Raw genomic sequence first — 142,774 nt, 5'->3', positions numbered from 1 at the left:
GTTGGAAGTGAATTTTTTGTGTTCTCATGTGATTTCGTTGAAAGGGAATTTTTTGTGTTCTGGGCTCATTTCTTTGGAAGCCTTTTTTCTGTGCTCTGGAGTCATTTCGTTGGAAGCGAATTTTTTGTGTTCTGGGGTGATTTCGTTGGTAGCGAATTTTTTGTGTTCTGTGGAAATTTTGTTGGAAGCGAATTTTTTGTGTTCTCCGTTTTTTTCGATGGAAGCAAATTTTTGAAGTAGGGGGTCATTTTGTTGGAAGCATGTTTTCTGTGCTCTGGAGTCACTTGGTTGGAAGAGAATTTTTGGTGCTCTGGAGTGATTTCGTTGGAAGCAAATTTTTTGTGTTCTCGGATGATTTCATTTAAAGGGAATTTTTTGTGTTCTAGGGTGATTTCGTTGGAAGCGCATTTTTTGTTTTCTGGGGTAATTACTTTGGAAGCGAATTTTTTGTGTTCTCGGGTGATTTCATTGAAAGGAAATTTTTAGTGTTCTGGCATCATTTCATTGGAAGCGTGTTTTCTGTGCTCTGGAATCATTTCGTTGGAAGCCAATTTTTTGTGCTCTTGGGTGATTTCGTCGGAAGCAAATTTTTTCTATTCTGGGGTAATTTCGTTGGACGTGAATTCTTTTGTTCTCAGGTGATTTCATTGAAAGTGAATTTTTTTGTGTTCTCGGGTCATTTCATTGCTACATTGTTTTCTGTGCTCTGTAGTCATTTCGTTGGAAGCGAATTTTTTGTGTTCTCGGGTGATTTCTTTGGCCGCGAATTTTTAGTGTTCTGGGGTCATTTAGTTGGAAGCGTGTTTTCTGTGTTCTGGAGTCATTTCGATGGAAGTGAATTATTTGTGCTCTGGGGTGATTTCGTTGGAAGCTAATTTTTTGTGTTCTGGGTGATTTCGTTGGAAGCGAATTTTTTGTGTTCTGGGGTAATTTCGTTGGAAGCGAATTTTTTGTGTTCTAGGGTATTTTCGATGGAAGCAAATTTTTTGTGTTCTGGAGTGATTTCGTTGGAAGCCTGTTTTTTGTGCTCTGGAGTCACTTGGTTGGAAGAGAATTTTTGGTGCTCTGGAGTGATTTCGTTGGAAGCGAATTTTTTGTGTTCTCGGGTGATTTCATTTAAAGGGAATATTTTGTGTTCTAGGGTGATTTCGTTGGAAGCGCATTTTTTGTTTTCTTGGGTAATTACGTTGGAATCGAATTTTTTGTGTTCTGGGGTAATTTCGTTGGAAGCAAATTTTTTGTGTTCTCCGGTTTTTCGATGGAAGCAAATTTTTTAAGTAGAGGGTCATTTCGTTGGAAGCGTGTTCTCTGCGCTCTGGAGTTATTTCTTTGGCAGTGAATTTTTTGTGCTCTGGGGTGATTTCGTTGGAAGCGAATTTTTTCTATTCTCGGGTGATTTCTTTGGAAGCGAATTTTTTCTATTCTCGGGTGATTTCGTTGAAAGCGAATTTTTTATGTTCTAGGGTTGTTACGTTGGAAGTGAATTTTTTGTGCTCTGGTGTAATTTGGTTAGAAGGGAATTTTTTGTCTTCTGTGGTTATTTCGATGGAAGCCAATTTTTTATGTTCTAGGGTGATTTCGTTGGAAGCGAATTTTTTGTGCTCTGGGATGATATCTTTGGAAGCGAATATTTGTGTTCTCAGGAGTTTTCATTGGAAAAGAATTTTTTGTCTTCTGGAGTAATATCGTTGGAAGAGAATTTTTTTGTGTTCTTCGGTCTTTTCGATGGAAGCAAGTTTTGAAATAGTGTGTCATTTCGTTGGAAGCATGTTTTCTGTGCTATGGAGTCATTTCGTTGGAAGCGAATTGTTTGTACTCTGTGGTGATTTCGTTGGAAGTGAATTTTTTGTGTTCTCGGGTGATTTCGTTGAAAGGGAATTTTTTGCGTTCTGGGGTCATTTCTTTGGAATCCTGTTTTCTGTGCTCTGGAGTCATTTCGTTGGAAGCGAATTTTTTGTGTTCTGGGGTGATTTCGTTTGAAGCGAATATTTGTGTTCTCAGAAAATTTCGTTGCAAGCGAATTTTTTGTGTTCTGGGGTAATTTCTTTGGAAGCGAATTTTTTATGTTCTCCGGTTTTTCGATGGAAGCAAATTTTTTAAGTAGGGGGTCATTTTGTTGGAAGCTTATTTTCTGTGCTCTGGAGTCCTTTCGTTGGAAGGGAACTTTTTGTGTTCTGGGGTGATTTCGTAGGAAGCGAATTTTTTGTGTTCTCGGGTGATTTCATTGAAAGGGAATTTTTGCGTTCTAGGGTGATTTCGTTGGAAGCGAATCTTTTGTGCTCTGGGACGATTTCGTTGGAAGCGAATATTTGTGTTCTCAGGGGATTTCATTGCAAGCGAATATTTTGTGTTCTGGGGTGATTTCATTGGAAGCGAATTTTTTGTGTTCTCGGGTGATTTCTTTGAAAGGAAATTTTGTGTTTTCGGGTGATTTCGTTGAAAAAGCTAATTTTTTGTGTTGTAGCGTGATTTCGTTGGAAGCAAATTTTTTTTTATTCTGGGGTGATTTCGATGGAAGCAAATTTTTTTCTGTTCTGTGATAATTTCTTTGGACGTGAATTTTTTGTGTTAACGGGGGCTTTTGTTGGAAGCGAATTTTTTTGTGCTCTGGGATGGTTTCTTTGGAAGCGAATATTTGTGTTCTCAGGAGATTTCGTTGGAAAAGAATTTATTATCTTCTGGGTTAATATCGTTGAAAGAGATTTTTTTGTGTTCTCCGGTCTTTTCGATGGAAGCAAATTTTTGAAGTAGAGGGTCATTTCGTTGGAAGCGTGTTTTCTGTGCTCTGGAGTCATTTCGTTGGAAGTGAATTTTTTGTGTTCTCGGGTGATTTCGTTGTAAGCGAATATTTGTGTTCTCAGGAGATTTCTTTGCAATCGAATTTTTTGTGTTCTGGGCTGATTTCGTTGGAAGCGAATTTTTGTGTTCTGGGGTGATTTCGATGGTAGCAAATTTTTGAAGTATGGGGTCATTTTCGTTGGAAGCGTGTTTTCTATGCTCTGGAGTCATTTCTTTGTAAGCCAATTTTTTGTGCTCTGGGGTGATTTCGTTGGAAGCGAATTTTTGTGTTCTCAGGAGATTTCGTTGCAAGCGAATTTTTTGTGATCTGGGTTGATTTCATTGGAAGCGAATTTTTTGTGTTCTCGGGTGATTTCATTGAAAGGGAATTTTTGTATTCTAGGGTGATTTCGTTGGAAGAAAATTTTTTGCTCTGGGATGATAATTTTGAGACGAATATTTGTTTTCTCAGGAGAATTCGTAGGAAAACGATTTTTTGTCTCCTGGGGCAATATCGTTGGAAGAGAATTTTTTGTGTTCTCCGGTCTTTTCAATGGTAGCAAATTTTTGTAGTAGGGGGTCATTTCTTTGGAAGCGTTTTTTTCTATGCTCTGGAGTCATTTCTTTGGAAGCCAATTTTTTATGCTCTGGGTTGATTTCGTTGGAAGCCAATATTTGTGTTCTCAGGAGATTTCGTTGCAAACGAATATTTTGTGTTCAGGGGTAATTTCGTTGAGAGAGAATTTTTTGTGTTCTCAGGTGATCTCGATGGAAACAAATTTTTGAAGTAGGGGGTCGTTTCGTTGGAAGCGTGTTTTCTGTGCTCTTGGATGATATCTTTGGAATCAAATGTTTGTGTTCTTATAAGATTACGTTGGAAAAGAATTTTTTTGTCTTCTGGCGTAATATCGTTGGAAGAGAATTTTTTGTGCTTTCCGGTCTTTTCAATGGAAGCAAATTTTTGAAGTAGAGGGTCATTTCGTTGGAAGCGTGTTTTCTGTGCTCTGGAGTCATTTATTTGGAAGCGAATTTTTTGTGTTCTGGGGTGATTTGGTTGGAAGCGAATATATGTCTTCTCAGAAGATTTCTTTGCAAGCAAATTTTTTGTGTTCTGGGGTAATTTCGTGGGAAGTGAATTTTTTGTGTTCTCGGGTGATTTCTTGGAAAGCGAATTTTTTATGTTCTAGGGTGATTTCTTTGGAAGCGAATTTTTTGTGTTCTGGGGTCCTTTCATTGGAAGCGTGTTTTCTGTGCTATGGAGTCATTTCATTGGAAGCGAATATCTTGAGCTCTGTGGTGATTCCGTTGGAAGCGAATTTTTTGTGTTTTCAGGTGATTTCGTTTAAAATTAATTTTTTGTGTTCTAGCGTGATTGCGTTGGAAGCGAATTTTTTGTGTTTTGGGGTGATTTCGATGGAAGCAATTTTTTTCTCTTCTGTGGTAATTTCGTTGGACGTGAATTTTTTCTGTTCTTGAGTGATTTCGTTGAACGGGATTTTTTTGTGTTCTAGGGTGATTTTGTTGGAAGAGAATTTTTTTGTTCTCTGGGATGATTTCTTTGGAAGCGAATATTTGTATTATCAGGAGATTTCATTGGAAGCAAATTTTTTGTGTTCTGATATCATTTCATTGGATGCGTGCTTTCTGTGCTCTGGAATCATTTCGTTGGAAGCGAATTTTTTATGCTCTGGAGTGATTTTTTTGAAAGCGAATTTTTTGTGTTCTTGGGTGATTTCGTTGAAAGGGAATTTTTGTGTTCTAGGGTAATTTTGTTGGAAGCGAATTTTTGTGTCTGGGATGATATCTTTGAAAGCGAATATTTGTGTTCTCAGCAGATTTCGTTGCAAGGGAATTTTTTGTGTTCTCCGGTGATTTCTTTGGAAGTGAATTTTTTGTGTTTTCGGGTGATTTCGTTGAAAGGGTATTTTTCTGTTTTAGGGTGATTTCGTTGGAAGCGGATTTTTTGTGCTCTGTGATGATATCTTTGGAAGCGAATATTTGTGTTCTCAGGAGATTTCGTTGGAAAAGAATTTTTTGTATTCTGGGCTAATATCGTTAGAAGAGAATTTTTTGTGTTTTCCGGTATTTCCATGGAAGCAAATTTTTGAAGTAGGGGGTCATTGCGTTGGAAGCGTGTTTTCTGTGCTCTGGAGTCATTTCGTTGGAAGCGAATTTTTTGTGTTCTGGGGTCCTTTCATTGGAAGCATGTTTTCTGGGCTTTGGAGTAATTTCATTGGAAGCGAATATTTTGTGCTCTGTGGTGATTTTTTTGGAAGCGAATTTTTTGTGTTCTCAGGTGATTTCGATTATAGCTCATTTTTTCTGTTCTAGCGTGATTGCGTTGGAAGCGAATTTTTTGTGTTCTGGGGTGGTTTCAATGGAAGCAAATTTTTTCTGTTCTGTGGTAATTTTGTTGGAAGTGAACTTTCTTATTCTCGGGTGATTTCGTTGAAAGCGAATTTTTTGTGTTCTAGGGTGATTTTGTTGGAAGCGAATTTTTTTGTTCTCTGGGATGATTTCTTTGGAAGCAAATATTTGTGTTATCAGGAGATTTCGTTGGAAGCGAATTTTTTGTGTTCCGGGGTAATTTCTTTGGACCCGATTTTTTTGTGTTCTTGGGTGATTTCAATGCAAGCAAATTTTTGAAATATGGGGTCATTTCGTTGGAAGCGTGTTTTCTGTGCTCTGGAGTCATTTCGTTGGAAGCGAATTTTTTGTGCTCTGGGGTGATTTCGTTTGAAGCGAATTTTTTGTGCTCTGGGGTGATTTGTTTGGAAGCGAATTTTTTGTCTTCTGTGGTGATTTCGATGGAAGCGCATTTTTTATGTTTTAGGGTGATTTCATTGGAGGCGAATTTTTTGTGTTCAGGGGTCATTTCATTGGAAGCATGCTTTCTGTGCTCTGGAGTCATATCTTCGGAAGCAAATTTTTTGTGTTCTCGGGGGATTTCGTTGAAAGGGAATTTTTGTGTTCTAGGGTGATTTCCTTGGAAGCGATTTTTTTCTACTCTGAGATGATATCTTTGGAAGCGAATATTTGTGTTCTCAGGAGATTTCGTTGGAAAAGAATTTTTTTGTCCTCTGGGGTAATATCTTTGGAAGAGATTTTTTTGTGTTTTCCGGTGTTTTCGATGGAAGCAAATTTTTGAAGTAGGTGGTCATTTCGTTGGAAGCGTGTTTTCTGTGCTCTGGAGTCATTTCGTTGGAAGCGAATATTTTGTGTTCTGGGGTGATTTCGTTGGAAGCGAATATTTGTGTTCTCAGGAGATTTCGTTGCAAGCGAATTTTTTGTGTTCTAGGGTGATTTCGTTGGAAGCGAATTTTTTGTGCTCTTGGGTGATTTGGTTGGAAGCGCATTGTTTGTGTTCTGTGGTGATTTCGAAGGAAGCGAGTGTATTATGTTCTAGGGTGGTTTTCTTGGAAGGGAATTTTTTGTGTTCTGGGGTCATTTCATTGGAAGCGTGCTTTCTGTGCTCTGGAGTCAATTCATTGAAAGCGAATTTTTTATGTAATAGGGTGATTACATTGGAAGCGAATTTTTTGTGTTCTGGGGTCCTTTCATTGGAAGCGTGTTTTCTGTGCTTTGGAGTCATTTCATGGGAAGCGAATATTTTGTGCTCTGTGGTGATTGCGTTGGAAGCGAATTTTTTGTATTGTGGGGTGATTTCAATAGAAGCAAATTTTTTCTGTTCTGTAGTAATTTCGTTGGACGTGAATTTTTTGTGTTTTCGGCTGATTTCGTTGAAAGGGAATTTTTTGTGTTCTAGGGTGATTTTGTTGGAAGCGAATTTTTTTGTGCCCTGGGATGATTTCTTTGGAAGCGAATATTTGTGTTCTCAGGAGATTTCGTTGCAAAAGAATTTTTTGTGTTCTGGGGTAATTTCGTTGGAAGCAAATTTTTTGTGTTCTTGGGTGATTTCGATGGAAGCAAATTTTTGAAATATCGGGTCATTTCGTTGGAAGCGTGTTTTCTGTGCTCTGGAGTCATTTCATTGGAAGCGAATTTTTTGTGTTCTCGGGTGATTTCGATGGAAGCAAATTTTTGAAATATCGGGTGATTTCTTTGGAAGCGTGTTTTCTGTGCTCTGGAGTCACTTCGTTGGAAGCGAATTTTTTGTGTTCTGAGTTGATTTCGTTGGAAGCGAATATATGTGTTTTTCGGAAGATTTCATTGCAAGCGAATTTTTTGTATTCTGGGGTAATTTCATTGGAAGCAAATTTTTTGTGTTCTCGGTGATTTCGTGGAAATCGATTTTTTTATGTTCTAGGGTGATTTCGTTGGAAGGGAATTTTTTTTGCTCTTGGGTGATTTGGTTTGAAGCGAATTTTGTGTCTTCTGTGGTGATTTCGAAGGCAGCGAGTGTTTTATATTCTAGGGTGATTTTGTTGGAAGGGAATTTTTTGTGTTCTGGCGTCATTTCATTGGAAGCGTGTTTTGTGTGCTCTGGAGTCATTTCATTGGAAGCAAATTTTTTTGTGCTCTGGGGTGATTTCGTTGGAAGCGAATATTTGTGTTCTCAGGAGATTTCGGTGCGAGGGAATTTTTTGTGTTCTGCGGTGATTTCGTTGGAAGCGAATTTTTTGTGTTTTTGGGTGATTTCATTGAAAGGGTATTTTTCTGTTTTATTGTGATTTCGTTGGAAGCGAATATTTGTGTTCTCAGGAGATTTCGTTGGAAAAGAATTTTTTGTCTTCTGGGGTAATATCGTTAGAAGAAAATTTTTTGTGTTTTCCGGTATTTCCATGGAAGCAATTTTTTGAAGTAGGGGTTCATTGCATTGGAAGCGTGTTTTCTGTGCTCTGGAGTCATTTCGTTGGAAGCGAATTTTTTGTGTTCTGGGGTGATTTCGTTGGAAGCGAATTTTTGTGTTATGGGGTAACTTCATTCGAAGCGAATTTTTTGTGTTCTGGGTTCCTTTCATTGGAAGCATGTTTTCTTTGCTTTGGAGTCGTTTCATTGGAAGCGAATATTTTGTGCTCTGTGGTGATTTTGTTGGAAGCGAATTTTTTGTGTTCTCAGGTGATTTCGTTTATAGCTCATTTTTTTTATTCTAGCGTGATTGCTTTGGAAGCGAATTTTTTGTGTTCTGGGGTGATTTCAATGGAAGCAAATTTTTTCTGTTCTGTGGTAATTTTGTTGGAAGTGAACTTTTAGTTTTCTCAGGAGATTTCGTTGAAAGCGAATTTTTTGTTTTCTAGGGTGATTTCGTTGGAAGCGAATTTTTTGTCTTCTGTGGTGATTTCGATGGAAGCAAATATTTTATGTTTTAGGGTGATTTCGTTGGAGGCGAATTTTTTGTGTTCTCGGGGGATTTCGTTGAAAGGGAATTTTTGTGTTCTAGGGTGATTTCTTTGGAAGCGATTTTTTTCTACTCTGTGATGATATCTTTGGAAGCGAATATTTGTGTTCTCAGGAGATTTCGTTGGAAAAGAATTTTTTGTCTTCTGGGGTAATATTGTTGGAAGATTTTTTTTGTGTTCTCCGGTTTTTTTGATGGAAGCAAATTTTTGAAATAGGGGGTCATTTCGTTGGAAGCGTGTTTTCTGTGCTGTAGAGTCATTTTGTTGGAAGCGAATTTTTTGTGCTCGGGGTGATTTCGTTGGAAGCGAATATATGTGTTCTCAGGAGATTTCCTTGAAAGCGAATTTTTTGTGTTCTAGGGTGATTTCGTTGGAAGCGAATTTTTTGTGCTCTGGGATGATATCTTTGGAAGCGAATATTTGTGTTCTCAGGAGATTTCGTTGGAAAAGAATTTTTTGTCTTCTGGGGTAATATCGTTGGAAGAGAATTTTTTGTGTTCTCCGGTGTTTTCGATGGAAGCAAATTTTTGAAGTAGGGGGTCATTTCGTTGGAAGCGTGTTTTCTGTGCTCTGGAGTCATTTCTTTGGAAGCGAATTTGTTGTGTTCTGTGGTGATTTGGTTGGAAGTGAATATAAGTGTTCTCAGAAGATTTTGTTGCAAGCGAATTTTTTGTGTTCTGGGTTAATTTCGTTGGACGTGAATTTTTTGTGTTCTCGGGAGATTTCTTTGAAAGGGAATTTTTTGTGTTCTAGGGTAATTTTGTTGGAAGCGAATTTTTTGTGCTCTGGAATGATATCTTTGGAAGCGAATATTTGTGTTCTCAGGAGATTTCGTTGGAAAATAATTTTTTGTCTTCAGGGGTAATATCTTTGGAAGAATATTTTTTGTGTTCTCCAGTTTTTTCAATGGAAGCAAATTTTTGAAGTAGGGGGTCTTTTCATTGGAAGCGTGTTTTCTGTGCTCTGGAGTCATTTTGTTGGAAGCAAATTTTTTGTGCTCTGGGGTGATTTCGTTGGAAGCGAATATTTGTGTTCTCAGGAGATTTCGTTGCAAGCGAATTTTTTGTGTTTTAGGGTGATTTCGTTGGAAGCGAATTTTTTGTGCTCTTGGGTGATTTGGTTGGAAGCGCATTTTTTGTCTTCTGTGGTGATTTCGAAGGAAGGGAAGGTTTTATGTTCTAGGGTGATTTTCTTGGAAGGGAATTTTTTGTGTTCTGGGGTCATTTCATTGGAAGCGTGTTTTCTGTGCTCTGGAGTCATTTCGTTGGAAGCGAATTTTTTTTGTGTTCTCGGGTGATTTCGTTGAAAGCGAATTTTTTATGTTCTAGGGTGATTTCATTGGAAGCGAATTTTTTGTGTTCTTGGGTCCTTTCTTTGGAAGCGTGTTTTCTGTGCTTTGGAGTCATTTCATTGGAAGCGAATATTTTGTGCTCTGTGGTGATTCCGTTTGAAGCGAATTTTTTGTGTTCTCAGGTGATTTCGTTTAAAGCTAATTTTTTGTGTTCTGGGGTGATTTCGATGGAAGCAAATTTTTTCTGTTCTGTGGTAATTTCGTTGGACGTGAATTTTTTGTGTTCTCGGGTGATTTCACTGAAAGGGAATTTTTTGTGTTCTAGGGTGATTTTGTTGGAAGCGAATTTTTTGTGCTCTGGAATGATTTCTTTGGAAGCGAATATTTGTGTTATCAGGAGATTTCGTTGGAAGTGAATTGTTTGTGTTCTTCGGTAATTTCGTTGGAAGCGAATTTTTTGTGTTCTTGGGTGATTTCGATGGAAGCAAATTTTTGAAATATGGGGTCATTTCGTTGGAAGCGTGTTTTCTGTGCTCTGGAGTCGTTTCGTTCGAAGCGAATTTTTTGTGTTCTCGGGTGATTTCGATGGAAGCACATTTTTGAAATATCGGGTCATTTCTTTGGAAGCGTGTTTTCTGTGCTCTGGAGTCACTTCGTTGGAAACGAATTTTTTGTGTTCTGGGTTGATTTCGTTGGAAGGGAATATATGTTTTTTCGGAAGATTTCGTTGCAAGCGAATTTTTTGTATTCTGGGGTAATTTCGTTGGAAGCAAATTTTCTGTGCAATTGGGTGATTTGGTTGGAAGCGAATTTTTTGTCTTCTGTGGTGATTTCGAAGGAAGCGAGTGTTTTATATTCTAGGGTGATTTCGTTGGAAGGGAATTTTTTGTGTTCTGTGCTCATTTCATTGGAAGCGTGTTTTGTGTGCTCTGGAGTCATTTCATTGGAAGCGAATTTTTTGGTGCTCCGGGGTGATTTCGTTGGAAGCGAATATTTGTGTTCTCAGGAGATTTCTTGCAAGGGAATTTTTTGTGTTCTGCGGTGATTTCGTTGGAAGCGAATTTTTTGTGTTCTGGGGTAATTTCGTTGGAAGCGAATATTTGTGTTCTCAGGAGATTTCGTTGCAAGTGAATTATTTGTGTTCTGGGGTGATTTCGTTGGAAGCGAATTTTTTTTGTTCTCGGGTGATTTCGTTGAAAGGGAATTTTTGTGTTCAAGGGTGCTTTCGTTGGAAGCGAATTTTTTGTGCTCTGGGATGATATCTTTGGAAGCGAATATTTTTGTTCTCAGGATATTTCGTTGGAAAAGAATTTTTTGTCTTCTGGGGTAATCTCGTTGGAAGAGAATTTTTTGTGTTCTCCGGTATTTCGATAGAAGCAAATTTTTGAAATAGGGGGTCATTGCCTTGGAAGCGTGTTTTTGTGCTCTGGAGTCATTTCGTTGGAAGCAAATTTTTTGTGTTCTGGGGTAACTTTGTTAGAAGGGAATTTTTTGTGTTCTGGGCTGATTTCGATTGTAGGAAATTTTTGAAGTATGGGATCATTTCATTGGAAGTGTGTTTTCTGTGCTCTGGAGTCATTTCTTTTGAAGCGAATTTTTTGTGTTCTGGGGTGAGTTCGATGGAAGCAAATATTTGTGTTCTCAGAAGATTTCGTTGCAAGCGACTTTTTTGTGGTCTGGGGTAATTGGTTTGGAAGCGAATTGTTTGTGTCCTCATGTGATTTCAATGGAAGCAAATTTTTGAAGTATACGGTCATTTTTTTGGAAGCAAATTTTTTCTGCTTTGGGGTGATTTTGTTGAAAGCGAATTTATTGTGCTCTGGGGTGATTTGGTTGGAAGCGAATTTTTTGTCTCTGTGGTGATTTCGATGGAAGCGATTTTTTTATGTTCTAGGGTGTTTTCTATGCTCTGGAGTCATTTCTTTGGAAGCGAATTTTTAGTGTTCTGGGGTCATTTCATTGGATGCGTATTTTCTGTGCTCTGGAGTCATTTTGTCGGAATCGAATATTTTGTGCTCTGGGTTGATTATGTTGTATGCGAATTTATTGTATTCTCGGGTGATTTCGTTGAAAGGGAATTTTTTGTGTTCGAGGGTGATTTTGTTGGAATCGAATTTTTTGTGTTCTGGTGTAATTTCGTTGGAATAGAAATTTTTGTGCTCTCAGGATTTTTCGATGGAAGCAAATTTTTGAAGTAGGGAGTTATTTCGTTGGAAGCGTGTTTTCTGTGCTCTGTAGTCATTTCGATGGAAGCGAATTTTTTTGTGCTCTGGGGTGATTTCGTTGGAAGCGCATTTTTTGTGTTCTTGGGTGATTTCGATGGAAGCCAATTTTTGAAGTATGGGATCATTTCCTTGGAAGCGTGTTTTCTGTGCTCTGGAGTCATTTCGTTGGAAGACAATTTTTTGTGCTATGGGGTGATTTTGTTGGAAGCGAAATTTTTGTCTTCTGTGGTGATTTCGATGGAAGCGAATTTTTTATGTTTTAGGGTGATTTCGTTGGAAGCGAATTTTTTGTGCTGTGGGATGATATCTTTGGAAGCGAATATTTGTGTTCTCAGGAGATTTCGTTGGAAAAGAATTTTTTCTTCTGGGGTAATATCGTTGGAAGAGAATTTTTTGTGTTCTCCTTTTTCTTCGATGGAAGCAAATTTTTGAAGTAGGGGGTCATTTCGTTGGAAGCGTGTTTTCTGTGCTCTGGAGTCACTTCGTTGGAAGGGAATTTTGGGTGCTCAGGCGTGATTTCGTTAGAAGCACATTTTTTGTGTTCTCGGATGATTTCTTTTAAAGAGAATTTTTTGTGTTCTAGGGTGATTTCGTTGGAAGCGAATTTTTTGTGTTCTCGGGTGATTTCGTGGGAAAACAATTTTTTGTCTTCTTGTGTAATATCTTTGGAAGAGAATTTTCTGTGTTCTTATATTATTTCAATGGAAGCAAATTTTTGAAATATGGGGTCATTTCGTTGGAAGAGTGTATTCTGTGCTCTAGAGGCATTTCTTTGGAAGCGAATTTTTTTTTTTCTGGGGTAATATCGTTGGAATAGAAATTTTTGTGTTCTCAGGATTTTTCGATGGAAGCAAATTTTTGAAGTAGGGAATCATTTCGTTGGAAGCGTGTTTTCTCTACTCTGGAGTCACTTCGTTGGAAGCAAATTTTTTGTGCTCTGGGGTGATTTCGTTGGAGGCGCATTTTTTGTTTTCAGGGATAATTTCGTTGGAAGTGAATTTTTTGTGTTCTCGGGTGATTTCGATGGAAGCCAATTTTTGAAGTATTGGATCATTTCCTTGAAAGCGTGTTTTCTGTGCTCTGGAGTCATTTCGTTGGAATCGAATTTTTTGTGCTCTGCGGTGATTTTGTTGGAAGCGAAATTTTTGTGTTCTCGGGTAATTTTGTTGGAAGCGATTTTCTTGTGTTCTCGGGTAATTTCGTTGGACGTGAATTTTTTGTGTTCTAGGGTGATTTTTTTGGAAGCGAATTTTTTGTGCTCTGGGATGATTTCTTTGGAAGCGAATATTTGTTTTCTCAGAAGATTTCCTTGCAAGCGAATTTTTTGTGTTCTGGGGTGATTTCGTTGGAAGCGAATATTTTGTGTTCTCGGGTGATTTCAATGGAAACAAATTTTTGAAATATGGTATCATTTCGTTCGAAGCGTGTTTTCTGTGCTCTGGAGTCATTTTGTTGGAAGCGAATTTTTTGTGTTCTTGGGTGACTTCCTGGAAGCGAATATTCGTGTTCTGAGAAGATTTCGTTGCAAGCGAATTTTTTTGTGTTCTGGGGTAATGTTGTTGAAAGTGAATTTTTTGTTCTCAGGTTTTTTCGATGGAAGCAAATTTTTGATGTAGGGAGTCATTTCGTTAGAAGCTTGTTTTCTGTGCTCTGGAGTCACTTCGTTGGAAGGGAATTTTTGTTGCTCTGGGGTGATTTCGTTGGAAGCGAATTTTTTGTGTTCTCGGGAGATTTCATTAAAAGGGAATTTTTTGTGTTCTAGGGTCATTTCGTTGGAAACGTGTTTTCTGTGCTCTGGAGTCATTTCGTTGGAAGCGAATTTTTTGTGTTCTCGGGTGATTTCGATGGAACAAATTTTTGAAGTATGGTATCATTTCATTGGAAGGGTGTTTTCTGTGCTCTGGAGTCACTTCGTTGGAAGCAAATTTTTTGTGCTCTGGGGTGATTTCGTTGGAGGCGCATTTTTTGTTTTCAGGGATAATTTCGTTGGAAGTGAATTTTTTGTGTTCTCGGGTGATTTCGATGGAAGCCAATTTTTGAAGTATTGGATCATTTCCTTGAAAGCGTGTTTTCTGTGCTCAGGAGTCATTTCGTTGGAATCGAATTTTTTGTGCTCTGCGGTGATTTTGTTGGAAGCGAAATTTTTGTGTTCTCGGGTAATTTTGTTGGAAGCGATTTTCTTGTGTTCTCGGGTAATTTCGTTGGACGTGAATTTTTTGTGTTCTAGGGTGATTTTTTTTGAAGCGAATTTTTTGTGCTCTGGGATGATTTCTTTGGAAGCGAATATTTGTTTTCTCAGAAGATTTCCTTGCAAGCGAATTTTTTGTGTTCTGGGGTGATTTTGTTGGAAGCGAATATTTTGTGTTCTCGGGTGATTTCAATGGAAACAAATTTTTGAAATATGGTATCATTTCGTTCGAAGCGTGTTTTCTGTGCTCTGGAGTCATTTTGTTGGAAGCGAATTTTTTGTGTTCTTGGGTGACTTCCTGGAAGCAAATATTCGTGTTCTGAGAAGATTTCGTTGCAAGCGACTTTTTTTGTGTTCTGGGGTAATGTTGTTGAAAGCGAATTTTTCGTGTTCTCAGGTTTTTTCGATGGAAGCAAATTTTTGATGTAGGGGGTCATTTTGTTAGAAGCTTGTTTTCTGTGCTCTGAAGTCACTTCGTTGGAAGGGAATTTTTGTTGCTCTGGGGTGATTTCGTTGGAAGCGAATTTTTTGTGTTCTCGGGAGATTTCATTAAAAGGGAATTTTTTGTGTTCTAGGGTCATTTCGTTGGAAACGTGTTTTCTGTGCTCTGGAGTCATTTCGTTGGAAGCGAATTTTTTGTGTTCTCGGGTGATTTCGATGGAACAAATTTTTGAAGTATGGTATCATTTCATTGGAAGGGTGTTTTCTGTGCTCTGGAGTCACTTTGTTGGAAGCAAATTTTTTGTGCTCTGGGGTGATTTCGTTGGAGGCGCATTTTTTGTGTTCAGGGATAATTTCGTTGGAAGTGAATTTTTTGTGTTCTCGGGTGATTTCGATGGAAGCCAATTTTTGAAGTATTGGATCATTTCCTTGAAAGCGTGTTTTCTGTGCTCAGGAGTCATTTCGTTGGAATCGAATTTTTTGTGCTCTGCGGTGATTTTGTTGGAAGCGCAATTTTTGTGTTCTCGGGTAATTTCGTTGGAAGCGATTTTCTTGTGTTCTGGGGTAATTTCGTTGGACGTGAATTTTTTGTGTTCTAGGGTGATTTTTTTGGAAGCGAATTTTTTTGTGCTCTGGGATGATTTCTTTGGAAGCAAATATTTGTGTTCTCAGAAGATTTCCTTGCAAGCGAATTTTTTGTGTTCTGGGGTAATTTCATTGGAAGCGAATTTTTTGTGTTCTGGGGTGATTTTGTTGGAAGTGAATATTTTGTGTTCTCGGGTGATTTCAATGGAAACAAATTTTTGAAGTATGGTATCATTTGTTCGAAGCGTGTTTTCTGTGCTCTGGAGTCATTTCGTTGGAAGCGAATTTTTTTGTGTTCCTGGGAGATTTCGTTGGAAGCGAGAATTTGTGTTCTCAGAAGATTTCGTTGCAATCGAATTTTTTCTGTTCTCCGGTTTTTTCGATGGAAGTAAATTTTTGAAGTAGGAGGTCATTTCGTTGGAAGCTTGTTTTCGGTGCTCTGGAGTCATTTCGTTGGAAGCGAATTTTATGTGCTCTGGGTTGATTTCGTTGGAAGCGAATTTTTTGTGTTCTCGGGTGATTTCTTTGAAAGGGAATTATTTGTGTTCTAGGGTGATTTCGTTGGAAGCGAAATTTTTTGTGCTCTGGGATGATTTCTTTCGAAGCGAATATTTGTGTTCTCAGGAGATTTCGTTGGAAGCGAATATTTTGTGTTCTGGGGTAATTTCGTTGAAAGCGAATTTTTTGTGTTCTCGGGTGATTTCAATGGAAGCAAATTTTTGAAATATGGGGTCATTTCGTTGGAAGCCTGTTTTCTGTGCTCTGGAGTCATTTCGTTGGAAGCAATTTTTTTTGTGTTCTGGGGTGATTTCTTTGGAAGCGAATTTTTTGTGTTCTAAGGTAATTTCATTGGAAGCGAATTTTTTGTGTTCTCCGGTTTTTTCGATGGTAGCAAATTTTTGAAGTAGGGGGACACTTCTTTGGAAGCGTGTTTTCTGTGCTCTGGAGTCATTTCATTGGAAGCGAATTTTTTGTTCTCTGTGGTGATTTCGTTGGACGTGAATTTTTTGTGTTCTCGGGTGATTTTGTTGAAAGGAAATGTTTTGTGTTCTAGGGTGATTTCGTTGGAAGTGAATTTTTTGTGTTCAGGGGTGATTTCGATGGAAGCAAATTTTTTCTGTTCTGTGGTAATTTCGTTGGACGTGAATTTTTTGTGTTCTCGGGTGTTTTCGATGAAAGGGATTTTTTTGTGTTCCAGGGTGATTTCGGTGGAAGCGAATTTTTTTGTGCTCTGGGATGATTTCTTTGGAAGCAAATATTTGTGTTGTCAGAGATTTCGTTGGAAGCAAATTTTTTGTGTTCTTGGGTAAATTCGTTGGAAGCGAATTTTTTGTGTTTTCGGGTGATTTCGATGGAACCAAATTTTTGAAATATGGGGTCATTTCGTTGGAAGCGTGGTTTCTCTTCTCTCGAGTCATTATGTTGGAAGCGAATTTTTTGTCTTCTTGGGTGATTTCGTTGGAAGCGAATGTATGTGTTCTCAGAAGATTTCGTTGCAAGCGAATATTTTGTGTTCTGGCGTAATTTCGTTGGAAGCGAATTTTGTGTGTTTTCGGGTGATTTCGATGGAAGCAAATTTTTGAAGATTGGGATCATTTCGTTTGGAGCTTGTTTTTTGTGCTCTGGAGTCATTGCGTTGAAAGCGAATTTTTTTGTGTTCTGGGGTAATTTCCTTTGAAGGGAATTTTTTGTTTTCTCCGTTTTTTTCCAATGAAGCAAATTTTTGAAGCAGGGGGTCATTTCATTGCAAGCGTGTTTTCTGTGCTCTGGAGTCATTTCCTTGGAAGTGAAATATTTGTGTTCTGGGGTGATTTCGTTGGAAGCAAATTTTTTGTGTTCTGGGGCAATTTCGTTGGAAGCGAATTTTTTGTCTTCTGGGGTGATTTCGTTGGAAGCGAATTTTTGGTGGTCTGGGGTGATTTCGTTGGAAGCGTGTTTTCTGTGGTCTGGAGTGATTACTTTGGAAGCGAATATTTGTGTTCTCAGGAGATTTCGTTGGAAGCGAATTTTTTGTGTTCTGGGGTGATATTGTTGGAAGCGGATTTTTTGTGTTCTGGGGTGATTTCGTTGGAAGCAAATTTTTTGTGTTCTGGGGTAATATCCTTGGAAGCAGGTTTTATATCCTTTGGAGTCATTTTGTTAGAAGCGAATTTTTCTCTGTTTTGGTTTGATTTCTTTGGAAAAGAAGTTTTTGAGATCTGGGTTGATTTGGTTGGAAGCGAATTTTTTGTGTTCTGGTGTGATTTCTTTGGAAAGAATTTCTTGTCCTCTGGGATGATTTCATTGGAAGAAAATTTTATCTGTTTTGGGGTAATTTTGTTGGAAGCGATTTTTTTCTGCTCTGGGGTGGTTTCGTTGGAAGCGAATTTTTTGTGTTCTCTGGTTATTTCGATGGACGCAAATTTTTTGTGTTCTGGGTTGATTTCGTTGGAAGCGAATTTTTTGTGTTCTGGGATGATTTCAGTGGACTCAAATTTTTGATGTTCTGGCGTAATTTCTTAGGAAGCAGGTTTTTTGTCCTTTGGAGTAATTTCATTAGAAGCAAATTTTTCTCTGTTCTGGTGTGATTTCGTTGGAAATGAAATTTTTGTGATCTGCGGTGATTTCGTTGGAAACGAATTTTTTTGTGCTCTGGGGTGATTTCCTTTGAAGCGAATTTTTTGCGTTCTTGGGTAATTTCATTGGAAGCTAATTTTTTGTGTTCTCGGGTGATTTCTTTGTAAGCTAATTTTTTGTGATCTCGGGTGATTTCGATGGAAGCAAATTTTTTGTGATCTTTGTTGATTTTGTTGGAAATGATGTTTTTGTGATCGGGGTAATTTTGTTGGAAGCGAACTTTTTATGTTCTGGGTTGATTTCGATCGAAGCGATTTTTTTTGTGTTGTGGGGTGATTTCGTTGGAAGTGAATTCTTTGTGTTCTGGGGTAATATCTCTGGAAGCAGGTGTTATGTTCTTTGGAGTCATTTCGTTAGAAGCGAATTTTTCTCTGTTCTGGTGTGATTTCTTTGGAAACAAAGTTTTTGTCCTCTGTGGTGATTTCGTTGGAAGCAAATTTTTGTGTTCTGGGGTAATTTGTTTGGAAGCAAATTTTTTGCATTCTCGGGTGATTTCGTTGGAAGCAAATTTTTTGAGTTCTAGGGTGTTTTTGTTGAAAACGAATTTTTTGTGCTCTGGGGTGATTTTGTTGGAAGCGAATATTTTGTGTTCCTCGGGTGATTTCGATGGAAGTGAATTTTTTGTTTTCTGGGGTAATTTGTTGGAAGCGAATTTTTTGTGGTCTGGGTTTATTTCGTTGTTAGCGAATTTTTTGAAGTATGGGGTGATTACTTTGGAAGCGTGTTTTCTGTGCTCTGGGGTGATTTCGTTGGAAACGAATTTTTTGTGATCTCGGGTGATTTCGAAGGAAGCGAATTTTTTGTGGTCTGGGATGATATCGTTGTTAGCGAATTTTTTGAAGTATGGGGTGATTTATTTGGAAGCGTGTTTCCTGTGCTCTGGAGTCATTTTGATGGAAGCGAATTTTTTGTGTTCTGGGTTGATTTCTATCGAAGCGATTTTTTTGTGTTCTGGGGAGATTTCCGTGGGAGCGAATTTTTGGCGTTCTGGGGTAATTTTGTTGGAAGAGGGTTTTATGTCCTTTGTAGTCATTTCATTGGAAACGAATTTTTCTCTGTTCTGGTGTGATTTTGTTGGAAACGCATTTTTTTGCTCTGGAATGTTTTTGTTATAAGAGAATGTTTTGCGTTCTGGGGTAATTTCATTGGAAGCGAATTTTTTTGTGTGTGTGTTCTGGGGTGATTTCATTGGAAGGGAATCTTTTGTGATATGGGGTAATTTTGTTGGAAGCGTGTTTTATGTCCTTTGGAGTCATTTCGCTAAAAGCGAATTTTTCTCTGTTCTGGTGTGATTTCGTTGGAAATGAAGATTTTGTGATCTGGGGTGATTTCGTTGGTAGCGAATTTTTTGTGGTCTGGTATGATTTCTTTGGAAACAAACTTTTTGTGTTCTAGGGTGATTTTGATGGAAGCGCATTTTTTGTGTTCTGGGGTCATTTCGTTGGTAGCGTGTTTTCTATGCTCAGGAGTCATTTCGTTGGAAGCGAATTTTTTGTGTTCTCGGTTGATTTCGATGGAAGCAAATTTTTGAAGTATGGTATCATTTTGTTCGAAGCTTGTTTTCTGTGCTCTGGAGTCATTTTGTTGGAAGCGAATTTTTTGTGTTCCAGGGTGATTTCGAGGAAGTGAATTTTTTTGTGCTCTGGGATGATTTCTTTGGAAGCGAATATTTGTGTTCTCAGGATATTTCGTTGGAAACTAATTTTTTGTGTTCTTGGGTAATTTCATTGGAAGCAAATTTTTTGTGTTCTAGGGTGATTTTGATGGAAGCAAATTTTTGAAGTAGGGGGCCATTTTGTTGGAAGCGTGTTTCCTGTGCTCTGAAGTCATTTCATTGGAAGTTAATTTTTTGTGCTCTGGGGCAATTTCGTTGGAAGCGAATATTTTGTGTTCTCGGGTGATATCGTTGGAAGCCAATTTTTTGTGTGCTTGGTTGATTTCCATGAAAGCAAATTTTTTATGTTCTGGGGTAATTTCGTTGGAAGCAAATTTTTTGTGTTCTCGGGTGTTTTCGATGGAAGCAAATTTTTGAAGTATGGGATCATTTCGTTGGAAGCGTGTTTTCTGTGCTCTAGAGTCATTTCGTTGGAAGCGAATTTTTTGTGTTCTTGGGTGATTTCGTTGGAAGCGAATTTTTTGTGTTCTCCGTTTTTTTCGATGAAAGCAAATTTTTGAAGTAGGGGGTCATTTCGTTGGAAGCGTGTTTTCTGTGCTCTGGAGTCACTTCATTGGAAGGGAATTTTTGGTGCTTTGGTGTGATTTCTTTGGAAGCGAATTTTTTGTTTTCTGGGGTAATTACGTTGGAAGCGAATTTTTTGTGTTCTAGGGTGATTTCGTTGAAAGGGAATTTTTAGTGTTTTGGTGTCATTTCGTTGGAAGCGTGTTTTCTGTGCTCTGGATTCATTTCTTTGGAAGCGAATTTTTTGTGTTCTGGGGTGATTTCGTTAGAAGCGAATTTTTGGTGTTCTGTGGTGATTTCGTTGGAAGCGTGTTTTCTGTGGTCTGGGGTGATTACTTTGGAAGCGAATATTTGTGTTCTCAGGAGATTTCGTTGGAAGCAAATTTTTTGTGTTCCTGGGGTGATATTGTTGGAAGCGAATTTTTTGTGTTCTGGGGTGATATAGTTGAAAGTGAATTTTTTGTTTTCTGGGGTAATATTCGTGGAAGCAGGTTTTATGTCTTTTGGAGTCATTTTGTTAGAAGCGAATTTTTCTCTGTTCTGGTGTGATTTCTTTGGAAATGAAGTTTTTGAGATCTGGGGTGATTTCATTGGAAGCGAATATTTTGTGTTCTGGGGTAATTTCTTTGGAAGCAAATTTTTTGTGTTCTGTGGTGATTTCGTTGGAAGCGAATTTTTTGTGCTCTTGGGTGATTTCGTTGGAAGCAAATTTTTTGGGTTCTCAGGTGATTTCGTTGAAAGGGAATTTTTTGTGTTCTGGGGTCATTTCTTTGGAAGCGTGTTTTCTGTGCTCTGGAGTCATTTCTTTGGAAGCAAATTTTTTGTGTTCTGGGTTGATTTCATTGGAAGTAAATTTTTTGTGTTCTGGGGTGATTTCGTTGGAAGCGTGTTTTCTGTGCTCTGGAGTCTTTTCATTGGAAGCGAATTTTTTGTGTTCTGCGGTGATTTCGATGGAAGGAAATTTTTTCCGTTCTGGGGTAATTTTGTGGGAAGTCAATATTTTTGTTCTCAGGTGATTTATTGGAAGGGAATTTTTTTGTGCTCTGGGGTGATTTCTTTGGAAGCAAATTTTTTCTATTCTGGGGTAATTTCGTTGGACGTGAATTTTTTTGTTCTCAGGTGATTTATTGGAAGGTGATTTTTTTGTCTTCTGTGGTTATTTTAATGGAAGCCAATTTTTTATGTTCTAGGGTGATTTCTTTGGAAGCGAATTTTTTGTGTTCTCGGGTCATTTCATTGGTAAATTGTTTTCTGTGCTCTGGAGTCATTTCGTTGGAAGTGAATTTTTTGTGCTCTCGGGTGATTTCATTGGAAGCGATATTTTTGTGTTCTCGGGTGATTTCGTTGAAACGGAATTTTTTGTGCTCTGGGATGATATCTTTGGAAGCGAATATTTGTGTTCTCAGGAGTTTTCGTTGGAAAAGAATTTTTTGTCTTCTGGGGTAATATCGTTGGAAGAGAATTTTTTCTGTTCTCCGGTCTTTTCGATGGAAGCAAATTTTGAAATAGTGTGTCATTTCGTTCGAAGCATGTTTTCTGTATTCTGGAGTCATTTTGTTGGAAGCAAATTTTTGGTACTCTGTGGTGATTTCGTTGGAAGTGAATTTTTTGTGTTCTCGGGTGATTTCGTTGAAAGGGAATGTTTTGTGTTCTGTGGTCATTTCTTTGGCTGCGAATTTTTAGTGTTCTGGGGTCCTTTAGTTGGAATCGTGTTTTCTGTGCTCTGGAGTCATTTCGATGGAAGCGAATTTTTTGTGTTCTCGGGTGATTTTTTGGCCGCAAATTTTTAGTGTTCTGGGGTCATTTAGTTGGAAGCATGTTTTCTGTGCTCTGGAGTCATTTCGATGGAAGCGAATTTTTTGTGCTCTGGGGTGATTTCGTTGGAAGCAAATTTTTTGTGTTCTGGATGATTTCGTTGGAAGCGAATTTTTTGTGTTCTGGGGTAATTTCGTTGGAAGCGAATTTTTTTGTTCTCGGGTGATTTCGATGGAAGCAAATTTTTGAAGTATGGTATCAATTCGTTCGAAGCGTGTTTTCTGTGCTCTGCAGTCATTTCGTTGGAGCGAATTTTTTGTGTTCTAGGGTGATTTCATTTAAAGGAAGTTTTTCTGTTCTAGGGTGATTTCGTTGGAAGCGAATTTATTGTGTTCTAGAGTGATTTCGTTGGAAGCTAATTTTTTTGTGCTCTGTGATGATTTCTTTTGAAGCGAATATTTGTGTTCTCAGGAGATTTCGTTGGAAGCAAATATTTTCTCTTCTGGGGTAATATCGTTGGAAGAGAATTTTTTGTTTTCTCCAGTTTTTTCGATTGAAGCCAATTTTTGAAGTATGGTATCATTTCGTTCGAAGCGTGTTTTCTGTGTTCTGGAGTCATTTTGTTGGAAGCGAATATTTGTGTTCTCAGACGATTTCGTTGCAAGCGAATTTTTTGTGTTCTCCGGTTTTATCGATGGAAGCAAATTTTTGAAGTAGGTGGTCATTTCGTTGGAAGCTTGTTTTCTGTGCTCTGGAGTAATTTCGTTGGAAGGGAATTTTTTGTGCTTTGGGCTGATTTCGTTGGAAGCGAATTTTTTGTGTTCTAGTGTGATTTCGTTGAAAGGGAATTTTTTGTGTTCTAGGGTGATTTTGTTGGAAGCGAATTTTTTGTGTTCTGTGGTGATTTCGATGGAAGCGAATTTTTGTGTTCGGGGGTAATTTCGTTGGAAGCGAATTTTTTGTGTTTTCAGGTGATTTCGATGGAAGCAAATTTTTGAAGTATGGTATCATTTCGTTCGAAGCGGGTTACCTGTGCTCTGGTGTCATTTCGTTGGAGTGAATTTTTTGTGTTCCTGGGTGATTTCGTTGGAAGCGAAGTTTTGCTGTTCTGCCGTGATTTAGATGGAAGCAAACTTTTTCTGTTCTCTGCTAATTTCGTTGGAGGTGAATTTTTTGTGTTCTCGTGTGATTTCTTTGAAAGGGAATTATTAGTGTTCTAGGGTGATTTCCTTGGAAGCGAATTTTTTTGTGCTCTGGGATGATTTCTTTTGAAGCGAATATTTGTGTTCTCAGGAGATTTCGTTGGAAGCGAATATTTTGTGTTCTGGGGTAATTTCGTTGAAAGCGAATTTTTTGTGTTCTCCGGTGATTTCAATGGAAGCAAATTTTTGAAATATGAGGTCATTTCGTTGGAAGCTCGTTTTCTGTGCTCTGGAGTCATTTCGTTGGAAGCAAATTTTTGGTGCTCGGGGGTGATTTCTTTGGAAGCGATTTTTTTGTGTTCTGGGGCGATTTCGTTGGAAGCGAATTTTTTGTGTTCTAAGGTAATTTCATTGGAAGCGAATTTTTTGTGTTCTCTGGTTTTTTCAATGGAAGCAAATATTTGAAGTAGGGGGTCATTTCGTTGGCAGCGTGTTTTCTGTGCTCTGGAGTCATTTCGTTGGAAGCGAATTTTTTGTTTTCTCGGATGATTTTGTTAAAAGGGAATTTTTTGTGTTCTGTGGTCATTTTGTTGGAAGCCTGTTTTCTGTGCTCTGGAGTCATTTGGTTGGAAGCGAATTTTTTGTGTTCTGGGGTGATTTCGTTGCAGGCAAAGTTTTTGTGTTCTGGGGAAATTTCGTTGGAAGCGAATTTTTTGTGTTCTCGGGTGATTTCGATGGAAGCAAATTTTTGAAGTATGGTATCATTTCGTTCGAAGTGTGTTTTCTGTGCTCTGGAGTCATTTCGTTGGAAGCGAATTTTTTGTGTTCTTGGGTGATTTCGTTGAAAGGGAATGTTTTGTGTTCTATGGTGATTTCGTTGGACGTGAATTTTTTGTGTTCTCGGGTGATTTTGTTGAAAGGAAATGTTTTGTGTTCTAGGGTGATTTCGTTGGAAGCGAATTTTTTGTGTTCAGGGGTGATTTCGATGGAAGCAAATTTTTTCTGTTCTGTGGTAATTTCGTTGGACGTGAATTTTTTGTGTTCTCGGGTGTTTTCGATGAAAGGGATTTTTTTGTGTTCCAGGGTGATTTCGGTGGAAGCGAATTTTTTTGTGCTCTGGGATGATTTCTTTGGAAGCAAATATTTGTGTTGTCAGAGATTTCGTTGGAAGCAAATTTTTTGTGTTCTTGGGTAAATTCGTTGGAAGCGAATTTTTTGTGTTTTCGGGTGATTTCGATGGAACCAAATTTTTGAAATATGGGGTCATTTCGTTGGAAGCGTGGTTTCTCTTCTCTCGAGTCATTATGTTGGAAGCGAATTTTTTGTCTTCTTGGGTGATTTCGTTGGAAGCGAATGTATGTGTTCTCAGAAGATTTCGTTGCAAGCGAATATTTTGTGTTCTGGCGTAATTTCGTTGGAAGCGAATTTTGTGTGTTTTCGGGTGATTTCGATGGAAGCAAATTTTTGAAGATTGGGATCATTTCGTTTGGAGCTTGTTTTTTGTGCTCTGGAGTCATTGCGTTGAAAGCGAATTTTTTTGTGTTCTGGGGTAATTTCCTTTGAAGGGAATTTTTTGTTTTCTCCGTTTTTTTCCAATGAAGCAAATTTTTGAAGCAGGGGGTCATTTCATTGCAAGCGTGTTTTCTGTGCTCTGGAGTCATTTCCTTGGAAGTGAAATATTTGTGTTCTGGGGTGATTTCGTTGGAAGCAAATTTTTTGTGTTCTGGGGCAATTTCGTTGGAAGCGAATTTTTTGTCTTCTGGGGTGATTTCGTTGGAAGCGAATTTTTGGTGGTCTGGGGTGATTTCGTTGGAAGCGTGTTTTCTGTGGTCTGGAGTGATTACTTTGGAAGCGAATATTTGTGTTCTCAGGAGATTTCGTTGGAAGCGAATTTTTTGTGTTCTGGGGTGATATTGTTGGAAGCGGATTTTTTGTGTTCTGGGGTGATTTCGTTGGAAGCAAATTTTTTGTGTTCTGGGGTAATATCCTTGGAAGCAGGTTTTATATCCTTTGGAGTCATTTTGTTAGAAGCGAATTTTTCTCTGTTTTGGTTTGATTTCTTTGGAAAAGAAGTTTTTGAGATCTGGGTTGATTTGGTTGGAAGCGAATTTTTTGTGTTCTGGTGTGATTTCTTTGGAAAGAATTTCTTGTCCTCTGGGATGATTTCATTGGAAGAAAATTTTATCTGTTTTGGGGTAATTTTGTTGGAAGCGATTTTTTTCTGCTCTGGGGTGGTTTCGTTGGAAGCGAATTTTTTGTGTTCTCTGGTTATTTCGATGGACGCAAATTTTTTGTGTTCTGGGTTGATTTCGTTGGAAGCGAATTTTTTGTGTTCTGGGATGATTTCAGTGGACTCAAATTTTTGATGTTCTGGCGTAATTTCTTAGGAAGCAGGTTTTTTGTCCTTTGGAGTAATTTCATTAGAAGCAAATTTTTCTCTGTTCTGGTGTGATTTCGTTGGAAATGAAATTTTTGTGATCTGCGGTGATTTCGTTGGAAACGAATTTTTTTGTGCTCTGGGGTGATTTCCTTTGAAGCGAATTTTTTGCGTTCTTGGGTAATTTCATTGGAAGCTAATTTTTTGTGTTCTCGGGTGATTTCTTTGTAAGCTAATTTTTTGTGATCTCGGGTGATTTCGATGGAAGCAAATTTTTTGTGATCTTTGTTGATTTTGTTGGAAATGATGTTTTTGTGATCGGGGTAATTTTGTTGGAAGCGAACTTTTTATGTTCTGGGTTGATTTCGATCGAAGCGATTTTTTTTGTGTTGTGGGGTGATTTCGTTGGAAGTGAATTCTTTGTGTTCTGGGGTAATATCTCTGGAAGCAGGTGTTATGTTCTTTGGAGTCATTTCGTTAGAAGCGAATTTTTCTCTGTTCTGGTGTGATTTCTTTGGAAACAAAGTTTTTGTCCTCTGTGGTGATTTCGTTGGAAGCAAATTTTTGTGTTCTGGGGTAATTTGTTTGGAAGCAAATTTTTTGCATTCTCGGGTGATTTCGTTGGAAGCAAATTTTTTGAGTTCTAGGGTGTTTTTGTTGAAAACGAATTTTTTGTGCTCTGGGGTGATTTTGTTGGAAGCGAATATTTTGTGTTCCTCGGGTGATTTCGATGGAAGTGAATTTTTTGTTTTCTGGGGTAATTTGTTGGAAGCGAATTTTTTGTGGTCTGGGTTTATTTCGTTGTTAGCGAATTTTTTGAAGTATGGGGTGATTACTTTGGAAGCGTGTTTTCTGTGCTCTGGGGTGATTTCGTTGGAAACGAATTTTTTGTGATCTCGGGTGATTTCGAAGGAAGCGAATTTTTTGTGGTCTGGGATGATATCGTTGTTAGCGAATTTTTTGAAGTATGGGGTGATTTATTTGGAAGCGTGTTTCCTGTGCTCTGGAGTCATTTTGATGGAAGCGAATTTTTTGTGTTCTGGGTTGATTTCTATCGAAGCGATTTTTTTGTGTTCTGGGGAGATTTCCGTGGGAGCGAATTTTTGGCGTTCTGGGGTAATTTTGTTGGAAGAGGGTTTTATGTCCTTTGTAGTCATTTCATTGGAAACGAATTTTTCTCTGTTCTGGTGTGATTTTGTTGGAAACGCATTTTTTTGCTCTGGAATGTTTTTGTTATAAGAGAATGTTTTGCGTTCTGGGGTAATTTCATTGGAAGCGAATTTTTTTGTGTGTGTGTTCTGGGGTGATTTCATTGGAAGGGAATCTTTTGTGATATGGGGTAATTTTGTTGGAAGCGTGTTTTATGTCCTTTGGAGTCATTTCGCTAAAAGCGAATTTTTCTCTGTTCTGGTGTGATTTCGTTGGAAATGAAGATTTTGTGATCTGGGGTGATTTCGTTGGTAGCGAATTTTTTGTGGTCTGGTATGATTTCTTTGGAAACAAACTTTTTGTGTTCTAGGGTGATTTTGATGGAAGCGCATTTTTTGTGTTCTGGGGTCATTTCGTTGGTAGCGTGTTTTCTATGCTCAGGAGTCATTTCGTTGGAAGCGAATTTTTTGTGTTCTCGGTTGATTTCGATGGAAGCAAATTTTTGAAGTATGGTATCATTTTGTTCGAAGCTTGTTTTCTGTGCTCTGGAGTCATTTTGTTGGAAGCGAATTTTTTGTGTTCCAGGGTGATTTCGAGGAAGTGAATTTTTTTGTGCTCTGGGATGATTTCTTTGGAAGCGAATATTTGTGTTCTCAGGATATTTCGTTGGAAACTAATTTTTTGTGTTCTTGGGTAATTTCATTGGAAGCAAATTTTTTGTGTTCTAGGGTGATTTTGATGGAAGCAAATTTTTGAAGTAGGGGGCCATTTTGTTGGAAGCGTGTTTCCTGTGCTCTGAAGTCATTTCATTGGAAGTTAATTTTTTGTGCTCTGGGGCAATTTCGTTGGAAGCGAATATTTTGTGTTCTCGGGTGATATCGTTGGAAGCCAATTTTTTGTGTGCTTGGTTGATTTCCATGAAAGCAAATTTTTTATGTTCTGGGGTAATTTCGTTGGAAGCAAATTTTTTGTGTTCTCGGGTGTTTTCGATGGAAGCAAATTTTTGAAGTATGGGATCATTTCGTTGGAAGCGTGTTTTCTGTGCTCTAGAGTCATTTCGTTGGAAGCGAATTTTTTGTGTTCTTGGGTGATTTCGTTGGAAGCGAATTTTTTGTGTTCTCCGTTTTTTTCGATGAAAGCAAATTTTTGAAGTAGGGGGTCATTTCGTTGGAAGCGTGTTTTCTGTGCTCTGGAGTCACTTCATTGGAAGGGAATTTTTGGTGCTTTGGTGTGATTTCTTTGGAAGCGAATTTTTTGTTTTCTGGGGTAATTACGTTGGAAGCGAATTTTTTGTGTTCTAGGGTGATTTCGTTGAAAGGGAATTTTTAGTGTTTTGGTGTCATTTCGTTGGAAGCGTGTTTTCTGTGCTCTGGATTCATTTCTTTGGAAGCGAATTTTTTGTGTTCTGGGGTGATTTCGTTAGAAGCGAATTTTTGGTGTTCTGTGGTGATTTCGTTGGAAGCGTGTTTTCTGTGGTCTGGGGTGATTACTTTGGAAGCGAATATTTGTGTTCTCAGGAGATTTCGTTGGAAGCAAATTTTTTGTGTTCCTGGGGTGATATTGTTGGAAGCGAATTTTTTGTGTTCTGGGGTGATATAGTTGAAAGTGAATTTTTTGTTTTCTGGGGTAATATTCGTGGAAGCAGGTTTTATGTCTTTTGGAGTCATTTTGTTAGAAGCGAATTTTTCTCTGTTCTGGTGTGATTTCTTTGGAAATGAAGTTTTTGAGATCTGGGGTGATTTCATTGGAAGCGAATATTTTGTGTTCTGGGGTAATTTCTTTGGAAGCAAATTTTTTGTGTTCTGTGGTGATTTCGTTGGAAGCGAATTTTTTGTGCTCTTGGGTGATTTCGTTGGAAGCAAATTTTTTGGGTTCTCAGGTGATTTCGTTGAAAGGGAATTTTTTGTGTTCTGGGGTCATTTCTTTGGAAGCGTGTTTTCTGTGCTCTGGAGTCATTTCTTTGGAAGCAAATTTTTTGTGTTCTGGGTTGATTTCATTGGAAGTAAATTTTTTGTGTTCTGGGGTGATTTCGTTGGAAGCGTGTTTTCTGTGCTCTGGAGTCTTTTCATTGGAAGCGAATTTTTTGTGTTCTGCGGTGATTTCGATGGAAGGAAATTTTTTCCGTTCTGGGGTAATTTTGTGGGAAGTCAATATTTTTGTTCTCAGGTGATTTATTGGAAGGGAATTTTTTTGTGCTCTGGGGTGATTTCTTTGGAAGCAAATTTTTTCTATTCTGGGGTAATTTCGTTGGACGTGAATTTTTTTGTTCTCAGGTGATTTATTGGAAGGTGATTTTTTTGTCTTCTGTGGTTATTTTAATGGAAGCCAATTTTTTATGTTCTAGGGTGATTTCTTTGGAAGCGAATTTTTTGTGTTCTCGGGTCATTTCATTGGTAAATTGTTTTCTGTGCTCTGGAGTCATTTCGTTGGAAGCGAATTTTTTGTGCTCTCGGGTGATTTCATTGGAAGCGATATTTTTGTGTTCTCGGGTGATTTCGTTGAAACGGAATTTTTTGTGCTCTGGGATGATATCTTTGGAAGCGAATATTTGTGTTCTCAGGAGTTTTCGTTGGAAAAGAATTTTTTGTCTTCTGGGGTAATATCGTTGGAAGAGAATTTTTTCTGTTCTCCGGTCTTTTCGATGGAAGCAAATTTTGAAATAGTGTGTCATTTCGTTCGAAGCATGTTTTCTGTATTCTGGAGTCATTTTGTTGGAAGCAAATTTTTGGTACTCTGTGGTGATTTCGTTGGAAGTGAATTTTTTGTGTTCTCGGGTGATTTCGTTGAAAGGGAATGTTTTGTGTTCTGTGGTCATTTCTTTGGCTGCGAATTTTTAGTGTTCTGGGGTCCTTTAGTTGGAATCGTGTTTTCTGTGCTCTGGAGTCATTTCGATGGAAGCGAATTTTTTGTGTTCTCGGGTGATTTTTTGGCCGCAAATTTTTAGTGTTCTGGGGTCATTTAGTTGGAAGCATGTTTTCTGTGCTCTGGAGTCATTTCGATGGAAGCGAATTTTTTGTGCTCTGGGGTGATTTCGTTGGAAGCAAATTTTTTGTGTTCTGGATGATTTCGTTGGAAGCGAATTTTTTGTGTTCTGGGGTAATTTCGTTGGAAGCGAATTTTTTTGTTCTCGGGTGATTTCGATGGAAGCAAATTTTTGAAGTATGGTATCAATTCGTTCGAAGCGTGTTTTCTGTGCTCTGCAGTCATTTCGTTGGAGCGAATTTTTTGTGTTCTAGGGTGATTTCATTTAAAGGAAGTTTTTCTGTTCTAGGGTGATTTCGTTGGAAGCGAATTTATTGTGTTCTAGAGTGATTTCGTTGGAAGCTAATTTTTTTGTGCTCTGTGATGATTTCTTTTGAAGCGAATATTTGTGTTCTCAGGAGATTTCGTTGGAAGCAAATATTTTCTCTTCTGGGGTAATATCGTTGGAAGAGAATTTTTTGTTTTCTCCAGTTTTTTCGATTGAAGCCAATTTTTGAAGTATGGTATCATTTCGTTCGAAGCGTGTTTTCTGTGTTCTGGAGTCATTTTGTTGGAAGCGAATATTTGTGTTCTCAGACGATTTCGTTGCAAGCGAATTTTTTGTGTTCTCCGGTTTTATCGATGGAAGCAAATTTTTGAAGTAGGTGGTCATTTCGTTGGAAGCTTGTTTTCTGTGCTCTGGAGTAATTTCGTTGAAAGGGAATTTTTTGTGCTTTGGGCTGATTTCGTTGGAAGCGAATTTTTTGTGTTCTAGTGTGATTTCGTTGAAAGGGAATTTTTTGTGTTCTAGGGTGATTTTGTTGGAAGCGAATTTTTTGTGTTCTGTGGTGATTTCGATGGAAGCGAATTTTTGTGTTCGGGGGTAATTTCGTTGGAAGCGAATTTTTTGTGTTTTCAGGTGATTTCGATGGAAGCAAATTTTTGAAGTATGGTATCATTTCGTTCGAAGCGGGTTACCTGTGCTCTGGTGTCATTTCGTTGGAGTGAATTTTTTGTGTTCCTGGGTGATTTCGTTGGAAGCGAAGTTTTGCTGTTCTGCCGTGATTTAGATGGAAGCAAACTTTTTCTGTTCTCTGCTAATTTCGTTGGAGGTGAATTTTTTGTGTTCTCGTGTGATTTCTTTGAAAGGGAATTATTAGTGTTCTAGGGTGATTTCCTTGGAAGCGAATTTTTTTGTGCTCTGGGATGATTTCTTTTGAAGCGAATATTTGTGTTCTCAGGAGATTTCGTTGGAAGCGAATATTTTGTGTTCTGGGGTAATTTCGTTGAAAGCGAATTTTTTGTGTTCTCCGGTGATTTCAATGGAAGCAAATTTTTGAAATATGAGGTCATTTCGTTGGAAGCTCGTTTTCTGTGCTCTGGAGTCATTTCGTTGGAAGCAAATTTTTGGTGCTCGGGGGTGATTTCTTTGGAAGCGATTTTTTTGTGTTCTGGGGCGATTTCGTTGGAAGCGAATTTTTTGTGTTCTAAGGTAATTTCATTGGAAGCGAATTTTTTGTGTTCTCTGGTTTTTTCAATGGAAGCAAATATTTGAAGTAGGGGGTCATTTCGTTGGCAGCGTGTTTTCTGTGCTCTGGAGTCATTTCGTTGGAAGCGAATTTTTTGTTTTCTCGGATGATTTTGTTAAAAGGGAATTTTTTGTGTTCTGTGGTCATTTTGTTGGAAGCCTGTTTTCTGTGCTCTGGAGTCATTTGGTTGGAAGCGAATTTTTTGTGTTCTGGGGTGATTTCGTTGCAGGCAAAGTTTTTGTGTTCTGGGGAAATTTCGTTGGAAGCGAATTTTTTGTGTTCTCGGGTGATTTCGATGGAAGCAAATTTTTGAAGTATGGTATCATTTCGTTCGAAGTGTGTTTTCTGTGCTCTGGAGTCATTTCGTTGGAAGCGAATTTTTTGTGTTCTTGGGTGATTTCGTTGAAAGGGAATGTTTTGTGTTCTATGGTGATTTCGTTGGAAGCGAATTTTTTGTGTTCTGGGTTGATTTCGTTGGAAGCAAATTTTTTGTGTTCTGGGGTGATTTCGTTGGAAGCGTGTTTTCTGTGCTCTGGAGTCATTTCGTTGGAAGCGAATTTTTTGTGTTCTGCGGTGATTTCGATGGAAGGAAATTTTTTCCTTTCTGGGGTAATTTTGTGGGAAGCCAATATTTTTGTTCTCAGGTGATTTATTGGAAGGGAATTTTTTGTGCTCTGGGGTGATTTCGTTGGAAGCAATTTTTTTCCGTTCTGGGGTAATTTCTTTAGAAGCCAATATTTTTGTTCTCGGGTGATTTTGTTGGAAGGGAATTTTTTGTGCTCTGGGTTGATTTGGTTGGAAGTAAATTTTTTCTATTCTGGGGTAATTTCGTTGGACGTGAATTTTTTGGTCTCAGGTGATTTCGTTGGAAGTGAATTTTTTTTTGCTTTAGGGTGATTTCATTGGATGCGGATTTTTTGTGCTCTGGGGTGATTTCTTTGGAAGCGAATATTTGTGTCCTCAGGAGATTTTGTTGGAAGCGAATTTTTTGTGTTCTGGGGTAATTTCGTTGGAAGCAAATTTTTTTTGTGTTCTCTGGTTTTTTTGATGGAAGCAAATTTTTGAAGTAGGGGGTCATACCGTTGGAAGCGAAATTTTTTGTTTTCAGGGGTGATTTCGTTGGAAGCGAATGTTTTGTGATCTGGGGTAATTTAGTTGGAAGTGAATTATTTTGTGTTCTCAGGTGATTTCGATGGAAGCAAATTTTTGAAGTATGGGGACATTTCGTTGGAAGCTATTTTATGTGCTTTGGGGTGATTTCGTTGGAAGCGAATTTCTTGTGTTCAGGGGTCATTTCGTTTGAAGCAAATTTTTTGTGTTCTCGGGTGATTTCGTTGAAAGGGAAGTTTTTGTTTTCGAGGGTGATTTCGTTGGAAGAGAATTTTCTGTGTTCTGGGGTGACTTCGATGGAAGTGAATTTTTTGTGTTCTCCAGTTTTTTCCATGTAAGCAAATTTTTGAAGTAGGGGGTCATTTCGTTATAATCGTGGTTTCTGTGCTTTGGAGTCATTTCATTGGAAGGGAATTTTTTGCGCTCTGGGGTGATTTCATTGTAAGCGAACTTGTTTGGTCTCTGGGATGATTTCTTTGGAAGCGACTATTTGTGTTCTCAGGAGATTTCATTGGAAGAGAATATTTTGTGTTCTGTGGTGATTTCTATGGAAGCAATTTTTTTCTGTTCTGTGGTAATTTCGTTGGACGTGAATTTTTTGTTTTCTCTGGTTTTATTGATGGAAGCAAATTTTTGAAGGAGGGTGTCATTTCGTTGGAAGCGTGTTTTCTGTGATCTGGAGTCATTTCGTTGGAAGGGAATTTTTGTGCTCTGGGGTGATTTCGTTGCAAGCGAATTTTTTGTGTTCTGGGGTAATTACGTTGGAAGCGAATTTTTTGTGTTCTCGGGTGATTTCGTTGGCCGCGAATTTTTAGTGTTCTGGGGTCATTTCGTTGGAAGCCTGTTTTCTGTGCTATGGAGTCATTTTGTTGGAAGCCAATTTTTTGTACTCTCTGTTGATTTCGTTGGAAGTGAACTTTTTGTGTTCTCGGGTGATTTCGTTGAAAGGAAATTTTTTGTGTTCTGGGGTCATTTTTTTTGGACGCCTGTTTTCTGTTCTCTGGAGTCATTTCGTTGGAAGCGAATTTTTTGTGTTTCGGGGTGATTTCGTTGGAAGCGAATTTTTTGTGTTCTGTGGAAATTTTGTTGGAAGCGAATTTTTTGTGTTGTCCAGTTTTTTCGATGGAAGTAAATTTTTGAAGTAGGGTGTCATTTTGTTGGAAGCGTGTTTTCTGAGCTCTGGAGTCACTTGGTTGGAAGAGAAGTTTTGGTGCTCTGGGTTGATTTCGTTGGATGCGAATTTTTTGTGTTCTCGGGTGTTTTCATTTAAAGGGAATTTTTTGTGTTCTAGGGTGATTTCGTTGGAAGCGCATTTTTTGTTTTCTGGGGTATTTACGTTGGAAGCGAATTTTTTGTGTTCTCGGGTGATTTCGTTTAAAGGAAATTTTTAGTGTTCTGGCATCATTTCATTGGAAGCGTGTTTTCTGTGCTCTGGAGTCATTTCGTTGGAAGGGAATTTTTTGGGTTCTCGGGAGATTTCGTTGAAAGGGAATTTTTTGTGTTCTGGGCTCATTTCGTTGGAAGCCTGTTTTCTGTGCTCTGGATTCATTTCGTTGGAAGGGAATTTTTTGTGCTCTGGGGTGATTTCGTTGGAAGCGAATATTTTGTGTTCTCGGGTGATTTCATTGAAAAGGAATTTTTTGTGTTCTAGGGTGATTTCGTTGAAAGTGAATTTTCTGTGTCCTGGGGTGATTTCGATGGAAGTGAATTTTTTGTGTTCTCCGGTTTTTTCGATTGAAGCAAATTTTTGAAGTAGCAGGTCATTTCGTTGGAATCGTGTTTTCTGTGCTCTGGAGTCATTTAGTTGGAAGGGAATTTTTTGTTCTCTTGGGTGATTTCGTTGGAAGCGAATTTTTTTGTTCTCGGGTGATTTCGTTGAAAGGGAATTTTTTGTGTTCAAGGTTGATTTCGTTGGAAGCGAATTTTTTGTGTTCTGGGGTAATTACATTGGAAGCGAATTTTTTGTGTTCTTGGGTGATTTCTTTGGCCGCGAATTTTTAGTGTTCTGGGGTCATTTAGTTGGAAGCGTGTTTTCTGTGCTCTGGAGTCATTTCGTAGGAAGCGAATATTTTGTGATCTGGGGTGATTTCGTTGGTAGCAAATTTTTTGTGTTCTGGGAGATTTCGTTGGCAGCGAATTTATTGTGTTCAGGGGTGATTTCGATGGAAGCAAAATTTTTCTGTTCTGTGGTAATTTCGTTGGACGTGAATTTTTCTGTTCTCGGGTGATTTGGTTGAAATGGAATTTTTTGTGTTCCAGGGTAATTTCGTTGGAAGTGAATTTTTTTGTGCTCTGGGATGATTTCTTTGGAAGCAAATATTTGTGTTCTCAGGAGGTATCATTGGAAGCGAATTTATTGTGTTCCGGGGTAATTTCGTTGGAAGCGAATATTTTGTTTTCTCCGGTTTGTTCGATGGAAGCAAATTTTTGAAGCAGGGGGTCATTTCGTTGGAAGTATGTTTTCTGTGCTCTGGAGTCATTTCGGTGGAAGCGAATTTTTTGTGCTCTGGGGTGATTTGATTGGAAGCTAATATTTGTGTTCTCAGGATATTTCGTTGCAAGCGAATTTTTATGTTCTGGGGTAATTTCGTTGGAAGCAATTTTTTTGTGTTCTCCGGTTTTTCGATGGAAGCAAATTTTTTAAGTAGAGTGTCATTTCGTTGGAAGCGTGTTTTCTGTGCTCTGGAGTCATTTCTTTGGCAGTGAATTTTTTGTGCTCTGGGATGATTTCGTTGGAAGCGAATTTTTTCTATTCTCGGGTGATTTCGTTGAAAGCGAATTTTTTATGTTCTAGGGTGATTTCGTTTGAAGCGAATTTTTTGTGCTCTGGGGTGATTTCATTTAAAGGGAATTTTTTGTGTTCTAGGGTGATTTCGTTGGAAGCGCATATTTTCTTTTCTGGGGTAATTACGTTGGAATCGAATTTTTTGTGTTCTGTGGTAATTTCGTTGGAAGCAAATTTTTTGTGTTCTCCGGTTTTTCGATGGAAGCAAATTTTTTAAGTAGAGGGTCATTTCGTTGGAAGCGTGTTTTCTGTGCTCTGGAGTTATTTCTTTGGCAGTGAATTTTTTGTGCTCTGGGGTGATTTCGTTGGAAGCGAATTTTTTCTATTCTCGGGTGATTTCGTTGGAAGCAAATTTTTTCTATTCTCGGGTGATTTCGTTGAAAGCGAATTTTTTATGTTCTAGGGTGATTACGTTGGAAGTGAATTTTTTGTGCTCTGGGGTTATTTGGTTAGAAGGGAATTTTTTGTCTTCTGTGGTTATTTCGATGGAAGCCAATTTTTTATGTTCTAGGGTGATTTCGTTGGAAGCGAATTTTTTGTGCTCTGGGATGATATCTTTGGAAGCGAATATTTGTGTTCTCAGGAGTTTTCATTGGAAAAGAATTTTTTGTCTTCTGGAGTAATATCGTTGGAAGAGAATTTTTTTGTGTTCTCCGGTTTTTTCGATGGAAGCAAATTTTGAAATAGTGTGTCATTTCGTTGGAAGCATGTTTTCTGTGCTATGGAGTCATTTCATTGGACGTGAATTTTTTGTACTCTGTGGTGATTTCGTTGGAAGTGAATTTTTTTGTTCTCGGGTGATTTCGTTGAAAGGGAATTTTTTGCGTTCTGGGGTCATTTCTTTGGAAGCCTGTTTTCTGTGCTCTGGAGTCATTTCGTTCGAAGCGAATTTTTTGTGTTCTGGGGTGATTACGTTGGAAGTGAATTTTTTGTGTTCTGTGGAAATTTTGTTGGAAGCGAATTTTTTGTGTTCTCCGGTTTTTTCGATGGAAGCAAATTTTTGAAGTAGGGGGTCATTTTGTTGGAAGCATATTTTCTGTGCTCTGGAGTCACTTGGTTGGAAGAGAATTTTTGGTGCTCTGGCGTGATTTCGTTGGAAGCGAATTTTTTGTGTTCTCGGGTGATTTCATTTAAAGGGAATTTTTTGTGTTCTAGGGTGATTTCGTTGGAAGCGCATTTTTTGTTTTCTGGGGTAATTACTTTGGAAGCGAATTTTTTGTGTTCTCGGGTGATTTCATTGAAAGGAAATTTTTAGTGTTCTCGCATCATTTCATTGGAAGCGTGTTTTCTATGCTCTGGATTCATTTCGTTGGAAACTAATTTTTTGTGCTCTTGGGTGATTTCGTTGGAAGTAAATTTTTTGGGTTCTTGGGTGATTTCGTTGAAAGGGAATTATTTGTGTTCTGGGGTCATTTCGTTGGAAGCCTGTTTTCTGTGCTCTGGAGCCATTTCGTTGGAAGGGAATTTTTTGTGCTCTGAGGTAATTGTGTTGGAAGCGAATATTTTGTGTTCTCGGGTGATTTCATTGAAAGGGAATTTTTTGTGTTCTAGGGTGATTTCGTTGGAAGTGAATTTTCTGTGTTCTGGGGTGATTTCAATGGAAGTGAATTTTTTGTGTTCTCTGGTTTTTTCAATCGAAGCAAATTTTTGAAGTAGGGGGTCATTTCATTGGAATCGTGTTTTCTGTGCTCTGGAGTCATTTCGTTGAAAGGGAATTTTTTGTACTCTGGGGTGATTTCGTTGGAAGCGAATTTTTTTGTTCTCGGGTGATTTCGTTCAAAGGGAAGTTTTTGTGTTCAAGTTTGATTTCGTTGGAAGCGAATTTTTTTGTTCTGGGGTAATTACGTTGGAAGCGAATTTTTTGTGTTCTCGGGAGATTTCTTTGGCCGCGAATTTTTAGTGTTCTGGGGTCATTTAGTTGGAAGCATGTTTTCTGTGCTCTGGAGTCATTTCGATGGAAGCGAATTTTTTGTGCTCTGGGGTGATTTCGTTGGAAGCAAATTTTTTGTGTTCTGGGTGATTTCGTTGGAAGCGAATTTTTTGTGTTCTGGGGTAATTTCGTTGGAAGCGAATTTTTTGTTCTCGGGTGATTTCGATGGAAGCAAATTTTTGAACTATGGTATCATTTCGTTCGAAGCGTGTTTTCTGTGCTCTGGAGTCATTTCGTTGGAACGAATTTTTTGTGATCTAGGGTGATTTCGTTTAAAGGGAGTTTTTCTGTTCTAGGGTGATTTCGTTGGAAGCGAATTTATTGTGTTCTGGGGTGATTTCGATGGAAGCAAATTTTTTCTGTTCTGTGGTAATTTCGTTGGACGTGAATTTTTTGTGTTCTCGGGTGATTTCGTTGAACGGGAATTTTTTTGTGCTCTGGGATGATTTCTTTCGAAGCGAATATTTGTGTTCTCAGGTGATTTCTTTGGAAGCGAATATTTTGTCTTCTGGGGTAATATCGTTGGAAGAGAATTTTTTGTTTTCTCCGGTTTTTTCGATTGAAGCAAATTTTCGAAGTATGGTATCATTTCGTTGGAAGCGTGTTTTCTGTGCTCTGGAGTCATTTCGTTGGAAACGAATTTTTTGTGTTCTGGGGTGATTTCGTTGGAAGCGAATTTTTTGTGCTCTGGGGTGATTTGATTGGAAGCTAATATTTGTGTTCTCAGGATATTTCGTTGCAAGCGAATTTTTTGTGCTCTGGGGTGATTTCGTTGGAAGCGAATTTTTTCTATTCTCGGGTGATTTCATTGAAAGCGAATTTTTTATGTTCTAGGGTGATTTCGTTGGAAGCGAATTTTTTGCGCTCTGGGGTGATTTGGTTAGAAGGGAATTTTTTGTCTTCTGTGGTTATTTCGATGGAAGCCAATTTTTATGTTCTAGGGTGATTTCTTTGGAAGCGAATTTTTTGTGTTCTCAGGTCTTTTCGTTGCTACATTGTTTTATGTCCTCTCGAGTCATTTCTTTGGAAGCAAATTTTTTTGTGCTCTCGGGTGATTTCATTGGAAGCGAAATTTTGGTGTTCTCGGGTGATTTCGTTGAAAGGGAATTTTTGTGTTCTTGGGTGATTTTGTTGGAAGCGAATTTTTTGTGCTCTTGGATGATATCTTTGGAAGCGAATATTTGTGTTCTCAGGAGTTTTCGTTGGAAAAGAATTTTTTGTCTTCTGGGGTAATATCGTTGGAAGAGAATTTTTTGTGTTCTCCGGTCTTTTCGATGGAAGCAAATTTTGAAATAGTGTGTCATTTCGTTGGAAGCATGTTTTCTGTGCTCTGGAGTCATTTCGTTGGTAGCGAATTTTTTGTACTCTGTGGTGATTTCGTTGGAAGTGAATTTTTTGTGTTCTCGGGTGATTTCGTTGAAAGGGAATTTTTGTGTTCTGGGGTCATTTCTTTGAAAGCCTGTTTTCTGTGCTCTGGAGTCATTTCGTTAGAAGCGAATTTTTTGTGTTCTGGGGTGATTTCGTTGGAAGCGAATTTTTTGTGTTCTGTGGAAATTTTGTTGGAAGTGAATTTTTTGTGTTCTCCGGTTTTTTCGATGCAAGCAAATTTTTGAAGTAGGGGGTCATTTTGTTGGAAGCGTGTTTTCTGTGCTCTGGAGTCACTTGGTTGGAAGAGAATTTTTGGTGCTCTGGCGTGATTTCGTTGGAAGCGAATTTTTTGTGTTCTCGGGTGATTTCATTTAAAGGGAATTTTTTGTGTTCTAGGGTGATTTCGTTGGAAGCGCATTTTTTGTTTTCTGGGGTAATTACTTTGGAAGCGAATTTTTTGTGTTCTCGGGTGATTTCATTGAAAGGAAATTTTTAGTGTTCTGGCATCATTTCATTGGAAGCATGTTTTCTGTGCTCTGGAATCATTTCGTTGGAAGCTAATTTTTTGTGCTCTTGGGTGATTTCATTGGAAGCAATTTTTTTTGGGTTCTAGGGTGATTTCGTTGAAAGGGATTTTTTTGTGTTCTGGTGTCATTTCTTAGGAAGGAATTTTTTTGTGTTCTGGGGTGATTGCGTTGGAAGCGTGTTTTCTGTGCTGTGGAGTAATTTCGTTGGAACGAATTTTTTGTGATCTAGGGTGATTTCGTTTAAAGGGAGTTTTTCTGTTCTAGGGTGATTTCGTTGGAAGCGAATTTATTGTGTTCTGGGGTGATTTCTATGGAAGCAAATTTTTGAACTATGGTATCATTTCGTTCGAAGCGTGTTTTCTGTGCTCTGGAGTCATTTCGTTGGAACGAATTTTTTGTGATCTAGGGTGATTTCGTTTAAAGGGAGTTTTTCTGTTCTAGGGTGATTTCGTTGGAAGCGAATTTATTGTGTTCTGGGGTGATTTCTATGGAAGCAAATTTTTTCTGTTCTGTGGTTATTTCGTTGGACGTGAATTTTTTGTGTTCTCGGGTGATTTCGTTGAACGGGAATTTTTTTGTGCTCTGGGATGATTTCTTTCGAAGCGAATATTTGTGTTCTCAGGAGATTTCTTTGGAAGCGAATATTTTGTCTTCTGGGGTAATATCGTTGGAAGAGAATGTTTTATTTTCTCCGGTTTTTTCGATTGAAGCAAATTTTCGAAGTATGGTATCATTTCGTTGGAAGTGTGTTTTCTGTGCTCTGGAGTCATTTCGTTGGAACGAATTTTTTGTGATCTAGGGTGATTTCGTTTAAAGAGAGTTTTTCTGTTCTAGGGTGATTTCGTTGGAAGCGAATTTTTTGTGCTCTGGGGTGATTTGATTGGAAGCTAATATTTGTGTTCTCAGGATATTTCGTTGCAAGCAAATTTTTTGTGCTCTGGGGTGATTTCGTTGGAAGCGAATTTTTTCTATTTTCGGGTGATTTCGTTGAAAGCGAATTTTTTATGTTCTAGGGTGATTTCGTTGGAAGCGAATTTTTCGCGCTCTGGGGTGATTTGGTTAGAAGGGAATTTTTTGTCTTCTGTGGTTATTTCGATGGAAGCCAATTTTTATGTTCTAGGGTGATTTCTTTGGAAGCGATTTTTTTGTGTTCTCAGGTCATTTCATTGCTACATTGTTTTATGTCCTCTCGAGTCATTTCGTTGGAAGCGAATTTTTTGTGCTCTCGGTGATTTCATTGGAAGCGATATTTTGGTGTTCTCGGGTGATTTCATTGAAAGGGAATTTTTGTGTTCTTGGGTGATTTCGTTGGAAGCGAATTTCTTGTGCTCTGGGATGATATCTTTGGAAGCGAATATTTGTGTTCTCAGGAGTTTTCGTTGGAAAAGAATTTTTTGTCTTCTGGGGTAATATCGTTGGAAGAGAATTTTTTGTGTTCTCCGGTCTTTTCGATGGAAGCAAATTTTGAAATAGTGTGTCATTTCGTTGGAAGCATGTTTTCTGTGCTCTGGAGTCATTTCGTTGGTAGCGAATTTTTTGTACTCTGTGGTGATTTCGTTGGAAGTGAATTTTTTGTGTTCTCGGGTGATTTCGTTGAAAGGGAATTTTTGTGTTCTGGGGTCATTTCTTTGAAAGCCTGTTTTCTGTGCTCTGGAGTCATTTCGTTAGAAGCGAATTTTTTGTGTTCTGGGGTGATTTCGTTGGAAGCGAATTTTTTGTGTTCTGTGGAAATTTTGTTGGAAGTGAATTTTTTGTGTTCTCCGGTTTTTTCGATGCAAGCAAATTTTTGAAGTAGGGGGTCATTTTGTTGGAAGCGTGTTTTCTGTGCTCTGGAGTCACTTGGTTGGAAGAGAATTTTTGGTGCTCTGGCGTGATTTCGTTGGAAGCGAATTTTTTGTGTTCTCGGGTGATTTCATTTAAAGGGAATTTTTTGTGTTCTAGGGTGATTTCGTTGGAAGCGCATTTTTTGTTTTCTGGGGTAATTACTTTGGAAGCGAATTTTTTGTGTTCTCGGGTGATTTCATTGAAAGGAAATTTTTAGTGTTCTGGCATCATTTCATTGGAAGCATGTTTTCTGTGCTCTGGAATCATTTCGTTGGAAGCTAATTTTTTGTGCTCTTGGGTGATTTCATTGGAAGCAATTTTTTTGGGTTCTAGGGTGATTTCGTTGAAAGGGAATTTTTTGTGTTCTGGTGTCATTTCGTAGGAAGGAATTTTTTTGTGTTCTGGGGTGATTGCGTTGGAAGCGTGTTTTCTGTGCTGTGGAGTAATTTCGTTGGAACGAATTTTTTGTGATCTAGGGTGATTTCGTTTAAAGGGAGTTTTTCTGTTCTAGGGTGATTTCGTTGGAATCGAATTTATTGTGTTCTGGGGTGATTTCTATGGAAGCAAATTTTTGAACTATGGTATCATTTCGTTCGAAGCGTGTTTTCTGTGCTCTGGAGTCATTTCGTTGGAAGCAAATTTTTTGTGTTCTGCAGTGATTTTGATGGAAGGAAATTTTTTCCGTCCTGGGGTAATTTTGTGTTAAGCGAATATTTTTGTTCTCAGGTGATTTAGTGGAAGGGAATTTTTTGTGCTCTGGGGTGATTTCGTCGGAAGCAAATTTTTTCTATTCTGGGGTAATTTCGTTGGACGTGAATTTTTTTGTTCTCAGGTGATTTCATTGAAAGTGAATTTTTTGTGTTCTCTGGTCATTTCATTGCTACATTGTTTTCTGTGCTCTGGAGTCATTTCGTTGGAAGCGAATTTTTTGTGTTCTCGGGTGATTTCTTTGGCCGGGAATTTTTAGTGTTCTGGGGTCATTTAGTTGGAAGCGTGTTTTCTGTGTTCTGGAGTCATTTCGATGGAAGCGAATTTTTGTGCTCTGGGGTGATTTCGTTGGAAGCAAATTTTTTGTGTTCTGGGTGATTTCGTTGGAAGCGAATTTTTTGTGTTCTGGGGTAATTTCGTTGGAAGCGAATTTTTTGTGTTCTCGGGTATTTTCGATGGAAGCAAATTTTTTGTGTTCTGGGGTGAATTCGTTGGAAGCCTGTTTTCTGTGCTCTAGAGTCATTTGGTTGGAAGCTAATTTTTTGTGTTCTCGGGTGATTTCGTTGGTCGCGAATTTTTAGTGCTCTGGGGTCATTTGGTTGGAAGCGTGTTTTCTGTGCTCTGGAATCATTTCGTTGGATGCTAATTTTTTGTGCTCTTGGGTGATTTCATTGGAAGCAATTTTTTTTGGTTTCTAGGGTGATTTCGTTGAAAGGGAATTTTTTGTGTTCTGGTGTCTTTTCGTAGGAAGGAATTTTTTTGTACTCTGGGGTGATTGCGTTGGAAGCGTGTTTTCTGTGCTCTGGAGTCTTTTCGTTGGAAGCAAATTTTTTGTGTTCTGCAGTGATTTCGATGGAAGGAAATTTTTTCCGTCCTGGGGTAATTTTGTGGGAAGCCAATATTTTTGTTCTCAGGTGATTTATTGGAAGGGAATTTTTTGTGCTCTGGGGTGATTTCGTCGGAAGCAAATTTTTTCTATTCTGGGGTAATTTCGTTGGACGTGAATTTTTTTGTTCTCAGGTGATTTCATTGAAAGTGAATTTTTTTGTGCTCTGGGATGATTTCTTTGGAAGCAAATATTTGTGTTCTCAGGAGGTATCGTTGGAAGCGAATTTATTGTGTTCCGGGGTAATTTCGTTGGAAGCGAATATTTTGTTTTCTCCGGTTTTTTCGATGGAAGCAAATTTTTGAAGCAGGGGGTCATTTCGTTGGAAGTACGTTTTCTGTGTTCTGGAGTTATTTCGTTTCAAGCGAATTTTTTGTGCTCTTGGGTGATTTCGTTGGAAGGAAATTTTTTTGGTTCTCGGGAGATTTCGTTGGAAGGGAATTTTTTGTGCTCTGGGGTGATTTCGTTGGAAGCGAATATTTTGTGTTCTCGGGTGATTTCATTGAAAAGGAATTTTTTGTGTTCTAGGGTGATTTCGTTGAAAGTGAATTTTCTGTGTCCTGGGGTGATTTCGATGGAAGTGAATTTTTTGTGTCCTCCGGTTTTTTCGATCGAAGTAAATTTTTGAAGTAGCAGATCATTTCGTTGGAATCGTGTTTTCTTTGCTCTGGAGTCATTTCGTTGGAAGGGAATTTTTTGTTCTCTGGGGTGATTTCGTTGGTAGCAAATTTTTTGTGTTCTGGGAGATTTCGTTGGCAGCGAATTTTTCGTGTTCAGGGGTGATTTCGATGGAAGCAAAATTTTTCTGTTCTGTGGTAATTTCGTTGGATGTGAATTTTTTCTGTTCTCGGGTGATTTGGTTGAAATGGAATTTTTTGTGTTCCAGGGTGATTTCGTTGGAAGCGAATTTTTTTGTGCTCTGGGATGATTTCTTTGGAAGCAAATATTTGTGTTCTCAGGAGGTATCATTGGAAGCGAATTTATTGTGTTCCGGGGTAATTTCGTTGGAAGCGAATATTTTGTTTTCTCCGGTTTTTTCGATGGAAGCAAATTTTTGAAGCAGGGGGTCATTTCGTTGGAAGTACGATTTCTGTGCTCTGGAGTCATTTCGGTGGAAGCGAATTTTTTGTGTTCTGGGGTGTTTTCATGGAAGCAATTTTTTGTGTTCTGGGGTAATTTCATTGGAAGCGAATTTTTTGTGCTCTGGGGTGATTTGATTGGAAGCTAATATTTGTGTTCTCAGGATATTTCGTTGCAAGCGAATTTTTATGTTCTGGGGTAATTTCGTTGGAAGCAAATTTTTTGTGTTCTCCGGTTTTACGATGGAAGCAAATTTTTTAAGTAGAGGGTCATTTCGTTGGAAGCATGTTTTCTGTGCTCTGGAGTCATTTCTTTGGCAGTGAATTTTTTGTGCTCTGGGATGATTTCGTTGGAAGCGAATTTTTTCTATTCTCGGGTGATTTCGTTGAAAGCGAATTTTTTATGTTCTAGGGTGATTTCGTTGGAAGCGAATTTTTTGTGCTCTGGGGTGATTTGGTTAGAAGGGAATTTTTTGTCTTCTGTGGTTATTTCGATGGAAGCCAATTTTTTATGTTCTAGGGTGAATTCGTTGGAAGCGAATTTTTTGTGCTCTGGGATGATATCTTTGGAAGCGAATATTTGTGTTCTCAGGAGTTTTCATTGGAAAAGAATTTTTTGTCTTCTGGGGTAATATCGTTGGAAGAGAATTTTTTGTGTTCTCCGGTCTTTTCGATGGAAGCAAATTTTGAAATAGTGTGTCATTTCGTTGGAAGCATGTTTTCTGTGCTATGGAGTCATTTCGTTGGAAGCGAATTTTTTGTACTCTATGGTGATTTCGTTGGAAGTGAATTTTTTATGTTCTCAGGTGATTTCGTTGAAAGGGAATTTTTTGTGTTCTGGGGTCATTTTTTGGAAGCCTGTTTTCTGTGCTCTGGAGTCATTTCGTTGGAAGCGAATTTTTTTGTTCTGGGGTGATTTCGTTGAAAGCGAATTTTTCGTGTTCTGTAGAAATTTTGTTGGAAGTGAATTTTTTGTGTTCTCCGGTTTTTTCGATGGAAGCAAATTTTTGAAGTAGGGGGTCATGGTGTTGGAAGCATGTTTTCTGTGCTATTGAGTCACTTGGTTGGAAGAGAATTTTTGGTGCTCCGGAGTGATTTTGTTGGAAGCGAATTTTTTGTGTTCTCGGGTGATTTTATTTAAAGGGAATTTTTTGTGTTCTAGGGTGATTTCGTTGGAAGCGCATTTTTTGTTTTCTGGGGTAAATTACGTTGGAATCGAATTTTTTGTGTTCTGGGGTAATTTCGTTGGAAGAGAATATTTTGTTTTCTCTGTTTTTTTCGATGGAAGCAAATTTTTGAAGCAGGGGGTCATTTCATTGAAAGTGTGTTTTCTGTGCTCTGGAGTCATTTCGTTGTTAGCGAATTTTTGGTGCTCTGGGTTGATTTTGTTAGAAGCGAATTTTTTGTGTTCTCGGGTGATTTCATTTAAAGGGAATTTTTTGTGTTCTAGGGTGATTTCTTTGGAAGCGCATTTTTTGTTTCCTGGGGTAAGTACGTTGGAAGTGATTTTTTTGTGTTCTCGGGTGATTTCATTGAAAGGAAATTTTTAGTGTTCTCGCATCATTTCATTGGAAGCGTGTTTTCTGTGCTCTGGAATCATTTCGTTGGAAGCTAATTTTTTGTGCTCTTGGGTGATTTCGTTGGAAGCAAATTTTTGAAGTATGGTATCATTTCGTTCGAAGCGTGTTTTCTGTGCTCTGGAGTCATTTCGTTGGAACGAATTTTTTGTGATGTAGGGTGATTTCGTTGGAAGCGAATTTATTGTGTTCTGGGGTGATTTCTATGGAAGCAAATTTTTTCTGTTCTGTGGTAATTTCGTTGGACGTGAATTTTTTGTGTTCTCGGGTGATTTCGTTGAACGGGAATTTTTTTGTGCTCTGGGATGATTTCTTTCGAAGCGAATATTTGTGTTCTCAGGAGATTTCTTTGGAAGCGAATATTTTGTCTTCTGGGGTATTATCGTTGGAAGAGAATTTTTTGTTTTCTCCGGTTTTTTCGATTGAAGCAAATATTCGAAGTATGGTATCATTTCGTTGGAAGCGTGTTTTCTGTGCTCTGGAGTCATTTCGTTGGAATCGAATTTTTTGTGTTCTGGTGTGATTTCGTAGGGAGCGAATTTTTTGTGCTCTGGGGTGATTTGATTGGAAGCTAATATTTGTGTTCTCAGGATATTTCGTTGCAAGCGAATTTTTTGTGTTCTGGGGTAATTTTGTTGGAAGCGAATTTTTTGTGTTCTCCGGTTTTTTCGATGGAAGCAAATTTTTTAAGTAGAGGGTCATTTCGTTGAAAGCGTGTTTTCTGTGCTCTGGAGTCATTTCTTTGGCAGTGAATTTTTTGTGCTCTGGGGTGATTTTGTTGGAAGCGAATTTTTTCTATTGTCGGGTGATTTCGTTGAAAGCGAATTTTTTATGTTCTAGGGTGATTTCTTTGGAAGCGTATTTTTGTGCTCTGGGGTGATTTATTGGAAGGGAATTTTTTGTCTTCTGTGGTTATTTCGATGGAAGCCAATTTTTATGTTCTAGGGTGATTTCTTTGGAAGCGAATTTTTTGTGTTCTTGGGTCATTTCATTGCTACATTGTTTTCTGTCCTCTCGAGTCATTTCGTTGGAAGCGAATTTTTTGTGTTCTCGGGTGATTTCGTTGAAAGGGAATTTTTGTGTTCTTGGGTGATTTCGTTGGAAGCGAATTTTTTGTGCTCTGGGATGATATCTTTGGAAGCGAATATTTGTGTTCTCAGGAGTTATCGTTGGAAAAGAATTATTTGTCGTCTGGGGTAATATCGTTGGAAGAGAATTTTTTCTGTTCTCCGGTCTTTTCGATGGAAGCAAATTTTGAAAGAGTGTGTCATTTCGTTGGAAGCATGTTTTCTGTGCTCTGGAATCATTTCGTTGGTAGCGAATTTTTTGTACTCTGTGGTGATTTCGTTGGAAGTGAATTTTTTGTGTTCTCATGTGATTTCGTTGAAAGGGAATTTTTTGTGTTCTGGGCTCATTTCTTTGGAAGCCTTTTTTCTGTGCTCTGGAGTCATTTCGTTGGAAGCGAATTTTTTGTGTTCTGGGGTGATTTCGTTGGTAGCGAATTTTTTGTGTTCTGTGGAAATTTTGTTGGAAGCGAATATTTTGTGTTCTCCGTTTTTTTCGATGGAAGCAAATTTTTGAAGTAGGGGGTCATTTTGTTGGAAGCATGTTTTCTGTGCTCTGGAGTCACTTGGTTGGAAGAGAATTTTTGGTGCTCTGGAGTGATTTCGTTGGAAGCAAATTTTTTGTGTTCTCGGATGATTTCATTTAAAGGGAATTTTTTGTGTTCTAGGGTGATTTCGTTGGAAGCGCATTTTTTGTTTTCTGGGGTAATTACTTTGGAAGCGAATTTTTTGTGTTCTCGGGTGATTTCATTGAAAGGAAATTTTTAGTGTTCTGGCATCATTTCATTGGAAGCGTGTTTTCTGTGCTCTGGAATCATTTCGTTGGAAGCCAATTTTTTGTGCTCTTGGGTGATTTCGTCGGAAGCAAATTTTTTCTATTCTGGGGTAATTTCGTTGGACGTGAATTCTTTTGTTCTCAGGTGATTTCATTGAAAGTGAATTTTTTTGTGTTCTCGGGTCATTTCATTGCTACATTGTTTTCTGTGCTCTGTAGTCATTTCGTTGGAAGCGAATTTTTTGTGTTCTCGGGTGATTTCTTTGGCCGCGAATTTTTAGTGTTCTGGGGTCATTTAGTTGGAAGCGTGTTTTCTGTGTTCTGGAGTCATTTCGATGGAAGTGAATTATTTGTGCTCTGGGGTGATTTCGTTGGAAGCTAATTTTTTGTGTTCTGGGTGATTTCGTTGGAAGCGAATTTTTTGTGTTCTGGGGTAATTTCGTTGGAAGCGAATTTTTTGTGTTCTAGGGTATTTTCGATGGAAGCAAATTTTTTGTGTTCTGGAGTGATTTCGTTGGAAGCCTGTTTTTTGTGCTCTGGAGTCACTTGGTTGGAAGAGAATTTTTGGTGCTCTGGAGTGATTTCGTTGGAAGCGAATTTTTTGTGTTCTCGGGTGATTTCATTTAAAGGGAATATTTTGTGTTCTAGGGTGATTTCGTTGGAAGCGCATTTTTTGTTTTCTTGGGTAATTACGTTGGAATCGAATTTTTTGTGTTCTGGGGTAATTTCGTTGGAAGCAAATTTTTTGTGTTCTCCGGTTTTTCGATGGAAGCAAATTTTTTAAGTAGAGGGTCATTTCGTTGGAAGCGTGTTCTCTGCGCTCTGGAGTTATTTCTTTGGCAGTGAATTTTTTGTGCTCTGGGGTGATTTCGTTGGAAGCGAATTTTTTCTATTCTCGGGTGATTTCTTTGGAAGCGAATTTTTTCTATTCTCGGGTGATTTCGTTGAAAGCGAATTTTTTATGTTCTAGGGTTGTTACGTTGGAAGTGAATTTTTTGTGCTCTGGTGTAATTTGGTTAGAAGGGAATTTTTTGTCTTCTGTGGTTATTTCGATGGAAGCCAATTTTTTATGTTCTAGGGTGATTTCGTTGGAAGCGAATTTTTTGTGCTCTGGGATGATATCTTTGGAAGCGAATATTTGTGTTCTCAGGAGTTTTCATTGGAAAAGAATTTTTTGTCTTCTGGAGTAATATCGTTGGAAGAGAATTTTTTTGTGTTCTTCGGTCTTTTCGATGGAAGCAAGTTTTGAAATAGTGTGTCATTTCGTTGGAAGCATGTTTTCTGTGCTATGGAGTCATTTCGTTGGAAGCGAATTGTTTGTACTCTGTGGTGATTTCGTTGGAAGTGAATTTTTTGTGTTCTCGGGTGATTTCGTTGAAAGGGAATTTTTTGCGTTCTGGGGTCATTTCTTTGGAATCCTGTTTTCTGTGCTCTGGAGTCATTTCGTTGGAAGCGAATTTTTTGTGTTCTGGGGTGATTTCGTTTGAAGCGAATATTTGTGTTCTCAGAAAATTTCGTTGCAAGCCAATTTTTTTGTTCTGGGTTGATTTCGTTGGAGGCGAATATTTGTGTTCTCAGAAAATTTCGTTGCAAGCGAATTTTTTGTGTTCTGGGGTAATTTCTTTGGAAGCGAATTTTTTATGTTCTCCGGTTTTTCGATGGAAGCAAATTTTTTAAGTAGGGGGTCATTTTGTTGGAAGCTTATTTTCTGTGCTCTGGAGTCCTTTCGTTGGAAGGGAACTTTTTGTGTTCTGGGGTGATTTCGTAGGAAGCGAATTTTTTGTGTTCTCGGGTGATTTCATTGAAAGGGAATTTTTGCGTTCTAGGGTGATTTCGTTGGAAGCGAATCTTTTGTGCTCTGGGACGATTTCGTTGGAAGCGAATATTTGTGTTCTCAGGAGATTTCATTGCAAGCGAATATTTTGTGTTCTGGGGTGATTTCATTGGAAGCGAATTTTTTGTGTTCTCGGGTGATTTCTTTGAAAGGAAATTTTGTGTTTTCGGGTGATTTCGTTGAAAAAGCTAATTTTTTGTGTTGTAGCGTGATTTCGTTGGAAGCAAATTTTTTTTTATTCTGGGGTGATTTCGATGGAAGCAAATTTTTTTCTGTTCTGTGATAATTTCTTTGGACGTGAATTTTTTGTGTTAACGGGGGCTTTTGTTGGAAGCGAATTTTTTTGTGCTCTGGGATGGTTTCTTTGGAAGCGAATATTTGTGTTCTCAGGAGATTTCGTTGGAAATGAATTTTTTGTCTTCTGGGGTAATCTCGTTATAAGAGAATTTTTTGTGTTCTCCGGTTTATTCGATGGAAGCAAATTTTTGAAGTAGGGGGTCATTTCGTTGGAAGCGTGTTTTCTGAGCCCTGGAATCATTTCGTTGGAAACGAGTTTTATTGTGCTCTGGGGTGATTTCATTGGAAACAAATATTTGTGTCCTCAGGAGATTTCGTTGGAAAATAAATTTTTATCTTCTGAGGTAATTTCGTTGGAAGCGAATTTTTTGTGTTCTCAGATTATTTCAAAGGAAGCAAATTTTTGAAGTATGGGATCATTTCGTTGGAAGCTTGTTTTCTGTGCTCTGGATTCATTTCATTGGAAGCCTATTTTTTGTGTTCTGGGGTAATTTCAATGGAAGCTAATTTTTTGTGTTCTCTGGTTTTTTCAATGGAAGCAAATTATTGAAATATGGGGTCATTTCGTTAGAAGCGTGTTTTCTGTGCTCTGGAGTCATTTCGATGGAAGCGAATTTTTTGTGTTCTCTGGTGATTTTGAAGGAAGCAAATTTTTGAAGTATGAGATCATTTTGTTGAAAGCATGTTTTCTATGCTCTGGAGTAATTTCGCTGGAAGCGAATTTTTTTTGTTCTGGAGTGATTTCGTTGGAAGCGAATATTTGTGTTCTCAGAAAATTTCGTTTCAAGCAAATTTTTTGTGTTCTGGGGTAATTTCGTTGGAAGCTAATATTTGTGTTCTCCGGTTTTTTCAATGGAAGCAAATTATTGAAATAGGGGGTCATTTCATTGGAAGCGTGTTTTCTGTGATCTGGAGTCATTTCAATGGAAGCGAATTTTTTGTGTTCTGGGGTGATTTCGTTGGAAGCGAATATATGTGTTCTCAGAAGATTTCGTTGAAAGCGAATTTTTTGTGCTCTGGGGTGATTGCTTTGGAAGCGAATATTTGTGTTCTCAGGAGATTTCGTTGGAAGCGAATTTTTTGTGTTCTGGGGTAATTTCGTTGGAAGCGTATTTTTGTGTTCTCTGGTTTTTTCGATGGAAGCGAATTTTTTAAGTAGGGGGTCATTTCGTTGGAAGTGTGTTTTCTGTGCTCTGGAGTCATTTCGTTGGAAGCAAATTTTTTGTGTTCTCGGGTGATTTCGATGGAAGCAAATTTTTGAAGTAAGGGTTCATTTCGTTGGAAGCATGTTTTCTGTGCTCTGGGGTAATTTCGTTGGAAGCTAATTTTTTGTGTTCTGGGGTTATTTCGTTTGAAGCGAATTTTTTATCTTCTCCGGTTTTTCGATGGAAGCAAGTTTTTGAAGTAGGGGGTCATTTCGTTGGAATCGTGTTTTCTGTGCTCTGGAGTCATTTCGTTGGAAGGGAATTTTTTGTGCTCTGGGGTGATTTCGTTGGAAGCCTATTTTTTGTGTTCTCGGGTGATTTCATTGAAAGCTAATTTTTGTGTTCTGGCGTGATTTCATTAGAAGCGAATTTTTTGTGTTCTGGGGTGATTTCGATGGAAGCAAATTATTTCTGTTCTGTGGTAATTTCGTTGGACGTGAATTTTTTGTGTTCTCGGGTGATTTCGTTGAAAGGGAATTTTTTGTGTTCTAGGGTGATTTCGTTGGAAGCGAATTTTTTTTGTGCTCTGTGATGATTTCTTTGGAAGCAGATATTGTGTTCCCAGGAAATTTCGTCGGAAGCGATTTTTTTGTGTTCTGGTGTAATTTCGTTGGAAGCGAAATTTTTGTGTTCTCGGATGATTTCGATGGAAGCAAATTTTTGAAATATGGGGTCATATCGTTGGAAGCATGTTTTCAGTGCTGTGGAGTCATTTCTTTGGAAGTGAATTTTTCGTACTCTAGGGTGATTTCGTTCGAAGCGAATTTTTTGTGCTCTGGAATGATATCTTTGGAAGCGAATATGTGTGCTCTCAGGAGATTTTGTTGGAAAAGAATTTTTTGTCTTCTGGGGTAATATCTTTGTAAGAGAATATTTTGTGTTCTCCGGTCTTTTCAGTGGAAGCAAATATTTGAAGTAGGGGGTCATTTCATTGGAAGTGTGTTCTCTGTGCTAAGGAGTCATTTCGTAGGAAGCGAGCTTTTTGTCTTCTGGGGTGATTTCGTTGCAAGCAAATTTCTTGTGTTCAGGGTTAATTTCGTTGGAAGCGAATTTTTTGTGTTCTCAGGTGATTTCGATGGAAGCAAATTTTTGAAGTATGGGGTCATATCGTTGGAAGCGTGTTTTCTGTGCTCTGGAATCATTTCTTTGGAAGCGAGTTTTTCGTGCCCTGGGGTGATTTTGTTGGAAGCGAATTTTTTGTGTTCTCGGGTGATTTCGTTGAAAGCGAATTTTTTATGTTCTAGGGTGATTTCGTTGGAAATGAATATTTTTCTGCTCTGGGGTGATTTGGTTGGAAGCGAATTTTTTGGCTTCTGTGGTGATTTCGATGGAAGCGAATTTTTTATGTTCTAGGGTGTTTTCGTTGGAAGCGATTTTTTGTTCTCTGGGGTGATTTCGTTGGAAGCGAATTTTTTGTGTTCTCGGGTGATTTTGTTGAAAGGGAATTTTTGTGTTCTGGGGTGATTGCTTTGGAAGCGAATATTTGTGTTCTCAGGAGATTTCGTTGGAAGCGAATTTTTTGTGTTCTGGGGTAATTTCGTTGGAAGCGTATTTTTGTGTTCTCCGGTTTTTTCCATGGAAGCGAATTTTTTAAGTAGGGGTCATTTCGTTGGAAGTGTGTTTTCTGTGCTCTGGAGTCATTTCGTTGGAAGCGAATTTTTTGTGTTCTCGGGTGTTATCGATGGTAGCAAATTTTTGAAGTAAGGGATTATTTCGTTGGAAGCGTGTTTTCTGTGCTCAGGAGTAATTTTGTTGGAAGCGAAGTTTTTGTGTTCTGGGGTGATTTCGTTGGAAGCGAATATTTGTGTTCTCAGATAATTTCGTTGCAAGCAAATTTTTAGTGTTCTGGGGTTATTTCTTTGGAAGCAACTTTTTTATGTTCTCTGGTTTTTTGATGGAAGCAAATTTTTGAAGTATGGGATCATTTCGTTGGAAGCATGTTTTCTGTGCTCTGGAGTCATTTCGTTGGAAGCCTATTTTTTGTGTTCTGGGGTAATTTCGTTGGAAGCTAATGTTTTGTGTTCTCCGTTTTTTTCAATGGAAGAAACTTATTGAAATAGGGGGTCATTTCATTGGAAGCGTGTTTTCTGTGATCTGGAGTCATTTCATTGGAAGCAAATTTTTTGTGTTCTGGAGTGATTTCGTTGGAAGCGAATATATGTGTTCTCAGAAGATTTCGTTGAACGCGAATTTTTTGTGCTCTGGGGTGATTTCTTTGGAAGCGAATATTTGTGTTCTCAGGAGATTTCGTTGCAAGCGAATTATTTGTGGTCTGGGGTAATTTCGTTGGAAGCGTATTTTTGTGTTCTCCAGTTTTATCGATGGAAGCAAATTTTTTAAGTAGAGGGTCATTTCGTTTGAAGCGTGTTGTCTGTGCTCTGGAGTCATTTCGTTGGTAGCGAATTTTTTGTGTTCTCTGGTGATTTCGATGGAAGCAAATTTTTGAAGTATGAGATCATTTTGTTGAAAGCATGTTTTCTGTGCTCTGGAGTAATTTCGTTGGAAGCGAATTTTTTTGTGTTCTGGGGTGATTTCGTTGGAAGCGAATATTTGTGTTCTCAGAAAATTTCATTGCAAGCCAATTTTTTTGTTCTGGGGTGATTTCTTTGGAAGCGAATTTTTTATGTTCTCCGGTTTTTCGATGGAAGCAAATTTTTTAAGTAGGGGGTCATTTCTTTTGAAGCTTATTTTCTGTGCTCTGGAGTCCTTTCGTTGGAAGGGAACTTTTTGTGTTCTGGGGTGATTTCGTAGGAAGCGAATTTTTTGTGTTCTTGGGTGATTTCATTGAAAGGGAAATTTTGCGTTCTAGGGTGATTTCGTTGGAAGCGAATCTTTTGTGCTCTGGAACGATTTCTTTGGAAGCGAATATTTGTGTTCTCAGGAGATATCATTGCAAGCGAATTTTTTGTGTTCTGGGGTGATTTCATTGGAAGCGAATTTTTTGTGTTCTTGAGTGATTTCTTTGAAAGGAAATTTTGTGTTTTCGGGTGATTTCGTTGAAAAAGCTAATTTTTTGTGTTGTAGCGTGATTTCTTTGGAAGAAAATTTTTTTTATTCTGGGGTGATTTCGATGGAAGCAATTTTTTTCTGTTCTGTGATAATTTCTTTGGACGTGAATTTTTTGTGTTATCGGGGGCTTTTGTTGGAAGCGAATTTTTTTGTGCTCTGGAAAGGTTTCTTTGGAAGCGAATATTTTTTGAAACGAATTTTGTGTTCTCAGGAGATTTCGTGGAAAAGAATTTTTTGTCTTCTGGGGTAATCTCGTTGGAAGAGAATTTTTTGTGTTCTCTGGTTTATTCGATGGAAGCAAATTTTTGAAGTAGGGGATCATTTCATTGGAAGCGTGTTTTCTGAGCCCTGGAATCATTTCGTTGGAAACGAGTTTTTTTGTGCTCTGGGGTGATTTCATTGGAAACAAATATTTGTGTCCTCAGGAGATTTCGTTGGAAAAGAAATTTTTGTCTTCTGAGGTAATTTCGTTGGAAGCGAATTTTTTGTGTTCTCAGATTATTTCAATGGAAGCAAATTTTTGAAGTATGGGATCATTTCGTTGGAAGCTTGTTTTCTGTGCTCTGGATTCATTTCGTTGGAAGCCTATTTTTTGTGTTCTGGGGTAATTTCGAAGGAAGCTAATTTTTTGTGTTCTCTGGTTTTTTCAATGGAAGCAAATTATTGAAATAGGGGGTCATTTCATTGGAAGCGTGTTTTCTGTGATCTGGAGTCATTTCAATGGAAGCGAATTTTTTGTGTTCTGGGGTGATTTCGTTGGAAGCGAATATATGTGTTCTCAGAAGATTTCGTTGAAAGCGAATTTTTTGTGCTCTGGGGTGATTGCTTTGGAAGCGAATATTTGTGTTCTCAGGAGACTTCGTTGCAAGCGAATTTTTTGTGTTCTGGGGTAATTTCGTTGGAAGCGTATTTTTGTGTTCTCCGGTTTTTTCGATGGAAGCGAATTTTTTAAGTAGGGGGTCATTTCGTTGGAAGCGTGTTTTCTGTGCTCTGGAGTCATTTCGTTGGAAGCGAATTTTTTGTGTTCTCTGGTGATTTCGAAGGAAGCAAATTTTTGAAGTATGAGATCATTTTGTTGAAAGCATGTTTTCTGTGCTCTGGAGTAATTTCGCTGGAAGCGAATTTTTTTTGTTCTGGAGTGATTTCGTTGGAAGCGAATATTTGTGTTCTCAGAAAATTTCGTTGGAAGCGAATTTTTTGTGTTCTGGGGTGATTTCGTTGGAAGCGAATATATGTGTTCTCAGAAGATTTCGTTGAAAGCGAATTTTTTGTGCTCTGGGGTGATTTCTTTGGAAGCGAATATTTGTGTTCTCAGGAGATTTCGTTGCAAGCAAATTATTTGTGTTCTGGGGTAATTTCGTTGGAAGCGTATTTTTGTGTTCTCCAGTTTTATCGATGGAAGCGAATTTTTTAAGTAGGGGGTCATTTCGTTTGAAGCGTGTTTTCTGTGCTCTGGAGTCATTTCGTTGGAAGCGAATTTTTTGTGTTCTCTGGTGATTTCGATGGAAGCAAATTTTTGAAGTATGAGATCATTTTGTTGAAAGCATGTTTTCTGTGCTCTGGAGTAATTTCGTTGGAAGCGAATTTTTGGGTTCTGGGGTGATTTCGTTGGAAGCGAATATTTGTGTTCTCAGAAAATTTCGTTGCAAGCGAATTTTTTGTGTTCTGGGGTAATTTCGTTGGAAGCGAATATTTGTGTTCTCAGAAAATTTCGTTGCAAGCGAATTTTTTGTGTTCTGGGGTAATTTCGTTGGAAGCGAATATTTGTGTTCTCAGAAAATTTCGTTGCAAGCGAATTTTTTTGTTGTGGGGTGATTTCGTTGGAAGCGAATATTTGTGTTCTCAGAAAATTTCGTTGCAAGCGAATTTTTTGTGTTCTGTGGTAATTTCTTTGGAAGCGAATTTTTTATCTTCTCCGGTTTTTCGATGGAAGCAAATTTTTTAAGTAGGGGGTCATTTCGTTGGAAGCGTGTTTTCTGTGCTCTGGATTCATTTCGTTGGAAGCCTATTTTTTGTGTTCTGGGGTAATTTCGAAGGAAGCTAATTTTTTGTGTTCTCTGGTTTTTTCAATGGAAGCAAATTATTGAAATAGGGGGTCATTTCATTGTAAGCGTGTTTTCTGTGATCTTGAGTCATTTCATTGGAAGAAAATTTTTTGTGTTCTGGGGTGATTTCGTTGGAAGCGAATATATGTGTTCTCAGAAGATTTCGTTGAAAGCGAATTTTTTGTGCTCTGGGGTGATTGCTTTGGAAGCAAATATTTGTGTTCTCAGGAGATTTCGTTGGAAGCGAATTTTTTGTGTTCTGGGGTAATTTCGTTGGAAGCGTATTTTTGTGTTCTCCGGTTTTTTCGATGGAAGTGAATTTTCTAAGTAGGGGGTCATTTCGTTGGAAGCGTGTTTTCTGTGCTCTGGAGTCATTTCGTTGGAAGCGAATTTTTTGTGTTCTCTGGTGATTTCGAAGGAAGCAAATTTTTGAAGTATGAGATCATTTTGTTGAAAGCATGTTTTCTGTGCTCTGGAGTAATTTCGCTGGAAGCGAATTTTTTTTGTTCTGGAGTGATTTCGTTGGAAGCGAATATTTGTGTTCTCAGGAGATTTCATTGGAAAAGAATTTTTTGTCTTCTGGGGTAATCTCGTTGGAAGAGAATTTTTTGTGTTCTCCGGTTTATTCGAAGGAAGCAAATTTTTGAAGTAGGGGTCATTTCGTTGCAAGCGTGTTTTCTGTGCTCTGGAGTCATTTCGTTGGATGCGAATTTTTTGTGCTTTGGTGTGATTTCGCTGGAAGCGAATATTTGTGTTCTCAGGAGATTTCGTTGCAAGCGAATTTTTTGTGTTCTGGGGTGATTTCGTTGGAAGTGAATTTTTTGTGTTCTCAGGTGATTTCGATGGAAACAAATTTTTGAAGTAGGGGGTAATTTCGTTGGAAGCGTGCTTTCTGTGCCCTGGAGTCATTTCGTTGGAATCGACTTTTTTGTTCTCTGGGGTGATTTCATTGGAAACGAATATTTGTGTTCTCAGGAGATTTCATTGCAAGCGAATTTTTTGTGTTCTGGGGTAATTTCTTTGGAAGCGAATTTTTTTTATTCTCAGGTGATATCGTTGAAAGCGAATTTTTTATATTCTAGGGTGATTTCTTTGGAAGCGAGTTTTTTGTGCTCTGGGGTGAGTTCGTTGGAAGCGAATATTTGTGTTCTCAGGAGGTTTCGTTGGAAAAGAAATTTTTGTCTTCTGGGGTAATTTAGTTGGAAGCGAATTTTTTGTGTTCTCAGGTGATTTCCATGGAAGCAAATATTTGAAATAGGGGGTCATTTCGTTGGATTCGTGTTTTCTGTGCTCTGGAGTCCTTTCGTTGGAAGGGAATTTTTTGTGCTCTGGCGTTATTTCGTTGGAAGGAATTTCTTGTAATCTGGGGTAATTTCGTTGGAATCGAATTTTTTGTGTTCTCGGGTGATTTTGATCGATTATATTCTTGGATTATTTCTTTGGAAGCGAATTTTTTATATTCTTGGGTTATTTCTTTGGAAGCGAATTTTTTTGTATTCTGGGGTGATTTCGTTGGAAGCGAATGTTTTGTGCTCTAGGGTAATTTCGTTGGAAGCGAATTTTTTGTTCTCTGGGATGATATCTTTGGAAGCGAATATTTGTGTTCTCACGAGATTTCGTTGGAAAAGAATTTTTTGTCTCTGGGGTAATATTGTTGGAAGAGAATTTTTTGTGTTCTCCTGTCTTTTCGATGGAAGCAAATTTTTGAAGTAGGGGATCATTTCTTTGGAAGCGTGTTTTCTGTGCTCTGGAGTCAACTCATTGGAAGCGAAATTTTTGTTCTCTGGGGTGATTTCATTGGAAGCGAATTTTTTTTTGTTCTCGGGTGATTTCTTTGAAAGGGAATTTTTGTGTTCTAGGGTGATTTCGTTAGAAGCGAATTTTTTGTGTTCTGGGGTGATTTCGTTGGAAGCCAATATTTGTGTTCTTGGGTGATTTTGTTGGAAGGGAATTTTTGTACTCTGGGGTGATTTCTTTGGAAGCAAATTTTTTGTACTAAGGGTGATTTCTTTGGAAGCGAATATTTGTGTTCTTAGGAGATTTCGTTGGAAGCAAATTTTTTTTCTTCTGGGGTAATATCGTTGGAAGCGAATTTTTTGTGTTCTGGGGTGATTTCGTGGAAGGCGAATTCTTTGTGTCTCCGGTTTTTTCGAATGAAGCAAATTTTTGAAATAGGGGGTCATTTCGTTGGAAGCGTGTTTTTTTACGTGCTCTGGAGTCTTTTCGTTGGACGTGAATTTTTGTGTTTTTCGGTGATTTCGATGGAAGCGAAATTTTTGTTTTCTAGGGTCATTTCACTGGAAGCGTGTTTTCTGTGCTCTGGAGTCATTTCGTTGGATGCGAATTTTTTGTGTTCTAGGATGATTTCGTTGGAAGCAAATTTTTTGTGTTCTCGGGTGAGTTCGTTGGTAGCGTTTTTTCTGTGTTCTGGAGTCTTTTCGTTCGATGTGAATTTTTGTGTTTTGCGGTGATTTCGATGGAAGCGAAATATTTGTTTTCTGGGGTCATTTCATTGGAAGTGTGTTTTCTGTGCTCTGGAGTCATTTCATTGGATGCGAATTTTTTGTGTTCTAGGATGATTTCGTTGGAAGCGAATTTTTTGTGTTCTCGAGTGATTCCGTTGGTAGCGTTTTTTCTGTGTTCTGGAGTCATTTCGTTGGAAGCGAAATTTTTGTGTTCTGCGGTGATTTCTTTGGGAGCAAATTTTTTGTGTTCTGGGGTGATTTTGTTGGAAGCGAATTTTTGTGTTCTGGGGTGATTTCTTTGGAAGCAAAGTTTTGTGTTCTGGGGTGATTTCGATGGAAGCGAAATTTTTGTGTTCTGGGGTGATTTCGATGGAAGCAAATTTTTTCTGTTCTGGGGTAATTTCGTTGTTAGCAAATATATGCGTACTCAGGTGATTTTATTCATTTCCGGGGTAATTTCGTTGGAAGCCAATATTTGTGTTCTTGGGTGATTTTGTTGGAAGGGAATTTTTTGTGCTCTGGGTTGATTCGGTTGGAAGTAATTTTTTTCTATTCTGGGTTAATTTTTTTGGATGCGAATTTTTTGTGTTCTTCGGTTTTCGTCGGAAGCGAATATTTGCGTTCTCAGGAGATTTCGTTGCAAGCTAATTTTTTGTGTTTTGGTGTAATTTCATTGGAAGCTAATTTTTTGTGTTCGCTGGTTGTTTCGATGGAAGAAAATTTTTCAAGTAGGGGGTCATTTCGTTGGAAGCGTGTTTTCTGTGCTTTGGAGTCTTTTCATTGGAGGTTAATTTTTGTGTTTTCCGGTGATTTCGATGGAAGCGAATTTTTTATGTTCTAGGGTGATTTCGTTGGAAGCGAAATTTTTGTTTTCTGGGGTCATTTCATTGGAAGCGTGTTTTCTGTGCTCTGGAGTCATTTCGTTGGAAGCGAATTTTTTATGTTCTCCGGTTTTTTCGATGGAAGCAAATTTTGGAATTAGGGGGTCATTTCGTGGAAGCGTGTTTTCTGTGCTCTGGAGTCATTTTATTGGAAGCGAATTTTTTATGTTCTGGGGTGATTTCGTTGGAAGCAAATATATGTGTTCTCAGAAGATTTCGTTGCAAGCAAATTTTTTGTGTTCTGGGGTAATTTCGTGGGAAGCGAATTTTTTATGTTCTCCGGTTTTTCGATGGAGTCATTTCGTTCAAAGGGAATTTTTTGTGCTCTGGGGTGATTTCATTGAAAGCTAATTTTCGTTGGAAGAGAATTTTTTCTGTTCTGTGATAATTTCGCTGGACATGAATTTTTTGTGTTATCAGATGATTTCGTTGAAAGGGAATTTTTTGTGTTCTAGGTTGATTTCATAGAAAGCGAATTTTTTTGTGCTCTGGGATGATTTCCTTGGAAGCGAATATTTGTGTTCTCAGGAGATTTCTTTGAAAAGAATTTTTTGTGTTCTGGGGTAATTTCTTTGGAAGCGAATTTTTTGTGCTCTGGGATGATATCTTTGGAAGCGAATGTTTGTGTTCTGATGTAATTACGTTAGAAGACAATGTTTTGTGTTTTGGGGTGATTTCGTTGGAAGCGTGTTTTCTGTGCTCTTGAGTCCTTTCGTTGGAAGCGAACATTTATGTTCTCAGGAGATTTCATTGCAAGCGAATTTTTGGTGCTCTGGGGTGATTTCATTGGAAGCGAATTTTTTGTGTTCTCGGGTGATTTCGTTGAAAAAGCTAATTTTTTGTGTTCTAGCGTGATTTCGTTGGAAGTGAATTTTTTGTGTTCTGGTGTGATTACATTGGGAACGAATATTTCGTGCTCTGTGGTGACTACGATAGAAGCAAATTTTTTCTATCCTGGGGTAATTTCGTTGAAAGGGAATTTTTTGTGTTCTAGGATGATTTCGTTGATATCGAATTTTTTGTGCTTTAGGGTGATTTCGTTGCAAGCGAATTTTTTGTACTCTGGGGTGATTTCGTTGGAAGCAAATGTTTTCTGCTCTGGGATAATTTCGTTGGACGAGAATATTTTTAAGTATGGGGTGATTTCGTTAGAAGCGTGTTTTCTGTGCTCAGGAGTCATTTCGTTGGAAGCGAATGTTTTATGTTCTGGGGAGATTTCATTGGAAGCGAATTTTTTGTGTTCTCGGGTGATTTCGATGGAAGCAAATGTTTGAAGTAGGGGGTCATTTTGTTCGTAGCATGTTTTCTAGCTATGGAGTCATTTCGTTGGAAGCAAATTTTTTGTGCTCTTGGGTGATTTCGTTGGAAGCGAATTTTTTGTGTTCTGGGGTAATTTCGTTGGAAATGAATTTTTTGTGCTCTGGGGTGATTTTGTTGGAAGAGTGTGTCTTGTGTTCTGGGGTAATTTCGTTGTAATTGAATTTTTTGTGCTCTGGGGTGATCTCGTTGAAAGGAAAAGATTTTGTTCTGGGGTGATTTTGTTGGAAGCGAATTTTTTTGAAGTATGGGTTTCTTTCGTAGGTAGGGTGTTTTCTGTTCTCTAGAGTAATTTTTTGGAAGCAAATTTTTTGTGTTCTGGGGTGATTTCGTTGGAGGCGAATTCTTTGTGTCTCCGGTTTTTTTGAATGAAGCAAATTTTTGAAATAGGGGGTCATTTCGTTGAAAGCATATTTTCTGTGCTCTGGGTCTTTTCGTTGGATGTGAATTTTTGTGTTTTGCGGTGATTACGATGGAAGCGAAATTTTTGTTTTCTGGGGTCATTTCATTGGAAGCGTGCTTTCTGTGCTCTGGAGTCATTTCGTTGGATGCGAATTTTTTGTGTTCTAGGATGATTTCGTTGGAAGCGAATTTTTTGTGTTCTAGGGTGATTTCGTTGGAAGTGAAATTTTTGTTTTCTGGGGTCATTTCATTGGAAGTGTGTTTTCTGTGCTCTGGAGTCATTTCTTTGGAAGCGAATTTTTTATGTTCTCCGGTTTTTTCGATGGAAACAAATTTTTGAATTAGGGGGTCGTTTCGTTGGAAGCGTGTTTTCTGTGATCTTGAGTCATTTCATTGGAAGCGAATTTTTTGTGTTCTGGGGTGATTTCGTTGGAAGCGAATATATGTGTTCTCAGAAGATTGCGTTGCAAGCAAATTTTTTTGTTCTCTGGGGTGATTTCTTTGGAAGCGAATATTTGTGTTCTCAGGAGATTTCCTTCCAAGCAAATTTTTTGTGTTCTGGGGTAATTTCTTTGGAAGCGTATTTTTGTGTTCTCCGGTTTTTTCGATGGAAGCGAATTTTTGAAGTAGGGGGTCATTTTGTTGGAAGCGTGTTTTCTGTGCTCTGGAGTCATTTCGTTGGAAGCGAATTTTTTTGTTCTGGGGTGATTTCGTTGGAAGTGAATATTTGTGTTCTCAGAAAATTTCGTTGCAAGAGAATTTTTTGTGTTCTGGGGTAATTTCATTGGAAGCGAATTTTTTATGTTCTCCGGTTTTTCGATGGAAGCGTGTTTTCTGTGCTCTGGAGTCATTTCATTGGAAGCGAAATTTTTGTGTTCTGGGGTGATTCCAATGGAAGCCAATATTTGTGTTCTTGGGTGATTTTGTTGGAAGGGAATTTTTGTACTCTGGGGTGATTTCTTTGGAAGCAAATTTTTTGTGCTCTGGGATGATTTCTTTGGAAGCCAATATTTGTATTCTCAATAGTTTTCTTTAGAAGTGAATTTTTTGTGTTCAGGGGTAATTTCGTTGAAAGCGAATTTTATGTGTTCTCTGGTCTTTTCGATGGAAGAAAATTTTTGAAGTCTGAGGTCATTTCTTTGGAAGCGAATTTTTTATGTTTTCGGGTGATTTCGATGGAAACAAATTTTTGAAGTATGGGGTCATTTCTTTGCAACCGTGTTTTCTGTGCTCTGGAGTCACTTCGTTGTAAGCGAATTTTTTGTGCTCTAGTGTGATTTCTTTGGAAGCGAATATTTGTGTTCTCCGAAGATTTGGTTGCAAGAGAATTTTTTGTTTTCTTGGGTAATTTCGTAGGAAGCGAATTTTTTGTGTTCTACTGTTTTTCGCTGGAAGAAAATTTTTGACGTAGGGGGTCATTTCGTTGGAAGAGAATTTTTTGTGCTCTGGGGTGATTTCGTTGGAAGCGAATTTTTTGTATCCCCTGTTCATTTTGTTGAAAGCGAAGTTTTTATGTTCCAGGGTGATTTCGTTGTAAGCAATTTTTTTTGTGCTCTGGGGTATTTGGTTGGAAGCGCATATTTTGTCTTCTCTGGTGATTTCGATTGAAGCGAATTTTTTATGTTATAGGGTCATTTTACGGGAAGCGAATTTTTTGTGCTCTGTGGTGATTACGTTGGAAGTGAATTTTTTTTCTCGGGTGATTTCGTTGAAAGCGAATTTTTTGTGTTCTAGGTGACTTTGTTGGCAGTGAATTTTTTGTGTTCTGGGGTCATTTCTTTGGAAGCGTGTTTTCTGTGCTCTGGAGTCATTTCGTTGGAAGCTAATTTTTTGTGCTCTGTGGTGATTTCGTTGGAAGCGAATTTTTTTTGTTCTCGGGTGTTTTCGTTGAAAGAGAATTTTTTGTGTTCTAGGGTGATTTCGTTGGAAGTGAATTTTTTGTGCTAAGGGTGATTTCTTTGGAAGCGAATATTTGTGTTCTCAGGAGATTTCGTTGGAAGCGAATTTTTTTTCTTCTGGGGTAATATCGTTGGAAGCGAATTTTTTGTGTTCTTGGGTATTTAGTTGTAAGGGAATTTTTTGTGCTGTCTGGTGATTTTGTTTGAAGCGAATTTTTTCTCTTCAGGGTTAATTTCGTTGGAAGCTAATTTTTTGTGTTCTGGTGTGATAACATTGGGAATGAATATTTCGTGCTCTGTGGTGACTACGATAGAAGCAAATTTTTTCTCTCCTGGGGTAATTTCGTTGAAAGGGAATTTTTTGTGTTCTAGGATGATTTCGTTGATATCGAATTTTTTGTGCTTTAGGGTGATTTTGTTGGAAGCGAATTTTTTGTGCTTTGGGGTGATTTCGTTGGAAGCAAATGTTTTCTGCTCTGGGATAATTTCGTTGGACGAGAATATTTTTAAGTATGGGGTGATTTCCTTAGAAGCGTGTTTTCTATGCTCAGGAGTCATTTCGTTGGAAGCGAATGTTTTATGTTCTGGGGAGATTTCATTGGAAGCGAATTTTTTGTGTTCTCGGGTGATTTCGATGGAAGCAAATGTTTGAAATAGGGGGTCATTGCGTGTTTTCTGTGCTCTGGAGTCATTTTGTTGGAAGCGAATTTTTTGTGCTCTGGGGTGATTTCGTTGGAAGCGAATATTTGTGTTCTCAGGAGATTTCGTTGCAAGCGAATTTTTTGTGTTTTAGGGTGATTTCGTTGGAAGCGAATTTTTTGTGCTCTTGGGTGATTTGGTTGGAAGCGCATTTTTTGTCTTCTGTGGTGATTTCGAAGGAAGGGAAGGTTTTATGTTCTAGGGTGATTTTCTTGGAAGGGAATTTTTTGTGTTCTGGGGTCATTTCATTGGAAGCGTGTTTTCTGTGCTCTGGAGTCATTTCGTTGGAAGCGAATTTTTTTGTGTTCTTGGGTGATTTCGTTGAAAGCGAATTTTTTATGTTCTAGGGTGATTTCATTGGAAGCGAATTTTTTGTGTTCTGGGGTCCTTTCTTTCGAAGCGTGTTTTCTATGCTTTGGAGTCATTTCATTGGAAGCGAATCTTTTGTGCTCTTTGGTGATTCCGTTTGAAGCAAATTTTTTGTGTTCTCAGGTGATTTCGTTTAAAGCTAATTTTTTGTGTTCTCGGGTGATTTCACTGAAAGGGAATTTTTTGTGTTCTAGGGTGATTTTGTTGGAAGCGAATTTTTTTGTGCCCTTGGATGATTACTTTGGAAGCGAATATTTGTGTTATCAGGAGATTTTGTTGGAAGTGAATTGTTTGTGTTCTTCGGTAATTTCGTTGGAAGCGAATTTTTTGTGTTCTTGGGTGATTTCGATGGAAGCAAATTTTTGAAATATGGGGTCATTTCTTTGGAAGCATGTTTTCTGTGCTCTGGAGTCATTTCGTTCGAAGCGAATTTTTTTGTGTTCTCGGGTGATTTCGATGGAAGCAAATTTTTGAAATATCGGGTCATTTCTTTGGAAGCGTGTTTTCTGTGCTCTGGAGTCACTTCGTTGGAAACGAATTTTTTGTGTTCTGGGTTGATTTCGTTGGAAGCGAATATATGTTTTTTCGGAAGATTTCGTTGCAAGCGAATTTTTTGTATTCTGGGGTAATTTCTTTGGAAGCAAATTTTTTGTGCTCTTGGGTGATTTGGTTGGAAGCGAATTTTTTGTCTTCTGTGGTGATTTCGAAGGAAGCGAGTGTTTTATATTCTAGGGTGATTTCGTTGGAAGGGAATTTTTTGTGTTCTGTGCTCATTTCATTGGAAGCGTGTTTTGTGTGCTCTGGAGTCATTTCATTGGAAGCGAATTTTTTGGTGCTCCGGGGTGATTTCGTTGGAAGCAAATATTTGTGTTCTCAGGAGATTTCCTTGCAAGGGAATTTTTTGTGTTCTGCGGTGATTTCGTTGGAAGCGAATTTTTTGTGTTCTGGGGTAATTTCGTTGGAAGCGAATATTTGTGTTCTCAGGAGATTTCGTTGCAAGCGAATTTTTTGTGTTCTGGGGTGATTTCGTTGGAAGCGAATTTTTTGTGTTCTCCGGTGATTTCAATGGAAGCAAATTTATGAAATATGGGGTCATTTCGTTGGAAGCCTGTTTTCTGTGCTCTGGAGTCATTTCGTTGGAAGCGAATTTTTTGTGTTCTCGGGTGATTTCGATGGAACAAATTTTTGAAGTATGGTATCATTTCATTGGAAGGGTGTTTTCTGTGCTCTGGAGTCATTTCGTTGGAATCGAATTTTTTGTGCTCTGGGGTGATTTTGTTGGAAGCGCAATTTTTGTATTCTCGGGTAATTTCGTTGGAAGCGATTTTCTTGTGTTCTGGGGTAATTTCGTTGGACGTGAATTTTTTGTGTTCTAGGGTGATTTTTTTGGAAGCAAATTTTTTTGTGCTCTGGGATGATTTCTTTGGAAGCAAATATTTGTGTTCTCAGAAGATTTCCTTGCAAGCGAATTTTTTGTGTTCTGGGGTAATTTCATTGGAAGCGAATTTTTTGTGTTCTGGGGTGATTTCCTTGGAAGCGAATTTTTTGTGTTCTGGGGTGATTTCGTTGGAAGTGAATATTTTGTGTTCTCGGGTGATTTCAATGGAAACAAATTTTTGAAGTATGGTATCATTTGTTCGAAGCGTGTTTTCTGTGCTCTGGATTAATTTCTTTGGAAGCGAATTTTTTGTGTTCTGGGGAGATTTCGTTGGAAGCGAATATTTGTGTTCTCAGAAGATTTCGTTGCAATCGAATTTTTTCTGTTCTCCGGTTTTTTCGATGGAAGTAAATTTTTGAAGTAGGAGGTCATTTCGTTGGAAGCATGTTTTCGGTGCTCTGGAGTCATTTCGTTGGAAGCGAATTTTTTGTGCTCTGGGTTGATTTCATTGGAAGCGAATTTTTTGTGTTCTCGGGTGATTTCTTTGAAAGGGAATTATTTGTGTTCTAGGGTGATTTCGTTGGAAGCGAATTTTTTTGTGCTCTGGGATGATTTCTTTCGAAGCGAATATTTGTGTTCTCAGGAGATTTCGTTGGAAGCGAATATTTTGTGTTCTGGGGTAATTTCGTTGAAAGCTAATTTTTTGTGTTCTCGGGTGATTTCAATGGAAGCAAATTTTTGAAATATGGGGTCATTTCATTGGAAGCCTGTTTTCTGTGCTCTGGAGTCATTTCGTTGGAAGCAATATTTTTGTGTCCCGGGGTGATTTCTTTGGAAGCGAATTTTTTGTGTTCTAAGGTAATTTCATTGGAAGCGAATTTTTTGTGTTCTCCGGTTTTTTCGATGGTAGCAAATTTTTGAAGTAGGGGGACACTTCGTTGGAAGCGTGTTTTCTGTACTCTGGAGTCATTTCGTTGGAAGCGAATTTTTTGTTCTCTGTGGTGATTTCTTTGGACGTGAATATTTTGTGTTCTCGGGTGATTTCGTTGAAAGGAAATGTTTTGTGTTCTAGGGTGATTTCGTTGGAAGCGAATTTTTTGTGTTCAGGGGTGATTTCGATGTAAGCAAATTTTTTCTGTTCTGTGGTAATTTCGTTGGACGTGAATTTTTTGTGTTCTCGGGTGTTTTCGATGAAAGGGAATTATTTGTGTTCTAGGGTGATTTCGTTGGAAGCAAATTTTTTTGTGCTCTGGGATGATTTCTTTCGAAGCGAATATTTGTGTTCTCAGGATATTTCGTTGGAAGCGAATATTTTGTGTTCTGGGGTAATTTCGTTGAAAGCGAATTATTTGTGTTCTTGGGTAAATTCGTTGGAAGGGAATTTTTTGTGTTCTCGGGTGATTTCGATGGAACTAAATTTTTGAAATATGGGGTCATTTCGTTGGAAGCGTGGTTTCTCTGCTCTCGAGTCATTATGTTGGAAGCGAATATTTTGTGCTCTGTGGTGATTTTGTTGGAAGCGAATGTTTTGTGTTCTCAGGTGATTTCGTTTATAGCTCATTTTTTGTATTCTAACGTGATTGCTTTGAAAGCGAATTTTTTGTGTTCTGGGGTGATTTCAATGGAAGCAAATTTTTTCTGTTCTGTTGTAATTTTGTTGGAAGTGAACTTTTAGTGTTCTCGGGTGATTTCGTTGAAAGCGAATTTTTTGTGTTCTAGGGTGATTTTGTTGGAAGCGAATTTTTTTGTGCTCTTGGATGATTTCTTTGGAAGCGAATATTTGTGATATCAGGAGATTTTGTTGGAAGCGAATTTTTTGTGTTCTGGGGTAATTTCTTTGGATGCAAATTTTTTGTGTTCTTGGGTGATTTCAATGGAAGCAAATTTTTGAAATATGGGGTCATTTCGTTGGAAGCATGTTTTCTGTGCTCTGGATTCATTTCGTTGGAAACGAATTTTTTGTGCTCTGGGGTGATTTCGTTCGAAGCAAATTTTTTGTGCTCTGGGGTGATTTGGTTAGAAGCGAATTTTTTGTCTTCTGTGGTGATTTCGATGGAAGCAAATTTTTTATGTTTTAGGGTGATTTCGTTGGAGGCGAATTTTTTGTGTTCAGGGGTCATTTCATTGGAAGCGTGCTTTCTGTGCTCTGGAGTCATATCTTTGGAAGCGAATTTTTTGTGCTCTGGGGTGATTTCGTTGGAAGCAAATTTTTTGTGTTCTCGGGGGATTTCGTTGAAAGGGAATTTTTGTGTTCTAGGGTGATTTCGTTGGAATCGATTTTTTTCTTCTGTGATGATATCTTTGGAAGCGAATATTTCTGTTCTCAGGAGATTTCGTTGGAAAAGAATTTTTTTGTCTTCTGGGGTAATATTGTTGGAAGATTTTTTTGTGTTCTCCGGTTTTTTCGATGGAAGCAAATTTTTGAAATAGGGGGTCATTTCGTTGGAAGCATGTTTTCTGTGCTGTAGAGTCATTTTGTTGGAAGCGAATTTTTTGTGCTCTGGGATGATTTCGTTGGAAGCGAATATATGTGTTCTCAGGAGATTTCGTTGAAAGCGAATTTTTTGTGTTCTAGGGTGATTTCGTTGGAAGCGAATTTTTTGTGCTCTGGGATGATATCTTTGGAAGCGAATATTTGTGTTCTCAGGAGATTTCGTTGGAAAAGAATTTTTTGTCTTCTGGGGTAATATCGTTGGAAGAGAATTTTTTGTCTTCTCCGGTGTTTTCGATGGAAGCAAATTTTTGAAGTAGGGGGTCATTTCGTTGGAAGCGTGTTTTCTGTGTTCTGGAGTCATTTCTTTGGAAGCGAATTTGTTGTGTTCTGTGGTGATTTGGTTGGAAGTGAATATAAGTGTTCTCAGAAGATTTTGTTGCAAGCGAATTTTTTGTGTTCTGGGTTATTTTCGTTGGACGTGAATTTTTTGTGTTCTCGGGAGATTTCGTTGAAAGTGAATTTTTTGTGTTCTAGGGTAATTTTGTTGGAAGCGAATTTTTTTGTGCTCTGGAATGATATCTTTGGAAGCGAATATTTGTGTTCTCAGGAGATTTCGTTGGAAAAGAATTTTTTGTCTTCAGGGGTAATATCTTTGGAAGAATATTTTTTTTGTTCTCCAGTTTTTTCAATGGAAGCAAATTATTGAAGTAGGGGGTCTTTTCATTGGAAGCGTGTTTTCTGTGCTCTGGAGTCATTTTGTTGGAAGCGAATTTTTTGTGCTCTGGGGTGATTTCGTTGGAAGCGAATATTTGTGTTCTCAGGAGATTTCGTTGCAAGCGAATTTTTTGTGTTTTAGGGTGATTTCGTTGGAAGCGAATTTTTTGTGCTCTTGGGTGATTTGGTTGGAAGCGCATTTTTTGTCTTCTGTGGTGATTTCGAAGGAAGGGAAGGTTTTATGTTCTAGGGTGATTTTCTTGGAAGGGAATTTTTTGTGTTCTGGGGTCATTTCATTGGAAGCGTGTTTTCTGTGCTCTGGAGTCATTTCGTTGGAAGCGAATTTTTTTGTGTTCTTGGGTGATTTCGTTGAAAGCGAATTTTTTATGTTCTAGGGTGATTTCATTGGAAGCGAATTTTTTGTGTTCTGGGGTCCTTTCTTTCGAAGCGTGTTTTCTATGCTTTGGAGTCATTTCATTGGAAGCGAATCTTTTGTGCTCTTTGGTGATTCCGTTTGAAGCAAATTTTTTGTGTTCTCAGGTGATTTCGTTTAAAGCTAATTTTTTGTGTTCTCGGGTGATTTCACTGAAAGGGAATTTTTTGTGTTCTAGGGTGATTTTGTTGGAAGCGAATTTTTTTGTGCCCTTGGATGATTACTTTGGAAGCGAATATTTGTGTTATCAGGAGATTTTGTTGGAAGTGAATTGTTTGTGTTCTTCGGTAATTTCGTTGGAAGCGAATTTTTTGTGTTCTTGGGTGATTTCGATGGAAGCAAATTTTTGAAATATGGGGTCATTTCTTTGGAAGCATGTTTTCTGTGCTCTGGAGTCATTTCGTTCGAAGCGAATTTTTTTGTGTTCTCGGGTGATTTCGATGGAAGCAAATTTTTGAAATATCGGGTCATTTCTTTGGAAGCGTGTTTTCTGTGCTCTGGAGTCACTTCGTTGGAAACGAATTTTTTGTGTTCTGGGTTGATTTCGTTGGAAGCGAATATATGTTTTTTCGGAAGATTTCGTTGCAAGCGAATTTTTTGTATTCTGGGGTAATTTCTTTGGAAGCAAATTTTTTGTGCTCTTGGGTGATTTGGTTGGAAGCGAATTTTTTGTCTTCTGTGGTGATTTCGAAGGAAGCGAGTGTTTTATATTCTAGGGTGATTTCGTTGGAAGGGAATTTTTTTGTGTTCTGTGCTCATTTCATTGGAAGCGTGTTTTGTGTGCTCTGGAGTCATTTCATTGGAAGCGAATTTTTTGGTGCTCCGGGGTGATTTCGTTGGAAGCAAATATTTGTGTTCTCAGGAGATTTCCTTGCAAGGGAATTTTTTGTGTTCTGCGGTGATTTCGTTGGAAGCGAATTTTTTGTGTTCTGGGGTAATTTCGTTGGAAGCGAATATTTGTGTTCTCAGGAGATTTCGTTGCAAGCGAATTTTTTGTGTTCTGGGGTGATTTCGTTGGAAGCGAATTCTTTTTGTTCTCGGGTGATTTCTTTGAAAGGGAATTTTTGTGTTCAAGGGTGCTTTCGTTGGAAGCGAATTTTTTGTGCTCTGGGATGATATCTTTGGAAGCGAATATTTTTGTTCTCAGGAGATTTCGTTGGAAAAGAATTTTTTGTCTTCTGGGGTAATCTCGTTGGAAGAGAATTTTTTGTGTTCTCCGGTATTTCGATAGAAGCAAATTTTTGAAATAGGGGGTCATTGCCTTGGAAGCGTGTTTTTGTGCTCTGGAGTCATTTCGTTGGAAGCAAATTTTTTGTGTTCTGGGGTAACTTCGTTAGAAGGGAATTTTTTGTGTTCTGGGGTGATTTCGATTGTAGGAAATTTTTGAAGTATGGGATCATTTCGTTGGAAGTGTGTTTTCTGTGCTCTGGAGTCATTTCTATTGAAGCGAATTTTTTGTGTTCTGGGGTGAGTTCGATGGAAGCAAATATTTGTGTTCTCAGAAGATTTCGTTGCAAGCAACTTTTTTGTGTTCTGGGGTAATTGGTTTGGAAGCGAATTTTTTGTGTCCTCATGTGATTTCAATGGAAGCAAATTTTTGAAGTATACGGTCATTTCTTTGGAAGCAAATTTTTTCTGCTTTGGGGTGATTTTGTTGGAAGCGAATTTATTGTGCTCTGGGGTGATTTGGTTGGAAGCGAATTTTTTGTCTCTGTGGTGATTTCGATGGAAGCAATTTTTTTATGTTCTAGGGTGTTTTCTATGTTCTGGAGTCATTTCTTTGGAAGCGAATTTTTGGTGTTCTGGGGTCATTTCATTGGAAGCGTATTTTCTGTGCTCTAGAGTCATTTTGTCGGAATCGAATTTTTTGTGCTCTGGGTTGATTATGTTGGAGGCGAATTTTTTGTATTCTCGGGTGATTTCGTTGAAAGGGAATTTTTTGTGTTCGAGGGTGATTTCGTTGGAAGCGAATTTTTTGTGTTCTGGTGTAATTTCATTGGAATAGAAATTTTTGTGCTCTCAGGATTTTTCGATGGAAGCAAATTTTTGAAGTAGGGAGTCATTTCGTTGGAAGCGTGTTTTCTGTGCTCTGGAGTCATTTCGATGGAAGCGAATTTTTTTGTGCTCTGGGGTGATTTCGTTGGAAGCGCATTTTTTGTGTTCTGGGATAATTTCGTTGGAAGTGAATTTTTTGTGTTCTTGGGTGATTTCGATGGAAGCCAATTTTTGAAGTATGGGATCATTTCCTTGGAAGCGTGTTTTCTGTGCTCTGGAGTCATTTCGTTGGAAGACAATTTTTTGTGCTATGGGGTGATTTTGTTGGAAGCGAAATTTTTGTCTCCTGTGGTGATTTCGATGGAAGCGAATTTTTTATGTTTTAGGGTGATTTCGTTGGAAGCGAATTTTTTGTGCTCTGGGATGATATCTTTGGAAGCGAATATTTGTGTTCTCAGGAGATTTCGTTGGAAAAGAATTTTTTCTTCTGGGGTAATATCGTTGGAAGAGAATTTTTTGTGTTCTCCTTTTTCTTCGATGGAAGCAAATTTTTGAAGTAGGGGGTCATTTCGTTGGAAGCGTGTTTTCTGTGCTCTGGAGTCACTTCGTTGGAAGGGAATTTTTGGTGCTCAGGCGTGATTTCGTTGGAAGCACATTTTTTGTGTTCTCAGGTGATTTCTTTTAAAGAGAATTTTTTGTGTTCTCGGGTGATTTCGTGGGAAAACAATTTTTTGTCTTCTTGTGTAATATCTTTGGAAGAGAATTTTCTGTATTCTTATATTATTTCAATGGAAGCAAATTTTTGAAATATGGGGTCATTTCGTTGGAAGAGTGTATTCTGTGCTCTAGAGGCATTTCTTTGGAAGCGAATTTTTTTTGTTCTGGGGTAATATCGTTGGAAGAGAAATTTTTGTTTTCTCAGGATTTTTCGATGGAAGCAAATTTTTGAAGTAGGGAGTCATTTCGTTGGAAGCGTGTTTTCTGTGCTCTGGAGTCATTTCGATGGAAGCAAATTTTTTGTGCTCTGGGGTGATTTCGTTGGAGGCGCATTTTTTGTTTTTAGGGATAATTTCGTTGGAAGTGAATTTTTTGTGTTCTCGGGTGATTTCGATGGAAGCCAATTTTTGAAGTATTGGATCATTTCCTTGAAAGCGTGTTTTCTGTGCTCTGGAGTCATTTCGTTGGAATCGAATTTTTTGTGCTCTGCGGTGATTTTGTTGGAAGCGAAATTTTTGTGTTCTCGGGTAATTTTGTTGGAAGCGATTTTCTTGTGTTCTCGGGTAATTTCGTTGGACGTGAATTTTTTGTGTTCTAGGGTGATTTTTTTGGAAGCGAATTTTTTTGTGCTCTGGGATGATTTCTTTGGAAACGAATATTTGTTTTCTCAGAAGATTTCCTTTCAAGCGAATTTTTTGTGTTCTGGGGTGATATCGTTGGAAGCGAATATTTTGTGTTCTCGGGTGATTTCAATGGAAACAAATTTTTGAAGTATGGTATCATTTCGTTCGAAGCGTGTTTTCTGTGCTCTGGAGTCATTTTGTTGGAAGCGAATTTTTTGTGTTCTTGGGTGACTTCCTGGAAGCGAATATTCGTGTTCTCAGAAGATTTCGTTGCAAGCGAATTTTTTTGTGTTCTGGGGTAATGTTGTTGGAAGCGAATTTTTTGTGTTCTCAGGTTTTTTCGATGGAAGCAAATTTTTGATGTAGGGGGTCATTTCGTTAGAAGCGTGTTTTCTGTGCTCTGGAGTCACTTCGTTGGAAGGGAATTTTTGTTGCTCTGGGGTGATTTCGTTGGAAGCGAATTTTTTGTGTTCTCGGGAGATTTCGTTAAAAGGGAATTTTTTGTGTTCTGGGGTCATTTCGTTGGAAGCGTGTTTTCTGTGCTCTGGCGTCATTTCGTTGGAAGCGAATTTTTTGTGTTCTCGGGTGATTTCGATGGAACAAATTTTTGAAGTATGGTATCATTTCATTGGAAGGGTGTTTTCTGTGCTCTGGAGTCATTTCATTGGAATCGAATTTTTTGTGCTCTGGGGTGATTTTGTTGGAAGCGCAATTTTTGTGTTCTCGGGTAATTTCGTTGGAAGCGATTTTCTTGTGTTCTGGGGTAATTTCGTTGGACGTGAATTTTTTGTGTTCTAGGGTGATTTTTTTGGAAGCGAATTTTTTTGTGCTCTGGGTTGATTTCTTTGGAAGCAAATATTTGTGTTCTCAGAAGATTTCCTTGCAAGCGAATTTTTTGTGTTCTGGGGTAATTTCATTGGAAGCGAATTTTTTGTGTTCTGGGGTGATTTCCTTGGAAGCGAATTTTTTGTGTTCTGGGGTGATTTCGTTGGAAGTGAATATTTTGTGTTCTCGGGTGATTTAGTGGAAACAAATTTTTGAAGTATGGTATCATTTGTTCGAAGCGTGTTTTCTGTGCTCTGGAGTCATTTCTTTGGAAGCGAATTTTTTGTGTTCTGGGGAGATTTCGTTGGAAGCGAATATTTGTGTTCTCAGAAGATTTAGTTGCAATCGAATTTTTTCTGTTCTCCGGTTTTTTCGATGGAAGTAAATTTTTGAAGTAGGAGGTCATTTCGTTGGAAGCATGTTTTCGGTGCTCTGGAGTCATTTCGTTGGAAGCGAATTTTTTGTGCTCTGGGTTGATTTCGTTGGAAGCGAATTTTTTGTGTTCTCGGGTGATTTCTTTGAAAGGGAATTATTTGTGTTCTAGGGTGATTTCGTTGGAAGCGAATTTTTTTGTGCTCTGGGATGATTTCTTTCGAAGCGAATATTTGTGTTCTCAGGAGATTTCGTTGGAAGCGAATATTTTGTGTTCTGGGGTAATTTCTTTGAAAGCTAATTTTTTGTGTTCTCGGGTGATTTCAATGGAAGCAAATTTTTGAAATATGGGGTCATTTCGTTGGAAGCCTGTTTTCTGTGCTCTGGAGTCATTTCGTTGGAAGCAATTTTTTTGTGTCCCGGGGTGATTTCTTTGGAAGCGAATTTTTTGTGTTCTCCGGTTTTTTCGATGGTAGCAAATTTTTGAAGTAGGGGGACACTTCGTTGGAAGCGTGTTTTCTGTGCTCTGGAGTCATTTCGTTGGAAGCGAATTTTTTGTTCTCTGTGGTGATTTCTTTGGACGTGAATATTTTGTGTTCTCGGGTGATTTCGTTGAAAGGAAATGTTTTGTGTTCTAGGGTGATTTCGTTGGAAGCGAATTTTTTGTGTTCAGGGGTGATTTCGATGTAAGCAAATTTTTTCTGTTCTGTGGTAATTTCGTTGGACGTGAATTTTTTGTGTTCTCTGGTGTTTTCGATGAAAGGGATTTTTTTGTGTTCCAGGGTGATTTCGGTGGAAGCGAATTTTTTTGTGCTCTGGGATGATTTCTTTGGAAGCAAATATTTGTGTTCTCAGAGATTTCGTTGGAAGCAAATTTTTTGTGTTCTTGGGTAAATTCGTTGGAAGCGAATTTTTTGTGTTCTCGGGTGATTTCGATGGAACTAAATTTTTGAAATATGGGGTCATTTCATTGGAAGCGTGGTTTCTCTGCTCTCGAGTCATTATGTTGGAAATGAATTTTTTGTGTTCTGGGGTGATTTCGTTGGAAGCGAATATATGTGTTCTCAGAAGATTTCGTTGCAAGCGAATATTTTGTGTTCTGGCGTAATTTCGTTGGAAGCGAATTTTGTGTGTTTTCGGGTGATTTCGATGGAAGCAAATTTTTGAAGATTGGGATCATTTCGTTTGGAGCGTGTTCTCTGTGCTCTGGAGTCATTGCGTTGAAAGCGAATTTTTTTGTGTTCTGGGGTAATTTCCTTTGAAGGGAATTTTTTGTTTTCTCCGTTTTTTTCCAATGAAGCAAATTTTTGAAGCAGGGGGTCATTTCTTTGCAAGCGTGTTTTCTGTGCTCTGGAGTCATTTCCTTGGAAGCGAAATATTTGTGTTCTGGGGTGATTTCGTTGGAAGCAAATTTTTTGTGTTCTGGGGCAATTTCGTTGGAAGCGAATTTTTTGTCTTCTGGGGTGATTTCGTTGGAAGCGAATTTTTGGTGGTCTGGGGTGATTTCGTTGGAAGCGTGTTTTCTGTGGTCTGGAGTGATTACTTTGGAAGCGAATATTTGTGTTCTCAGGAGATTTCGTTGGAAGCGAATTTTTTGTGTTCTGGGGTGATATTGTTGGAAGCGAATTTTTTGTGTTCTGGGGTGATTTCGTTGGAAGCGATTTTTTTGTGTTCTGGGGCAATGTCCTTGGAAGCAGGTTTTATGTCCTTTGGAGTAATTTCGTTAGAAGCGAATTTTTCTCTGTTCTGGTGTGATTTCGTTGGAAATGAAGTTTTTATGATCTGCGGTGATTTCGTTGGAAACGAATTTTTTTGTGCTCTGGGGTGATTTCCTTTGAAGCGAATTTTTTGCGTTCTTTGTTAATTTCATTGGAAGCTAATTTTTTCTGTTCTCGGGTGATTTCTTTGTAAGCTAATTTTTTGTGATCTCGGGTGATTTCGATGGAAGCAAATTTTTTGTGATCTTTGTTGATTTTGTTGGAAATGATGTTTTTGTGATCGGGGTAATTTTGTTGGAAGCGAACTTTTTATGTTCTGGGTTGATTTCGATTGAAGCGAATTTTTTTGTGTTGTGGGGTGATTTCGTTGAAAGTGAATTCTTTGTGTTCTGGGGTAATATCTCTGGAAGCAGGTGTTATGTCCTTTGGAGTCATTTCGTTAGAAGCGAATTTTTCTCTGTTCTGGTGTGATTTATTTGGAAACGAAGTTTTTGTCCTCTGTGGTGATTTCGTTGGAAGCAAATTTTTGTGTTCTGGGGTAATTTGTTTGGAAGCAAATTTTTTGCATTCTCGGGTGATTTCGTTGGAAGCAAATTTTTTGTGTTCTAGGGTGTTTTCGTTGTAAACGAATTTTTTGTGCTCTGGGGTGATTTTGTTGGAAGCGAATATTTTGTGTTCCTCGGGTGATTTCGATGGAAGTGAATTTTTTGTTTTCTGGGGTAATTTCGTTGGAAGCGAATTTTTTGTGGTCTGGGTTTATTTCGTTGTTAGCGAATTTTTTGAAGTATGGGGTGATTACGTTGGAAGCGTGTTTTCTGTGCTCTGGGGTGATTTCGTTGGAAACGAATTTTTTGTGATCTCGGGTGATTTCGAAGGAAGCGAATTTTTTGTGGTCTGGGATGATATCGTTGTTAGCGAATTTTTTGAAGTATGGGGTGATTTATTTGGAAGCGTGTTTCCTGTGCTCTGGAGTCATTTTGATGGAAGCGAATTTTTTGTGTTCTGGGTTGATTTCTATCGAAGCGATTTTTTTGTGTTCTGGGGAGATTTCCGTGGGAGCGAATTTTTGGCGTTCTGGGGTAATTTTGTTGGAAGAGGGTTTTATGTCCTTTGTAGTCATTTCATTGGAAGCGAATTTTTCTCTGTTCTGGTGTGATTTTGTTGGAAACGCATTTTTTTTGCTCTGGAATGTTTTTGTTGTAAGAGAATGTTTTGCGTTCTGGGGTAATTTCATTGGAAGCGAATTTTTTTGTGTGTGTGTTCTGGGGTGATTTCATTGGAAGGGAATTTTTTGTGATCTGGGGTAATTTTTTTGGAAGCGGGTTTTATGTCCTTTGGAGTCATTTCGCTAAAAGCGAATTTTTCTCTGTTCTGGTGTGATTTCGTTGGAAATGAAGATTTTGTGATCTGGGGTGATTTCGTTGGTAGCGAATTTTTTGTGGTCTGGTATGATTTCTTTGGAAACAAACTATTTGTGTTCTAGGGTGATTTTGATGGAAGCGAATTTTTTGTGTTCTGGGGTCATTTCGTTGGTAGCGTGTTTTCTATGCTCAGGAGTCATTTCGTTGGAAGCGAATTTTTTGTGTTCTCGGTTGATTTCGATGGAAGCAAATTTTTGAAGTATGGTATCATTTTGTTCGAAGCTTGTTTTCTGTGCTCTGGAGTCATTTTGTTGGAAGCGAATTTTTTGTGTTCCAGGGTGATTTCGAGGAATTGAATTTTTTTGTGCTCTGGGATGATTTCTTTGGAAGCGAATATTTGTGTTCTCAGGATATTTCGTTGGAAGCTAATTTTTTGTGTTCTTGGGTAATTTCGTTGGAAGCAAATTTTTTGTGTTCTAGGGTGATTTTGATGGAAGCAAATTTTTGAAGTAGGGGGCCATTTTGTTGGAAGCGTGTTTTCTGTGCTCTGGAGTCATTTCATTGGAAGTTAATTTTTTGTGCTCTGGGGCAATTTCGTTGGAAGCGAATATTTTGTGTTCTCGGGTGATTTCGTTGGAAGCCAATTTTTTGTGTTCTTGGGTGATTTCCATGAAAGCAAATTTTTTATGTTCTGGGGTAATTTCGTTGGAAGCGAATTTTTTGTGTTCTCGGGTGTTTTCGATGGAAGCAAATTTTTGAAGTATGGGATCATTTCGTTGGAAGCCTGTTTTCTGTGCTCTAGAGTCATTTCGTTGGAAGCGAATTTTTTGTGTTCTTGGGTGATTTCGTTGGAAGCGAATATTCATGTTCTCTGAAGATTTCATTGCAAGCGAATTTTTTTGTGTTCTGGGGTAATTTCGTTGGAAGCGAATTTTTTGTGTTCTCCGGTTTTTTCGATGAAAGCAAATTTTTGAAGTAGGGGGTCATTTCGTTGGAAGAGTGTTTTCTGTACTCTGGAGTCACTTCATTGGAAGGGAATTTTTGGTGCTTTGGTGTGATTTCTTTGGAAGCGAATTTTTTGTTTTCTGGGGTAATTACGTTGGAAGCGAATTTTTTGTGTTCTAGGGTGATTTCGTTGAAAGGGAATTTTTAGTGTTCTGTTGTCATTTCGTTGGAAGCGTGTTTTCTGTGCTCTGGATTCATTTCTTTGGAAGCGAATTTTTTGTGTTCTGGGGTGATTTTGTTAGAAGCGAATTTTTGGTGGTCTGTGGTGATTTCGTTGGAAGCGTGTTTTCTGTGGTCTGGGGTGATTACTTTGGAAGCGAATATTTGTGTTCTCAGGAGATTTCGTTGGAAGCGAATTTTTTGTGTTCCTGGGGTGATATTGTTGGAAGCGAATTTTTTGTGTTCTGTGGTGATATAGTTGAAAGTGAATTTTTTGTTTTCTGGGGTAATATTCTTGGAAGCAGGTTTTATGTCTTTTGGAGTCATTTTGTTAGAAGCGAATTTTTCTCTGTTCTGGTGTGATTTCTTTGGAAATGAAGTTTTTGAGATCTGGGGTGATTTCACTGGAAGCGAATATTTTGTGTTCTGGGGTAATTTCTTTGGAAGCAAATTTTTTGTGTTCTGTGGTGATTTCGTTGAAAGGGATTTTTTTGTGTTCTGGGGTCATTTCTTTGGAAACGTGTTTTCTGTGCTCTGGAGTCATTTCTTTGGAAGCAAATTTTTTGTGTTCTGGGTTGATTTCATTGGAAGCAAATTTTTTGTGTTCTGGGGTGATTTCTTTGGAAGCGTGTTTTCTGTGCTCTGGAGTCTTTTCGTTGGAAGCAAATTTTTTGTGTTCTGCGGTGATTTCAATGGAAGGAAATTTTTTCCATTCTGGGGTAATTTTGTGGGAAGCCAATATTTTTGTTCTCAGGTGATTTATTGGAAGGGAATTTTTTGTGCTCTGGGGTGATTTCGTTGGAAGCAAATTTTTCTATTCTGGGGTAATTTCGTTGGACGTGAATTTTTTTGTTCTCAGGTGATTTATTGGAAGGGAATTTTTTGTCTTCTGTGGTTATTTTAATGGAAGCCAATTTTTTATGTTCTAGGGTGATTTCTTTGGAAGCGAATTTTTTGTGTTCTCGGGTCATTTCATTGGTAAATTGTTTTCTGTGCTCTGGAGTCATTTCGTTGGAAGCGAATTTTTTGTGCTCTCGGGTGATTTCATTGGAAGCGATATTTTTGTGTTCTCGGGTGATTTCGTTGAAACGGAATTTTTTGTGCTCTGGGATGATATCTTTGGAAGCGAATATTTGTGTTCTCAGGAGTTTTCGTTGGAAAAGAATTTTTTGTCTTCTGGGGTAATATCGTTGGAAGAGAATTTTTTCTGTTCTCCGGTCTTTTCGATGGAAGCAAATTTTGAAATAGTGTGTCATTTCGTTGGAAGCATGTTTTCTGTATTCTGGAGTCATTTTGTTGGAAGCGAATTTTTGGTACTCTGTGGTGATTTCGTTGGAAGTGAATTTTTTGTGTTCTCGGGTGATTTCGTTGAAAGGGAATTTTTTGTGTTCTGTGGTCATTTCTTTGGCCGCGAATTTTTAGTGTTCTGGGGTCATTTAGTTGGAAGCGTGTTTTCTGTGCTCTGGAGTCATTTCGATGGAAGCGAATTTTTTGTGTTCTCGGGTGAATTTTTGGCCGCGAATTTTTAGTGTTCTGGGGTCATTTAGTTGAAAGCATGTTTTCTGAGCTCTGGAGTCATTTCGATGGAAGCGAATTTTTTGTGCTCTGGGGTGATTTCGTTGGAAGCCAATTTTTTTCTGTTCTGGGTGATTTCGTTGGAAGCGAATTTTTTGTGTTCTGGGGTAATTTCGTTGGAAGCGAATTTTTTGGTTCTCGGGTGATTTCGATGGAAGCAAATTTTTGAAGTATGGTATCAATTCATTCGAAGCGTGTTTTCTGTGCTCTACAGTCATTTCGTTGGAGCGAATTTTTTGTGTTCTAGGGTGATTTCGTTTAAAGGGAGTTTTTCTGTTCTAGGGTGATTTCGTTGGAAGCGAATTTATTGTGTTCTAGGGTGATTTCGTTGGAAGCTAATTTTTTTGTGCTCTGTGATGGTTTCTTTCTAAGCGAATATTTGTGTTCTCAGGAGATTTCGTTGGAAGCAAATATTTTCTCTTCTGGGGTAATATCGTTGGAAGAGAATTTTTTGTTTTCTCCAGTTTTTTTGATTGAAGCCAATTTTTGAAGTATGGTATCATTTCGTTCGAAGCGTGTTTTCTGTGCTCTGGAGTCATTCCGTTGGAAGCGAATATTTGTGATCTCAGACGATTTCGTTGCAAGCGAATTTTTTTTTGTTCTCCTGTTTTATTGATGGAAGCAAATTTTTGAAGTAGGTGGTCATTTCGTTGGAAGCTTGTTTTCTGTGCTCTGGAGTAATTTCGTTGAAAGGGAATTTTTTGTGCTTTGGGCTGATTTCGTTGGAAGTGAATTTTTTGTGTTCTAGTGTGATTTCGTTGAAAGGGAATTTTTTGTGTTCTAGGGTGATTTTGTTGGAAGCGAATTTTTTGTGTTCTGTGGTGATTTCGATGAAAGCAAATTTTTGTGTTCAGGGGTAATTTCGTTGGAAGCGAATTTTTTGTGTTTTCAGGTGATTTCGATGGAAGCAAATTTTTGAAGTATGGTATCATTTCATTCGAAGCGGGTTTCCTGTGCTCTGGAGTCATTTCGTTGGAGCGAATTTTTTGTGTTCCTGGGTGATTTCGTTGGAAGCGAATTTTTGGTGTTCTGCCGTGATTTCGATGGAAGCAAACTTTTTCTGTTCTCTGGTAATTTCGTTGGAGGTGAATTTTTTTTGTTCTCGTGTGATTTCTTTGAAAGGGAATTATTAGTGTTCTAGGGTGATTTCCTTGGAAGCGAATTTTTTTGTGCTCTGGGATGATTTCTTTCGAAGCGAATATTTGTGTTCTCAGGAGATTTCGTTGGAAGCGAATATTTTGTGTCTGGGGTAATTTCGTTGAAAGCGATTTTTTGTGTTCTCCGGTGATTTCAATGGAAGCAAATTTTTGAAATATGGGGTCATTTCGTTGGAAGCTCGTTTTCTGTCCTCTGGAGTCATTTCGTTGGAAGCAAATTTTTGGTGCTCGGGGGTGATTTCGTTGGAAGTGAATTTTTTGTGCTCTTGGGTGATTTCGTTGAAAGTGAATTTTTTGTGCTCTGGAGTCATTTCCTTGGAAGCGATTTTTTTGTGTTCTGGGGCGATTTCGTTGGAAGCGAATTTTTTGTGTTCTAAGGTAATTTCATTGGAAGCGAATTTTTTGTGTTCTCTGGTTTTTTCAATGGAAGCAAATATTTGAAGTAGGGGGTCATTTCGTTGGCAGCGTGTTTTCTGTGCTCTGGAGTCATTTCGTTGGAAGCGAATTTTTTGTTTTCTCGGGTGATTTTGTTAAAAGGGAATTTTTTGTGTTCTGTGGTCATTTCGTTGGAAGCCTGTTTTCTGTGCTCTGGAGTCATTTGGTTGGAAGCGAATTTTTTGTGTTCTGGGGTGATTTCGTTGCAGGCGAAGTGTTTGTGTTCTGGGGAAATTTCGTTGGAAGCGAATTTTTTGTTTTCTCGGGTGATTTCGATGGAAGCATATTTTTGAAGTATGGTATCATTTCGTTCGAAGTGTGTTTTCTGTGCTTGGAGTCATTTCGTTGGAAGCGAATTTTTTGTGTTCTTGGGTGATTTCGTTGAAAGGGAATGTTTTGTATTCTATGGTGATTTCGTTGGAAGCGAATTTTTTGTGTTCTGGGTTGATTTCGTTGGAAGCAATTTTTTTGTGTTCTGGGTTGATTTCGTTGGAAGCAAATTTTTTGTGTTCTGGGGTGATTTCATTGGAAGCGTCTTTTCTGTGCTCTGGAGTCATTTCGTTGGAAGCGAATTTTTTGTGTTCTGCGGTGATTTCGATGGAAGGAAATTTTTTCCGTTCTGGGGTAATTTTGTGGGAAGCCAATATTTTTGTTCTCAGGTGATTTATTGGAAGGGGATTTTTTGTGCTCTGGGGTGATTTCGTTGGAAGCAATTTTTTTCCGTTCTGGGATAATTTCTTTAGAAGCCAATATTTTTGTTCTCGGGTGATTTTGTTGGAAGGGAATTTTTTGTGCTCTGGGTTGATTTGGTTGAAAGTAAATTTTTTCTATTCTGGGGTAATTTTGTTGGACGTGAATTTTTTTGGTCTCAGGTGATTTCGTTGAAAGTGAATTTTTTTTGCTTTAGGGTGATTTCATTGGATGCGGATTTTTTGTGCTCTGGGGTGATTTCTTTGGAAGCGAATATTTGTGTCCTCAGGAGATTTTGTTGGAAGCGAATTTTTTGTGTTCTGGGGTAATTTCGTTGGAAGCGAATTTTTTTGTGTTCTCTGGTTTTTTTGATGGAAGCAAATTTTTGAAGTAGGGGGTCAAACCGTTGGAAGCGAAATTTTTTATGTTCAGGGGTGATTTCGTTGGAAGCGAATGTTTTGTGATCTGGGGTAATTTCGTTGGAAGCGAATTATTTTGTGTTCTCATGTGATTTCGATGGAAGCAAATTTTTGAAGTATGGGGACATTTCGTTGGAAGCTATTTTATGTGCTTTGGGGTGATTTCGTTGGAAGCGAATTTCTTGTGTTCAGGGGTAATTTCGTTTGAAACAAATTTTTTGTGTTCTCGGGTGATTTCGTTGAAAGGGAAGTTTTTGTTTTCGAGGGTGATTTCGTTGGAATAGAATTTTCTGTGTTCTGGGGTGACTTCGATGGAAGTGAATTTTTTGTGTTCTCCAGTTTTTTTGATGTAAGCAAATTTTTGAAGTAGGGGGTCATTTCGTTATAATCGTGGTTTCTGTGCTTTGGAGTCATTTCGTTGGAAGGTAATTTTTTGCGCTCTGGGGTGATTTCGTTGTAAGCGAACTTGTTTGGGCTCTGGGATGATTTCTTTGGAAGCGACTATTTGTGTTCTCAGGAGATTTCATTGGAAGAGAATTTTTTGTGTTCTGTGGTGATTTCTATGGAAGCAAATTTTTTCTGTTCTGTGGTAATTTCGTTGGACGTGAATTTTTTGTTTTCTCTGGTTTTATTGATGGAAGCAAATTTTTGAAGGAGGGTGTCATTTCGTTGGAAGCGTGTTTTCTGTGCTCTGGAGTCATTTCATTGGAAGGGAATTTTTTGTGCTCTGGGGTGATTTCGATGGAAGCAAATTTTTTGTGTTCTGGGGTAATTACGTTGGATGCGAATTTTTTGTGTTCTCGGGTGATTTCGTTGGCCGCGAATTTTTAGTGTTCTGGGTTCATTTCGTTGGAAGCCTGTTTTCTGTGCGATGGAGTCATTTTGTTGGAAGCGAATTTTTTGTGTTCTGGGGTAATTACATTGGAAGCGAATTTTTTGTGTTCTCGGGTGATTTCTTTGGCCGCGAATTTTTAGTTTTCTGCGGTCATTTAGTTGGAAGCGTGTTTTCTGTGCTCTGGAGTCATTTCGCAGGAAGCGAATTTTTTTGTGATCTGGGGTGATTTCGATGGAAGCAAAATTTTTCTGTTCTGTGGTAATTTCGTTGGACGTGAATTTTTTGTGTTCTCGGGTGATTTGGTTGAAAGGGAATTTTTTGTGTTCCAGGGTGATTTCATTGGAAGCGAATTTTTTTGTGCTCTGGGATGATTTTTTTGGAAGCAAATATTTGTGTTCTCAGGAGGTATCGTTGGAAGCAAATTTATTGTGTTCTGGGGTAATTTCGTTAGAAGCGAATTTTTTTGTGTTTGGGGGTAATTTCGTTGGAAGCGAATATTTTGTTTTCTCCGGTTTTTTCGATGGAAGCAAATTTTTGAAGCAGGGGGTCATTTCATTGGAAGTGTGTTTTCTCTGCTCTGGAATCATTTCGTTGGAATCGAATTTTTTGTGTTCTGGGGTGATTTCATGGAAGCAATTTTTTTGTGTTCTGGGGTAATTTCGTTGGAAGCGAATTTTTTGTGTTCTGGTGTGATTTCGTTGGAAGCGAATTTTTTGTGCTCTGGGGTGATTTGATTGGAAGCTAATATTTGTGTTCTTAGGATATTTCATTGCAAGCAAATTTTTATGTTCTGGGGTAATTTCGTTGGAAGCGAATTTTTTGTGTTCTCCGGTTTTTCTATGGAAGCAATTTTTTTTTAAGTAGAGGGTCATTTCGTTGGAAGCGTGTTTTCTGTGCTCTGGAGACATTTCTTTGGCAGTGAATTTTTTGTGCTCTGGGGTGATTTCGTTGGAAGCGAATTTTTTCTATTCTCGGGTGATTATGTTGAAAGCGAATTTTTTATGTTCTAGGGTTATTTCGTTGGAAGCGAATTTTTTGTGCTCTGGGGTGATTTGATTGGAAGCTAATATTTGTGTTCTTAGGATATTTCGTTGCAAGCGAATTTTTATGTTCTGGGGTAATTTCGTTGGAAGCGAATTTTTTGTGTTCTCCGGTTTTTCTATGGAAGCAATTTTTTAAGTAGAGGGTCATTTCATTGGAAGCGTGTTTTCTGTGCTCTGGAGTCATTTCTTTGGCAGTGAATTTTTTGTGCTCTGGGGTGATTTCGTTGGAAGCGAATATTTTCTATTCTCGGGTGATTTCGTTGAAAGCAAATTTTTTATGTTCTAGGGTTATTTCGTTGGAAGCGAATTTTTTTGTGCTCTGGGATGATATCTTTGGAAGCGAATATTTGTGTTCTCAGGAGTTTTCGTTCGAAAAGAATTTTTTGTCTTCTGGGGTAATATCGTTGGAAGAGAATTTTTTGCGTTCTCCTGTCTTTTTGATGGAAGCAAATTTTGAAATAGTGTGTCAATTCGTTGGAAGTATGTTTTCTGTGCTATGGAGTCATTTCGTTGGAAGTGAATTTTTTGTGTTCTCGGGTGATTCGTTGAAAGGGAATTTTTTGTGTTCTGAGGTCATTTCTTTGGAAGTCTGTTTTCTGTGCTCTGGAGTCATTTCGTTGGAAGCGAATTTTTTGTGTTCTGGGGTGATTTCGTTGAAAGCAAATTTTTTGTGGTCTGTGGAAATTGTGTTGGAAGCGAATTTTTTGTGATCTCCGGTTTTTTCGATGGAAGCAAATTTTTGAAGTAGGGGGTCATTTTGTTGGAAGCATGTTTTCTGTGCTCTGGAGTCACTTGGTTGGAAGAAAATTTTTGGTGCTCTGGAGTGATTTCGTTGGAAGCAAATTTTTTGTGTTCTCGGGTGATTTCATTTAAAGGGAATTTTTTGTGTTCTAGGGTGATTTCGTTGGAAGCGCATTTTTTGTTTTCTGGGGTAATTACTTTGGAAGCGAATTTTTTGTGTTCTCGGGTGATTTAATTGAAAGGAAATTTTTAGTGTTCTGGCATCATTTCATTCGAAGCGTGTTTTCTGTGCGCTGGAATCATTTCGTTGGAAGCTAATTTTTTGTGCTCTTGGGTGATTTCGTTGGAAGCAATTTTTTTGGGTTCTAGGGTGATTTCGTTGAAAGGGAATTTTTTGTGTTCTGGGGTCATTTCGTTGGAAGGAATTTTTTTGTGTTCTGGGGTGACTGCGTTGGAAGCATGTTTTCTGTGCTCTGGAATCATTTCGTTGGAAGCGAATTTTTTCTGTTCTGCGGTGATTTCGATGGAAAGAAATTATTTCCGTTCTGGGGCAATTTTGTGGGAAGCGAATATTTTTGTTCTCAGGTGATTTATTGGAAGGGAATTTTTTGTGCTCTGGGGTGATTTCGTCGGAAGCAATTTTTTTCTATTCTGGGGTAATTTCGTTGGACGTGAATTTTTTTGTTCTCAGGTGATTTCATTGAAAGTGAATTTTTTGTGTTCTGGGTTGATTTCATTGGACACGAATTTTTTGTGTTCTCAGGTGATTTCGTTGAAAGTGAAATTTTTTTCCTTAGGGTTATTTCGTTGGAAGTGAATTTTTGGTGCTCTGGGGTGATTTCTTTGGAAGCGAATATTTGTGTTCTCAGGAGATTTCGTTGGAAAAGAATTTTTTGATTTTATGGTGATTTCATTGGAAGCTAATATTTGTGTTCCCGGGTGATCTCGTTAGAAGTGAATTTTTTCTGTTCTCGGGTGATTTCGATGGAAGCAAATTTTTTGTGTTCTGGGTTGATTTCGTTGGAAGCGAATTTTTTGTGTTCTGGGGCAATTTAGTTGGAAGTGAATTTTTCTGAAGTATGGGGTGATTTCATTGGAAGCATGTTTTCTGTGCTCTGGAGTCATTTCTTTGGAAGCAAATTTTTTGTGTTCTGGGGTGATTTCCTTGGAAGCAAATTTTTGTGTTCTGGGGTAATTTCTTTGGAAGCGAATTTTTCGTGTTCTCGGGTGATTTCGATGAAGCAAATTTTTCAAGTATGGGCTCATTTCATTGAAAGCGAATTTTTTGTGCTTGGGGTGATTTCGTTGGAAGCGAATTTTTTGTGCTCTGGGGTGATTTCTTTGGAAGCGAATATTTGTCTTCTCAGGAGATTTCTTTGCAAGCGAATTTTTTGTGTTCTGGGGTAATTTCGTTGGAAGCGAATTTTTTGTGTTCTCAGGTAATTTCGATGGAAGCAAATTTTTGAAGTATAGGGACATTTCGTTGGAAGCGAATTTTTTATGTTCCTGGGTGATTTCGTTGGATGCAAATATATTTGTTCCCTGGTGATTTCGGTGGAAGCTAATTTTTCATGTTCTGGGGTATTTTTGTTGGAAGCGAATTTTTTTCTGTTCTCGGGTGATTTCAATAGAAGCAAATTTTTCGTGTTCTGGGTTGATTTCTTTGGAAGTAAATTTTTTGTGTGTTGGGGTGATTTCGTTGGAAGCGATTTTTTTGTGTTCTGGGGTGATTTCGATGGAAGCAAACTTTTTCCATTCTGGGGTAATTTCGTGGGAAGTCAATATTTGTGTTCTCGGGTGATTTTGTTGGAAGGGAATTTTTTGTGCTCTAGGTTGATTTGGTTGGAAGTAAATTTTTTCAATTCTCGGGTAATTTCGTTGTATGTGAATTTTTTGTGTTCTCGGGTGATTTCGTTGAAAGTGAATTTTTTTGCTTTAGGGTGATTTCGTTGAAAGCGAATTTTTTATGCTCTGTGGTGATTTCTTTGGAAGCGAATTTTTTGTGTTCTGGGGTGATTTTATTGGAAGCGATTTTTTTGTGTTCTAGGGTGATTTCGTTGGAAGCGAATTTTTTGTGTTCTCTGGTTTTTTCGATGGAAGCAAATTTTTGAAGTAGGGGGTCATTTCATTGGAAGCGTGTTTTCTGTACTCTGGAGCCATTTTGTTGGAAGGGAATTTCTTCTGTTCTGAGGTAATTTCGTTGGAAGCGAATTTTTTTGTGTTCTCGGGTGATTTCGATGGAAGCGATTTTTTTATGTTGTAGCGTGATTTCGTTGGAAGCTAATATTTTTGTTCTCGTGTGATTTCATTGGATGCGAATTTTTGGTGGTCTGGCGTAATTTCTTTGGAAGCGAATTTTTTCTGTTCTCGGGTGATTTCGATGTAAGCAAATTTTTTGTGTTATGGGTTCATGTCGTTTGAAGCGAATTTTTGGTGTTCTTGGGTGATTTCGATGGAAGCAAATTATTGAAGTATGGGATCATTTCTTTGGAAGCGTGTTTTCTGTACTCTGAAGTCTTTTCGTTGGCAGCTAATTTTTTGGGCTCTGCGGTGATTTCTTTGGAAGCGAATATTTTGTGTTCTCGGGTGATTTCGTTGAAAGCGAATTTTTTATGTTCTAGGGTAATTTCATAAAAGCGAATTTTTTGAGATCTGGGGTGATTTGGTTGGAAGTGAATTTTTTGTCTTCTGTGGTGATTTCGATGGAAGCGAATTTTTTATGTTCTAGGGTGATTTCGTTGGAAGCGAATTTTTTGTGTTCTGGGGTAATTTCATTTGAAGCTTATTTTATGTGCTCTGGAGTCATTTCGTTGGAAGCGAATTTTTTGTGCTCTGCGGTGATTTTGTTGGAAGCGAATTTTTTGTGTTCTCTGGGGATTTCGATGGAAGCATATTTTTGAAATATGGGGTCATTTCATTGGAATCATATTTTCTGTGCTCTGGAGTCTTTTCTTTGAAAGCGAATTTTTTGTGCTCTGTGGTGATTTCGTTGGAAGCGAATTTTTTGTGTTCTCGGGTGATTTCGTAGAAAGGGAATTTTTTTTGTTCTAGGGTGATTTAATTGGAAGCAATTTTTTTCTGATCTGGGATGATATCTTTGGAAGTGAATATTGGTGTTCTCAGGAGATTTCCTTGGAAAAGATTTTTTTGTCTTCTGGGGTAATATCTTTAAAAGAGAATTTTTGTGTACTACGGTCTTTTCGATGGAAGCAAATTTTTGAAGTAGAGGGTCATTTCGTTGGACGCGTGTTTTCTGTGCTCTGGAGTCATTTCTTTGGAAGCGAATTTTTTGTGCTCTGCGGTGATTTCGTTGGAAACGAATATTTTCTTCTCAGGAGATTTCGTTGCAAGCAAATTTTTTGTGTTCTCGGGTGATTTCGTTGGCAGCGAATATTTGTGTTCTCAGAAGATTTCGTTGCAAGTGAATTTTTTGTGTTCTCCGGTTTTTTGGATGTAAGTAAATTTTTGAAGTATGGGGTCATTTCTTTTGAAGCATGTTTTCTGTGCTCTGGAGTAATTTCGTTGGAAGGGAATTTTTTTTGCTCTGGGGTGAATTCGTTTGAAGCGAATATTTGTGTTCTTAGGAGATTTCATTGCAAACGAATTATTTGTGTTCTTAGGTGATTTCGTTGAAAGGGAATTTTTTGTGTTCTCGGGTGATTTCGTTGAAAGGGAATTTTTTGTGTTCTAGGGAGATTTCTTTGGAAGCGAATTTTTTGGTGCTCTGCGATGATTTCTGTGGAAGCGAATATATGTGTGCTCAGAAGATTTCGTTGCAAGCGAATTCTTTGTGTTCTGGGGTAATTTCGTTGGAAGCGAATTTTTTGTGTTTTTGGGTGATTTCGATGGAAGCAAATTTTTGAAGTATGGCGTCATTTCGTTGGAAGCGTGTTTTCTGTGCTCTGGAGTCATTTCGTTGGCAGCGAATTTTTTGTGCTCTGGGGTGATTTCTTTGGAAGCGAATATTTTGTGTTCTCGGGTGATTTCGTTGAAAGCGAATTTTTTATGTTCTAGGGTAATTTTGTAAAAGCGAATTTTTTGAGCTCTGGGGTGATTTGGTTGGAAGCGAATTTTTTATCTTCTGTGGTGATTTCAAAGGAAGTGAATTTTTTATGTTCTAGGGTGATTTCGTTGGAAGCGAATTTTTGTGTTCTGGGGTAATTTCATTTGAAGCTTGTTTTCTGTGCTCTGGATTCATTTCGTTGGAAGCGAATTCTTTGTGCTCTGGGGTGATTTCATTGGAAACGAATTTTTTGTGTTCTCGGGTGATTTCGATGGAAGCGAAAGTTTTATGTTCCTGGGTGATTTCGTTGGAAGCAAATATTTGTGTTCCCTGGTGATTTCGTTGGAAGCTAATTTTTTATGTTCTGGGGTATTTTTGTTGGAAGCGATTTTTTTTCTGTTCTCGGGTAATTTCGATAGAAGCAAATTTTTCGTGTTCTGGGTTGATTTCTTTGGAAGTAAATTTTTTGTGTGTTGGGGTGATTTCGTTGGAAGCGAATTTTTTTGTGTTCTCTGGGGATTTCGATGGAAGCGAATTTTTGAAATATGGGGTCATTTCGTTGGAATCATGTTTTCTGTGCCCTGGAGTCATTTCTTTGGAAGCGAATTTTTTGTGCTCTGTGGTGATTTCGTTGGAAGCGAATTTTTTGTGTTCTCGGGTGGTTTCGTTGAAAGGGAATTTTTGTGTTCTAGAGTGATTTAATTGGAAGCAATTTTTTTCTGATCTGGGATGATATCTTTGGAAGGGAATATTGGTGTTCTCAGGAGATTTCCTTGGAAAAGATTTTTTCTGTCTTCTGGGGTAATATCTTTAAAAGAGAATGTTTTGTGTACTACGGTCTTTTCGATGGAAGCAAATTTTTGAAGTAGGGGGTCATTTCTTTGGAAGCGTGTTTTCGGTGCTCTGGAGTCATTTCGTTGGAAGCGAATTTTTTGTGCTCTGTGGTGATTTCGTTGGAAGCGAATATTTGTGTTCTCAGGAGATTTCATTGCAAGCGAATTTTTTGTGTTCTGGGGTGATTTCGTTGGAAGCGAATATTTGTGTTCTCAGGAGATTTCGTTGGAAGCGAATTTTTTGTGTTCTGGGGTGATTTCGATGGAAGCAAATTTTTGAAGTATGTGGTCATTTCGTTGGAAGCGTGTTTTCTGTGCTCAGGAGTCATTTGGTTGGAAGCGAATTTTTTGTGCTCTGGGGTGATTTCTTTGGAAGAGAATTTTTTGTGTTCTCGGGTGATTTCGATGGAAGCAAATTTTTGAAGTATGGGATCTTTTCTTTGGAAGCGTGTTTTCTGTGCTCTGGAGTCATTTAGTTGGAAGCGAATTTTTTGTGTTCTGGTGTGATTCCGTTGGAAGCGAATATATGTGTTTTCAGACGATTTTGTTGCAAGCGAATTTTTTGGGTTCTGGGGTAATTTCGTTGGAAGCAAATTTTTTATGTTCTCGGATGATTTCAATGGAAGCAAATTTTTGAAGTTTGGGGTCATTTTGTTGGAAGCGTGTTTTCTGTGCTCTGGAGTCATTTCGTTGGCAGCGAATTTTTTATGTTTAAGAGTGATTCCTTTGGAAGCGAATTTTTTGTGCTCTGGGGTGATTTCCTTGGAAACGAATATTTTCTTCTAAGGAGATTTCGTTGCAAGCAAATATTTTGTGTTCTCAGGTGATTTCGTTGGCAGCGACTATTTGTGTTCTATGAAGATTTCGTTGCAAGCGAATTTTTTGTGTTCTGGGGTAATTTCGTTGGAAGCGAATTTTTTGTGTTCTTGGGTGATTTCGATGGAAGCAAATTTTTGAAGTATGGGGTCATTTCGTTGGAAGCGTGTTTTCTGTGCTCTGGAATCATTTCGTTGGCAGCGAATTTTTTGTGCTCTGGGGTGATTTCGTTGGAAGCAAATATTTTGTGTTCTCGGGTGATTTTGTTGAATGCGAATTTTTTATGTTCTAGGGTAATTTCGTAAAAGTGAATTTTTTGAGCTCTGGGGTCATTTGGTTGGAAGCGAATTTTTTGTCTTCTGTGGTGATTTCGAAGGAAGCGAATTTTTTATGTTCTAGGGTGATTTCGTTGGAAGCGAATTTTTTGTGTTCTGGGGTAATTTCATTTGAAGCTTGTTTTCTGTGCTCTGGAGTCATTTCGTTGGAAGCGAATTCTTTGTGCTCTGGGGTGATTTCATTGGAAACAAATTTTTTGTCTTCTGTGGTGATTTCCATGGAAGCGAATTTTTTATGTACTAGGGTGATTTCGTTGGAATAATTTTTGTGTTCTGTATTCATTTTTTTGGAAGCGTGTTTTCTGTGCTTTGGAGTCATTTCGGTGGAAGCAAATTTTTTCTGCTCTGGGGTGATTTCTTTGGAAGGGAATTTTTTGTTCTAAGGTGATTTCGTTGGGAGCAAAATTTTGTGCTCTGGGATGATATCTTTGGAAGAGAATATTTGTGTTCTCAGGAGATTTCGTTGGAAAAGAATATTTCGTCTTCTGGGGTAATATGGTTGGAAGCAAATTTTTTGTGTTCTCTGGTTTTTTCGATGGACGCAAATTTTTGAAGTAGGGGGTCATTTCGTTGGAAGCATGTTTTCTGTGCTCTGGAGTCATTTCATTGGAAGCGAATTTTTTGTGATCCGCGGTGATTTCGTTTGAAGCGAATATTTGTGTTCTCAGGAGATTTCGTTGCAAGCGAATTTTTTGTGTTCTAGGGTAATTTCGTTGGAAGCGAATTTTTTGTGTTCTCGGGTGATTTCGTTGAAAGCGAATTTTTTATGTTCTATGGTGATTTCTTTGGAAGCGAATTTTTTGTCTTCTGGGTCCTTTCATTGGAAGCGTGTTTTCTGTGCTCTGCAGTTATTTCATTGGAACCAAATTTTTTGTGTTCTGGGGTGATTTCGTTGGAAGTGAATTTTTTGTGTTCTGGGTTGATTTCTTTGGAAGCGAATTTTTTTGTGTTCTGGGGTAATTTCGTTGGAAGAGAATATTTTGTATTCTCAGGTGATTTCGATGGAAGCAAATTATTGAAGTATGGTATCATTTCGTTCGAAACGTGTTTTCTGTGCTCTGGAGTCAGTTCTTTGGAAGCAAATTTTTTGTGTTCTTGGGTGATTTATTTGAAAGTGAATTTTTTATGTTCTAGGGTGATTTTGTTGGATGCGAATTTTTTGTGCTCAGGAGGTCTTTAGTTGGAAGCGTGTTTTCTTGTGCTCTGGAGTCATTTCGTTGGAAGCAAATTTTTTGTGCTCTGGGATGATATTTTTGGAAGCGACTATTTGTGTTCTCAGGAGATTTAGTTGGAAGCTAATATTTTGTCTTCTGGGGTAATATCGTTGGAAGAGAATTTTTTGTTTTCTCCTTTTTTTTTCGATGGAAGCAAGTTTTTGAAGTAGTAGGTCATTTTGTTGGAAACGTGTTTTCTGTGCTCTGGAGTCATTTCGTTGGATGCAAAATTTTTGTGTTCTGTGGTGATTTCTTTGGAAGCGAATTTTTTGTGTTCTGGGGTAATTTCAATAGAAGCAATTTTTGTGTTCTGGGGTAATTACTTTGGGATCGAATTTTTTGTTTTCTGGGGTGATTTCGATGGAAACGAATTTTTTGTGTTCTGGGGTGATTTTGATGGAAGCGAATATTTTGTGTTCTGGGTTGATTTCGTTGGAAGAGAATTTTTTGTGTTCTGGGGCAATTTTGTTGAAAGTGATTTTTTTTTTGAAGTATGGGGTGATTTCGTTGGAAGCATGTTTTCTGTGCATTGGAGTCATTTCCTTGGAAGCAAATTTTTTGTGTTCTGGGGTGATTTTGTTGGAAGCGAATTTTTTGTGTTCTAGGGTGATTTCTTTGGAAGCAATTTTTTTGTGCTCTGCGGGAATTTCGTTGGAAGCGAATTTTTTGTGTTCTGGGGGATTTCGATGCAAGTAAAAATTTTCCGTTCTGGGGTAATTTCGTTGGAAGCCAATATTTGTGTTCTCGGGTGATTTTTTTGGAAGGGAATTTTTTGTGCTCTGGCTTGATTTGGGTGGAAGTAAGTTTATCTATTCTGGTGTAATTTCTTTGGAAGAGAATTTTTTCTGTTCTCAGGTGATTTGGATAGAAGGAAATTTTTTGTGTTCTGGGTTGATTTTGTTGGAAGCGAATTTTTTGTGCTCTGGGGTGATTTCATTGGAAGCGTGTTTTCTGTGTTTTGGAGTCATTTCGTTGGAAGGGAAAATTTTGTGTTCTGGGTGATTTCTTTGGATGCGAATTTTTTGTGTTCTGGGTTGATTTCGTTGGACCCGAATTTTTTGTGTTCTCAGGTGATTTCATTGAAAGTGAATTTTTTTTTGCCTTAGGGTAATTTTGTTGGAAGCGAATTTTTGGTGCTCTGGGGTGATTTCTTTGGAAGCGAATATTTGTGTTCTCAGGAGATTTCGTTGGAAAAGAATTTTTTGGTTTTAGGGTGATTTCATTGGAAGCTAATATTTGTGTTCCCGGGTGATTTCGTTAGAAGCAAATTTTTTCTGTTCTCTGGTGATTTCGATGGAAGCAAATTTTTTGTGTTCTGGGTTGATTTCGTTGGAAGCGAATTTTTTGTGTTCTGGGGCAATTTAGTTGGAAGTGAATTTTTCTGAAGTATGGGGTGATTTCGTTGAAAGCAATTTTTTTGTGCTCTGGGGTGATTTCGTTGGAAGCGAATTTTTTTGTGTTCTCGGGTGATTTCGATGGAAGCGAATGTTTCATGTTCCTGGGTGATTTCGTTGGAAGCAAATATTTGTGTTCCCTGGTGATTTCGTTGGAAGCTAATTTTTTATGTTCTGGGGTATTTTTGTTGGAAGCGAATTTTTTTCTGTTCTCAGGTGATTTCGATAGAAGCAAATTTTTCGTGTTCTGGGTTGATTTCTTTGGAAGTAAATTTTTTGTGTGTTGGGGTGATGTCGTTGGAAGCGAATCTTTGTGTTCTGGGGTAACTTCGTTCGAAGCGAATTTTTTGTGTTCTGGGGTCTTTTCATTGGAAGCCTGTTTTCTGTGCTCTGGAGTCATTTGGTTGGAAGAGAATTTTTTGGGTTCTGGGGTGAATTGGTTGGAAGCTAATTTTTTGTGTTCTCGGGTGATTTCGTTGGCCGCAAATTTTTAGTGTTCTGGGGTCATTTCGTTGGAAGCGTGTTTTCTGTGCTCTGGAGTCATTTCGTTGGAAGCGAATTTTTTGTGCTCTTGGGTGATTTCGTTGGAAGCAAATTTTTTGGGTTCTCGGGTGATTTCGTTGAAAGGGAATTTTTTGTGTTCTGGGCTCATTTCGTTGGAAGCGTGTTTTTTGTGCTCTGGAGTCATTTCGTTGGAAGGGAATTTTTTGTGCTCTGGGGTGATTTCGTTGGAAGCGAATATTTTGTGTTCTCGGGTGATTTCATTGAAAGGGAATTTTTTGTGTCCTGGGGTGATTTCGATGGAAGTGAATTTTTTCTGTTCTCCGGTTTTTTCGATCGAAGCAAATTTTTGAAGTAGGGGGTCATTTCATTGGAATCGTGTTTTCTGTGCTCTGGAGTCATTTCGTTGGAAGGGAATTTTTTTTTCTCTGGGTTGATTTCGTTAGAAGCGAATTTTTTTGTTCCCGGGTGATTTCGTTGAAAGGGAATTTTTTGTGTTCAAGGTTGAATTCGTTGGAAGCGAATTTTTTGTCTTTTGGAGTAATTACGTTGGAAGCGAATTTTTTGTGTTCTCCGGTGATTTCTTTGGCCGCGAATTTTTTGTGTTCAGGGGTGATTTCGATGGAAGCAAAATTTTTCTGTTGTGTGGTAATTTCGTTGGACGTGAATTTTTTGTGTTCTCGGGTGATTTGGTTGAAAGGGAATTTTTTGTGTTCCAGGGTGATTTCATTGGAAGCGGATTTTTTTGTGCTCTGGGATGATTTCTTTGGAAGCAAATATTTGTGTTCTCAGGAGGTATCGTTGGAAGCGAATTTATTGTGTTCTGGGGTAATTTCGTTAGAAGCGAATTTTTTGTTTTCGGGTGATTTCGATGGAAACAAATTTTTGAAATATGGGGTCATTTCGTTGGAAGCCTGTTTTCTCTGCTCTGGAGTCATTATGTTGGAAGCTAATTTTTTGTGTTCTGGGGTAATTTCCTTGGAAGCGAATATTTTGTTTTCTCCGTTTTTTTCGATGGAAGCAAATTTTTGAAGCAGGGGGTCATTTCGTTGGAAGTGTGTTTTCTGTGCTCTGGAGTCATTTCGTTGGAAGCGAATTTTTGGTGCTCTGGGTTGATTTCGTTAGAAGCGAATTTTTTGTGTTCTCGGGTGATTTCATTTAAAGGGAATTTTTTGTGTTCTAGGGTGATTTCGTTGGAAGCGCATTTTTTGTTTTCTGGGGTAAGTACGTTGGAAGCGAATTTTTTGTGTTCTCGGGTGATTTCATTGAAAGGAAATTTTTAGTGTTCTCGCATCATTTCATTGGAAGCGTGTTTTCTGTGCTCTGGAATCATTTCATTGGAAGCTAATTTTTTGTGCTCTTGGGTGATTTCATTGGAAGCAAATTTTTGAAGTATGGTATCATTTCGTTCGAAGCGTGTTTTCTGAGCTCTGGAGTCATTTCGTTGGAACAAATTTTTTGTGATGTAGGGTGATTTCGTTGGAAGCGAATTTATTGTATTCTGGGGTGATTTCGATGGAAGCAAATTTTTTCTGTTCTGTGGTAATTTCGTTGGACGTGAATTTTTTGTGTTCTCGGGTTATTTCGTTGAACGGGAATTTTTTTGTGTTCTGGAATGATTTCTTTCGATGCGAATATTTGTGTTCTCAGCAGATTTTTTGGAAGCGAATATTTTGTCTTGTGGGGTAATATCGTTGGAAGAAAATTTTTTGTTTTCTCCGTTTTTTTCGATTGAAGCAATTTTCGAAGTATGGTATCATTTCGTTGGAAGCGTGTTTTCTGTGCTCTGGAGTCATTTCGTTGGAAGCGAATTTTTTGTGTTCTGGGGTGATTTTGTTGGAAGCGAATTTTTTGTGCTCTGGGGTGATTTGATTGGAAGCTAATATTTGTGTTCTCAGGATATTTCGTTGCAAGTGAATTTTTTGTGTTCTGGGGTAATTTCGTTGGAAGTGAATTTTTTGTGTTCTCCGGTTTTTTCGATGGAAGCAAATTTTTTAAGTAGAGGGTCCTTTCTTTGGAAGCGTGTTTTCTGTGCTCTGGAGTCATTTCTTTGGCAGTGAATTTTTTGTGCTCTGGGGTGATTTCGTTGGAAGCGAATTTTTTCTAATCTCGAGTGATTTCGTTGAAAGCGAATTTTTTATGTTCTAGGGTGATTTCGTTGGAAGCGAATTTTTTGTGCTCTGGGGTGATTTGGTTAGAAGGGAATTTTTTGTCTTCTGTGGTTATTTCGATGGAAGCCAATTTTTATGTTTTAGGGTGATTTCTTTGGAAGCGAATTTTTTGTGTTCTCGGGTCATTTCATTGCTACATTGTTTTCTGTCCTCTCGAGTCATTTCGTTGGAAGCGAATTTTTTGTGTTCTCGGGTGATTTCGTTGAAAGGGAATTTTTGTGTTCTTGGGTGATTTCGTTGGAAGCGAATTTTTTTTGCTCTGGGATGATATCTTTGGAAGTGAATATTTGTGTTCTCAAGAGTTTTCGTTGGAAAAGAATTTTTTGTCGTCTGGGGTAATATCGTTGGAAGAGAATTTTTTCTGTTCTCCGGTCTTTTCGATGGAAGCAAATTTTGAAATAGTGTGTCATTTCGTTGGAAGCATGTTTTCTGTGCTCTGGAGTCATTTCGTTGGTAGCGAATTTTTTGTACTCTGTGGTGATTTCGTTGGAAGTGAATTTTTTGTGTTCTCAGGTGATTTCGTTGAAAGGGAATTTTTGTGTTCTGGGGTCATTTCTTTGGAAGCCTGTTTTCTGTGCTCTGGAGTCATTTCGTTGGAAGCGAATTTTTTGTCTTCCTGGGTGATTTCTTTGGAAGCGAATTTTTTGTGTTCTGTGGAAATTTTGTTGGAAGCGAATTGTTTGTGTTGTCCGTTTTTTTCGATGGAAGTAAATTTTTGAAGTAGGGGGTCATTTTGTTGGAAGCGTGTTTTCTGTGCTCTGGAGTCACTTGGTTGGAAGAGAATTTTTGGTGCTCAGGGTTGATTTCGTTGGAAGCGAATTTTTTGTGTTCTTGGGTGATTTCATTTAAAGGGAATTTTTTGTGTTCTAGGGTGATTTCGTTGGAAGCGCATTTTTTGTTTTCTTGGGTATTTACGTTGGAATCGAATTTTTTGTGTTCTCGGGTGATTTCGTTTAAAGGAAATTTTTAGTGTTCTGGCATCATTTCATTGGAAGCGTGTTTTCTGTGCTCTGGAGTCATTTCGTTGGAAGGGAATTTTTTGTTCTCTGGGGTGATTTCGTTGGAAGCGAATTTTTTTGTTCTCGGGTCTTTTCGTTGAAAAGGAATTTTTTGTGTTCAAGGTTGATTTCGTTGGAAGCGATTTTTTTGTGTTCTGGGGTGATTTCGTTGGTAGCAAATTTTTTGTGTTCTGGGGTGAATTCGTTGGCAGCGAATTTTTTGTGTTCAGGGGTGATTTCGATGGAAGCAAAATTTTTCTGTTCTGTGGTAATTTCGTTGGACGTGAATTTTTTGTGTTCTCGGGTGATTTGGTTGAAAGGGAATTTTTTGTGTTCCAGGGTGATTTCATTGGAAGCGAATTTTTTTGTGCTCTGGGATGATTTCTTTGGAAGCAAATATTTGTGTTCTCAGGAGGTATCGTTGGAAGCGAATTTATTGTGTTCTGGGGTAATTTCGTTAGAAGCGAATTTTTTGTGTTTTCGATGGAAGCAAATTTTTGAACTATGGGGTCATTTCGTTTGAATCCTTTTTTCTCTGCTCTGGAGTCATTATGTTGGAAGCTAATTTTTTGTGTTCTGTGGTGATTTCGTTGGAAGCGAATATTCGTGTTCTCAGAAGATTTCATTGCAAGCGAATTTTTTTGTGTTCTGGGGTAATTTCGTTGGAAGCGAATTTTTTGTGTTCTGGTGTTATTTCGTTGGAAGCGAATTTTTTGTGCTCTGGGGTGATTTGATTGGAAGCTAATATTTGTGTTCTTAGGATATTTCGTTGCAAGCGAATTTTTATGTTCTGGGGTAATTTCGTTGGAAGCGAATTTTTTGTGTTCTGGGGTAATTTCGTTGGAAGCGAATTTTTTGTGTTCTCGGGTATTTTCGATGGAAGCAAATTTTTTGTGTTCTGGGGTGATTTCGTTGGACGCCTGTTTTCTGTGCTCTGGAGTCATTTGGTTGGAAGCGAATTTTTTGGATTCTGGGGTGAATTGGTTGGAAGCTAATTTTTTGTGTTCTCGGGTGATTTCGTTGAAAGGGAATGTTTTGTGTTCTAGGGTGATTTCGTTGGCAGCGAATTTTTTTGTTCAGGGGTGATTTCGATGGAAGCAAAATTTTTCTATTTTGTCGTAATTTCGTTGGACGTGAATTTTTTGTGTTCTCGGGTGATTTCTTGAAAGGGAATTTTTTGTGTTCTAGGGTGATTTCGTTGGAAGCAAATTTTTTTGTGCTCTGGGATGATTTCTTTGGAAGCAAATATTTGAGTTCTCAGGAGATATCGTTGGAAGCGAATTTATTGTGTTTTGGGGTAATTTCGTTGGAAGCGAATTTTTTTTGTTTTCAGGTGATTTCGATGGAAGCAAATTTTTGAAATATGGGGTCATTTCGTTTGAAGCGTGTTTTCTCTGCTCTGGAGTCATTATGTTGGAAGCAAATTTTTTGTGTTCTGGGGTGATTTCGTTGGAAGCCAATATATGTATTCTCAGAAGATTTTGTTGCAAGCGAATATTTTGTGTTCTGGCGTAATTTCGTTGGAAGCGAATTTTTTGTTTTCTCAGGTTTTTTCGATGGAGGCAAATTTTTGAAGCAGGGGGTGATTTCGTTGGAAGTGTGTTTTCTATGCTCTGGAGTCATTTCGTTGGAAGCGAATTTTTTGTGTTCTGGGGTGATTTCATGGAAGCAAATTTTTTGTATTCTGGGGTAATTTCGTTGGAAGCGAATTTTTTGTGCTCTGGGATGATATCTTTGGAAGCGAATATTTGTGTTCTCTGGAGATTTCGTTGGAAAAGAATTTTTTGTCTTCTGGGGTAATATCGTTGGAAGAGAATTTTGTGTGTTCTCCGGTTTTTTTGATGGAAGCAAATTTTTGAAGTAGGTGGTCATTTCATTGTGAGCATGTTTTCTTTGCTCTGGAGTCATTTTGTTGGAAGAGAATTTTTGTGCTCTGGGGTGATTTCTTTGGAAGCGAATTTTTTTGGGTTCTCGGGCAATTTCGTTGAAAGGGAATTTTTGCATTCTAGGGTGATTTCGTTGGAAGCAAATTTTTTTGTTCTCGCATGATTTCTTTGAAAGGGATTTTTTGTGTTCTGGGGTGATTTCGTTGGAAGCGAATTTTTTTCCTCTGGGATGATATCTTTGGAAGCGAATATTTGTGTTCTCAGGAGAATTAGTTGTAAAAGAATTTTTTTTCTTCTGGGTTAATGTCGTTGGAAGAGATTTTTTTGTGTTCTCCACTTTTTTCGATGGAAGCAATTTTTTGAAGTAGGGGGTCATTTCATTAGAAGCATGTTTTCTGTGCTCTGGAGTCATTTCATTGGAAGCGAATTTTCTGTGCTCTGGGGTGATTTCATTGGAAGCGAATTTTTTGTGCTCTGGGATGTTATCTTTGGAAGCGAATGTTTGTGTTCTCAGGAGATTTCATTGGAAAAGAATTTTTTGTCTTCTGGGGTAATGTCTTTGGAAGAGAATTTTTTGTGTTCTCCGGTTTTTTCGATGGAAGCACATTTTTGAAGTAGTGGGTCATTTTGTTGGAAGCGTGTTTTCTGTGCACTGGAGTCATTTCGTTGGATTCAAATTTTTGGTGCTCTGGGGTGATTTCGTTGGAAGCGAGTATTTGTGTTCTTAGGAGATTTCGTTGCAACCAAATTTTTTGTGTTCTGGAGTAATTTCCTTGGAAGCGAATTTTTTGTGTTCTCGCGTGATTTCTTTGAAAGGGAATTTTTGCGTTCATGGGTGATATCATTGGAAGCATATTTGTTGTGCTCTGGGATCATATGTTTGGAAGCGAATATTTGTGTTCTCAGGAGATTTCGTTGGAAAAGAATTTTTTCTCTTCTGGGGTAATGGCGTTGGAAGAGAATTTTTTGTGTTCTCTAATTTTTTCGATGGAAGCAATTTTTTGAAGTAGTGGGTCATTTCGTTGGAAGCGTGTTTTCTATGATCTGGAGTCATTTCTTTGGAAGCGAATTTTTTGTACTCTGGGGTGATTTCGTTGGAAGCGAATTTTTTGTGTTCTCGCATGATTTCTTTGAAAGGGAATTTTTGTGTTCTGGGGTGATTTCGTTGGAAGCGAATTTTTTGTGCTCTGGGATTATATCTTTGGAATCGAATATTTGTGTTCTCAGGAGATTTCGTTGGAAAAGTATTTTTTGTCCTCTGGGGTAATGTCGTTGGAAGAGAATTTTTTGTGTTCTCCGTTTTTTTCTATGGAACCAAATTTTGATGTAGGGTGTCATTTCGTTGGAATCATTTTTTCTGTGCTCTGGAGTCATTTCGTTGGAAGCGAATTTTTTGTGGTCTCAGGTGATTTTGTTGAAAGGGAATTTTTGTGTTCTAGGGTTATTTCGTTGGAAGCGAATTTTTTGTGCTCTGGGATGATATCTTTGGAAGCAAATATTTGTGTTCTTAGGAGACTTCGTTGGAAATGAATTTTTTGTCTTCTGGGGTAATATCGTTGGAAGAGAATTTTTGTGTTCTTTCGTTTTTTCGATGGAAGCAAATTTTTGAAGTAGGGGGTCATTTTACTGTGAGCATGTTTTCTGTGCTCTGGAGTCATTTTGTTGGAATCGAATTTTCTGTGCTCTGGGGTGATTTCTTTGGAAGCGAATTTTTTGTGTTCTCTGGTGATTTCGTTGAAAGGGAATTTTTGTGTTCTAGGGTGATTTCGTTTGAAGCGAATTTTTTGTCCTCTGGGATGATATCTTTGGAAGCGAATATTTGTTTTCTCAGGAGATTTCGTTGCAAAAGAATTTTTTATCTTCTGGGGTAATATCGTTGGAAGAGAATTTTTTGTGTTCTCCGTTTTTTTCGATGGAAGCAATTTTTTGAAGTAGGGGGTCATTTCGTTGGAAGCTTGTTTTCTGTGCTCAGGAGTCATTTCGTTGGAAGCGAATTTTTTGTGTTCTGGGTTGATTTCTTTTGAAGCGAATTTTTTGGGTTCTCGGGTAATTTCGTTGAAAGGGAATTTTTTCATTCTATGGTGATTTCGTTTGAAGCGAATTTTTGTGTTCTCGCATGATTTTTTTGAAAGGGAATTTTTGTGTTCTGGAGGGATTTCGTTGGAAGCGAATTTTTTTTTGCTCTGGGATGATATGTTTGGAAGCGAATATTTGTGTTCTCAGGAGATTTCGTTGCAAAAGAATTTTTTGTCTTCTGGGGTAATATCGTTGGAAGAGAATTTTGTGTGTTCTCCGTTTTATTCGAAGGAAGCAAATTTTTGAAGCAGGGGGTCATTTCGTTGGAAGCGCGTTTTCTGTGCTCTGGAGTCATTTCGTTGGAAGCGAATTATTTGTGCTCTGGGGTGATTTCGTTGGAAGCGAATTTTTTCTGTTCGCGGGTGATTTCGTTGAAAGGGAATTTTTGTGTTCTAGGGTAATTTCATTGGAAGCAAATTTTTTTTGCTCTGGGATGATATCTTTGGAAGCGAATATTTATGTTCTCCGGAGATTTAGTTGGAAAAGTATTTTTTGTTTTCTTGGGTAATATCTTTGAAAGAGAATTTTTTGTGTTCTCCGTTTTATTCGAAGGAAGCAAATTTTTGAAGCAGGGGGTCATTTCGTTGGAAGCGCGTTTTCTGTGCTCTGGATTCATTTCGTTGGAAGAGAATTTTTTGTGCTCTCGGGTGATTTCCTTGAATAGAAATTTTTGCGTTCTAGGGTGATTTCGTTGGAAGCGAACATTTTGTGCTCTGGGACGATATCTTTGGAAGCGAATTTTTGTGTTCTCAGGAGATTTCGTTGGAAAAGAATTTTTTATCTTCTGGGGTAATATCGTTGGAAGAGAATTTTTTGTGTTCTCCGGTTTTTTCGATGGAAGCAAATTTTTGAAATAGGTGGTCATTTCATTGGACGCGTGTTTTCTGTGCTCTGGAGTCATTTCGTTGGAAGCGAATTATTTGTGCTCTGGGGTGATTTCGTTGGAAGCGAATTTTTTCTGTTCTCGGGTGATTTCGTTGAATGGGAATTTTTGTGTTCTAGGGTAATTTCATTGGAAGCAATTTTTTTTTGCTCTGGGATGATATCTTTGGAAGCAAATATTTATGTTCTCCGGAGATTTAGTTGGAAAAGTATTTTTTGTTTTTTTGGGTAATTTCTTTGAAAGAGAATTTTTTGTGTTCTCCGTTTTATTCGAAGGAAGCAAATTTTTGAAGCAGGGGGTCATTTCGTTGGAAGCGCGTTTTCTGTGCTCTGGATTCATTTCGTTGGAAGAGAATTTTTTGTGTTCTCGGGTGATTTCCTTGAATAGAAATTTTTGCGTTCTAGGGTGATTTTGTTGGAAGCGAACTTTTTGTGCTCTGGGACGATATCTTTGGAAGCGAATTTTTGTGTTCTCAGGAGATTTCGTTGGAAAAGAATTTTTGGTCTTCTGGGGTAATGTCGTTGGAAGAGCATTTTTTGTGTTCTCTGGTTTTTTCAATGGAAGGAAATTTTTGAAGTATGGGGTCATTTCTTTGGAAGCTTGTTTTCTGTGCTCTGGAGTCATTTTGTTGGAAGCGATTTTTTTGTGTTTTCGCGTGATTTCGTTAAAAGGGAATTTTTGTGTTCTGGGGTGATTTCGTTGGAAGCGAATTTTTTTTTGCTCTGGGATGATATCTTTGGAAGCAAATATTTGTGTTCTCAGGATATTTCGTTGAAAAAGAATTTTTTTCTTCTGGGGTAATGTCGTTGGAAGAGAATTTTTTGTGTTCTCGGTTGATTTCAATGGAAGCGATTTTTTTATGTTTTAGGGGGATTTCCTTGGAGGCGAATTTTTTGTGCTCTGCGGTGATTTCATTGGAAGCGAATATTTGTGTTCCTGAGTAATTTTGTTGGAAGCGAATTTTTTGTGTTCTCCGGTTTCTTCGATGGAAGCAAATTTTTGAAGTAGGGGGTCATTTCGTTGGAAGCATGTTTTCTGTGCTCTAGAGTCGTTTCGTTGCAAGCAAACTTTTTATGTTCTCGGGGGATTTTTTTGGAAGCGAATTTTTTGTGTTTTCGGGTGATTTGATTGAAAGCGAACTTTTTGTGTTTTAGGGTGATTTCGTTGGAAGCGAATTTTTTGTGCTTTGGTGTGATTTTGTTGGAAGCGAATTTCTTGTCTTCTGGGGTAATTTCTTTGGAAGCAAATGTTTGTGTTCCTTCGTAATTTCGTTGGAAGCGAATTTTTTGTGTTCTCGGTTGATTTCGATGGAAGTGAATTTTTATGTTCTAGGGGGATTTCATTGGACGTGAACTTTTTGTGCTCTGGGGTGATTTCATTGGAAGCGAATATTTGTGTTCCTGGGTAATTTTGTTGGAAGCGAATTTTTTGTGTTCTTTGGTTTTTTTGATGGAAGCAAATTTTTGAAGTAGGGGGTCATTTCATTGGAAGCGTGTTTTCTTTCCACGGAGTAATTTTGTTGGAAGCAAATTTTTGGGGTTCTGGGTTCATTTCGTTGGAAGCAAAATTTTTGTGTTCTGGGGTAATTTTGTTGGAAGCGAATTTTTTGTGTTCTTAGGTGATTTCGATGGACGCAAATTTTTGAAGTATGGGGTCATTTCGTTGGAAGCGAATAGTTTGTGCTCTGGGGTGATTTCGTTGGAAGGGAGTTTCGTGTGTTCTGGGGTAATTTCTATGGAAGCGAATTTTTTTGTGTTCTGGGGTAATTTTGTTGGAAGGGAATTTTTTGTGCTCTGGGTTGATTTGGTTGGAAGTAAATTTTCTCTATTTGTGCTAATTTCTTTGGACGTGAATTTTTTTGTTCTCGGGTGATTTTGTTGAAAGGGAATTTTTTGTGTTCTGGGGTGATTTCGTTGGAGGCAAATTTTTTGTGTTCTCGGGTGATTTCGTTGGAAGCAAATTTTTGAAGTATGGGGTCATTTCGTTGGAAGCGTGTTTTCTGTGCTCTACAGACATTTCGTTGGAAAGGCATTTTTTGTTCTCTGGGCTGATTTAGTTTGAAGCGAAATTTTTGTGTTCTAGGGTGATTTCTTTGGAAGCGAATTTTTGTGTTCTGGGGTGATTTCTTTGGAAGCGAATTTTTGTGTTCTGTGGTAATTTCTTTGGAAGCAAATTTTTTTGTTCTGGGGTGATTTCGATGGAAGCGAATTTTTTATGTTCTAGGGTGATTTCTTTGGAAGCAAATTTTTTGTGCTCTGGGGTGATTTCGTTGGAAGTGAATGTTTGTGTTTATGGGTGATTTTGTTGGAACCGAATTTTTTGTGTTCTGGAGGGCTTTAGTTAGAAGCATGTTTTCTGTGCTCTTTAGTCGTTTCGTTGGAAGGGAATTTTTTGTGCTCTGGGGTGATTTCCTTGGAAGTGAATTTATTGTGTTCTCGGGTGATTTGGTTGAAAGCAAATTTTTTGTGTTTTATGGTGATTTCGTAAGCAGCTAAATTTTTGTGCTTTGGTGTGATTTCGTTGGAATCAAATTTCTTGTCTTCTGGGGTAATTTCGTTGGAAGCGAATTTTTTATGTTCTCGGGTGATTTCGATGTAAGCAAATTTTTTATTTTCTAGGGGGATTTCGTTGGAAGTGAATTTTTTGTGCTTTGCAGTGATTTCATTGGAAGCAAATTTCTTGTGTTCTGGGGTAATTTCGTTCAAAGAGAATTTTTTGTGTTCTCGGTGATTTCGATGGAAGCGAACTTTTTATGTTCTAGGTGGATTTCGTTTGAAGCGAATATTTGTGCTCTGGGGTGATTTCATGGGAAGCGAATATTTGTTTTCTCAGGAGATTTCGTTGGAAAATTATTTTTTGTCTTCTGGGGTAATATCGTTGGAAGAGAATTTTTTGTGTTCTCCGGTTTATTCGATGGAAGCAAATTTTTGAAGTAGCGGGTCATTTCATTGGAAGCATGTTTTCCTTGCTCTGGAGTTATTTCGTTGGAAGCAAATTTTTGGGGTTCTGGGGTGATTTCGTTGGAAGCGAATTTCTTGTGTTCTGGGGTAGTTTTGTTGGAAGCAAATTTTTTGTGTTCTGGGGTAATATTGCTGGAAGCAAATTTTTTGTGTTCTGGGATGATTTTGTTGGAAGCCTGTTTTCTCTGTTCTGGATTCATTTTGATGGAATGGAAATTTTTGTGTTCTGGGGTGATTTCTTTGGAAGCAAATTTTTTGTGTTCTGCGATGATTTCGTTGCAAGCGAATTTTTTGTATTCTGTTGTAATTAACTTGGAAGCCAATTTTTTGTGTTCTCGGTTGATTTCGTTGAAAGAGAATTTTTTGTGTTCTAGGGTGATTTCGTTGAAAGGGAATTTTTGTGTTCTGGGGTGATTTCTTTGGAAGCAAATTTTTTGTGTTCTGGGATGATTTCATTGGAAGTGAATTTTTTGTATTCTGTTGTAATTAACTTGGAAGCCACTTTTTGTGCTCTCGGTTGATTTCGTTGAAAGAGAATTTTTTGTGTTTTTGGGTGATTTTGTTGGCTGCAAATTTTTTTGTGCTCGTCGGTCATTTCGTTGGAAGCCTATTTTCTGTGCTCTGGAGTCATTACGTTGGAAGCGAATTTTTTGTGTTCTGGGGTGATTTCGTTCAAGCGAATATTTGTGTTCTCAGAAGATTTCGTTGCAAGCGAATTTTATGTGTTCTGGGGTAATTTCGTTCGAAGCGAATTTTTTGTATTCTCTGGTTTTTACGATGGAAGAAAATTTTTGAAGTATGGGTCATTTCGTTGGAAGCAAATTTTTTGTGTTTTGTGGTGATTTTGTTGGAAGCAAATTACTTGTGTTCTGGGGTAATTTCTTTGGAAGTGAATTTTTTGTGTTCTGGGGTGATTTCGATGGAAGCAAATTTTTTCTGTCCTGGGGTAATTTCATTGGAAGCCAATATTTGTGTTCTCGGGTGATTTTGTCGGAAGGGAATTTTTTGTGCTCTGGGTTGATTTGGTTGGAAGTAAATTTTCTCTATTTGTGGTAATTTTTTGGACGTGAATTTTTTTGTTCTCGGGTGATTTTGTTGAAAGGGAATTTTTTTGTGTTCTGGGGTGATTTCTTTGGAGGCGAATTTTTTGTGTACTCGGGTGATATCGTTGGAAGCAAAGTTTTGAAATATGGGGTCATTTCGTTGGAAGCGTGTTTTCTGTGCTCTAGAGACATTTCGTTGGAAGCGAATTTTTTGTTCTTTGGGTGATTTAGTTGGAAGCGAAATTTTTGTGTTCTAGGGTCTTTTCTTTGAAAGCGAATTTTTGTGTTCTGGGGTGATTTCGTTGGAAGCGAATTTTTGTGTTCTGGGGTAATTTCTTTGGAAGCAAATTTTTTTGTTCTGGGGTGATTTCGATGGAAGCGAATTTTTTATGTTCTAGGGTGATTTCTTTGGAAGCGAATTTTTTGTGCTCTGGGGTGATTTCGTTGGAAGTGAATGTTTGTGATCCCGGGTGATTTTGTTGGATGCGATTTTTTGTGTTCTGGAGGGCTTTAGTTAGAAGAGTGTTTTCTGTGCTCTTTAGTCGTTTCATTGGAAGGGAATATTTTATGCTCTGGGGTGATTTCCTTGGAAGTCAATTTATTGTGTTCTCGGGTGATTTGGTTGAAAGCAAATTTTTTGTGTTTTAGGGTGATTTCGTAAGCAGCGAATTTTTTGTGCTTTGTTTTGATTTCGTTGGAAGCGAATATTTGTGTTCTCAGGAGATTTTTTTGCAAGCGAATTTTTTGTGTTCTGGGGTAATTTCGTTGGAAGCGAATTTTTTGTGTTCTCAGGTGATTTCGATAAAAACAAATTTTTGAAGTAGGGGGTCATTTCGTTGGAAGCATGTTTTATGTGCCCTGGAGTCATTTCGTTGGAAAAAAGTTTTTTGTGCTCTGGGGTGATTTCGTTGGAAACGAATATTTGTGTTCTCAGGAGATTTCATTGGAAAAGAAATTTTTGTCTTTTGGGATAATTTCGTTGGAATTGAATTTTTGTGTTCTCGGGTGATTTCGTTGAAAGCGAATATTTTATATTCTAGGGTGATTTCGTTGGAAGCGAATTTTTTGTGCTCTGGGGTGATTTGGTTGGAAGCGAATATTTTGTCTTCTGTGGTGATTTTGATGGAAGGGATTTTTTTATGTTCTAGGGTGATTTCTTTGGAAGGGAATTTTTGTGTTCTCGGGTGATTTCATTGAAAGGGATTTTTGTGTTCTCAGGAGATTTCCTGGGAAAAGAATTTTTTGTCTTCTGGGGTAATTTCTTTGGAAGCGAATTTTTTGTGCTCTGGGGTGATTTCGTTGGAAGCAAATTTTTTGTGCTCTGGGATGATATCTTTGGAAGCAAATATTTGTGTTCTCAGGAGATTTCCTTGGAAAAGAATTTTTTGTCTTCTGGGTTAATTTCTTTGGAAGCGAATTTTTTGTGTTCTCGTGTGATTTCGATGGAAGCAAATTTTTGAAGTATCTGATCATTTTGTTGGAAGCATGTTTTCTGTGCTCTGAGTCATTTCATTGAAAGCTAATTTTTATGTTCTGGGGTATTATCGTTGGAAGCGAATTTTTTGTATTCTCGGGTGAGTTAGTTGAAAGCGAATTTTTTGTGTTCAGGAGTGATTTGGTTCGGAGCGAATTTTTTGTCTTCTGTGGTGATTTCGATGGAAGCGATTTTTTTTTATGTTTCATGGTGATTTCGTTTGAAGGGAATTTTTTGTGTTCTGGAGTCATTTCCTTGGATGCGTGTTTTCTGTGCTCTGGAGTCATTTCGTTGGAAGCGAATTTTTTGTGCTCTGCGGTGATTTTGTTGGAAGCGAATATTTGTGTTCTCAGGAGATTTCGATGCAAGCGAAATTTTTGTTTTCGGTGGTGATTTTGTTGGAAGAGAATTTTTTGTGTTCTCGGGTGTTTTCGTTGATGGGGAATTTTTGTGTTCTATGGTGATTTCGTCGAAAGCGAATTTTTTGTGCTCTGGGGTGATTTTGTTGGAAGCGAATTTTTTTGTTCTCGGGTGATTTTGTTGAAAGAGAATTTTTTGTGCTCTGGGGTGATTTCGTTGGAGGCAAATTTTTATGTTCTCGGGTGATTTCGTTGGAATCAAATTTTTGAAGTATGGGGTCATTTCGTTGGAAGCGTGTTTTTTGTGCTCTGGAGTCATTTCAGTGAAAGCGAATTTTTTGTGTTCTGGAGTGATTTTTTGGAAGTGAATTTTTTGTGTTCTCCGGTGATTTCGTTGAAAGCGAATTTTTTATGTTCTAGGGTGATTTCTTTGGAAGCGAATTTTTTGTCTTCTATGGTGATTTCGATGGAAGCGAGTTTTTTATGTTCTAGGGTGATTTCGTTGGAAGGGAATTTTTTGTGTTCTGGGGTCATTTCATTGGAGGCGTGTTTTCTGTGCTTTGGAGTCATTTCTTTGGTCACGAATTTTTTGTGCTCTGGGTGATTTCGTTGGAAGGGAATTTTTTTGTGTTCTCGGGTGATTTCATTGAAAGGGAATGTTTGTGTTCTAGGGTGATTTCGATGGAATCGAATTTTTTGTGCTCTGGGATGATATCTTTGGAAGCGAATATTTGTGTTCTCCGGAGATTTCGTTCGAAAAGAATTTTTTGTCTTCTGGGGTAATATCGTTGGAAGAGAATTTTTTGTGTTCTGGGGTAATTTCCTTGGAAGCCAATATATGTGTTCCTCGATGATTTTGTTGGAAGGGAATTTTTTGTGCTCTGGTGTGATTTCTTTAGGGCAAATTTTTTCTATTCTGATGATTTCGTTGGACACGAATTTTTTTGTGTTCTAGGGTGATTTTGTTGAAAGCGAATTTTTTGTGCTCTACGGTGATTTCGTTGGAAGTGAATTTTTTGTGCTCTGGGGTGATTTCGGTGGAAGCAAATTTTTTCTGTTCTGGGGTAATTTCGTTGGAAGTGAATTTTTTGAAGAATGGGGTGATTTCGTTAAATGCGTGTTTTTTGTGCTCTGAAGTCATTTCATTGGAAGCAAAATTTTTGTGTTCTGGGGTGATTTCTTTGGAAGTGAATTTTTTATGTTCTGGTGTGATTTCTTTGGAAGCAAATTTTTGTGTTCTGGGCTAATTTCATTGGAAGCAATTTTTTTGTGTTGTGGGGTGATTTCTTTGGAAGCAAATTTTTTCTGTACTGGGGTAATTTCCTTGGAAGCCAATATTTGTGTTCCTGCGTGATTTTGTTGGAAGGGAATTTTTTTTGCCCTTGGTTGATTTGGTTGGAAGTAATTTTTTTCTATTCTGGGGTAATTTCGTTGGACACCAATTTTTTGTGTTCTGGGTGATTTGGTTGAAAGCGAATTTTTGTGTACTAGGGTGAGTTCGTTGGAAGCGAATTTTTTGTGCTCTGGGGTGATTTCGTTGCAAGCGAATGTTTTGTGTTCTGGGGTAATTTCGTTGGAAGAGAATATTTGTGTTTGCGTGTTTTCTGTGCTTTGAAATCACCCGAGAACACAAAAAAATTCGCTTGCAACGAAATCTTCTGAGAATACAAATATTCGCTTCCAACGAAATCACCTCAGAACACAAAAAATTCGCTTCCAAAGAAATCACCCTAGAACACAAAAAATTCCCTTTCAAAGAATTCACCCGAGAACACAAAAAATTCAAGTCCAACGAAATTACAACAGAACAGAAAAAATTTGCTTGCAACGAAATCTTCTGAGAACACATATATTCGCTTCCAATGAAATCACCCCAGAACACAAAAAATTCAATTTCAACGAAATTACCGAGAAAACAAAAATTTCGTTTCCAAAGTATTCTCCTGGGAACACAAATATTCGCTTCCAACGAAATCACCCCAGAGCACAAAAAACTCGTTTCCAACGAAATGACTCCAGGGCACAGAAAACACGCTTCAAATGAAATGACCCCCTACTTCAAATATTAGTTTCTATCGAAATCACATGAGAACACAAAAAAATTTCTTCCAAAGAGTTCACCCCAGAGCACAAAAAATTCGCTTCCAACGAAATGACTCCAGAGCACAGAAAACACGCTTCCAAAGAAATGACCCCATACTTCAAAAATTTGCTTCCATCGAAAAAACCGGAGAACACAAAAAATTCTCTTCCAACAATATTACCCCACAAGACAAAAAATTCTTTTCCAATGAAATCTCCTGAGAACACAAATATTCGCTTCCAAAGGTATCATCCCAGAGTAGAAAATATCGCTTCCAACGAAATCACCCTAGAACACAAAAATTCCCTTTCAACGAAATCACCCAAGAACACAAAAAATTCGCTTCCAACGAAATCACCCCAGAACACAAAAAATTCGCTTCCAACGAAATGACTCCAGAGCACAGAAAACACGATTCTAACAAAATGACCCCCTATTTCAATAATTTGCTTCCATCGAAAAAACCGGAGAACACAAAAAATTCACTTCCAAAGAAATTACCCAGAAAACAAAAGTTTCTTTTCCAACGTATTCTCCTGGGAACACAAATATTCGCTTCCAAAGAAATCACCCCAGAGCACAAAAAACTCGTTTGCAACGAAATGACTCCAGGGCACAGAAACACGCTTCAAATGAAATGACCCCCTACTTCAAAAATTAGTTTCTATCGAAATCACATGAGAACACAAAAAATTTGCTTCCAACGAAATTACCCCTGAACACAAAAAATTCGCTTGCAACGAAATCTACTCAGAACACAAATATTTGCTTCCAACGAGATCACCCCAGAGCACAAAAAATTCGCTTCCAACGAAATGACTCCAGAGCACAGAAAACACGCTTCCAAAGAAATGACCCCATACTTCAAAAATTTGCTTCCATCCAAAAAACAGGACAACACAAAAAATTCACTTCCGACGAAATTACACCAGAAGAGAAAAAATTCGTTTGCATCGAAATCTTCTGAGAACACAAATATTCGCATCCAACGAAATCACCACAGAACACAAAAAATTCGCTTCCAAACAAATCACACTATAACACAAAAAAATTCCCTTTCAACGAAATCACCCGAGAACACAAAAAATTCGATGCCAATGATTACCCCAGAACACAAGAAATTCCTTCCAACGAAATCACCACAGAGCACAAAAAATTCGCTTCCAATGAAATTAACCCATAACAGAAAAAATTCGCTCCAACAAAATCACCTCAGAGCACAAAAAATTTGCTTCCAACAAAATGACTCCATAGCACAGAAAACATGCTTCCCACGAAATGACCCCATACTTCAAAAATTTGCTTTCATCGAAATCACCCGAGAACACAAAAAATTCGCTTCTAACGAAATTACCCGAGAACACATAAAATTCGCTTGCAACGAAATTTTCTGAGAACACCTATATTCGCATCCAACGAAATCACCACAGAACACGAAAAATTCGCTTCCAACGAAATAACTCCAGAGCACAGAAAACAAACATCCAACGAAAGGACCCCATATTTCAAAAATTTCCTTCAGTCGAAATCACCCAAGAACACATAAAATTCGCTTCCAACAATATTACCCCAGAACACAAAAAATTCTTTTACAACGAAATCTCCTAATAACACAAATATTTGCTTCCATAGAAATCATCCCAGAGAAAAAAAAAAATTCGCTTCCAAAAAAATCATCCTAGAACACAAAAAATTCGCTTCCAACGGAATCACCTCAGAACACAAAAAATTCGCTTGCAACGAAATCTCCTGAGAACACAAATATTCACTTGCAATGAAAAAACCCCAGAGCACAAAAATTCGCTTCCAACGAAATGACTCGAGAGCACAGAAAACACACTTCTAACGAAATGACCCCCTACTTCAAAAATTTGCTTCCATCGAAAAAACCGGAGAACACAAAAAATTCTCTTCCAACGAAATTACCCCAGAAGACAAAAAATTCTTTTCCAACGAAATCTCCTGAGAACACAAATATTCGCTTCCAAAGGTATCATCCCAGAATAGAAAATATCGCTTCCAACGAAATCACCCTAGAACACAAAAATTCCCTTTCAACGAAATCACCCAAGATCACAAAAAATTCGCTTCCAACGAAATCACCCCGGAGCACAAAAAATTCACTTCCAACGAAATGACTCCAGAGCACAGAAAACATGCTTCCAACGAAATGACCCCATATTTCAAAAATTTGCTTCCATCGAAATCACCCAAGAACACAAAAAATTCGCTTCCAATGAAATTAACCCAGAACACAAAAAATTCGCTTCCAATGAAATCTCCTGATAACACAAATATTTGCTTCCAAAGGAATCATCCAGAGCACAAAAATTTTGCTTTCAAGGAAATCACCTGAGAACACAAACAATTCGCTTCCAACAAAATCACCCCAGATCACAAAAAATTCACTTCCAATGAAATGACTCCAGAGCACAGAAAACACACTTCCAATGAAAGGACCCCAGCACACAAAAAGTTCACTTCCAACGAAATCACAGTAGAACATAAAAAATTCGCTTTCAACAAAATCACCCGAGAACACAAAAAACTCGCTTCCAACCAAATCAACCCAGAACATAAAAAATTCGTTTCCAAAGAAATGACTCCAGAGCACAGAAAACACGCTTCCAACGAAATGACCCCATATTTCAAAGATTTGCTTCCATCGAAATCACCCTAGACACAAAAAATTCACTTATAACGAAATTACCCCAGAACACAAAAAATTTGCTTCCGTTGAAATCTCTTGAGAACACAAATATTCGCTTCCAAAGAAAGCATCCCAGAGCACGAAAACTTCGCTTACAACGAAATCACCCTACAACACAAAAAATTCCCTTTCAACGAAATCACCTGAGAAGACAAAAAATTCGCTTCCAAAGAAATCAACTCAGAGCACAAAAAATTCGCTTCCAACGAAATGACTCCATGGCACAGAAAACACGCTTCCAATGAAATGACCCCCTACTTCAAAAATATGTTTCCATTGAAATCACCTGAGAACACCAAAAATTCGCTTCCAACAAAATTACAACAAAACACAAAAAATTCGCTTGTAACGAAATCTCAAGAGAACACAAATATTCGCTTCCAACGAAATAACCGCAGAGCATAAAAAATTCGCATCCATCGAAATTACCCCAGAACACAAAAAATTCTTTTCCAACGAAATCTCCTGAGAACACAAATATTCGCTTCCAAAGAAATCACCCCTGAGCACAGAAAACACGCTTCCAACGAAATGATCGCCTATTTCAAAAATTTGCTTCCATCGAAAAATCCTGAGAACACAAAAAATTCTCTTCCAACAATATTACCACAGAAGACAAAAAATTCTTTTCCAATGAAATCTCCTGAGAACACAAATATTCGCTTCCAAAGAAAACATCCCAGAGCACAAAAAGTTCGCTTCCAACGATATCAACTCAGAGCACAAAAAATTCGCTTCCAACGAAATGACTCCAGGGCACGGAAAACACGCTTCCAACGAAATGACCCCATTCTTCAAAAATTTGCTACCATGCAAATCACCCCAGAACACAAAAAATTCGCTTGCAATGAAATCTAGTGAGAAGACAAATTTTGGCTTCCATCGAAATCACCTCAGAAAATCACAAAAAATTCTCTTTCAACGACATGACTCCAGAACACTTAAAACACGCTTCCAACGAAATGACCCACTACTTCAAAAATTTGCTTCCATCGAAAACACCGGAGAACACAAAAAATTTTCTTCCAACGATATTACCCCAGAAGACAAAAAATTCTTTTCCAACGAAATCTCCTGAGAACACAAATATTCACTTCCAAAGATATCATCCCAAAGTAGAAAAAATTCACTTCCAACGAAATCACCCTAGAACACAAAAATTCCCTTTCAACGAAATCACCCGAGAACACAAAAATGTCGCTTCCAACGAAATGACTCAGGAGTACAGAAAACACGCTTCCAACGAAATGATCCCATACTTCAAAAATTTGCTTCCATGGAAATCACCCGAGAACACAAAAAATTTGCTTGCAACGAAATCTTCTGAGAACACAAATATTCACTTCCAATGAAATTACCCCAGAGCACAAAAAACTATTTTCGAACGAAATGACTCTAGAGCACAGAAAACACGCTTCCAAAGAAATGACCCCCTACTTAAAAAATTTGATTCCATCGAAAAAACCGGAGAAAACCAAAAATTCGCTTCCAACGAAATTACACCAGAACACAAAAAATTCGCTTACAACAAAATCTTCTGAGAACACAAATATTCGCTTCCAACGAAAACATCCCAGAACACAGAAAATTCGCTTCCAACGAAATCACCCTACAACACAAAAAATTCCCTTTCAACGAAATCATCCGAGAACAAAAAAAAATTCGCTTCCAACGAAATCACCCCAGAGCACAAAAAATTCGCTTTCAAAGAAATGACTCCAGAGCACAGAAAAAACGCTTCCAATGAAATGACCCCAGAACACAAAAAATTCGCCTCCAACTAAATCACCCTAGAACATAAAATATTCGCTTCTATCGAAATCACCACAGAAGACAAAAAATTCACTTCCAACGAAATCACCCCAGAGCACAAAAATTTGCTTCCAACGAAATGAGTCCAGAGCACAGAAAACATGCTTCCAACGAAATGACCCCATACTTCAAAAATTTGCTTCTATTGAAATCACCCGAGAACACAAAAAATTCGCTTCCAACGAAATTACCCCAGAATACAAAAAATTCGCTTCCAACGATATCTCCTGATAACACAAATATTCGCTTCCAAAGAAATTATCCCAGAGCACAAAAAAATTAGCATCCAAAAAAATCACCCTAGAACACAAAAAATTCCCTTTCAAAGAAATCACCGGAGAACACAAAAAATTCACGTCTAACGAAATTACCACAGAACAGAAAAAATTTGCTTCCATCGAAATCACCCCAGAACACAAAAAATTCGCTTCCAACGAAATGACTCCAGAGCACAGAAAACATGCTTCCAACAAAATGACCCCATACTTCAAAAATTTGCTTTCATTGAAATCACCAGAGAAGAGAAAAAATTCGCTTCTAACACATTACCCCAGAACACATAAAATTCACTTGCAACGAAATCTTCTGAGAACACATATATTCGCTTCCAACGAAATCACCCCAGAACACAAAAAATTGACTTCCAACGAAATGACTCCAGAGCACAGAAAACACGATTCCATCGAAATGACCCCACACTTCAAAAATTTGCTTTCATCGAAATCACGCGAGAACACAAAAAAATCGCTTCCAACGAAACCTCCTGAGAAAACAAATATTTGCTTCCAAAGAAATCATCCCAGAGCACAAAACAATTTGCTTCCAACGAAATCACCCTAATACACAAAAATTCCCTTTCAACAAAATCACCCGAGAACACATAAAATTCGCTTATAATGAAATCACACCAGAGCACAAAAAATTCGCTTGCAATGAAATCTACTGAGAACATAAATATTCACTTCCAATGAAAGGACTCCAGAGCACAGAAAACACGATTCCAACGAAATGACCCCCTATTTCAAATATTTGCTTCCATCGAAATCACTCGAGAACACAAAAAATTCGCTTCCAACGAATTTACCCCAGAAGACAAAAATTTCTTTTCCAACGAAACCTCCTGAGAACACAAATATTCGCTTCCAACGAACTCACCCCAGAGCACAAAAAACTCGCTTCCAACGAAATCACCCTACAACACAAAAAATCCCTTTCAACGAAATCAACCGAGAACACAAAAAATTCTCTTTCAACGAAATCACCCCAGAACACAAAAAATTTGCTGCCAACAAAATCACCTCGAACACAAATAATTCGCTTTCAACAAAATCACACCAGAGCGCAAAAATTAGCTTCCAACGAAATGACTCCAGAGCACAGAAAACACGCTTCCAAAGAAATGACCCCAGAACACAAAAAATTCGCTAACAACAAAATCACCTCGAACACAAATAATTCGCTTTCAACAAAATCACCCGAGAAAAAAAATTCACTTCCAACGTAATCACCACAGAGCACAAAAAATTCGCTTCCCGTAAAATGACCCTAGAACATAAAAAATTCGCTTCAATCGAAATTACCAGAGAAGACAAAATATGCGCTTACAACCAAATCACCCCAGAGCACAAAAAATTCTCTTCCAACGAAATGACCCCCAACGTCAAAAATTTTCTTCCATCGAAAAACAGTAAAACACAAAAAATTCACTTCCAACGAAATTACCCAAGAAAACAAAAAATTCGCTTGCAACCAAATCTCCGGAGAAGACAAATATTCGCTTCCAAAGAAATCATACCAGAGCACAAAAAATTCTCTTACAACGAAGTGACTCCAGAGCACAGAAAACACGCTTCCAACTAAATGATCCCATACTTCAAAAATTTGCTTCCATTGAAATCACCAGAGAACACAAAAAATTCGCTTCCAACGAAATGACTCCAGAGCACAGAAAACACGCTTCCAACGAAATGACCCTCTACTTAAAAAATTTGCTTCCATCGAAAAAACAGGAGAACACAAAAAATTCGCTTCCAAAGAAATGACCCCAGAACACAAAAAATTCGCTTGAACGAAATGTCCTGAGAACACAAATATTAGCTTCCAAAGAAATCACCCCAGAGCACAAAAAATTTGCTTCCAAAGAAATGACTTCAAAGCACAGAAAACATGCTTCCAGCGAAATGACTTCATATTTCAAAAATTTGTTTCCATCGAAATCACTTGAGAATACAAAAAATTCGCTTCCAACGAAATTACCCCAGAACAAAAAAAATTCGCTTGCAACGAAATCTCCTGAGAACACAGATATTCGCTTCCAAAGAAATCATCCAAGAGCAAAAAAAGTTCGCTTCCAACGAAATCACCCTAGAACACAAAAAATTCCCTTTCGATGGAATCACCCGAGAAAACAAAAAATTCATGTCCAACGAAATCACCCTAGAACACAAAAAATTTCCTTTCAACGAAATCAAACTAGAACACAAAAAATTCGCTTCCAACAAAATCACCCCAAAGCACAAAAAATTCCCTTCCAACGATCTGACCCCAGAGCACAGAAAACAAGCTTCCAACGAAATGTCCCTCTACTTCAAAAATTTGCTTCCATCAAAATGACCCCAGAACACAAAAAATTCGCTTCCAACGAAATCACCTCAGAACACAAAAAATTCGCTTCCAACGAAATGACTCCAGAGCACAGAAAACACGCTTCCAACGAAATGACCCCCTGCTTCAAAAATTTGCTTCCATCAAAAAAACCGGAGAAAACCAAAAATTTAGGTCCAACAAAATTACCACAGAACAGAAAAAATTTGGTTCCTTCGAAATCACCACAGAGCACAAAAAATTTGCTTCCAACAAAATCACCCTAGAACACAAAAAATTCCCTTTCAACGAAATCACACTAGAACACAAAAAATTTGCTTCCAACGAAATCAGCCAAAAGCACAAAAATTCCGTTCCAACGAAATTACTCCAGAGCACAGAAAACAAGCTTCCAAAGAAATGACCCCCTACTTCAAAAACTTGCTTCCATCGAAAAAACCTGGGAACACAAAAAATTCGCTAGCAACAAAATCGTCTGAGAACACAAATATTTACTTCCAACGAAATGACCCTCTACTTAAAAAATTTGCTTCCATCGAAAAAACCGGAGAAAACAAAAAATTCGCTTCCAAAGAAATTACCCCAGAACACAAAAAATTCGCTTGCAACGAAATGTCCTGAGAACACAAATATTAGCTTCCAAAGAAATCACCCCAGAGCACAAAAAATTCGCTTTCAAAGAAATGACTTCAAAGCACAGAAAACATGCTTCCAGCGAAATGACCTCATATTTCAAAAATTTGCTTCCATCGCAATAACTTGAGAATACAAAAAAATCGCTTCCAACGAAATTACCCCAGAACAAAAAAAATTCGCTTGCAACGAAATCTCCTGAGAACACAGATATTTGCTTCCAAAGAAATCATCCCAGAGCAAAAAAAGTTCGCTTCCAACGAAATCACCCTAGAACACAAAAAATACCCTTTCGATGAAATCACCCGAGAAAACAAAAAATTCATGTCCAACGAAATCACCCTAGAACACAAAAAATTTCCTTTCAACGAAATCAAACTAGAACACAAAAAATTCGCTTCCAACGAAATCACCCCAAAGCACAAAAAATTCCCTTCCAACGATCTGACTCCAGAGCACAGAAAACAAGCTTCCAACGAAATGTCCCCCTACTTCAAAAATTTGCTTCCATCGAAATGACCCCAGAACACAAAAAATTCGCTTCCAACGAAATTACCCCAGAACACAAAAAATTTGCTTCCAACGAAATCACCCCAGAACACAAAAAATTTGCTTCCAACGAAATGACTCCAGAGCACAGAAAACACGCTTCCAACGAAATGACCCCCTGCTTCAAAAATTTGCTTCCATCTAAAAAACTGGAGAAAACCAAAAATTTAGGTCCAACAAAATTACCACAGAACAGAAAAAATTTGGTTCCATAGAAATCACCACAGAGCACAAAAAATTTGCTTCCAACAAAATCACCCTAGAACACAAAAAATTCCCTTTCAACGAAATCACACCAGAACACAAAAAATTCGCTTCCAACGAAATCAGCCCAAAGCACGAAAAATTCCGTTCCAACGAAATTACTCCAGAGCACAGAAAACAAGCTTCCAAAGAAATGACCCCCTACTTCAAAAATTTGCTTCCATCGAAAAAACCTGAGAACACAAAAAATTCGCTTGCAACAAAATCGTCTGAGAACACAAATATTCGCTTCCAACGAAATGACTCCAGAGCACAGAAAACACGCTTCGAACGAAATGATACCATACTTCAAAAATTTGCTTCCATTGAAATGACCCGAGAACACAAAAAATTCACTTCCAACGAAAATACCCCAGAACACAAAAAATTCGCTTCCAACGAAATGACTCCAGAACATAGAAAACACACTTCCAACGAAATGACCCCAGAACACAAAAAATTTACTTCCAACGAAATGACCCCAGAACACAAAAAATTTGCTTCCATGAAATCACCCCAAAACATAAAAAATTCGCTTCCAACGAAATGACTCCAGAGCATAGAAAACACACTTCCAACGAAATGACCCCCGGCTTCAAAAATTTGCTTCCATTGAAAAAACCGTAGAAAACAAAAAATTCGCTTCCAACGAAATCTTTTGAGAACACGAATATTCGCTTCCAACGAAATCACCCCAGAACACAAAAAATTCGCTTTTAAACGGAATGACTCCAGAGCACAGAAAACACGCTCCCAAAGAAATGATCCCATACTTCAAAAATTTGCTTCCATTGAAATCACCCGAGAACACAAAAAATTCGCTTCCAACGAAATCACCCCAGAACACAAAAAATTAGTTTCCAACATAATGACTCCAGAGCAGAGAAAACACGATTCCAACGAAATGACCCCATATTTCAAAAATTTGCTTCTATGGAAATCACCCGAAAACACAAAAAATTCGCTTCCAACGAAATTACCCCAGAACACAATAAATTCGCTTCAAACGATCTCTCTTGAGAACACAAATATTTGCTTCCAAAGAAATCATCCCAGAGCACAAAAAAATTCGCTTCCAACGAAATCACCCTGGAACACAAAAAATTCCCTTTCAACGAAATCACCCGAGAACACAAAAATTTCGCATCCAACAAAATAACCTCAGAGCACAAAATATTCACTGCCAAAGAAATGACTCCAGAGCACAGAAAACACGCTTCCAACGAAATGACCCTCTATTTAAAAAATTTGCTTCCATCGAAAAAACCGGAGAACACAAAAAATTCGCTTCCAACGAAATTACCCCAGAACACAAAAAATTTGCTTGCAATGAAATATCCTGAGAACACAAATATTAGCTTCCAATCAAATCACCCCAGAGCACCAAAAATTCGATTCCAACGAAATCACCCCAGAACACAAAAAATTCGCTTCCAACGAAATGACTCCAGAGCACAGAAAAAACGCTTCCAACGAAATGACCCCCTGCTTCAAAAATTTGCTTCCATCAAAAAAACCGGAGAAAACCAAAAATTCACGTCCAACCAAATTACCACAGAACAGAAAAAAATTGCTTCCATCGAAATCACCACAGAACACAAAAAATTCGCTTCCAACAAAATTACCCTAGCACACAAAAAATTCCCTTTCAACGAAATCACACCAGAACACAAAAAATTCGCTTCCAATGAAATCAGCCCAAAGCACAAAAAATTCCCTTCCGACGAAATTACTCCAGAGCACAGAAAACGAGCTTCCAATGAAATGGCCCCTACTTCAAAAATTTGCTTCCATCGAAAAAACCAGAGAACACAAAAAATTCGCTTGCAACGAAATCGTCTGAGAACACAAATATTCGCTTCCAACGAAATGACTCCAGAGCACAGAAAACACGCTTCGAATGAAATGATACCATACTTCAAAAATTTGCTTCCATTGAAATGACCCGAGAACACAAAAAATTCACTTCCAACGAAATTACCCCAGAACACAAAAAAATTGCTTCCAACGAAATGACCCCAGAACACAAAAAATTCGCTTCCAACGAAATGACCCCAGAACACAAAATATTTGCTTCCATGAAATCACCCCAGAACACAAAAAATTCGCTTTCAACGGAATGACTCCAGAGCACAGAAAACATGCTCCCAATGAAATGATCCCATATTTCAAAAATTTGCTTCCATCGAAATCACACGAGAACACAAAAAATTCGCTTCCAACGAAATTACGCCAGAACACAAAAAATTTGCTTGCAACAAAATCTTCTGAGAACAATATATTTGCTTCCAAAGAAATCATCCCAGAGCACAAAAAAATTAGCTTCCAATGAAATCACCCTGGAACACAAAAAATTCCCTTTCAACCAAATCACCCGAGAACACAAAAAATTCACGTCCAACGAAATTACCACAGAACAGAAAAATTTTGCTTCCATCGAAATCACCCGTGAACACAAAAAACTCGCTGCGAACGAAATCACCCTAGAACACAAAACATTCCCTTTCAACGAAATCACCCGAGAAAACAAAAAATTAGCTTCCAACGAAATGACTCCAGAGCACAGAAAACATGCTTCAAACGAAATGACCCCAGAACACAAAAAATTCGCTTCCAACGAAATCACCCCAGAGCACAAAAAATTCCCTTCCAACGAAATGACTCCAGAGCACAGAAAACACGCTTCCAACGAAATGACCCCCTGCTTCAAAAATGTGCTTCCATCAAAAAAACCGGAGAAAACCAAAAATTTAGGTCCAACAAAATTACCACAGAACAGAAAAAAATTGGTTCCTTCGAAATCACCACAGAGCACAAAAAATTTGCTTCCAACAAAATCACCCTAGAACACAAAATATTCCCTTTCAACGAAATCACACTAGAACACAAAAAATTCGCTTCCAACGAAATCAGCCCAAAGCACAAAAAATTCCGTTCCAACGAAATTACTCCAGAGCACAGAAAAAAAGCTTCCAACGAAATGACCCCCTACTTCAAAAATTTGCTTCCATCGAAAAAACCTGAGAACACAAAAAATTTGCTTGCAACAAAATCGTCTGAGAACACAAATATTCGCTTCCAACGAAATGACTCCAGAGCACAGAAAACACGCTTCGAAGAAAATGATACCATACTTCAAAAATTTGCTTCCATTGAAATGACCCGAGAACACAAAAAATTCGCTTCCAACGAAATGACTCAGAGCATAGAAAACACACTTCCAACGAAATGACCCCAGAACACAAAAAATTCACTTCCAACGAAATGACCCCAGAACACAAAAAATTTACTTCCAACGAAATGACCCTAGAACACAAAAAATTGCTTCCAACGAAATTACCCCAGAACACAAAAAATTTGCTTCCATGAAATCACCCCAAAACACAAAAAATTCGCTTCCAACGAAATGACTCCAGAGCATAGAAAACACACTTCCAACGAAATGACCCCCGGCTTCAAAAATTTGCTTCCATTGAAAAAACCGGAGAAAACAAAAATTTCACTTCCAACGAAATCTTCTGGGAACACGAATATTCGCTTCCAACGAAATCACCCCAGAACACAAAAAATTCGCTTTTAAACGGAATGACCCCAGAGCACAGAAAACACGCTCCCAAAGAAATGATCCGATACTTCAAAAATTTGCTTCCATTGAAATCACCAGAGAACACAAAAAATTAGTTTCGAACATAATGACTCCAGAGCAGAGAAAACACGGTTCCAACGAAATGACCCCATATTTCAAAACTTTGCTTCTATCGAAATCACCCGAAAACACAAAAAATTCGCTTCCAACGAAATTACCCCAGAGCACAATAAATTCGCTTCAAACGATCTCTCCTGAGAACACAAATATTTGCTTCCAAAGAAATCATCCCAGAGCACAAAAAAATTCGCTTCCAACGAAACCATCCTGGAACACAAAAAATTCCCTTTCAACCAAATCAGCCGAGAACACAAAAATTTCGCTTCAAAAAAATCACCCCAGAGCACAAAATATTCACTGCCAAAGAAATGACTCCAGAGCACAGAAAACACGCTTCCAACGAAATGACCCTCTATTTAAAAAATTTGCTTCCATCGAAAAAACCGGAGAACACAAAAAATTCGCTTCCAACGAAATTACCTCAGAACACAAAAAATTTGCTTGCAATGAAATATCCTGAGAACACAAATATTAGCTTCCAATCAAATCACCCCAGAGCACCAAAAATTTGCTTCCAACGAAATCACCCCAGAACACAAAAAATTCGCTTCCAACGAAATGACTCCAGAGCACAGAAAACATGCTTCCAACGAAATGACCCCCTGCTTCAAAAATTTGCTTCCATCAAAAAAAACCAGAGAAAACCAAAAATTCACGTCCAACCAAATTACCACAGAACAGAAAAAAATTGCTTCCATCGAAATCACCCCAGAACACAAAAAATTCGCTTCCAACGAAATCAGCCCAAAGCACAAAAAATTCCCTTCCAACAAAATTACTCCAGAGCACAGAAAACGAGCTTCGAACGAAATGGCCCCCACTTCAAAAATTTGCTTCCATCGAAAAAACCGGAGAACACAAAAAATTCGCTTGCAACGAAATCGTCTGAGAACACAAATTTACGCTTCCAACGAAACGACTCCAGAGCACAGAAAACACGCTTCGAACGAAATGATACCATACTTCAAAAATTTGCTTTCATTGAAATGACCCGAGTACACAAAAAATTCACTTCCAACGAAATTACCCCAGAACACAAAAAATTGCTTCCAACGAAATGACCCCAGAACACAAAAAATTCCCTTTAAACGAAAACATCTGAGAACACAAAAAATTTGCTTCCAACAAAATCACCCGAGAGCACAAAAAATTCCCTTCCAACGAAATGACTCCAGAGCACAGAAAACACGCTTCGAATGAAATGATACCATACTTGAAAAATTTGCTTTCATCGAAATCAACCGAGAACACAAAAAATTCGCTTCCAACGAAATTACCCCAGAACACAACAAAATTCGCTTCCAACGAAATCACCCCAAAACACAAAAAGTTTGCTTCCAACGAAATCACCCCAGATCACAAAAAATTCGCTTCCAACGAAATGACTCCAGAGCACAAAAAAATACCCTTCCAACTAAATGACCCCAGAACACTAAAAATTCGCGGCCAAAGAAATCACCCGAGAACACAAAAAAATTGCTTCCAACGTAATTACCCCAGAACACAAAAAATTCGTTTCAACGAAATCACCCGAGAACAAAAAAATTCGCTTCCTACAAAATCACATCAGAGTACAAAAAATTCCCTTCCAACAAAATGACTCCAGAGCACAGAAAACACGATTCCAACTAAATGACCCGCTACTTCAAAAATTTGCTTCGATCGAAAAAACCGGAGAACACAAAAAATTCACTTCCATCGAAATCACCCCAGGACACAGAAAATTCACTTTCAACGAAATTACCCGAAAACCCAAAAATTTTGCTTCCAAAGAAATCACCAAAGAGCACAAATAATTCGCTTCCAACGAAATTACTCCAGAGCACAGAAAACACGCTTCCAATGAAATGATGCCAGAACACTAAAAATTTCCTTTCAACGAAATCACCCGAGAACACAAAAAATTCGCTTCCAACGAAATGACTCCAAACACAGAAAACACGCTTCCAATGAAATGATGCCAGAACACTAAAAATTTCCGTTCAACGAAGTCACCCGAGAACACAAAAAATTCGCTTCCAACGTAATTACCCCAGAAAACAAAAAATGCGCTTCCAACAAAATTACCCTAGAACACAAAAAATTTCCTTTAAATGAAATCACCCGAGAACACAAAAAATTCGCTTCTAACGAAATCAACCCAGAGCACCAAAAATTCTCTTCCAACAAAGTGACTCCAGAGCACAGAAATCACGCTTCCAACAAAATGACCCCCTACTTCAAAAATTTACTTCCATCGAAAAAACCGGAAAACACAAAAAATTCGCTTCCAACAAAATTTCCACAGAACACAAAAAATTCGCTTCCAAAGAAATCACCCCAGAACACAAAAAATTCGCTTCCAACGAAATGACTCCAGAGCACTCAAAACAGGCTTCCAAAGAAATGACCCCAGAACACAAAAAATTCGCTTCCAACGTAATACTCCAGAACACAAAAAATTGGCTTCCAACGAAATCACCCTAGAACACAAAAAATTCCCTTTAAATGAAATCATCTGAGAACACAAAAAATTCACTTCCAACAAAATCACCCAAGAGCACAAAATTTCCCTTCCAACGAAATGACTCCAGAGCACAGAAAACACGCTTCCAACGAAATGACCCCCTGCTTCAAAAGTTTGCTTCAATCAAAAAAACCGGAGAAAACCAAAAATTCAGGTCCAACAAAATTACCACAGAACAGAAAAAATTTGGTTCCATCGAAATCAACACAGATAACAAAAAATTCGCTTTTAAACGGAATGACTCCAGAGCACAGAAAACATGCTCCCAAAGAAATGACCCCAGAACACAAAAAATTCCCTTTCAACGAAATCACACGAGAACACAAAAAATTCACTTCCAACGAAATCAACACAGAGTACAAAAAGTTCGCTTCCAACAAAATGACTCCTTAGCAGAGAAAACACGCTTCCAACGAAATGACCCCAGAACAATAAAAATTCGCGGACAACGAAATCACCCGAGAACACAAAAAATTCGCTTCCAACGTAATTACTCCAGAACACAAAAAATTGGCTTCCAACGAAATCACCCTAGAACACAAAAAATTCCCTTTAAACGAAATCATCTGAGAACACAAAAAATTTGCTTCCAACAAAATCACCCGAGAGCACAAAAAATTCCCTTCCAACGAAATGACTCCAAGCACAGAAAACACGCTTCCAATGAAATGATGCCAGAACACTAAAAATTTTCTTTCAACGAAGTCACCCGAGAACACGAAAAATTCGATTCCAACGTAATTACCCCAGAAAACAAAAAGTGCGCTCCCAACGAAATTACCCTAGAACACAAAAAATTCCTTTTAAATGAAATCACCTGAGAACACAAAAAATTCGCTTCTAACGAAATCAACCCAGAACAACAAAAATTCTCTTCCAACCAAGTGACTCCAGAGCACAGAAAACACGCTTCCAACAAAATGACCCCCTACTTCAAAAATTTACTTCCATCGAAAAAACCGGAGAACACAAAAAATTCGCTTCCAACAAAATTTCCACAGAACACAAAAAATTCGCTTCCAACGTAATTACTCCAGAACACATAAAATTGGCTTCCAACGATATCACCCTAGAACACAAAAAATTCCCTTTAAATGAAATCATCTGAGAACACAAAAAATTCGCTTCCAACAAAATCACCCAAGAGCACAAAATTTCCCTTCCAACGAAATGACTCCAGAGCACAGAAAACACGCTTCCAACGAAATGACCCCCTGCTTCAAAAGTTTGCTTCAATCAAAAAAACCGGAGAAAACCAAAAATTCAGGTCCAACAAAATTACCACAGAACAGAAAAAATTTGGTTCCATCGAAATCAACACAGATAACAAAAAATTCGCTTTTAAACGGAATGACTCCAGAGCACAGAAAACATGCTCCCAAAGAAATGACCCCAGAACACAAAAAATTCCCTTTCAACGAAATCACACGAGAACACAAAAAATTCACTTCCAACGAAATCAACACAGAGTACAAAAAATTCGCTTCCAACAAAATGACTCCATAGCAGAGAAAACACGCTTCCAACGAAATGACCCGAGAACACAAAAAATTCACGTCCAACGAAATTACCACAGAACAGAAAAAATTTGCTTCCATAGAAATCACCACAGAACACAAAAAATTCACTTCCAATGAAATCTCCTGAGAACACAAATATTCGCTTCCAAAGAAATCATCCCAGAGCCCAAACAAGTTCGCTTACAACGAAATCACCCCAGAGCGCAAAAAATTCCCTTCCAACGAAATGACTCCAAAGCACAGAAAACACGATTATAACGAAATGACCCCCTACTTCAAAAATTTGCTTACATTGAAATAACCGGAGAACACAAAAATTCACTTCCATCGAACTCACCCCAGAACACAGAAAATTCTCTTCCAACGAAATCACCCTAGAACACAAAAACTTCCCTTTCAACGAAATCACCTGAGAACACAAAAAATTCGCTTCCAACGAAATCACCCCAGAGCACAAAAAATTCCCTTCCAACAAAATGACTCCAGAGCACAGAAAACACGCTTCCAACGAAATGACTCCCTACTTCAAAAATTTGCTTCCATCGAAAAATCCTGAGAGCATAAATATTTCTATTCCATCGAAATTACCCCAGAACACAAAAAATTCGCTTCCAACGAAATCTACTGAGAACACAAATATTTGCTTCCAAAGAAAACATCACAGAGCACAAAAAATTTGCTTCCAACAAAATGACTCCAGAGCACACAAAACACGCTTCCAATGAAATGACTCCAGAACACAAAAAATTCGCATTCAACGAAATCACTCTAGAACATAAAAAATTCGCTTCCATCGAAATCACCATAGAAGACAAAAAATTCGCTTCCAACCAAATCACTCCAGAGCACAAAAAATTTGCTTTCATCGAAAAATCCTGAGCACACAAAAATTTCTCTTCCAATGAAATCACCCCAGAACACAAAAAATTTGCTTTCAATGAAATGACCCCATTCTTCAAAAATTTGCTTCCATCTAAATCACCCGAGAACACAAAAAATTCGCTTCCGAAGAAATCAACCCAGAGCACAAAAAATTCGCTTCCAAAGAAATGACTCCAGAGCATAGAAAACACGCGTCCAACAAAATGACCCCATACTTCAAAAATTTGCTACCATCGAAATCACCCCAGAACACAAAAAAATTGCTTCCAACGAAATTTCCCCAGAAGACAAAAAATTCTTTTGCAACGAAATCTCCTGAGAAAACAAATATTCGTTCTCAAAGATATCATCCCAGAGCACAAAAATTTCTCTTCCAAAGAAATCACCCTACAACACAAAAATTCCCTATCATTGAAATCCCCCGAGAACACAAAAAATTCGCTTCCAAAGAAATCACCCCAGAACACAGAAAATTCGCTTGCAATGAAATCTCCTGAGAATACAAAAAATTCGCTTCCAAACAAATCACCCCAGAGCACAAAAAATTCGCTTGCAACGAAATCTCTGAGAACACAAATATTCATTTCCAATGAAATCAACACAGAACACAAAATATTCGCTTCCATCGAAATCACCCCAGAACACAAAAAATTTGCTTCCAAGGAAATGACTCCAATACACAGAAAACATGCTTCCAACGAAATCACCCCAGAGCACAAAAAATTCCCTTCCAACAAAATGACTCCAGAGCACAGAAAACACGCTTCCAACGAAATGACTCCCTACTTCAAAAATTTGCTTCCATCGAAAAATCCTGAGAGCATAAATATTTCTATTCCATCGAAATTACCCCAGAACACAAAAAATTCGCTTCCAACGAAATCTACTGAGAACACAAATATTTGCTTCCAAAGAAAACATCACAGAGCACAAAAAATTTGCTTCCAACAAAATGACTCCAGAGCACACAAAACACGCTTCCAATGAAATGACTCCAGAACACAAAAAATTCGCATTCAACGAAATCACTCTAGAACATAAAAAATTCGCTTCCATCGAAATCACCATAGAAGACAAAAAATTCGCTTCCAACCAAATCACTCCAGAGCACAAAAAATTTGCTTTCATCGAAAAATCCTGAGCACACAAAAATTTCTCTTCCAATGAAATCACCCCAGAACACAAAAAATTTGCTTTCAATGAAATGACCCCATTCTTCAAAAATTTGCTTCCATCTAAATCACCCGAGAACACAAAAAATTCGCTTCCGAAGAAATCAACCCAGAGCACAAAAAATTCGCTTCCAAAGAAATGACTCCAGAGCATAGAAAACACGCGTCCAACAAAATGACCCCATACTTCAAAAATTTGCTACCATCGAAATCACCCCAGAACACAAAAAAATTGCTTCCAACGAAATTTCCCCAGAAGACAAAAAATTCTTTTGCAACGAAATCTCCTGAGAAAACAAATATTCGTTCTCAAAGATATCATCCCAGAGCACAAAAATTTCTCTTCCAAAGAAATCACCCTACAACACAAAAATTCCCTATCATTGAAATCCCCCGAGAACACAAAAAATTCGCTTCCAAAGAAATCACCCCAGAACACAGAAAATTCGCTTGCAATGAAATCTCCTGAGAATACAAAAAATTCGCTTCCAAACAAATCACCCCAGAGCACAAAAAATTCGCTTGCAACGAAATCTCTGAGAACACAAATATTCATTTCCAATGAAATCAACACAGAACACAAAATATTCGCTTCCATCGAAATCACCCCAGAACACAAAAAATTTGCTTCAAACGAAATTACCCCTGAACACAAGAAATTCGCTTCCAACGAAATCACGCCAAAGCACATAAAATAGCTTCCAACGAAATGTCCCCATACTTCAAAAATTTGCTTCCATCGAAATCACCTGAGAACACAAAATATTTCGCTTCCAACGAAATTACCACAGAACACAAAAAATTTCGCTTCCAACGAGATGACCCCCTACTTCAAAAATTTGCTTCCGTCAAAAAAACCGGAGAAAACAAAAAAATTCGCTTCCAACGAAATTACCCCAGAACACAAAAAATTCACTTCCAACAAAATCTCCTGAGGACACAAATATTCGCTTCCAAAGAAATCACCCCAGAGCACAAAAAATCCGCATCCAATGAAATCACCCTAAAGCAAAAAAAAATCACTTTCAACGAAATCACCTGAGAACAAATAATTCACGTCCAACGAAATTACCCCAGAATAGAAAAAATTTACTTCCAACCAAATCAAGCCAGAGCACAAAAAATTCCCTTCCAACAAAATCACCCGAGAACAAAAATATTGGCTTCTAAAGAAATTACCCCAGAATGGAAAAAAATTCTTCCAACGAAATCACCCCAGAGCACAAAAAATTCCCTTCCAATAAATCACCTGAGAACAAAAATATTGGCTTCCCACAAAATTACCCCAGAACGGAAAAAATTTCCTTCCATCGAAATCACCGCAGAACACAAAAAATTTGCTTCCAACGAAATGACTCCAGAGCACAGAAAACATGACTCCAACGAAATGACCCCCTACTTCAAAAATTTGCTTCCATCGAGAAAACCTGAGAACACAAAAAATACGCTTCCAACGAAAACACCCTAGAACACAAAAAATTCGCCTCAACTGAAATCATTCCAGAACACAAAAAATTCGCTTCCAACGAAATCAACCCAGAACACAAAAAAATTTGCTTCCATCGAAAACACAAAAAATTCGCTTCTAACGAAATTACACCAGAACACAATAAATTCGCTTCCAACGATACCTCCTGAGAACACAAATATTTGCTTCCAAAGAAATCATCCCAGAGGACAAAAAAATTCGCTTCGAATGAAATCACCCTGGAACACAAAAAATTCCCTTTCAACCAAATCACCCGAGAACACAAAAAATTCACGTCCAAGGAAATTACCACAGAACAGAAAAATTTTGCTTCCATCGAAATCACCCCTGAACACAAAAAATTCGCTGCCAACGAAATCACCCCAGAACACAAAAAATTTCCTTCAAACGAAATGACTCCAGAGCACAGAAAACACGATTCCAACGAAATGACCTGCTACTTCAAAAATTTGCTTCGATCGAAAAAACCGGAGAACACAAAAAATTCACTAACATCGAAATCACCCCAGGACACAGAAAATTCACTTACAACAAAATCACCCTAGAACACAAAAAATTCCCTTTCAATGAAATCACCCGAGAACACAAAATATTCGCTTCCAACGCAATCACACCAGAGCACAAAAAATTCCCTTCCAACGAAATGACTCCAGAGCACAGAAAACATGCTTCCAACAAAATGACCCCCTACTTCAAAAATTTGCTTCCATCGAGAAAACCTGAGAACACAAAAAATACACTTCCAACGAAAATACCCTAGAACACAAAAAATTCGCCTCCACTGAAATCATCCCAGAACACAAAAAATTCGCTTCCAACGAAATCAACACAGAACACAAAAAAATTTGCTTCCAACGAAATCACCCTAGAACACAAAACATTCCCTTTCAACGAAATCACAGGAGAACACAAAAAATTCGCTTCCAACAAAATGACTCCAGAGCACAGGAAACCCGCTTCGAACGAAATGATACCATATTTCAAAAATTTGCTTCCATCGAAATCACCCGAGAACACAAAAAATTCGCTTCCAACGAAATTACCCCCGAACACAAAAATTCGCTTCTAACGAAATCACCCCAGGACACAAAAAATCTGCTTCCAACAAAATGACTCCAGAGCACAGAAAACACGCTTCGAACGAAATGATACCATACTTCAAAAATTTCTTTCCATTGAAATCATCTGAGAACACAAAAAATTCGCTTCCAAAGAAATGACTCCAGAGCACAGAAAACTCGTTTTGAACGAAATGACCCCTTACTTCAAAAATTTGCTTCCATTGAAGAAACCGGAGAACACAAAAAATTCTCTTCCAACGATATTACCCCAGAAGAGAAAAAATTCTTTTCCAACGAAATCTCCTGAGAACACAAATATTCGCTTCCAAAGATATCATCCCAGAGCACAAAAAATTCGCTTCCAACGAAATCACCCCAGAACACAAAAATTCCCTTTTAGAGAAATCACCTGAGAAAACAAAAAATTCGCTTCCAAGAAATCACCCCAGAGCACAAAAAATTCGCTTCCAATGAAATGACTTCAGAGCAAAGAAAACACGCTTCCAACGATATGACCCCCAACTTCAAAAATTTGCTTCCATCGAAAAAACCTGAGAACACAAAAAAATTCTCTTCCAACCATATTACCCCAAAAGACAAAAAATTCTTTTCCAAAGAAATCTCCTGAGAACAAAAATATTCGCTTCCAACGAAATCACCCTAGAACACAAAAAATTCCCTTTCAACGAAATCACCGGAGAACACAAAAAATTCGCTTCCAACGAAATTACCCCAGAACACAAAAAATTCGCTTCCAACGAAATCACCCCAGAACACAAAAAATTTACTTCCAACGAAATGACTCCAGAGCACAGAAAACACGCTTCCAACGAAATGACCCCCTACTTCAAAAATTTGCTTCCATCGAAAAATCCTGAGCACACAAAAATTTCTCTTCCAACGAAATCACCCCAGAACACAAAAAATTTGCTCCAACGAAATGACCCCAGTCTTCAAAAATTTGCTTCCATCTAAATCACCTTGAGAACACAAAAAATTCGCTTCCGAAGAAATCAACCCAGAGCACAAAAAATTCGCATCCAACAAAATGACTCCAGGGCACAGAAAACAGGCTTCCAACGAAATGACCCACTACTTCAAAAATTTGTTTCCATCAAAATCACCTGAGAACACCAAAAATTCGCACCAAAAAAATTAGCCCAGAAAACAAAAAATTCGCTTGCAACGAAATCTCCTGAGAACACAAATATTCGCTTCCAACAAAATCACCCCAGAGCACAAAAAATTCGCTTCCAAAGAAATGACTCCAGAGCATAGAAAACACGCGTCCAACAAAATGACCCCATACTTCAAAAATTTGCTACCATTGAAATCACCCCAGAACACAAAAAATTTGCTTCCAAGGAAATTTCCCCAGAAGAAAAAAAATTCTTTTGCAACGAAATCTCCTGAGAAAACAAATATTCGTTCTTAAAGATATCATCCCAGAGCACAAAATTTACTCTTCCAAAGAAATCACCCTACAACACAAAAATTCCCTTTCATTGAAATCCCCCGAGAACACAAAATTTCGCTTCCAACGAAATTAGCACAGAACAGAAAAAATTTGCTTCCAACGAAATCACCCGAGAACACAAAAAATTCGCTTCCAACGAAATCAACCCAGAACACAAAAAATTCGCTTGCAACGAAATCTCCTGAGAACACAAAAATTCGCTTCCAACGAAATCACCACAGAGCACAAAAAATTCGATTCCAACGATATTACCCCAGAACACAAAAATTATTTTCCAGCGAAATCTCCTGAGAACACAAATATTCGCTTCCAAAGATATCATCCCAGAGCACAAAAAATTCGCTTCCAACGATATTACCCCAGAAGACAAAAATTCTTTTCCAACAAAATCTCCTGAGAAACAAATATTCGCTTCCAAAGATACCATCCCAGAGCACAAAAAATTCGCTTCCAAAGAAATCACCCTAGAACACAATAATTCCCTTTCAACGAAAACACCCGAAAACACAAAAAATTCGCTTCCAAAGAAATTACCACAGAGCAAAAAAAAATTTGCTTCCATCGAAATCACCCGAGAACACAAAAAATTCGCTTCCAACGAAATCACGCTAGAACACAAAAAAATTCTCTTCAAACGAAATCACCCCAGAACGCAAAAAATTTCCTTCCAACGAAATGACTCCAAAGCACAGAAAACACGATTCCAATAAAATGACCCCCTACTTCAAAAATTTGCTTCCATCGAAAAGACCGGAGAACAAAAATATTCTCTTCAAATGATATTACCCCAGAAGACAAAAAATTCTTTTCCAGCGAAATCTCCTGAGAACAGAAATATTCGCTTTCCAAAATATCATCCCAGATCACAAAATATTCGCTTCCAACGTAATCACCCAAGAACGAAAAAATTCCCGTTCAATGAAACCACCCGAGAACACAAAAAATTTGCTTCCAACGAAATCACCCCAGAGCACAAAAAATTCGCTTCCAACGAAATGACTCCTGAGCACAGAAAACACGCTTCCAACGAAATGACCACCTACTTCAAAAATTTGCTTCTATCGAAATCACCCGAGAACACAAAAAATTGACTCCAACGAAATTACCAAAGTAGACAAAAATTTCTTTTAAAACGAAATCTCCTGAGAACACAAATATTCACTTCCAGATATATCATACCAGAGAATAAAAAATTCGCTTTCAACGAAATCACCCTAGAACACAAAATTTCCGTTTCAAAGAAATAACCCGAGAACACAAAAAATTCGCTTCCAACAAAATCACCCCAGAGCACAAAAAATTCGCTTCCAACGAAATGACTCCAGAGCACAGAAAACACGCTTCCAATGAAATGACCCCCTAATTAAAAAATTTGCTTCCATCGGAAAACGAAGAACACAAAAAATTCTCTTCCAACGATATTACCCCAGAAGACAAAAATTCTATTCCAACAAAATCTCCTGAGAACACAAATATTCGCTTCATAAGATATCATCCCAGAGCAAAAAATTCACTTCCAACGAAATCACCATAGAACACAAAAATTCCCTTTCAATGAAATCACACGAGAACACAAAAAATTTGCTTCCAACGAAATCAACCCAGAAAACAAAAAATTCGCTTTCAACGAAATGACTCCAGAGCACAGAAAACACGCTTCCAACGAAATGACCCCCTACTTCAAAATGTGCTTCCATCAAAAAAACCGGTGAACACAAAAAATTCTATTCCAAAGATATTACCCCAGAATAAATAAAATTCTTTGCCAACGAAATCTCCTGAGTACACAAATATTTGCTTTCAAAGATATCATCCCAGATACAAAAATTCGCTTCCAACAAAATTACCCTAGAACAAAAAAATTCCCTTTCAACGAAATCACCCGAGAACACAAAAAATTCGCTTTCAACGAAATCACCCCAGAGCACAAAAAATTCGCTTCCAACGAAATGACTCTAGAGCACAGAAAGCACGCTTCCAATGAAATGACCCCAGAACACAAAAAATTCGCCTCCAACGAAATCAACCCAGAGCACAAAAAATTCACTTCCAACGAAATGACTCCAGAGCACAGAAAACACGCTTCCAACGAAATGACTGCCTACTTCAAAAATTTACTTCCATCGAAAAAACCGGAGAACAGAAAAAATTCGCTTGCAACGAAATCTTCTGAGAACACAAATGTTCGCTTCCAACGAAATCTCCCCAGAACACAAAATATTCGATTCCATCGAAATGACTCCAGAGCACAGAAAACACGCTTCAAACAAAATGATACCATACTTCAAAATTTTTTTCCGTTGAAATCACCCGAAAACTCAAAAAATTCGCTTCCAAAGAAATGACTCCAGGGCAGAGAAAACTCGCTTCGAACGAAATGACCCCTTACTTCAAAAATTTGCTTCCATTGAAGAAACCGGAGAACACAAAAAATTCTCTTCCAATGATATTACCCCAGAAAAGAAAAAATTCTTTTCCAACGAAATCTCCTGAAAACACAAATATTCGCTTCCAAAGATATCATCCCTGATCACAAAAAAATTCGCTTCCAACGAAATCATCCCAGAACACCAAAAATTCCCTTTCAACGAAATCACCTCAGAACACAAAAAATTCGCTTCCAACGATATCAACCTAGAGCACAAAAAATTTGCTTCCAAAGAAATGACTCCAGAGCTCTGAAAACATGCTTCCAACGAAATGACCTCCTACTTCAAAACTTTGCTTCCATCGAAAAGTCCTGAGAGCACAAAAATTTCTATTCCATCGAAATTACCCCAGAACACAAAAAATTCGCTTCCAACGAAATCTCCTGAAAACAAAAACATTCGCTTCCAAAGAAAACATCCCACAGCACAAAAAATTAGCTTCCAATGAAATGACTCCCTACTTCAAAAATTTGCTTCCATCGAAAAGTCCTGAGAGCACAAAAATTTCTATTCCATCGAAATTACCCCAGAACACAAAAAATTCGCTTGCAACGAAATCTCCTGAGAACACAAACATTCGCTTCCAAAGAAAACATCCCAGAGCACAAAAAATTCGCTTCCAACAAAATGAGTCCAGAGCACAGAAAACATGCTTCCAATGAAGTGACTCCAAAACACAAAAAATTCGCTTTCAACGAAATCACCCGAGAACATAAAAAATTCGCTTCCATCGAAATCACCATAGAAAACAAAAAATTCGCTTCCAACCAAATCACTCCAGAGCACAAAAAATTTGCTTCCAACGAAATCACCCTAGAACATAAAAAATTCCCTTCCAATGAAATGACTCCAGAACACAAAAAATTCGCATTCAACGAAATCACTCTAGAACATAAAAAATTCGCTTCCATCGAAATCACCATAGAAGACAAAAAATTCGCTTCCAACCAAATCACTCCAGAGCACAAAAAATTTGCTTTCATCGAAAAATCCTGAGCACACAAAAATTTCTCTTCCAATGAAATCACCCCAGAACACAAAAAATTTGCTTTCAATGAAATGACCCCATTCTTCAAAAATTTGCTTCCATCTAAATCACCCGAGAACACAAAAAATTCGCTTCCGAAGAAATCAACCCAGAGCACAAAAAATTCGCTTCCAAAGAAATGACTCCAGAGCATAGAAAACACGCGTCCAACAAAATGACCCCATACTTCAAAAATTTGCTACCATCGAAATCACCCCAGAACACAAAAAAATTGCTTCCAACGAAATTTCCCCAGAAGACAAAAAATTCTTTTGCAACGAAATCTCCTGAGAAAACAAATATTCGTTCTCAAAGATATCATCCCAGAGCACAAAAATTTCTCTTCCAAAGAAATCACCCTACAACACAAAAATTCCCTATCATTGAAATCCCCCGAGAACACAAAAAATTCGCTTCCAAAGAAATCACCCCAGAACACAGAAAATTCGCTTGCAATGAAATCTCCTGAGAATACAAAAAATTCGCTTCCAAACAAATCACCCCAGAGCACAAAAAATTCGCTTGCAACGAAATCTCTGAGAACACAAATATTCATTTCCAATGAAATCAACACAGAACACAAAATATTCGCTTCCATCGAAATCACCCCAGAACACAAAAAATTTGCTTCAAACGAAATTACCCCTGAACACAAGAAATTCGCTTCCAACGAAATCACGCCAAAGCACATAAAATAGCTTCCAACGAAATGTCCCCATACTTCAAAAATTTGCTTCCATCGAAATCACCTGAGAACACAAAATATTTCGCTTCCAACGAAATTACCACAGAACACAAAAAATTTCGCTTCCAACGAGATGACCCCCTACTTCAAAAATTTGCTTCCGTCAAAAAAACCGGAGAAAACAAAAAAATTCGCTTCCAACGAAATTACCCCAGAACACAAAAAATTCACTTCCAACAAAATCTCCTGAGGACACAAATATTCGCTTCCAAAGAAATCACCCCAGAGCACAAAAAATCCGCATCCAATGAAATCACCCTAAAGCAAAAAAAAATCACTTTCAACGAAATCACCTGAGAACAAAAAAATTCACGTCCAACGAAATCACCCCAGAACACAAAAAATTTCCTTCAAACGAAATGACTCCAGAGCACAGAAAACACGATTCCAACGAAATGACCCCCTACTTCAAAAATTTGCTTCCATCAAACAAACCGGAGAACACAAAAAATTCATTTCCAAAGAAATGACCCCAGAACACAAAAAAAATTTGCTTCCAATGAAATCTTCTGAGAACACAAATATTCACTTCTAAAGAAATCATCCCAGAGCACAAAAAAATTCTCTTCCTACAAAATCACCCTCGAACATAAAAAATTTCCTTTCAAAGAAATCACCCAAGAACACAAAAAATTCACGTACAACTAAATTAACCTAGAACACAAGAAATTCACTTCCAACGAAATTACCCTAGAACACAAAAATTTCGCTTCCAATAAAATCACCCCAGACCACAAAAAATTCTCTTCCAACGAAATGACTCCAGAGCACAGAAAACACGCTTCCAAGGAAATGATCCCATACTTCAAAAATTGGCATCCATCGAAATCACCCGAGAACACAAAAAATTCACTTCCAACGAAATTATCCCAGAACACAGAAAATGCGCTACCAACGAAATCACCCCAGAGCACAAAAAATTCACTTACAACGAAATGACTCCAGAGCACAGAAAACACGCTTCCAACGAAATGACTCCCTACTTCAAAAATTTGCTTCCATCGAAAAATCCTGAGAGCATAAATAATTCTGTTCCATCGAAATTACCCCAGAACACAAAAAATTCGCTTCCAACGAAATCTACTGAGAACACAAATATTTGCTTCCAAAGAAAACATCACAGAGCACAAAAAATTCGCTTCCAACAAAATGACTCCAGAGCACAGAAAACACGCTTCCAATGAAATGACTCCAGAACACAAAAAATTCGCATTCAACGAAATCACTCTAGAACATAAAAAATTCGCTTCCATCGAAATCACCATAGAAGACAAAAAATTCGCTTCCAACCAAATCACTCCAGAGCACAAAAAAATTTGCTTCCATCGAAAAATCCTGAGCACACAAAAATTTCTCTTCCAATGAAATCACCCCAGAACACAAAAAATTTGCTTTCAACGAAATGACCCCATTCTTCAAAAATTTGCTTCCATCTAAATCACCCGAGAACACAAAAAATTCGCTTCCGAAGAAATCAACCCAGTGCACAAAAAATTCGCTTCCAAAGAAATGACTCCAGAGCATAGAAAACACGCGTCCAACAAAATGACCCCATACTTCAAAAATTTGCTACCATCGAAATCACCCCAGAACACAAAAAATTTGCTTCCAACGAAATTTCCCCAGAAGACAAAAAATTCTTTTTCAATGAAATCTCCTGAGAAAACAAATATTCGTTCTCAAAGATATCATCCCAGAGCACAAAAATTTCTCTTCCAAAGAAATCACCCTACAACACAAAAATTCCCTATCATTGAAATCCCCCGAGAACACAAAAAATTCGCTTCCAAAGAAATCACCCCAGAACACAGAAAATTCGCTTGCAATGAAATCTCCTGAGAATACAAAAAATTCGCTTCCAACGAAATCACCCCAGAGCACAAAAAATTCGTTTCCAACGAAATGACTCCAGAGCACAGAAAACACACTTCGAATGAAATGACCCGAGAACACAAATTTTCCCTTCCAACGAAATTACCCTAGAACATAAAAAAAATCACTTCCATCAAAATCACCACAGAGACAAAAAATTCGCTTCCAACCAAATCACCACAGAGCACAATAAATTCGCTTCCAACAAAATCACCCCAAAGCAGAAAAAATTTGCTTCCAAAGAAATGTCCGTATACTTCAAAAATTTGCTTCCATTGAAATCACATGAGGACACAAAAAATTCGCTTCCAAACCAATTACCCCAGACCACAAAAAAGTCGCTTGGAACGAAATCTTCTGAGAACACAAATATTTGCTTCCATCGGACTCACCCCAGAACACAAAAAATTCGCTTCAAAAGAAATGACTCCAGAGCACGAAAACACACTTCCAACGAAATGATCCCATACTTCAAAAATTTCCTACAATCGAAATCACCCCAGAACACAAAAAATTCGCTTCCAACGAAGTTACCCCAGAACACAAAAAATTTGCTTCCAACGAAATGAATCCAGAGCACAAAAACACGCTTCCAAGGCAATGACCCCCTATTTCAAAAATTTGCTACTATCAAAATACCGGAGAACACAAAAAATTCTCTTCCAACGAGATTACCCCAGAAGACAAAAAATTCTTTTCCAACGAAATCTCCTGAGAACAAAAATATTCGCTTCCAAAGATATCATCCCAGAGCACAAAAAATTCCCTTCCAACGAAAGCACCCTTGAACACAAAAATTCCCTTTCAACGAAATCACCCGAGAACAAAAAAAATTCGCTTCCAACGAAATCACCCCAGAACACAAAAAATTCGCATGCAACAAAATCTCCTGAGAACACAAATATTCGCTTCCAACGAAATTACCCCAGAACACAAAAAATTCGCTTTCAATGAAATCACCACAGAACACAAAAATTTCGCTTCCAACGAAATGACTCCAGAGCACAGAAAACATGCTTCCAACGAAATGACCTCCTACTTCAAAAAATTGCTTCCATGGAAATACCGGAAAACAAAAAAATTCTCTTCTAATGATATTACCCCAGAAGACAAAAAAATTCTTTTCCAACGAAATCTCCTGAGAACACAAATATTCGCTTCCAAAGAAAACATCCCAGAGCACAAAAAATTCGCTTCCAACAAAATGAGTCCAGAGCACAGAAAACATGCTTCCAATGAAGTGACTCCAAAACACAAAAAATTCGCTTTCAACGAAATCACCCGAGAACATAAAAAATTCGCTTCCATCGATATCACCATAGAAAACAAAAAATTCGCTTCCAACCAAATCACTCCAGAGCACAAAAAATTTGCTTCCAACGAAATCACCCTAGAACATAAAAAATTCCCTTTCAATGAAATTACCCCAGAACACAAAAAATTCCCTTTCAAGGAAATCACCCGAGAACACAAAAAATTCGCTTCCAACGAAATCACCCCAGAGGACAAAAAATTCACTTCCAATGAAATGACTCCAGAGCACAGAAAACATGCTTCCAACGAAATGACCCCAGACCACAAAAAATTCTCTTCCAACGAAATGACTCCAGAGCACAGAAAACACGTTTCCAAGGCAATGATCCCATACTTCAAAAATTGGCATCCATCGAAAACACCCGAGAACACAAAAAATTCACTTCCAACGAAATTATCCCAGAACACAGAAAATGCGCTACCAACGAAATCAACCCAGAGCACAAAAAATTCGCTTACAACGAAATGACTCCAGAGCACAGAAAACACGCTTCCAACGAAATGACTCCCTACTTCAAAAATTTGCTTCCATCGAAAAATCCTGAGGGCATAAATATTTCTATTCCATCGAAATTACCCCAGAACACAAAAAATTCGCTTCCAACGAAATCTACTGAGAACACAAATATTTGCTTCCAAAGAAAACATCACAGAGCACAAAAAATTCGCTTCCAACAAAATGACTCCAGAGCACACAAAACACGCTTCCAATGAAATGACTCCAGAACACAAAAAATTCGCATTCAACGAAATCACTCTAGAACATAAAAAATTCGCTTCCATCGAAATCACCATAGAAGACAAAAAATTCGCTTCCAACCAAATCACTCCAGAGCACAAAAAATTTGCTTCCATCGAAAAATCCTGAGCACACAAAAATTACTCTTCCAATGAAATCACCCCAGAACACAAAAAATTTGCTTTCAACGAAATGACCCCATTCTTCAAAAATTTGCTTCCATCTAAATCACCCGAGAACACAAAAAATTCGCTTCCGAAGAAATCAACCCAGTGCACAAAAAATTCGCTTCCAAAGAAATGACTCCAGAGCATAGAAAACACGCGTCCAACAAAATGACCCCATACTTCAAAAATTTGCTACCATCGAAATCACCGCAGAACACAAAAAATTTGCTTCCAACGAAATTTCCCCAGAAGACAAAAAATTCTTTTTCAACGAAATCTCCTGAGAAAACAAATATTCGTTCTCAAAGATATCATCCCAGAGCACAAAAATTTCTCTTCCAAAGAAATCACCCTACAACACAAAAATTCCCTATCATTGAAATCCCCCGAGAACACAAAAAATTCGCTTCCAAAGAAATCACCTCAGAACACAGAAAATTCGCTTGCAATGAAATCTCCTGAGAATACAAAAAATTCGCTTCCAACGAAATCACCCCAGAGCACAAAAAATTCGTTTCCAACGAAATGACTCCAGAGCACAGAAAACACACTTCGAATGAAATGACCCGAGAAATGACTCCAGAGCACAGAAAACATGCTTCTAACGAAATGACCCCCTACTTCAAAAAATTGCTTCCATGGAAATACCGGAAAACAAAAAAATTCTCTTCTAATGATATTACCCCAGAAGACAAAAAATTCGTTTCCAACGAAATCTCCTGAGAACACAAATATTCACTTCCAAAGATATCATCACAGAGCACAAAAAATTCGATTCCAAAGAAATCGCCCAAGAACAAAAAAATTCCCTTTCAAAAAAATCACCTGAGAACACTAAAAATTCCCTTCCAACGAAATCACCCTAAACTAGAAAAATACCCTTTCAACGAAATCACCCGAGAACACAACAAATTCGCTTCCAACGAAATCACCGCAGAACACAAAAAATTCCCTTGCAAGGAAATCTCCTGAGAACACAAATATTCGCTTCCAATGAAATCACCCCGGAGCACCAAAAAATTCGCTTCCAACGAAATGACTCCAGAGCACACAAAACACGCTTCCAATGAAATGAGCACAGAACACAAAAAATTCCCTTCCAACGAAATCACCCTAGAATATAAAACACTCGCTTCCTTCGAAATCACCACAGAAGACAAAAAATTTGCTTCCAACCAAATCACCCAAGAGCACAAAAAATTTGCTTCCAACGAAATTACCCCAGAATACAAAAAATTCGCTTGCAACGAAATCTCCCGAAAACACATATATTCGCTTCCAACGAAATAAACCCAGAACACAAAAAATTCGTTTCCAACGAAGTGACTCCAGAGCACAGTAAACACGCTTCCAAAGAAATAACCCGATATTTCAAAAATTTGCTTCCATCGAAAAAAACCGGAGAACACAAAAAATTCTCTTCCAACGATATTACCCCAGAACACAAAAAATTTGCTTCCAACGAAATCACCCTAGTACGCAAAAATTCCCTTTCAAGGAAATCACCCAAGAACACAAAAAATTCGCTTCCAACGAAATTACCACACAATAGAAAAAAATTTCCTTCCATCGAAATCACCCCAGAACACAAAAAATTCGCTTCCAAGGAAATCATGCTAGAACACAAAAAATCAGTTTTCAACGAAATCACCCAAGAAAACAAAAAATTCACTTCCAATGAAATCACCTCAGAACACAAAAAATTCACCACCAACCAAATGACTCCAGAGCACAGAAAACATGCTTCCAACGAAATGACCCCCTACTTCAAAAATTTGCTTCCATCGAGAAGACTGGAGAACACAAAAAATTCTCTTCCAACGATAGTACCCCAGAAGACAAAAAATTCTTTTCCAACGAAATCTCCTGATAACACAAATACTTGCTTCCAAAGATATCATCCCAGCGCACAAAAACTTCGCTTCCAAAGAAATCATCCTAGAACACAAAAATTCCCTTTCAAGGAAATCACCCGAGAACACAAAAAATTCGCTTCCAACGAAATCACCTCAGAAAACAAAAATTCCCTTTCAAAGAAATCACCCGAGAACAAAAAAAATTCGCTTCCAACGAAATGACTCCAGAACACAGAAAACACGCTTCCAACGAAATGACCCCCTACTTCAAAAATTTGTTTCTATCGTAAAACCGGAGAACACAAAAAACTCTTTTCCACAGAAATCTCCTGAGAACACAAATATTCGCTTCCAAAGATATCATCCCAGAGCACAAAAAATTCCCTTCCAACGAAATCACCCTAGAACACAAAAATTCCCTTTCAAAGAAATCGCCCGAGAACACAAAAAATTCGCTTCCAACGAAATCACCCCAGAGCACAAAAAATTCGCTTCCAACAAAATGACTCCAGAGCACAGAAAACACGCTTCCAACGAAATGACCCCCTACTTCAAAAAATTGCTTCCATCGAAAAAACCAGACAACTCAAAAAATTCTCTTCCAACGATATTACCCCAGAAGACAAAAATTCTTTTCCCAAGAAATCTCCTGAGAACACAAATATTCACTTCCAAAGATATCATTCCAGAGCACAAAAAATTCCCTTTCAACGAAATCTCCCGAGAACACAAAAAATTCACGTCCAACGAAATTACCACAGAACAGAAAAAATTTCCTTCCTTCGAAATTACCCCAGGACACAAAAAATTTGCTTCCAACGAAATCATGCTAGAACACAAAAAATTAGTTTTCAACGAAATCACCCCAGAACAGAAAAAATTCGCTTGGAACGAAATCTCCTGAGAACAAAAATATTCGCTTCCAACGAAATCACCACAGAGCACAAAAAATTTGCTTCCAACGAAATGACTCCAGAGCACAGAAAACATGCTTCCAACGAAATGACCCCATACTTCAAAAATTTGCTTCCATCGAAAAGTCCGGAGAACACAAAATATTCTCTTCCAACGATATTACCCCATAACACAAAAAATTCATTTCCAACGAAATCTCCTGAGAACACAAATGTTTGCTTCCAAAAATCATCCCAGAGCAGAAAAAAATTCACTTCCAACAAAATCACCCTAGAACATAAAAAATTCCCATTCAAAGAATTCTCCTGAGAACACAAAAAATTCACGTCCAAAGAAATTACCACAGAACAGAAAAAATTTCCTTCCTTCGAAATCACCACAGAACACAAAAATTCGCTTCCAACGAAATCATGCTAGAACACAAAAAATTATTTTTCAACGAAATCACCCGAGAACACAAAAAATTCGCTTCCAACGAAATGACTCCAGAGCACAGAAAACATGCTTCCAACAAAATGAAACCGTACTTCAAAAATTTGCATCCATAGAAATCACCCGAGAACACAAAAAATTCGCTTCCAACGAAATGAACCCGGAAGACAAAAAAATCGCTTGCAACGAAATCTCCTGAGAAGACAAATATTCGCTTCCAACGAAATCACCCCAGAGCACAAAAAAATTTGCTTCCAACGAAATGAACCACTTCTTCAAAAATTTGCTTCCATCGAAAAAAAAGGAGAACACAAAAAATTCTATTCCAACGATATTACCCCAGAAGACAAAAAATTTTTTCCAACGAAATCTCCTGAGAACAAATATGTTCGCATTCAAAGATATCATCCCAGAGCACGAATAATTTAATTCCCACGAAATCACCCTAGAACAAAAAAATTCCCTTTCAAAAAAATCACCTGAGAACACAAAAAATTCGCTTCCAACGAAATGACTCCAGAGCACAGAAAACATGCCTCCAACGAAATGATCCCATACTTCAAAAATTTGCTTCCATGGAAATCACCCAAGAACACAAAAAATTCACTTCCAAAGAAATTACCCCCGAAGACAAAAATTTCTTTTCCAACGAAATCTACTGAGAACACAAATATTCGCTTCCAAAG

Source organism: Meriones unguiculatus, chromosome 5 (genome assembly GCF_030254825.1).
Source record: "Meriones unguiculatus strain TT.TT164.6M chromosome 5, Bangor_MerUng_6.1, whole genome shotgun sequence".
Classification (NCBI taxonomy): domain Eukaryota; kingdom Metazoa; phylum Chordata; class Mammalia; order Rodentia; family Muridae; genus Meriones; species Meriones unguiculatus.
Note: the sequence above shows the minus strand (reverse complement) of the source record.